Genomic DNA, 105,781 nt, shown 5'->3' with positions numbered 1-105,781 from the left:
TTCCCTCCATCAGGGAACGGAGGTTACATACGTAACCGAGACGTTTCGCTGCATATAGCAGATCATATTTAACTCAAGATTTATTCTTCAATATCTCCCTGGCATGTCTGAAAAGTGCTCGTTGCTTACCACAGTGGGAGTAAATGCCGATTCTTCGATTTTGAATGCCGATTATTCCCCTCTTATAGCAATGTCAAGCTGTTACATTTTTAAATAGCTGTGTCTATGTGTCCATCAATGCAATCGGTCACAGACGCACTGCGGCTATCCAAGGCCGAATCTAAATCGTCGGTCCTGATTCTGCTAGACCTATCTGCAGAGTTTGTACACTGTCAATCGTCTCGGTTACGTATGTAACCTCTGTTCCCTGATGGAGGGAACGAGACCTTGTGTCAAACCGACAGATGGGGTTAGCCCCTGAGAACCTATCATCTTCTGACTATTTTGAAAAGGCCAATGGAATTGGCGAATGAAATTTGCATGCCGGGCTCCGCCCCCGGATATCCGGGTATAAAAGGGGAGCCAGCGTGCTCATTCATTCACCTTTTGTGCTGAGGAGCCTGAGAGCATCTCACGATCGCTGCAGCGGACGGCTAGTGTTGTGGCATGAGGGACACAACGTCTCGTTCCCTCCATCAGGGAACAGAGGTTACATACGTAACCGAGACGTTCCCTTTCTGTCGGTCTCTCGACGTTGTGTTGAACCGACAGATGGGGTTCCTATTGAAAACGCCACAGCACTAAGCAGCGTCACAATCTCTAGCGAAGTGACATTGACCGGCCTGGGTGAGCCATACCTAAGCGCTATCGCGAAATTTGTAACCTTCCAGTGGGCAGGCAGGGGCCCCCAGAGCTTTTGGCAAAGATGAGTAGCCCCTGCCCTCGGCCACCACAGACGGAGGCCTTGTTCTATAAATGAGAAGCCGTCCGGTACCGTAGGGCTACTGGGTAAGCGCTGTTCCCTCAATGTGGACATGCGCTACGGAGACCACTTTCCACCATAGGGGGGAATACAATGGAGACACCAACATGGTCTCACCAAATAGGGGACAACTCATGGGAGGTATGTGCGGAATGCCGCAAGGTGGATGTCCACCTGGGGGAGGTCATGGGTTGCCACGCGGGGAACCATCTCATGACGACATCTCAGACGGAACCACCCTAGTGGGGGGTTACTACGTGTGGGGCACTAGGTCCGGTTAGAGCTATATGTAATAACTCAGCTTGATACCCGGCCATAGGCGGCAGGGCTGCTCCGCCAAGCCCGCCGCCCTGAGTGCTTATTGATGGATGGACGGACTGCCTATTCTTCACCCTTGGGGAAAGAAGGGAGGCAGCCCATAGCACACCGATCCACCTAAGAAGGGGAATGGCGCTATGCTGGTCTCACCTGTTGGCAAGACTCGAGCTGCCGGTTCCTCACAGAGGTTGCAAGCCTCTGCGAGGTATAGCGTAGCCCAACCCGCAACTCTACAGATGTCTGCCAGAGAGGCGCACTGAGCCGATGCCCACGAGGAGGCCACACCCCAAGCGGAGTGTAGCGTCACTCAAATGGGCACGGGCTAGGATCGGCACGCCGTATAGACGGCGTGTGCGATCCAGCGCGACAACTCTCCTCTGAGACAGCACTCCCGTTGCTGACCTCCATAACAGACAAGAGCTAATCAGGGCCTTGAAGCCCTCCGTGTGGTTCCAGTAGGGGCGCAATGCGCTTACTGGGCACCCCACGTACAGGTTGGGTCTTACTCGCGGTGTGGGAGCGCCTGCAAGTTCACCACCTAGTTCCCAAAGGGGGGAGGCGGAACTTTGGGCACGTAAGTCGACAGGAATCTCAGGTTCACGTGAGAGTCACCGGGCCTGAATTTTGGCAATCGGTGGACACGGAATGCTTGCAGGTGCCTCACCCTCTGGATAGACTCGAGCCCCAGCAGGAGAGCCAAAGGTCCAACTTAAGGCCCCAAGAGGGTACGGGGCGCGGACGAGGCCTTAGCCCCTCGCACCCTAGAGGAACCTAATAATCAGGTCATGCCACCCCAGAGGCTCACCAGCAACTGTACGTAATAACCGCGACAGCGGGTACCCACGCTCCAATGTGGAAGGGGAGATTACTCCCCAGCCTCTCCTGCAATAGGACAGCACGTTCCTGAGCGAGCAATTCCGCGGGTCTTCTCCTCGAGAAGAGCACCAGGATGAGAAGGGGCGCCACTTAAAGGCATCCAGCCTTGTGGGCATGGCCCTTGCCTGAGTGATAGTCTCCACCATTGTGGGGGGTAGATCATCCAGGAACTCCTCGTCCCATCCAGGAGCCAGACCCAAAGGTCCGGCTCGAATACCAAAACGTGCCCATCCCCTGCGAGTAGGAGTCGTCAGGAGTATTAGCTCCGAGGACCAAGTGTAGTTGGGCCCGTAAGGCGCAACTAGCAGCACTTGATACTCCCTTCCCAGACCTTGCACAGGACCTGCGCAATGAGGCTCACTGGGGAGAATCGTACTTCCGCTTGTCCCGTGGCCAGCTGCGTGCTAGGGCCTCCGTGTCGAGGGGGGGCTCGTCCAGGGAGTGCCCAGCGGTACTGGGTGGTGTTCAGGGAGGCAACAGGTCCCCCTGTGCCCGCCCAAACCACACCCAAGCCGGCCCGCAGGGGGGGAGTCGTCACTTCCCACGAGGTGTCAACTGACGAGAGAGCGCTTGGCTGTCTGGTTCAGGACACCCGGTGGGCATAAGACATTCAGGGGCTCTTCCACCTGCTGTCTCCACCAGGGGTGGAGTTGTCACTTCCCACGAGGTGTCAACTGACGAGAGAGCGCTTGGCTGTCTGGTTCATGACACCCGGTGGGCGAGTGACATGCAGGGGCTTTGAGTATGCGGTCAGTTGTCATGAATCACTCCTGGCGTCTGACAGACACCAGGACGCGCTTCTGCGCCTCCTGAACGGCAACCTTGCAAGCTGCTGCTCAAGGTATGCAGCGACCCCTGGTTTTGGGGATGATGAAGTGCGGCTGTAGAAGCCACTGGACATCTCGGCCGAGGGGACGGTTCGATCGCCTTCGCCAGAGGGGTGGCAGCCCCGGCCTGGAGCACGGGAACATCCCTGCCTCTGCTGAGGTAAGAGGATGCCCGAAGTCCGCCGGGGGTCTGGCGAATTGGATCGAATGCCGAGACGGACCACACTCCCAGCCACCGTGATGGTTTGAAATGCTAACCAAGCACCCAGGGACCTCACAGGGGGGGCTACGATCTGCTTCATCAACCCGTGGGGGTTGGTTCAATAATTAGCAGTGCTGGTCCCACCCGGGGGGAAAAGCTCCGCTAAATCACCTGCCAGGCGATGGCGCAGCTCGACGCACCGTCGAAGCGAGAGTGCTGAGGGCTGCTTTATACTCGCCATTGCGTGCCGCCACGACGCAACGTCGAGTTGCCGAACACCACCTTTCAGAGGGTGAGAACGGCTGCAAGTGGGACCCAGAGAGAGAGACCTCTCCTTGTGAGAAGGCGGGCACTAGGCCCCCGGAGGGGCCCAGAAGGTGTTGGGACGCGGCAGGGACCGCCCCAGTCCGACCACCCAGCGACCAAGGCTGGATCGGGCCCGATGGTTCAATCTCTCTAGGTGGTCCTTCTCTCGACGTCTTCCTCCGGGGGGCCACCTGCGGGGCACCAGAACCGGAGTCGACGCTGGAGAAGGCCGGGGCTGCTGGGGGGCAGACCACGTGCGAAACCTCGACAGCCAAAAGGCGGCCGGGTCACAGCAGGCCGGTCTGTTTCTACACTGTCAAAAGGCTGCGGGAGCAGTCCTTGACAGCACCACCAATCAGCCGACATTGCGAGAGGGGAGTCGGGAAAGTGGCCTTTCTCGACATCGCCCACCTGCGCAAGATTAAGTCCGTGGCATCTTTCCGGGCCACTGATGTGGACATCGTCCGACCCAGCCTGCGCTGCCACCGTGGTCCCCGGAGGGCCAGTCGGCGGCGGCATTACTTGGGTCGGTCTTACCCCGTGGGGCTCTCTTAAGCGCCCTGGCCTGCAGGATGGCCATGGCGTAAGAGTGGTGGCAGCTTGGCCCACGGCACTGCCAGCCTCAACACCAGAGATGTCGAGACCTTACATGCCCTGGACGGTGAGTCTAGGTCAAGCTCCCCAGGTGGCCGCCGTCTGCGGATACCCGCGACTGCATGCTCCACCCAGGGTGCATTGATATAGTCCCTAGCTGCCTTCCCGCCCCGAGGGAAGAGAGGGCGATAGAGTCAGCTAGACGGAAGCGCGCCTAAGGAAGTCTTACTGAACTCCTTATGCAGCTCGGTAAAACTTGGCACTTGAGCTGGGCACGGCTTGGAGTCGTGCCCGGACCCAATGTGCGAAGTACCCAGCCGCGAGCACCAGGGCTGCGGTGCACCGCAATCCGACACTCACGGCGGTCCAAGCGAGCATGGCTGACATCTTTACGTCTGCTCTCACCTGTGCTCGACCTCCCGAGGGAGGGAGCTTCAGGCAATCGCCAGAGTCTGATGCCAGCAGGTCGCGCTCCGATGTTGCAAGAGACTTCTCATCTCCACGGCTCGTGTCCGAGCGCGTGGCTGAGGAATAAGATGGCTTAGAACCATCCTTGGGGAACTGCTTAACAAGCGAGACGCAAAATAGTCAGAAGATGATAGGTTCTCAGGGGCGAACCCCATCTGTCGGTTCGACACAACGTCGAGAGACCGACAGAAAGGGAACACCAGATACTGCTAGCAACCCTGTCATCTTTAGGAATCTCTGGCTCCCCTCTCCGCTGGTTCAATGCCTACCTCGCTGGCAGATCCTTCAGGGTGTTATGGAGGGGCTCGCTGTCAACTGCCCACCACATGAGTCCCTCAGGGATCGGTGCCTCGACCGCTGCTTTTTTCTATCTACGCGACATCCTTGGGACCCATCATATGGGCACAAGGCTTCTCGTATCACTTTAATGCTGACGACACTCAGATCTACATCTCGTTTCACCCAGACGATACCACTGTAGCAGCTCGCATAACAGCCTGCCTAGATGACATCTCAGCATAGATGAAAGAGCATCACCTGAAGCTGAACCCGGCCAAGACAGAACTACTCATGTTTCCGGCACACCCCACGGTGCAACACAATCTCACCATCCAACTTGACAATTCCACAATCACTCCCTCGGAATCAGCCATGAACCTCAGAGTCATATTTGAAGAACATCTGTCCTTCCACAACTCCTTGTCCAGGCCCTGGTAATCTCAAAGTTGGACTACTGCAATGCTCTTCCTGCAAAGGCTATCAAACCACTTCAGAGTTAAACAAATGTACCATGTTTTGCCTTACTGTTTTAACACGTTTAAAAAATCACTATACACTTGTAAACCTATTTACTACATACGCCTGACAAGATAAAAAAAAGTGACACAAACTGTTAACATTTAAAAGCCACATATTTGATTGAATGTGCAACTGCTGCCGTTTATCAAAATAACAGGCGTTGGCAGACGCAAACAATTGTGGGTTATTTTTAGAAACGTAGGATACACCTCATGTGTCCTGTGAAAGAAGGTTGCATTATAAGAGTTCATACCGAGTGTCCTAACTGCTTTTATGTAGCAGACTTCAAATGAGACCTCCGGAGGTCGCAGCCTTCAAACAAAAAAAGACACAGCTATTGAAAGAACTTCGGCGCGTAGGGAGGATATCATGTTTAGGACAGCTGAACCTCCCGCCTCTGGAGCCTAATCCTCATGGCCTGGTCCAGAGATTTGGCCGGCATATTTGCAAAGGTGGACAAGTTAAATCCTAATGTCAGCTTAAAGTTCCTAGGAAAATGTGCTTTTAATTTGTTATTGCGTGGTTGCCCACATTCACTCACTGATTGGGTTGTCGGATTCATTGTGTTTTCTTCAGTAATTTTTAAGCCCCTGTCATTTGAGCCATTACACTAACCGAATGCAAAAATGACCAGCCTCGCAACGACCATGTAAACAAATTATGTTTAATAAACAAAGTTTGGGAGAAGCCCTGGTAAATTACTGCACACCGAGCACATAATCAATTATCCAACCAGCGTCAGCAGAACACGTATAAATATAGAGAAGCTCCTCACCTCAATCCTCTCATCCGATTTTCGCAATGATCCTCAAGCGGAAACCATTGCAGAGTCCAGACAATTACCTTCCATCAACACCAACGTTACCTCAGCCCCAGAAACGTCAGGTGAAGATTCCTCAAGTGATCATAACCCCTCAGTCGCATCATCCTTGAGCAGGAAGCAGAGCTCAATCAAAAACCCGAGCTCTACCCGGAAGTCCAAAATCACGCGGAAGGCGAACTCCACTCGGCCTCCGTCAGATAAAGCATCTTCTTCCACACCCCAGATCCGTTCTCCCTTCGACCCCCTTTTCGCTGACGACTTCAACCGGCCCTTCACCAGAGTTAGTTTCCAGAAACACCTTTGAGCCGTCCTTCAACTATCAGGTGTAGCCGCTAGCCAGTTCTCCACCCACTCCTTCCGGATAGGCCCTGCAACCACCGCCGCCTAGAAGGGACTCTCGCAACCCCAAATTTCCAGAAACCGCCGCAGGTCAAGCCAAGAAGTCTCAACCTCCCTATCCAACCCGCCCAGCCAAAGCGGCATCCCACGGCCGGCCGCGGTCCACCGGATTTCTGCATCTTTTGAGGGTCATCAGGGCCCAGTACCAAGTACTGTCTGGCGCCGTCCGCAACTTTTTTGGGGGGATGGGCGCTCAGGGCTCGGTCCGGGCTCTGGGCTCCCTTCCAGGTAAAAGGGGGAGCGCTCCGGGCTCAGACTGGAGCTCAGAGCCTGGAGCCTGTAGCCCTCTCCCCAGACAGTACGCATAAATCCTAATTATCCGCAGCCAGAATTTGCAGGGGCGAACTCGTGAATGATGTTTAATAAACAAAGTTTGGGAGAAGCCCTGGTAAATTACTGCACACCGAGCACATAATCGCCAATCAGACCAATTATCCAACCAGCGTCAGCAGAACACGTATAAATATAGAGAAGCTCCTCACCTCAATCCTCTCATCTGATTTTCACAATCCCGCCACAACCCCGACTCCTCTCCTTTTTCCGCCCCTGCCTCTGGCAGCCCGGAGCCCTCTGCCCGGACAGTACGCCAAATACGCATAAATGCTAATTATCCACATCCAAAATTTGCAGGGGCGAACTCGTGAACAGGCTTGTTTGACTTCATGCAGCGTACTGACATTACAGCATCGCAAGAGAGAATCAAGAGCCAAATGCTTTTAAATCATTCTCTCAGTAGCCTAATAACATGGATTACCTCATCTATCCACACGATCATGTTCATTTTGTACCGGCCGGTCTGTGACTAGTAACCAAACTGTTATCAACAACAGACTTATTCATGAAAAAAAAACGTTTAAATTTGTGTGTGCATGCCCAGCATGCCTGAATGATTATGTGATTTCTGAATCGATTGGGCAAACAGCAAAATAAATGACGGTCGTTTTAGTTTTAAATGATGTTGTATTAAAGTTCCGGAGCAGCACGTGCAGATAACTAACCCGGCTGGCTTGCTATGACCAATCTCACCAATCATCTTTTAGCCTGGGAGGAAACCCTTAGAAATAGATAAGATATCTTACCTTCATTCCATCAGCCTATTTTTACTGCAGCTTAACGGGGAGAAAATACCTGGGCACAGACTGGACCTGCGGCCCTCTCCCACTCCAAAAATGCATAACATACCTCCCGCATCTGTAGTTATTATATGTAAGGCGCACTTGTGAGAGCACCGTTTTCATATGAAAATGGGCTAGTGTGAACAGCAGAGCCTATTTACATTTACATTGTTTTTTATTTGGCAGACGCTTGTATCCAATAACTTTTATTGTTTATTCTAATAAATGCAGAAAATGTATGTTTTGCTCTGTTTTTTGAAGTTGTGAAGGATGCTGCAGTTCGAATGGAGGCTGGCAGGTTTTTGCAAGCAATTTGGTGCTTCTCTGTGATGGAACAAGCAGTTGTGCCTCATTTTTAGACTGTGTAGACCTGGAGTAGTGAGTTAAGGTAAAGGGCCAAATTTGCCATAATCGTTCTGAAGGCCAGTGTCAGCGATTTAAACTTGACAGCCAGTGAAATTAAATTCTAAGAGCCCACTGCACTAAAAAAATTTAACATCCCCTATGGCTTTATCTAGTGTGTCCTTAAGTCATTTTTGTTGAAGTGCAATTTCCATGTAAACTGGAATAGCATGTCTGGTTTAATATATCTGCCATCTAAATATTTCCTGACCTGATGTCCTGTAGGCTCAATGAACACTATGTATTAAATTGCATTTTCTCTGTATTTATTCTATACATTAAATTGACATTCTATTGCAATCTGCTTTGAAACAATGCAATAATGTAAAAAATCGCTATGGTAGCACTGTAACACTGTTTATATTTATTAGGCATCATATGATTTTAACATAATAAAAGATGTCACTGCTGGCACTTACAAATGCCTGTAGTCTCAGAAACGCCAATAAATAAATTATTGAAAGATTACTCTCCCCCCCTTAATGTATTAAAGACTTTTATGCTATCATGGTTTCTTGCTAAAACAGTTAAAAAATACTGGTATAAAAATTTGATGTTTTGTGTGTTATCAGGTTATATGTAAAAAAAATGTATGCCTGTGTACATAGTAAAATAGTAATCCCAATTTTTGACATTATGGGGTCCCCATGAGAAATTAAACTGCTCAAAATCATACTACGTAATGTTTAATTTGAACATTTAAAAACGCAGAAAGGTTTCTATGATGGTGATGAATAGGGGCTTGATTAGAATTAGGGGAAAGAATATTCAGTTTGTAAGGCATAAATGTCTATGTCTGTCTGTGTGGGTGTGGGTGTGTGTTATTTTATTCATAATATAGAAATAATAATTTCTATAAAAAATTACTCAGTATGACTTAGTTTGTGATTTTCCCATCAAATGTTGTTTTGTATTTTGTTCAGGCTTGAACAGGATGATGTAACATTTGGGTGCAAATATACAGAATAATAAACCAAAGCTTGAGGCTAAAATGGCAAATATCTCCACAGCTACAGTGAATTTTCCAGGAGAACTGACATAAGCTGGAATAAATGTGATCCACACAGCACAGAATATGAGCATACTGAATGTGATGAATTTAGCTTCATTGAAGTTATCAGGCAGCTTCCGAGCCAGAAAAGCTAGAATGAAGCACAAAAGAGCCAGTAGACCAATATAACCCAACACAGCCCAGAAACCAACAGTAGAACCCAGACTGCACTCAAGAATGATCTTCTCCTTATAATATTTCATATTTTTATAGGGAAACGGAGGCGATATTGTTAGCCAAAGCACACAGATAAGAACCTGAATAAGTGTAAAGGCAAGAACACTGAGTCTCTGTTGAAGAGGCCCAAACCATTTCATGACATTACTTCCTGGAAGTGTGGCCTTGAAGGCCATTAACACAACTATTGTTTTCCCCAGAACACAAGAGATACAGAGGACAAAAGTGATCCCAAACGCTGTGTGACGTAACATACAGGACCACTCAGTTGGCTGACCAATGAAAGTAATTGAACAAAGAAAACAGAGAATTAACGAGAAGAGCAGCAGGAAGCTCAGCTCTGAGTTGTTGGCTTTTACTATGGGGGTGTCCTTCTTACTGTAAAACAGGATGGCCACCAACATAGTTATTCCTACTCCAAACAGTGAGAAAAAGACTAGCACTATACTCATAACTTCTGTGAATGACAGAAACTCTACAGACTTTAACACACATAGATTTTTCTCAGCATTAGACCAGAATTCCTCTGGACACTGCATGCAGTTATTTGAATCTGGAAGAAAAAGATTGTGATCACTTTAGTTGGACACAAATTAAAAAAAAAAATTCTTTATTCTGGACTCCTTTAATAAGTAACTGTATCCTGAACAGTAGAAGGAGAACACAAAAAGAGCAACTAACCAGTTTTCTTTGAATCTTTGACTTGGTCTGAAGTTTACCTGTCTCATTACTGATTTCTCCATCTGCACATGGAATACAGTCATAACAGCAGACAGGTCTTCCTTTCTGTACAGCCTTCCTAGTGCCTGGAGGACAACTCTCACTGCACACAGACCTTGGCTTCTACATGAAAACATAGATGTACTTTTATCTATTTATCTCTATGGAATGAGAAAAAAATGAATGAATACCCTTTTTTATTTCATTTCCATATTATTAAAGGAGTTGAGTTTTAGGTTTAATTTTAAATCAGTAGGAAGGTTTCCTTTACATCCAATATGCAAGTGCATTTTTACAATTCAATTTAAGATTCCCCAGATTAAATAAATCCTGCCTGAGAAAAAGGCTATTGTCATTTACCTCCAGCTGTCCTCCAGCCCAGATGATGTTTTCAGTGTTAATCATAAAGCGCTGGTCAGGGGGCAGTGAGGCATCATAGTAACCGACTGCTTTAAACTGGAAAGATCCATTAGAATGCCGTTGCCAGTTCACAACTTCATAGTTTGCTATTGCAGCACCAGTGCTGTCAAACCACACACGATCTCCAAATTTAACTGTGAAATTGACTTTTTTTAAAGCTTCAACTACCTAGTATGAAGAACGACAGATTCAGAACATTATTAATGCAGCCTTTTAAAACATGACCAAAAGTAATGCCATCTTCCCCATATTTTCTGTGTACCTGCTGTGGATGTATTTTCAGGGCTTTGGCACAACCTTGTTCTTTGCACTTGAGCAGACTGTGTAGTGCATAAGCCACAGCATAAACTGCTTTATAGACATTACTTGAAAATCTCTGCTCAGACACATCTTCAGTGTAATTTTTAAGCACAAGTAAATCTTGATTCCTACTGCAATATAAATCTTGAGATAACTCTATTTCTGAGCATGGAAAGGCGGTTTTCCAGAAGGAATTATTAATATAATCTGAAAAGCCTTCCATGTGGATTTTTCTAAGTGCAAACCCTAGTGACCCTCCCATCACATGAAAAGTACTTGGAGTGATCAAATTCTTTGAAGTTGTCCATCCTACCACTCCAATCAATTGGAGGCCTGTAACATTCTGGATACTTAGCTGCTCAACTAGTAATGACATTTCAAAAAATGCAAGAAATCCAACAACCACTTTAGCTGTGCTTTGTTTCATTGTTTTTACAACTTTCTGGAGTTTTTCATTATCTGTTCGGTAGAATTTCACAGAGTACTCTACACAGATCCCCTCTTTTTCCGCTGCATTTAGAAATATGGCCATTCCATTATTTCCATAGTCAGTATCACTATTCACAGCTCCAACCCAAGTCCAACCCAAATGTTTGACCAAGAGTGCAAGTGCTCTGCCCTGGTAATAATCACTAGAAATAGTTCTAAAGAAAGAGGGGTAATCTTTCTTATTACTGAGACATTCACATGCAGATGAGTGACTTATCTGAAAAGTAAAATCACAAGACAGTAAAACAGTCATCAATCTGGCAATTTTGTTAAAATGTGCTTCTTACCACTGGAATTTTAAAAGGTCCCGTGGTTCGGGACAGAATAATTGTAGTGGCAGACTCTGTTTCCCCAATGACAGCATGTATAGGAGACTGTCCATTGCATCTTTCCTCTTCTGAAATCTCATGACCATTCATCAATCCCATAATTGCACTCACTGAAGACATTCTTGAACCACAACTATCATAAATCTTGTAGCCAACAGAAACATTTGGGAGCAAATTTTCATTTTTGTTGATCTCATGAATAGCAAAAATCATGGTTTGAGCCAGACGAAAATCTCTAGGACTAATACTGTAAAGACATCAATCCATTAGGTTTAAACATCGGTTTATATTAAATTCATTATCTATATTTTCTGAATAGTCTCGAATATAACAAACCTGGAGCATGACAGAGGTTGAGGTTTCTGTTTGAACTCAATTGAAGGTAATGTTTCTTTTGTGTGGATTGGTAAAATTGCTCCAATAGTTATGTCTCCATCCTTTGACAGCAGCGGGTATTTAGGGTCTCCCATCATTCGGCAAGCAGTGTTTTCAGCCTTAAGGTAGCTGAAAAGCAGGAGCGTGTAGAGAAAAAAAAACATCCCAAAGATTGAGCTCATCTCCAAATTTTAAGAGCAATGGACACAATTCTCCAATAGCTGTATTTTTATAGACATAATTTGGATAAACAATACGTAGACAATGACCTCAGAGGGCAGAGCATAGAGGTCTGTGTACCATATTTCCATTCATTTTAGAATAGGAAATGAATAGTTGAACATACAAGCATAATTTGTTATCAGCTTTTAATAACCCAAAATAAAAAATAAAATAATTATACAGGATTTACACCATTTATACCCAGGAAAATGAAGGACTTTATTATCACCTTAGAGGCTGTATGTACTCATATATTAATTTAAGAGTACCTCTTAACAAGAAGCACATTTAACATATTTTCATTTTTCTTAGGGTTTCATAGAGACCCAACTTTTACCCTCCCACCATTACCTGAGCAAATGAAAACAAAAGTTAATATGCAGTTGCTGTAAAGAAGTGAACCCCCAGAAAACGCTGGTTACAGCATTGGGGTATAATTCACAAAAAGCGATCAAAGTAGAATTTTAAACTAAGCATTATAATTAAACAGGTCATTTTTCTACAAACCACTGCACTTGAATGTACCCCCAAAACCGACGAAGCTGTATTGGTAAGTAGGTTGAGTGTGTTAGAAGATTCAGTAATGCCATTGTAGAAGAAGGGAACGCCATTCCAATTGCTAAGCAGATGTATACCCTTCGTCTAAGTCAGTGGTTCCCAAACTAGTTGACGCAACCCCTAGAGGGGGCACAATGTCATGATAAGGGGGCAAGAGAGGGCTTAGGTACTCACAGCTGTGATTCTCTCTTATTATTTTGATTATTATAACATTGTTTTTTCTTTAAGTGCTTAAAGGTGCAGTTTGTAAAAAACGCCGCTAGATGGTGCATGATCAAAACAACAACAATGCCGTAGCTTGATGACACTGTGCAGGAGCGTGGAAAGATGGGATCTGTTGTCTTCAACTCCACCGCTGTTGGAAATCAATCAGACGGGAACGAGAAATCATGTTAACAGATGAGGTAACGTTTTATAATTGTTGCGAATATTTGTGGTCTATAAATAAGTGACTGCTTGAAACAAGTGGCTTGCTAGACGCTAGACACTGCTTCCGCATTTGTCCATGACACTGTTGTCATGCGGTTTCTATGTCAGTAAAGGCGGAAACAATGGAGAATGTAGATATTATGCCATTGACAGCCGACAGCACAGCCCTGTGTCACTGTTTAGAATGGCGATGTGGAGAGCAGGGCGGGACGAGAGCTGCGAGGCAACGGCTTGAGGCCGGTGACGGGAGTAATAATGAGTGCCAGCTGCGTGTGCACCGGTCTCGCATCCCTCACGGAGGAGCTCCGCAAGCGTAATAGAGGAGCAACAACAGGGAAGAGCGAGTGAGGACCAGGATAATATGTGATGTTTAATTATGTTTGTGTGGCCCGCAGTCAACCATAAGTGAGTTGCATTTGTGCATTTTAACTCAGTAGATGTTCACACACCAAAAGGATTGCTATTGGGATCTAATAGATGGTTGATCACATGCATCCCGAGGTATGAGCAATTAAATGGTTTTACAATAATAAGGATCAAAGAAAAGAAAAAGAAAATCAATTTCACTAAACAAACCTTACTTCACAGAATTAGAAGTAACAGAAAGCAAAAGAAAAGGTTTAAATAAAAAAAACAACAGAGGGCAGCTAGCTCCCCTACAAGCGGAAGGAGCTAAATCACACAAGCCAGAAATGGGAAGCAGGAAAATATAACGCCCTGATAAGAACCAATCGAGCAGTCCCCTTTATTTACAGTGATGGTCGCGTTAGCACGGCTGTATAAACTGCAGCCCTTAAACAGCAGCAAACAATCACGGCATAGAACGAGAGGGAGAATCCATCAGGATATCACGCTAGATAGCACGCTAAACAGACACGGATTGGTCAGTCATGCCCACCGATAACACAATGGGATACAGGGAATCACGCCTGTGAGGTGAACAGTCATCAAACCCACTAAGCAGTACGAAGGGCACCACAGCACCAAAGCTGCACTACAACCACCGTCAACACGAGCAAAACAACGGGGAAATCTGACATGACACATACAAGGTAACAGCCAATCAGCCTTTAAATGGAAGGTACTACTTGCTGATAGGCTAACGCTGCTGTCAATCACCTAATTCCGTTACACCTGCAAAGTTGTTTTATGTTCGCTGGTTCCCGCCTCCCTTCCTTCCTTCCTTCCTTCCTCCCTTGGCCTTTTAAAAGTACAAGCAGAGATAATAAGTTCTCAAGTTCAAACCCCATTCTGTCGCCACAACGTCTCGTTCTGTCCATCAGGGACAAAAGTCCATGTACAACCTTTAACATCCTGTCTTGACAGTATCTTACCTCTAAGCCTGCACATGCTACACCCTCTTGTCCCTGGCTTTCTGAGACTCTTCGCTAAAGCTAAAGCTAAAGACTGCGGAGAGGACATTTACATTTAGCAGACTTTTTTTCCAAAGCGACTTTCAAAGAGTTCAGGGAGCAATAAGCGATATGTCATAAAAGAGCAATAGTACGATAGGTGCTAATTCAAAATTACTAGTTTAAACAAAAGCTAGACCACTACCTGTTGAGAAAAGAGAGAGGGTAAGTGTACTTTTTTTAATTTGATTTGTCTGTCAAGTATTCACAGAAGAGATGGGTTTAAAGTGTTTTTTTGAAGGTTGTGAGAGATGTGGTTGACCAGACCGGAGTTGTGAAGAAGCATGAGCGGGAAAGCGATTTAATGCCCTTATGAGAAGGCATTACAAGGTGCTGCTCATTTGCTGAATGCAGGGTTCTTGATGGGGTGTAGGAGTGTAGTAGGGTGTAAAAGTATGCCAGCGCAGATACAGTGATAGTCCTGTAGGCAAGCATCATTGAATTGAATCTGATACGGGCTTCAATCGGTCGCCAGTGGAGAGAGATGAAAAGGGGTGTCACATGAGCCCTTTTGGGCTGTTGGAAGCCGAGGCATGCTGCTGCCTTTTGAACCAGCTGAAGTGGTTTGATAGCCTTTGCAGGAAGAGCATTGCAGCAGTCCAACCTTGAGATTTCCAGGGCCTGGACAAGGAGTTGTGCCACATGCTAACCATTAGAATATTGAATAAGGCATATTGACAGGATCACGTTGTCTTTGCAATGTGTTCATTGAAGGACAGCTGTTCATCAAATATGACTCCGAGGTTCAAGGCTGATTTCGGAGGGAGTGATTGTGGAATTGCCAAGTTGGATGGTGAGCTTGTGTTGCACCGTGGGGTGTGCCAGAAACACGAGTAGTTCTGTCTTGGCCGGGTTCAGCTGGAGGTGAGGCTCTTTCATCCAAGCTGGGATGTCATAGGAAGTGCCGCAAGTGTAAAGACCCTACTGACGGAATGTTGCACAGATAGTGGATAGTCCCATCATTATCCAGGGCAAATGTGGAGTCGCTAACTCAAACCCTTTAGCGCCACCAACAGTCCAAAATTTCACATACATTGTTTATCATAAAAAGTGACTTTTTCTACAGTTGAAGGATTGCTGAGTCCAACGATACCAAACACATTTTGGATTGTAGCATGATTTAGCGCAAACAAAGCAATTGCGAATAACTGCTACTCCATTCGACACGAAACCAGTGCGGGTATCACGGAACATGTAGTGGTTTACTAAACATTTTCGGCCAAATGTAATAATGTCCATGGTAAGTGGCCAAAAAATGCTAAAACATTAGGGCTCGTTACTTTTATTGCTTTTTTGAGTGTATATGCCAAAATTACACATACGTTTTTACCTATAACTTTTTAACCGTTTGTCCAAGAAACAAAGTTATTTTTCACTATAAATGTATGCACTATGACGTCATTTTCAGCAATTAAAATTTTCCCGCCATTTGAAACCTAATTTTTGGTAGGCCAATCCGTTCTCGTTTAGCGTGTCTATGAATGTGATGACAAGCATGCCAAATTTGGTTTGATGCTAGATCTTTACCAAGTTTCGTGTTGATACACAATTGATTTGCAAAGGTTTGCAATCATGACCTGAGGAAACATAAAAAGTTTCTGCACAGCGTCACGAGCTGGTACAGAGATATATAAAAATGGCTATTTTTGCTTAAAGCTTTTGAAAGCGTTGGTGTAAAATCATGAGAGTGGTCTTGTTTGATTTCTTATGGCATGGTGAGTCGAACCATACCCAATATTCCTCATTCGTTAATTGTGGGCGTCACCCATTCTGAAGTTTGTCATAAAGTGCTGTATTTTAAGTACACGATTACATAACGCTACAAAACTTGGCTCGGTTCATCAAGGTCCAGTTCTGAGATTAATTGTAAAATTATAGACCCCCTAGTGTTCAAGAGATTAATGAAATGTATTAAAATGCTTATAACATATGAAGAAATCAACATAATCATATTCAATTCACATTAGTATATTTGTTGGCTCAAGCCGAGTTGTCTGATATAAGAGTTGTCATATTCCACCATACTTACTGTCCGCCATATTGAATTATATTGAAAACAGACTTTACAGTCATACAATTGATTGGTGTGGGTGTTGAGAGGGCAATATTCTATGCATGGCCTCAAACCTCCGTCCTTCTTCCCAACGAAAAAATAAACTTGATGTGGCAAGGGATGTGGATGGTTGAATTAATTCCTGTTCAAACACCTCTGAGATGTATGGCTCCATGGCCTTCTGTTCTGGGACGGAGCGTGTATATTTAAAACCTTTTGGCAGGGTAGCCCAGGCAGCAGCTCCATAGAGCAGTGCCATCTGCTTGCTAAAGACATCCTGGAACGCCATGCACTCAGCGGGAATCTGGACTTGACATGGAAACTTGGGGATTTTCACTGAAGTAGAGTTTACATACACTGGGGTACTGAGTGAAATGTGTTTTCATACTGGAAAAAAACAGTTCTTTGAACAATGATCCCTCCATTGAACCAACTGCACGGTAACTCTATTAACTGCATCTACTCATCAATTGCACTATAACTTCAATAACTGCATTAACTAATCAACTGCACTGTAACTCTATTAACTGCATCTACTCATCAATTGCACTGTAACTTCAGTAACTGCATTAACTAATCTACTGCTCTGTAACCTTATTAACTGCATTAACTCATCTTCTGGACTGCAACCTATTAACTGCATTAACATCAACTTCAACAACTGCATTAACTCACCTATTGCACTGCAACTTTAATAGCCAATGTCAATAATTTATGCATACCTAAGTCACTTGCACTATTTTAGTCTAAATTATTATCTGTTCATATCCACCTGTACATTAATGTTCATAGTATATAGTCATCTGTATATATTGTTCATAGTATATACCTACTGTCATATTTTCAAAGAACACACCTACTGCTAAATATTTTTATAGTCCATGCCCACTGTATTATATTCTCACTATTGTATTCTGTATTTATTCTAACTGTATATCCTGCACTTGCTAACTGCACTTCTGGTTAGACCTGACTGTAGCAGTACGGTGCTCTGTCGTTAGGGATATGAAGGGGGAGTGCCCGTTAATTGCGTCCCTTGCGTATATAAGGGTGTCGCAATGTGTGTGCGTCTCTCTCTGCGTCATTTGGGCGAGACGCCGTGTTTCCGTCGGGACGCGTGAATGAACGTCTTTACGGTTGGACAGAGACACCTTGTGGGAGGCGGTCGATTTGCTTGTTAAATACACAGCAGTTGTGGTGCCGTGTGAATCGCACTACAGGTGCGGGCCAACGTGCGAGGGACGTTACAGTGGGCTCTGGTTCATCAAAGCCTCTGTTGGAGGTTACTGTTGCTGTCTGTATTGTCATTGCTGCCTGTTCCGCGATCATCTGATTACCGAGATTAAACCTCAGGTTTAAAGTGGGACGGGATTGTTCTGGCTGTGACTGTTCGATTGAACCCGGAAGACATAAGTGTCATTAACTCCAGTTTGCGCGTACACGCGCTGTGTTTGGCCCCTCGTTTATCTCTTGCGTTCGCGGTGCTGAACGCGCTCCATCAGCTGGACCGACAATTACGGGCCTTTTGGCGGAAAGCTTTGAGTGTCGATTATGTATGGGGAGTAACCAATCGGAGTCAGATCCGCCACCTACACACCATTCCTGCAGTTTTCTTTAAACATTATTTGATTTATTTGAGTTGATTTTCGTTGTGTGGTTTATATATTTTTCTTATTTTGACTTGAGTTGTGCTAAGTAGCCTATATTATTCATTACATATTTTGTGTGACTCAAGTCTCTTGTTTTATTTATTTATGTGTGTGGGCGACTAAAGGGTAGCCCTTTGGAAGGTGGTTCTGTTGTTTCTTTTGTAATTTTGTTTGCCGTTTCACCCATATTCTGCCCATCCTGGCAATTGTCGGGGTGACCGGACGCGGCACCTCTAATTGATGGGCCAAAGTGATATGGTCAACTCTTTTAAAAGTGTCTCTTAAATTGTCGTTTTGCTTAATGTTTTGTGATAAGTGGAATTTCGTGTTTTGTTATTTACTTTCTTCTCTCTTCAGAATTGGGGCAGCCAGTTGCAGAAGATTAGCCTCTCGTCCCGATTGTGGTGGTGGGTGCTTTGCCTGGATGCTGTGCTCACGGTGAGGTGTGGTGTGAGTGTGCAGTGAGTGTGCACGTATGATTGCTGATCCTTTCTGCCAAGGAGTGTGAATGCCCCATTCTGAAGTGAGCGTTTGTGGATTGTTTTGTGTATAGATCATTTTTCTTTGATTTATCTGTGTTGTCGTGTTAAATAAAAAAGGATATATATTTATTACGGAGAAAATAAAGTTTCTGTTGTTTCGTACCCAACCCATGTCTGATACCTGACTCTGATATAATGAACCTCTGAGCCTTGCTTTTTTGCATTCAGTGCATTTCCCCCGACAGGAGTCCCGGGGTGGCGTAGTCGGTAATTTTCCTAAATCTTTAGTGTACCTCAAATCAAAGCCGACACATAAACTACATTTCGTTACACTGTACTTGTATATGTGTAATGACAATAAAGTTGAATCTAATCTAAAAAAAAAATCCCAGTTGATGTTTGGCCCGTGCATTTGGAGCCAGTAACCTCCCAGGATAATTTCAAATAAAAGCGTCTGCCAAATGAAATGAATAAATATCAAAAGTGCCCTCCAGCACCCAGAAGGAGATCGTCTCAGAATGGCCCTTACCAATAAGAAGCGAAATTGTGGGAGAATGCTGACTATAAAGGGGATGTTATAGATGGGTTATGTCACAGTGCTACATTGAGACTGTGACTATACACACACACACAGACCCATTTACCCACATACAAATATGGACTTGTGTTGTGTCGGTGTAATGAATATATGTTTAATGTCTGTAATTTGATTTACTTTGTTGCTTTGTGCCCATGTGATGTGTTTGCTGTTTTGTCTACCAGGTTCATACCTGTAAAAGTAATTTGATAGTTTTTTATATGCATATGTGTTGTATGGTTAGTTATATGTGAAAGTGTGTGTGTTTATTTTATTAGCTTGTATTTGGTTTAATAATTTAGAATGTTTGAATGTTATATGTACTTAGTATACCTAACTCCATTTTCTTGAACATGGTATGATCCAAGGGCGGGGCCTAGAATATAAAATGGCTCCCACACACTCATTCAAGGTGGTGGTTGAAGTAGGTTGGTGTGTATTGTAAAGACAGTTTGAACTGGAAACTATAGAATCTGATCAGGTCCATAGGATTTAGCTGAACAAGCCTGTAGATATTGTACAGTTTATTTTTTCTTTTGTTTTTTTTGTCACTTTGTTACACGGTTTTGCTGGATTCTTTTTGCACTTTGGAGAAGAGGAAACAATAAATCAATCTCTTTCCACCTCAAAAGCCTTTGGTCACTGTCCATACCCATTGCTCGGGTCATCCTGTTAACAGGTTAAATCATTGGTTTCTGGTTTAGATTCTAGTCAGGCGAAGGCTGATAGCGATACAATACCCCAATACCTTACAATATATGCACAACTTCTGGTTGAACCGGCACTGAAAGTGATCAACTTGCAAGGGTTCAGGAGATGGAAGGATGGTGGATGAAATGGCTGGCAAAGGAGATGTAGAAGGCAAGACAGGCAAACAGGCAGATAGTCACTGAGCCAATTGGATAGATCGCTGAATAGAGTTCTCCAAGCCTGTGTATCATCCTAAATGGCCAGAAGAACATGAACCTCAGAGTTCAATCTCTGATGATACATTGTAAACAGTGCTACCTCACTGGCAGCCTGAGTGAGGCACTGCAGTGTGTATTCTCTCACAGATTATTTTCTTGGTGTGGCCAAAATAATTGATCATGCGTGGATAGGGTGTTAGCAGTTTGGCTAAAGACTTCCTCACAATGTTGGAAGGCAGAGAGAGAGAGTTAGTGATGGGGCCATTGGCATCCCAAATGTTTTGCACATTTTGAAGTGTACGTCCTGATAACTGGGAAATAACAATGCAATTTTAGATTTCTCAGAAAGGAATAAATGTGGTTCCATCTCCAAAAACAGATTACACTGAAGATAATCTAAACATTTCTTCCGATCCAGAAAAAAATTATGGGAGTGGCCATGGGACTGGCCTCTTACCGGTGGTGCAGACGGATTGAGTTGTGCAGTGATACCAGTTTGGCAAAAATATTCTGTAGTGTTTGTGCAGAGTCTGTGGTGATTGTAGTAATTAATAGCCTAGTGTAGCGAGGTAGGCGGGACGAGAGCCGGAATTCGAGGCCGGTGAGTGATAACGAGCGTCAGCTGTACGCGCACCGGTCTCGTATCTTGGAGGAGATTGAGGAGCATAAAAAGACTAGCGATCGGACTGTCAGTGAGAAAGGACCGGGCATATGTTAAGTTTGTGGTTATGTTTTGTGGCTTTTACTTACGTGTTTATTGTTTGTTTTATTTTATTAAAGTGTATTGAATGTTAACCGGTTCCCGCCTCCGTCCTTTCCTTTTATAGATCTTAATACGACTAGAAACTGAGAGCGTGGTAAACTAGCAGTTAGGTCTGATGCTGGGGGTATGGTCAGCTGGGGTTCAGAATTTGTGACACATTGTAGTTCATTTTTACCTTGAAATGTAATGGTTGCTTTTGTGAAATAAAACCTGAACTAATTTACCCCCATGACATATGTGTCACGGCTCACGTGCCAGACAAAAATAACCAGGTTTACATAAAACAGGTAACTTTTACTGACATTAAACAGACTGGTACACGTAACGCAAGACATTCAATAACTGACAAGGGAATAACGGAAACACAGTCCTCTGGAGGACACAGCTTTCAAATAAAAATGCAGCTATTAAGTGATTTGGATCAAACAGCTTTGTTGTGAATTGTTACTACAGACGATTTCAAATTAACAACATAAACAAACATTACTGCAAATGCACACGTTCATGGAATGCCATTTACTTCCGGTAGAAAATCACAAATAATAGAGTGCCTTTAGATTATTGCTGATAACAAGCAAAAGAAACCAAGAGGAACCGTTACTTGGCTAAACTTGCCTCTCTAATATTTTGAATATAGACTGTGATACCAAGCTCAACTACTAGAGGTCAATATCCCATTCGGTTTCTTTAAATGCGACAAAACTGCAGGACCCATTCAACAAATTGTTTAACATACAAGAGAATTCAATAAACTGTTTATTTAATTCAATTATTATACAATACAAAATAATATTAATTAATATTAACATAAATTAAATTAAGTATAAATAGTTATAGTATTGGACACTAGCCTGACCAATAAACAAACACAGGCCAGAAGTTAAATGCAGTCCGATACAGTCTATAGGCTTACTTCTTACTGAATCAATGCAAATCAAGAACATGATTTAGAACATTGCTGTTGTACTTGTAAGGAATTAAATGTCATTAATTTCAATGAAATAAAAAAAAGAGTTATCACTATCTGCATTTGCAGGTATTTAACAATTGATCCTGTTCATATATTACTTCTAAGTGCATACTTGTTGTCCCAATCACTTCCAAGGCAAAATATGAAAAAGGGTGTGATTTTCTTTTGTACTGTGAAACATTCTTTATATTCGGGTTAGTTTGTCATGTTTCAGTTAGCCTCATTAGTCTTTACTCTGTTTTTGTGTCCTTAACATATATGAAAATATATGTATTTAAAGTTGTTGGTTTAATGATTTTTATTTAATTAGTTAATGTGTAATAATTTTGTAAATTAGCAGTATTCTTGTGTTTGTTTAAATGAACATTAAAACCACTGCAACATTACCTAAACCATATTTGTTTATTTATCAGTAGGATTTACTTTGTGTTTTTCCCATCAAATGTTGCTTTGTGTTTTGTTCAGGCTTAAACAGAATTATGTAACATTTAGGTGCAAATATACAAAATAATAAACCAAAGCTTGAGGCTAAAATGGCAAATATTTCCACAGCTACAGAAAATTTTCCAGGAGAACTGACATATGCTGGAATAAATGTGATCCACACAGCACAGAATATGAGCATACTGAATGTGATGAATTTAGCTTCATTGAAGTTATCAGGTAACTTTCGAGCCAGAAAAGCCAGAATGAAGCACAAGAGAGCCAGTAGACCAATATAACCCAGTACAGCCCAGAAACCTACACTAGAACCCAGACTGCATTCAAGAATGATCTTCTCTTTATAATATTTCATATTTTTATAGGGAAAAGGAGGAGATATTGTTAGCCAAAGCACACATATGAGAATCTGTATAAGTGTAAAGGCAAGAACACTGAGTCTCTGTTGTAAAGGCCCAAACCATTTCATGACATTACTTCCTGGAAGTGTGGCCTTGAAGGCCATTAACACAACTATTGTTTTCCCCAGAACACAAGAGATACAGAGGACAAAAGTGATCCCAAACGCTGTGTGACGTAACATACAGGACCAATCAGTGGGACGACCAATGAAAGTAAGTGAACAGAGAAAACACAGAGTCAATGAGAAGAGCAGCAGGAAGCTCAGCTCTGAGTTGTTGGCTTTTACTATGGGGGTGTCCTTCTTACTGTAAAACAGAACTGTGACCAGTACAGTTATTCCTACACCAAACAGTGAGAAAAAGACCAGAACTATACCCATAACTTCTGTGAATGACAGAAACTCTACAGACTTTAAAACACATTTATTTCTCTCAGCATTAGACCAGAATTCCTCTGGACACTGCATGCAGTTATTTGAATCTGGAAGAAATAGAGATCACAATCACATTAGTTAGATACAATACACAATATATTATGAGTTCTTATACCGGTATCCTCCTACTTTTCAGGAAGCAGGACATCATCTGACTAAAGAACCTGTTCCGTTTAAAGTTCCAGTAGTGTCAGTTACTTTTCAAACCCTCCATGGTCATATGAATAAAACAAATGAATATTTTAGCAGCAAAAACTCAATATGGGTTTGTTGTACACAAGGATAAAAAGTAACCCATGTAAAATATTTTCGGCCTAATTTTCTGCTGAAGATCCTGGATGTCATGTTCAGATCAATGACTTCACGGATTCTAGCAAATATTAACAGATAAAAAATCAAAACCTGACTGTTCCTGCCAGGAGTCATAAGAGGGTACAAGGTTGAATCTTTCAATAGGACATGACCTGTGTCACGATTGTCAGCTGGAGTGCCCATGAACTCCAGTAGAGGGCACTCCACACAGAACTCCATTTCCCAGAAACCCATGCTAACCGCCACCAGGTGTCTTATATCACAGACAATCACCACCAGATGATTCCCATTACCACCTCACTATATATACTGTGTTCAGACTCTCATTCAGGGCGAAGTCTTGTTTAGACAGTCTGACATTTCTGAGCGGTTCCCTGTGTTTATTACTTACGTGTATTATCTTGGACTGTTTATACCGACTGTGATTCTCTGCTGCCTGCCCCGATCTCTGCTTTGTTTACGACCTTGATTCTGCCTGTCTGCATTATTCTTGACGCTGTTGTGTGACCTCTGCCTGTTTGACTATTCTTGGAATAAAATACTGCACATGGATCCGAACGTCTATGACTCCTTGTTACAACCTGAACCCTATAGAATTGAGTGAAAATAACACTCTTATTTGACAAGAAACTGCATCCAAAATTGTAGGAGGAAACCGGTATGAGATCAACTTGCCACCTTGCAATTCTAAGGTTCAACTTCAAGTTGACTTTGTGTACATTTTGGGACGGAAAGTTTTTATCAACAATGTAAAAAAAAATAACATTATGATTCCAAGGTGACAGACTAACCAGTTTTTATTTGGTCTGAAGTTTACCTGTCTCATTACTGATTTCTCCATCTGCACATGGAATACAGTCATAACAGCAGACAGGTCTTCCTTTCTGTACAGCCTTCCTAGTGCCTGGAGGACAACTCTCACTGCACACAGATCTTGGCTTCTACATGAAAACATACATAGGCCCTACATTCAGTTATTGTGCTAGTTATGCACATTATTTAAGAAACATGTTGCATTGTTAACCATTAAGTAATGCAAATCTACAATAGATACTAAAACCGGTCTATTGAGAATATTCTGTTTAAATAGGTCTGTCAATAGTTGATAGACAAACACATGAATATTTATTTGTTAAAAGTGCCCCCAAATATGACTAAATACAATTTTTATTTAAAATTTCTGCAAACTAAAACTTTAAAGAAACATTGCAAATTGGCCTTAGAAGTCAGTATATTATAGAGCTCACTATATTACATTATATATTTAATAAAATAAACCAAAACGTATAATTTACCTGTTAGAGAGAATGCATTAACCTATCTTGATCCTTGAAATAATGCATTTTTTTAGTTTTCCAATTTATAAAAAGTGGGTTATTCATCGTTTTGAACTACAATGGTTCAGATCTTACTTATTAGACAGATATCATGATGTCCATTTAAATGGGAAATCATCAAATCTAATGCAAGTAAATTTTGGATTACCTCAGGGATTGGTTTTAGGACCCTTCATCCATATATATACTGCCCCTTGGCAACATTGTTAGAAAACATGGAATAAGCTTCCACTATTATGCAGATGATACTCAGCTATACTGTATATCTCATCAAGACCAGATGCTTCCTTCCAGCTATCCAAATTGGCAGAGCGCATCGAAGATATAAAACATTGGATGACTAGTAATTTTCTTCTTTTGAATTCTAATGAAACAGAAATATGATTTATCGGACCAAAGGCTCGTAAACAGAATATTTTGGATTATAACCTGCAAATTGAAGGCTGCACTGTTACTTCAATAAATACAGTTACATTCCTATGAGTTATATTAGACAGCAACCTGTCATTTGGAAATCTTTGAAAACATCTAAAATGTCACAAAAACAGCCTTCTGTTGTTGCCAAATTACTAAATATTCGATGTGTTGCTGACACATAGAAGCTTATTCATGCATTTGTGACCTCAAGACTTGCCTACTACTTAGTGGTTGTTCGGCATCATCAATGAACAAACTACTGTTAGTTCAGAATGCAGCTGCCAGAGTTCTTTTCAGGTCCAGAAAATACGATCACATAATGCTATCAACCCTTCACTGGCTACCCATTAAGTATTGTATTGACTTTAAAGTTCTTTTAATCACTTATAAAGCCTCAAAGGGTTTAGCTCCTACCTACATAACAGAGCTTCTATCACACTACAACCCGTCACGCTCTCTAAGATCTCAAAACTCCGGACTTTTGATAACACCTAGAATAACTATAAATTAGGTTTGTTTAAACAAGAAAAATAATAAATAGTACATATAAGTAAATTAAAATAATAATAATAAATAAGGTACAGAAAATAAAAATGCACTTTTCTTTACAGGACATACATTTATTAGGCTTATTTGACATAATTTAATTTAACTATTTATATAGTGCATTTCACAATGTGCATTGTTCCAAAGCAGCTTTTCAGGAGAACACTAAAAAAGGTAAAACAAACACTTGCATGATATTTATAGAACAGGCAAGATCATTCTAGTAAATAATATCTTATAAATCCAGTCTCCCGGTGGTTTATTTAGGATATTATGCATTAAGTGAATGCTTGGCTAAAAAAATGTGTCTTTAATCTAGATTTAAATTTGAAGGGTGTGTCTGACCCTCGAATAGTATCGGGAAGGCTATTCCAGAGTTCAGGTGCTAAGTATGAGAAAGCTCGACCCCCTTTCGTGGATTTTGTTATTTACCTGCAGCTGTCCTCCAGCCCAGATGATGTTTTCAGTGTTCAGCACAAAGCGCTGGTCAGGGGTCAGTGAGGCATCATAGTAACCCACTGCTTTAAACTGGAATGATCCATCAGAGTCCTGCTGCCAGTTCACAACTTCATAGTTGGCTATTGGCGCACCAGTGCTGTCAAACCAGACACGTTCCCCAAATTTTACTGTAAAATTAACCTTTTTCAGAGCCTCAACAACCTAGTGAAAAGACAGATTTGAAGCATTATCATTGTGGCAGTTTATCACAAAATACAGCTTAAATTGGGATGCCTGTTTTCTCAAATTATCTTTTGTTTACCTGGTGTGGTTGTATTGTCACAGTTTTCTCACAACCCTCTTGTCCTTTGCACTCAAGCAAACTGTGTAGTGCATAAGCCACAGCATAGACTGCTTTGTAGACATTACTTACATATCTATGTTCAGCCACCTCTTCATTATAATTTCTAAGCACAAGAAGATCTTCATAAGTGCTGCAATTGATTTTATCTTGAGAAAAAAACCCATCTCTGTGCGCGCATGGAAAAGCTGTGTCCCAAAATGCCTTATAAGCATATTCTGGAAACCCATCAATATATATTTTTCTTAATGAAAATCCCAGTGATCCTCCCATAACATGAAATGTGTTTGGAGTGATTAAATTCTGTGAAGCTATCCATCCAAACACTCCAATCAATTGGAGGCCTGTAATGTTCTGGAAAGTAAGCTGATCAATTAGAAATCCCATCTCAATAAATGAAACAAATGCAACAATCACTTTTGCTGTGCCTCGCTTCATTGTGTTTACCACTTTAATGAGTTTTTCAGGCTCTGTTCTATAGAATTTGACAGAATACTCTATGCAAATCCCCTCCTTCTTGGCTGCATTTAGAAAAATTTCCATTCCATTGTTTCCATAGTCATTATCACTGTTCACAGCTCCAACCCAAGTCCAACCCAAATGTTTTACCAAGAGTGCAAGTGCTCTGCCCTGGTAATAATCACTAGAAATAGTCCTGAAGAACGATGGGTAATTTTTCCTATTACTAAGACATTCACATGCAGATGAGTGACTTATCTAAAAAGAAAAATCACAAAAAACAGCTAAAACAGTCATCAAGCAGGTAACCATGTCAAACTTTGACTATTGCCTCTTACCACTGGAATTTTAAAAGGTCCTGTTGTTCTAGACAGGATGATTGTGGTGGCAGACTCCGTTTCCCCAATGATAGCATGTATTGGAGATTGTCCATTGCATGTCTGCTCTGCTGCAAAATCCTGATTATTCATCACTGCCATAATTGCACTCATGGAAGACAGTCTTGATGAACAGCTATCATATATTCTGTAGCCAAGAGAAACATTTGGGAGCAAATTTTCATTTCTGTTGATCTCCTCAACTGCAAAAATCATGACCTGAGCCAGCCGGAAATCTCTTACACTCACACTGTAAAACATTAACCATTTATATTAAAAAATATGCAGGAAACAATGCAGCAAACATATTTTTCTAATGTAACAAACCTAGAACATGACAGAAGTTGAGGTTTTTGTTTGAACTCAAATGAAGGTAATGTTTCTTTAATGTGGACTGGAAAAAGTGCTCCAATAGTTAGGTCTCCATCCTTTGACAGCAGTGGGTATTTAGGATCTCCAATCATTCGGCAAGCAGTGTTTTCTGCTTTTGCATTGCGGTAATGTAAAAGCAGGAGGGTGTATAGAAAAAAAAGCATCCCAAAGACTGAGCTCACCTGCAACTACTAAATGCAATTGACTCTGATTCTCTAATGGCTGTATTTTTATAGCCATAATATGGTGATCCGTATGCCTAGCCAATGACCTCAGAGGGCAGAGCATGAGTCAAGCTAAGTGTACCATCTTGCTATTCAGTTTTTATTTCAAAAATTTAAAGTGAAAAATAATCAAAATAACTGGATAACCACTGGAAGACATATATTTATATTTGTCGAATAAAAATAAAAATGCAGAAAAATATTGGAAACTGGAAGTTGAAATCTGTCAAAAGGATAATATGTCAAAATAATAAACTTTATTGAATAAAAGCCATCAATAACTCTATGAATATTGTATCATTTGTAAATGTGTGAAACTCACAATGTCTCTTTTTTTACAGTAGATGTAGTTTATGAATTTCTGGATAAGCAGATTTTACTTCACTTTAGCCTCTCACTAACCTATCAAAAATAACTCTCTGTCCTCTAAGGGAAAAAATGCAATATTGTGTACTATATGTTCACTTGCTGCATTTCCATTACCCTTCCAAATGCGTAAATTGAAATAGCGCATTAAAAATACGCCTCTAAGGATACTAGTAAAATAAACCAAAACTGCTATGCATCAAAATAGTCTTGCGTAAGATGTTTTTTTCCCGACAAAGGCTCAAAAAGTCGAATGATTATGCGCTGAATGTTTGGGCAGAACATTTGGAAAGATCTGATGTAAGGAATTCAAGTAATATCTTATATGAAGGCCCAAATGCAGGAAAACGAATGAGTGCAGTATATATATTTATTAGGAACAGTGAGGTAATATAAAATTGCTCTTTACTCTTTCATCACAGTCGATGGCACTATGTACCTGTAAGGTTGTTTCGCAACCTGCCGTAACACAGGACAAGAAGAGCAAGAATGACTTATCGCGAGAAGAAAAAACACGCCCCCTGAGGAGATCGACCAAGGCACCCTTCCAAGCGTGTCAGCTCTTCACCACTGTGGCCTACGCACTGGAACCATGTGCCTAGCACCTCGACCGATGAGAGCATGCTCTCCCCTGCCGGAGCACCTCTTTTCCCGGTATGGGACTGGACTCTGTTACCAGAGAGCGTGCCCAGCCAATGCTGTGCTGCCTGTCCCTTGTCAGGTAACAGCCAGTGGTCGCACTGAAACACTCAGAGGCTCCATATAGCGTCACGCCGTTCAGGTTGATGCATATGAGACCACTTCAGCATGGGCTTCAGAGTCGGGTTCCCTGGAGAGCGTGGCACGCCGGCACAGGGCGTGTTCCCATCACGTCTATCTGCCGGCACACCCTAGCCCTTCGGACAGACATGTCCCACTCCGGGCTGGAGTCCCATTGGAGCAAGTGGGAGGCATGCCGTGGTATGGCAGTCGCATCCCTGCTCGGTTGGGGTGCGGTGTGTAATGGGCAAGCAGTGCTGGGTTGCTGGACGGGCACCTGCCAGCAGTGGCAATTCAATTGCCTAAGATTGCGTACAGCTTGCCTTGCAATGTAGAGGCCCTGCCTCTCATTTGGCGCAAGCACATGCTGCAGACAGCATAGCTGCCCTAGCATTTGTCAACCGTCAGGTGGTGTTCGTTCATGGCAGATGTCGCAACTCTCCCGACACCTCCTCTGGAGTCAGCAGTGGGTGGTGTGGGCAGGTCGCGCCGCGGAAGTTGTCACCATGCCCCCTGAGGAGATCGACCAAGGCACCCTTCCAAGCGGGTCAGCTCATCACCACTCGTGTAAAAGGCTTGCATTGCTGTGGGTCTGGTTGCTTCCGCTCTGCTGCTGTGACCGTCCTGCAGGTCAACCAGGTTGCATGAGGGAAGAACGACCCAGGGCTTGTGCAGGAGCTCTGTGCTGCCACTGTATTCACTACAGGTGATTAGATGACAGCACATGCCCAAGGTCGTGCGATCCCCACTCTGTTAGCCTGAGACATCTGCGTTACCCTGCACAGATGATGTAGAGAAAGTGCCCATTGTGTAGGGAGGGTGTTTGGTTATATCACTGAGCTCTGTATACAGCAGCCTCGACAGTAACGAAGCAGAAAGTCCCACCGTCCGCACATGAGAGGTCATTGGGGCTCTGTGGCAACATTCAGGTAATTGGGGCTCTGAGCAGTGTCTACTCACCAGCAGCCCCACAATTCAACATGGTTTGTATCCTTCTTCTGAGGAATGCTGCGGAGTTGAACTTCTTAAGGAGCCCACGGAGATCTACTGGGACATTGGGCTCAGCCCTCAGCCATGCCTTCGCTCAGGTCAGAATGGGATGGACCCTGCCCCATCCCCATTAGTGCTGGCCCCTCTCGGGGCCAACTACCCACTTCCTCTCAAGAGCTTCCTCTCTCGCTGGGCGCTTCTCTTCACCTGACTGTGCATCGCTCAGTGACTCCTCCCGCATTGCACCTTATGGTGCACATTTCATTTTTCTCTTCAAGGTGAGATTACCTCCGTGCTTGGAGGTCGCCACCCTCCTGGCGAGACCTGGTCGTATCTCCGTCCTTCCAGCCGAGACGTCCTCCTTACTTCATTGTCCCCAAGTTAGGTTGGGATGCACATTTTGGTTCTGCACAACTTGAACAGGGATCTTTGAGTGAACCTGTTGTCTCCCTGGTCACCACCCGTTCCACGTTGGTACCCCCTGTCTGAGGTCACCCTCAGCACGAGTACCCTAGCGCACACCTGGCCATGGGTTAAGGGGAGGTTCCCCACCATTGAACCTCCTTGCACAGCCTCTGCTTTAAGGGCTTCTAGTTGCACCAACTGACGTTTCTGATGACAGCTCCCCTGACCGATTCCCGTAACAAAGGTTTTCCTGGGGGTAGGGAACGGTGTTGCACTTGAGGCCCTGTCATGCTCACGGTATCTGCCAGACAGTCCCATAGTGGATCCATGCCGTGCAGAGGATGAGATTTCGGTCGCAACATCGGGTGGCAATTTTCTGACATCAGAGGATACTACGGCCAGTCGAGCCCAGGAGGAGCCCGACGTGGAGATGTCTTTTTTTCCCCGCAGCTCATAGCCGGGTACCTGGACATGGAACACGGGGGAACTGTGTTCCACCCCAGTGCCAGTTTTCCGGCAGTGCACGATGAGCTCACAAAAACCGGGAACGCCCCCACAGTCACACATCGGGCCGGGGCTTCCCATGGCAACGCCGATGGACTATCCTGGATGTGGTCAGGCTTGGCATCACGGTCAGGGGCATAACTTCCCCCCAGTGTCCCCTAATCCTGTACAAAGCGAGCCGCCGTACCACAGCGACGCTTAGGGGGGGGGGTGTGACGAGCGTGCCAGTGGCCAATCAGCCTTGCCAAGGCAACGGCGAAATCAAGCCGCCACACCTGCGGATCGTCACCACCTGGTCCCAATCAAGCTCACCTTTCATAAGAAGAGGAGGAAGAGGAAATGTGAGCTTGTTCTCTGCAGAGAGCTGAATGTCTAACGTGTGCTTTTGTTCCTTTCATATAGAGACCAGCGAGTGACGATCTCCAGACACCGCTTACCACCCACAGATACTTCACCACTTTCAACACCTAGGCACGAGCGCCCCCTCCGATCCCGAAGTTACTAGAGGAGCTACATTCCCCACAGCTATTCTCACTTGTAACCACTCGTGGTGCCTCACAATAAATCACCCTCCGGGGCTAAAAAGTTCGAAGTACTGTGTCTGTCTCGTCTATGCCTACCACAAGGGCTTACACTGCGGTGGGTCGGCTGCCTCTGTCCTTCAAGCCAGGGCCATCCTGCAGATCCACCAGGCCAAGGGGTTGGAGTGGTAAGACGAGGGAAAGCAGGACTCAGTGATTATGCAGGGCCTGCGCACCGCCACAGACCTTGCTCTCAAGTGCCCACTTGGTCTCCAGGAGAGCTTCCTTCTCCCTGGGTGCAGCCTCAATTCGTCGTTGTGACATGCCACTTCCGCAGCCCTCCACACTATCCAAACGACTGTATGTATCAAACATACAGTATGTAAATATGTAAGATCAAACATATGTAAATCACAAATGAACAGTACACTGGGAGTAATTGCAAGGTATTTTCAGTACATATAATACATAAAACGCATGAGGGACACAACGTCTCGTTCCCTCCATCAGGGAACAGAGGTTACATACGTAACCGAGACGTTCCCTTTCTGTCGGTCTCTCGACGTTGTGTCGAACCGACAGATGGGGTTCCTATTGAAAACGCCACAGCAATAAGCCGCGTCACAATCTCTAGCGAAACGACGTTGACCGGCCTGGGCGAGCCACACGTGAGCGCTATCGCGAAATTTGTAACCTTCCAGTGGGCAGGCAGGGGCTCCCAGAGCTTTTGGCAAAGATGAGTAGCCCCTGCCCTCGGCCACCACAGACGGAGGCCTTGTTCTCTAAACGAGAAGCCGTCCGATACCGTAGGGCTACTGGGTAAGCGCTGTTCCCTCAATGTGGACGTGTGCTACGGAGACCACTTCCCACCATAGGGGGGGAATACAGTGGAGACACCAACATGGTCTCACCAAATAGGGGAGAACTCATGGGAGGTATGTGCGGAATGCCGCAAGGTGGATGTCCACCTGGGGGAGGTCATGGGTTGCCACGCGGGGAACCATCTCATGACGACATCTCAGACGGAACCACCCTAGTGGGGGGTTACTACGTGTGGGGTACTAGGTCCGGTTAGAGCTATATGTAATAACTCAGCTTGATACCCGGCCATAGGCGGTAGGGCTGCTCCGCCGAGCCCGCCGCCCTGAGTGCTTATTGATGGATGGACGGACTGCCTATTCTTCACCCTTGGGGAAAGAAGGGAGGCAGCCCATAGCGCACTCATCCACCTAAGAAGGGGAATGGCGCTATGCGCAGGCGTACGCCCTACGACTGCTGGTCTCACCTGTTGGCAAGACTCGAGCTGCCGACTCCCCACGGAGGTTGCAAGCCTCTGCGAGGTATAGCGTAGCCCAACCCGCAACTCTACAGATGTCTGCCAGAGAGGCGCACTGAGCCGATGCCCACAAGGAGGCCACACCCCGAGCGGAGTGTACCGTCACTCAAATGGGCACGGGCTACGATCGGCACGCCGTAGTGACGGCGTGTGCGATCCAGCGCAACAACTCTCCTCGGAGACAGCACTCCCGTTGCTGACCTCCATAACAGACAAGAGCTGCTCAGGGCCTTGAAGCCCTCCGTGTGGCTCCAGTAGAGGCGCAATGCGCTTACTGGGCACCCCACGTACAGGTTGGGTCTTTCTCGCGGTGTGGGAGCGCCTGCAAGTTCACCACCTAGTTCCCAAAGGGGGGAGGCGGAACTTTGGGCACGTAAGTCGACCGGGGTCTCAGGATCACGTGAGAGTCACCGGGCCTGAATTTTGGCAATCGGTGGACACGGAATGCTTGCAGGTGCCTCACCCTCTGGATGGACTCGAGCCCCAGCAGGAGAGCCAAAGGTCCAACTTAAGGCCCCAAGAGGGTACGGGGCACGGACGAGGCCTTAGCCCCTCGCGCCCTAGAGGAACCTAATAATCAGGTCATGCCACCCCAGAGGCTCACCAGCAACTGGTACGTAATAACCGCGACAGCGGGTACCCACGCTCCAATGTGGAAGGGGAGATTACTCCCCAGCCTCTCCTGCAATAGGACAGCACGTTCCTGAGCGAGCAATTCCGCGGGTCTTTTCCTCGAGAAGAGCACCAGGACGAGAAGTGGCGCCACTTAAAGGCGTCCAGCCTTGTGGGCATGGCCCTTGCCTGAGTGATAGTCTCCACCACTGTGGGGGGTAGATCATCCAGGAACTCCTCGTCCCATCCAGGAGCCAGACCCAAAGGTCCGGCTCGAATGCCACAACGTGTCCATCCCCTGCGAGTAGGCCCTTCGCCAGGGGATTTTGCCAGGGGGAGTTGTCGTCAGGAGTATTAGCTCCGAGGACCAAGTGTAGTTGGGCCCGTAAGGCGCAACTAGTAGCACTTGATACTCCCTTCCCAGCCCTTGCACAGGACCTACGCAATGAAGCTCACTGGGGGGAAGCGTAGTTCCGCTTGTCCCGCGGCCAGCTGCACGCTAGGGCCTCCGTGTCGAGGGGGGGGGCCTCGACCAGGGACTGCCCAGCGGTACTGGGTGGTGTTCAGGGAGGCAACAGGTCCACCTGTGCCCACCCAAACCACATCCAAGCCGGCCCGCAGTGGTGGAGTCGTCACTTCCCACGAGGTGTCAACTGACGAGAGAGCGCTTGGCTGTCTGGTTCAGGACAACCGGTGGGCGTGTGACCTGCAGGGGCTTTGCCACCTGCTGTCTCCACCAGGGGTGGAGCCGTCACTTCCCACGAGGCGTCAACTGACGAGAGAGCGCTTGGCTGTCTGGTTCAGGACACCCGGTGGGCATGTGACATGCAGGGGCTTTGCCACCTGCTGTCTCCACGGGAGGAGGCGTTTGGGCGAGTTGCGATGACTGCAGCGAGCGAATGCCACCCTGAGGTTTAGTACGCTACGCCGGTCGTGCTGTCCGGGCCAGTATGCTGGCTCTGCACGAGAGGCAGGAGCCTCATCAGTGCAAGCAGGACAACTAGCAACTTGAAGGCGGTAATCTGCCAACGCAGGCGGGGGCCCGTCCAGCGACCCGACACTGCGCGCCCGTTGCACATCGCACCCGCACCCCGTAGGGAGGCGTCTGTCGTTACCACAACCGGCCTCAAGACCTGCTCGGGGTTAGGATGCGACGGCAGCAGGCGTAATGACGATACGCCTACTGCCAGTGCGCCACGCTCTCCAGGGAACTCAATTCTGTAGTCAGTGCTGTCGCGGTCCCATGTGCGTCAACCCGAGGGGGACAGGCCACCCCCGAGGACACCATGCCCAGGAGCCTCTGAAACTGATTTCAGGGGACCGCTGGCTGCTGCCTGAAAGTTCAAGCAGCTCAGCACTGACTGTGCGTGCTCGTGAGCGAGCACGCCGTCATGGAGACAGTGTTGAGTTCTCTACCAGGAAAAGGGGAGCTCTGCGCCAGGGAGAGCTGCTCTTTTTCCCGGCTGACCCGTTACTGACATGCCAGCCCCTCGACGGTGCCGAGGGAAACTGGACATGAGAGTATGCGGTCAGTTGTCATGAACCACTCCTGGCGTCTGACAGACACCAGGACGCGCTTCCTGAACGGCACCCTGCAAGGTGCTGCTCAAGGTATGCAGCAACCCCTGGTTTTGGGGATGATGAAGTGCGGCTGTAGACGCCACTGGACTTCTCGGCCGAGGGGACGGTTCGATCGCCTTCGCCAGAGGGGTGGCAGCCCCGGCATGGAGCATGGGAACATCCCTGCCTCTGCTGAGGTAAGAGGATGCCCGAAGTCCGGCGGAGGTCTGGCGAACTGGATCGAATGCCGAGACGGACCACACTCCCAGCCACCGTGATGGTTTGAAATGCTAACCAAGCACCCAGGGACCTCACAGGGGGGGCTACGATCTGCTTCATCAACCCGCGGGGGTTGGTTCAATGACTAGCAGTGCTGGTCCCACCCGGGGGGAACAGCTCCGCTAAATCACCTGCCAGGCGATGGCGCAGCTCGACGCACCGTCGAAGCGAGAGTGCTGAGGGCAGCTTTATACTCGCCATTGCGTGCCGCCACGACGCAACGTCGAGTTGCCGAACACCATGTTTCAGAGGGTGAGAGCGGCTGCAGTGGGACCCAGAGAGAGACCTCTCCTTGTGAGAAGGCGGGCACTAGGCCCCCGAAGGGGCCCAGAAGGTGTTGGGATGCGGCAGGGACCGCCCCAGTCCGACCATCCAGCTACCAATGCTGGGTCGGGCCCGATGGTTCGATCTCTCTAGGTGGCCCTCCTCTCGACGTCTTCCTCCGGGGGGCCACCTGCGGGGGCACCAGAACCGGAGTCGACGCTGGAGAAGGCGGGGGCTGCTGGGGGCAGACCACATACGAGACCTTGACGGCCGAAAGGCGGCCGGGTCACAGCAGGCCGGTCTGTTTCTACACTGTCAAAAGGCTGCTGGAGCAGTCCTTGACAGCGCCACCAATCAGCCGACCTTGCGAGAGGGGAGTCGGGAAAGTGGCCTCTCTCGACATCGCACATCTGCACAAGATTGAGTCAGAGGCATCTTTCCGGGCCACTGATGTGGACATCGTCCGACCCAGCCTGCGCTGCAACCGTGGTCCCCGGAGGGCCAGTCTGCGGCGGCACTACTTGGGTCGGTCTTACCCCGTGGGGCTCTCTTTAGCGCCCTGGCCTGCAGGATGGCCATGGAGTAAGAGTGGTGGCAGCTTGGTCCACGGCACTGCCAGCCTCAACACCAGAGATGTCGAGACCTTACATGCCCTGGACGGTGAGTCTAGGTCAAGCTCCCCACGATGCCGCCGTCTGCGGATACCCGCGACTGCATGCTCCACCCAGGATGCATTGACATAGTCCCTAGCTGCCTCCCCGCCCCGAGGGAAGAGAGGGCCATAGAGTCAGCTAGACGGAAGCGCGCCGAAGGGGGCGCTCTAGGTCTTACTGAACTCCTTATGCAGCTCGGTAAAACTTGGCACTTGAGCCGGGCACGGGACACCTCATCTCCACGGCTCGTGTCCGAGCGCGTGGCTCAGGAATAAGATGGCTTAGGACCATCCTTGGGGAACTGCTAAACGCACACGCTCTACCAGGATGGCACTTCTAAATGCGCGCTCCATTGCGAGCAAGGCTTTTATTTTGAATGACCTTTTCACTAAGGAGAACTTGGATTTTCTGTTCATTACGGAGACATGGCAGCGAGAAAACGAGCACATCCATCTTAAAGAACTATGCCCCCCGGATTGCTCCTGTTTGGGACTCCTCGGCTGGTATGCCGTGGAGGCGGACTTGCGCTAGTCTTTCGGGATTCTTTCGGCTGCAGTTTGATGGTCACCGCCTCGTTCAACTCCTTTGAGCTGCAGATGTGTAAGGTTGGAAAATTACACCCCTTTTACTGTGTTTTAGTTTACCGACCTCCTGGTCCTGCACGTGCATTTCTTGACGATTTCTCTGAGTTTTTAACGACTATCATCAAACTAGATCGCGTTTTAGTCCTTGGGGACTTTAATCTGCATATTGACGATCTCTCTTGTTCGATTGCAGCTGATCTGTTGACTATTATGGATTCTTTCAATTTTGTACAGCATGTTTCTGGCCCCTATGCATAAAAAAGGCCACACGTTAGATCTGGTTTTCTCTTATGGCCTAAACATTGATAATCTGAGTGTTGACGATTTTCAAATTAGTGACCATTGCTGTATTTCTTTTAATTTGTCACTTATCATAATGCCTACTGTTTGTAACGTTGTAACAGAAAAACGCATCATTAGTGAGAGAACACTTAGTGATTTCTCTGCCTCTTTCTACTCTAGCACCTTTGTTGAATGTGATGATGTTGATTCATTTGTGGAATGTTTCAACAACCACTGTCTGTCAGTTTTGGATATGGTAGCGCCTGTCAAAAGGTTTTTTGGGTCACAGAAAAAGGCCCTCCCTTGGATAAATGATAACATCTGTAGTTTCAGGAGAAAATGTCGGATGACAGAGCACCTGTGGAAAGCCACTATATTAGAGGTACATAGACTCCATTTAAAAGACATGATGCTGGATCTGAATGAAATGATGAAGCAGGCTCGCTCATCTTATTTTTCTAACCTTGTGTCCGGAAATAAGAAAAATCCTAAAGTCTTGTTTGACACCATTGAGAAGCTTACTGCACCTTCAGCTCCTCCTGTGCCGGTGTACACACAAGAGGACTGTAACAACTTTTTGTCGTTCTTTGTGAACAAAGTACATGACATTAGGGCCAGTGTTAATTCTCCACTCATTAGTGCTTGTTCTACTGAGTTTTCACCTGTGTCATCTTGGTCGTCCTTCACTCCTGTCAGCCTACAGGATATAAAGACTATAACAGGAAATACGAAACCGTCTTCGAGCCCCGCCGACATTGTCCCAACAACTCTATTGCTGAAAACGTTTGAGATTGTCGGCCCCTGTGTGGAAAAAATAATTAATCTGTCACTTAGATCTGGCTCAGTTCCCAGCTACTTCAAACATGCTGTGGTAAACCCGATCCTTAAAAAGCCCAATCTTGACCCTTCAGAACCTAAAAACTACAGGCCCATATCAAAACTTCCATTTATCTCCAAAATCTTGGAAAAAATCGTGGCATGTCAGCTGACCTCCTTTATGGAGCAGCATGACTTGTTTGATACTTTTCAGTCTGGTTTCCGAAAATTACACTCCACTGAAACAGCCCTTATTAAAGTCTCTAGTGATGTGATGATGGCAGTAGACTCTGGCCGCTACACTGTGCTTGTACTACTTGATTTGTCTTCTGCTTTTAACACTGTGGATCACAGTATACTGATCAATCGGCTTCATAATGAGATGGGACTATCGGGATCTGTCCTTCAGTGGTTCTCTTCCTATATAAATGACAGAACCTTTAACGTTGCTGTAAACAATGTACAGTCTGATGTAACCAATTTGTCATGCGGAGTGGCACAAGGGTCTGTTTTGGGTCCAATCTTGTTTTTACTGTACATTTTGCCACTTGGTCAAATTATTGGCTGTTTCAAGGATGTATCGTATCATTTCTATGCAGACGATGACCAGTTGTATTGTTCCTTTAATGATACTGAGTTTCATCGTTTGTCTCTGTTCCTAGAGTGTGTGTCCTCCATCAAAGACTGGCTTGCCAATAACTATCTGCAGATGAATCCAAACAAGACTGAAACGCTGATCTTTGCTCCAGACCATAAGATCACGTTGATCAAACAGCACCTTGGCTCCCTGGGCCCCTCTGTCAAACCCAGCCTCAGAAACCTGGGGGTTATGTTTGACCAGGCCATGTCTTTGGAGACACACTCAAAACAGCTCGTCCGAAATTGCTTTTATCATCTTAGGAACATCTCTAAAATTCGCAAATTGCTGTCAAAGAATGACCTGGAAATAATAATTCACGCTTTCATATCAACAAGACTTGACTACTGTAACTCCCTGTTTACCTGTCTGAATATGTCGGCTTTGAACAAACTGCAAATTGTTCAAAATGCTGCTGCTAGACTTTTAACAGGTGCCCCTCAAAGGTCTCATACCACTCCAGTCTTGTCGGCTCTCCATTGGCTCCCTGTAAAATTCAGGATCGACTTTAAGATTTTAGTGCTGACTTTTAGGGCCTTAAACGGTAAGGCGCCACAGTATATCCGAGACCTTTTGAAGCCGTACTTCCCTAGCCGGACTCTTCGGTCCTCTGACCATTATTTGCTTGCAGTCCCTAAGACTCGTTATAAGACCCGAGGGGACCGGTCTTTCCAGTCTGTTGCTCCCAGACTGTGGAACGCCCCCCTGCCCCTGTCCATGCGCCTGGCTGACTCTGTTGTCTCTTTTAAAAAGGATCTGAAAACTTGCTTATTCAGGAAAGCTTTTGGTTGAAGTGTTCTCACTGGTGTCCCTTTCTTTTGATATATGTATATGCATTTTATACTGTTTGTTCTACCTATTCTGTTGTACAGCACTTTGTGATTCTGTCTGTGAAAAGCGCTTTATAAATAAATTTTACTTAATTACTTACTTACTAAACAAGCGAGACGGGGCGCGAGCGGTCCGCGAGCCGGCCGGCTGACGGATTAATGCTCACGATAATCCCCACATCACCCTCGCTGCTCGCCGCCGCTGACGGCAGGGCCGTAGCCGCTGCGGTCACAGAACGGGAAGCAAACAAGGTGTTGGCTGGATCTTACAGAACACAGCCACCGTGACGCAACGTCTGAATAGCCATCCGCCCGCAGTGACGCAACGTCTGAATAGCCATCCGCGAGCAGTGACGCACTGTCTGAATAGCCATCCGCGCGCAGTGCGGGCAGGACGAATCCACGAGGCTGCCACAGTGGTCGGACCCCCGAACACCTGCGGCAACCACCGTGTCCGTCCCCGTCCTCGATGAGTGTACTGCACCCAAGAGATCAGCGGGCAATGCCACGCTGAGGAAATTGCTCTTTTAGAAAAATACCTCTGGAACTGCCAGGACGCCCAGGGGAATCTCCGCTGCACCGCGTCGTAGAATTCGGCAATTCGAAGAATGTCATGAATGTGAATGAATGAGCACGCCGGCTCCTCTTTTATACCCGGATATCCGGGGGCGGAGCCCGGCATGCAAATTTCATTCGCCAATTTCATTGGCCTTTTCAAAATAGTCAGAAGATGATAGGTTCTCAGGGGCGAACCCCATCTGTCGGTTCGACACAACTTCGAGAGACCGACAGAAAGGGAACTACTGTTTAACCAGGCCAATGACAGCATACAAATTGTGCCGTCGAAAATGTGAAAAGGAGTCAATTCCTGCCTTGGAGTCAATCCGACTTTAGGGAAAATATATTACAATTAACAAGACGCGACACTGCCATTTAAATGAATGGGGGGAGCACAACGCTCAAAATGGCCGCCTCAGCAAAGATTTGCGCATGCATAGTTACTAAAGCAACATGAAAAATTATGTGCAATTTGATAATAGGAAATAAACCTTATGGTACAGTTTAAGGTTTTCTTTAAATGTTGTTTTTAAATATTATATACTATATAGCGATTTTTGAAAATTGTAAAATAACTGCCTGTTGGCGTGTTGTAAAGATGGATGCTGAGTGGCACGACGTCCCAAAAGGGACTTTTGGGCTTGATTCTTTTGTATTCGATTTCCCATCAACAGTGAGCAGCAACAACTCAAAAACAAACATCACAAGAATGTGCACCCTATTTTAATTTTCCGATCAAACTGGTTTTATTTCAAGTTAGACAGTTTTAAACTCTGAGCATTTTACACAGTTCAATAGATATACACATGTGGCCTCAGTTTTTTTTTACATGTATTATACTGTATACTTTAGCCGATTCATTGTTTCTTGATGTAACTGCATTATACTTGTGTTTAGTATCAATAAGTGATGTTTTGTGTAATAAGTGAACTTTATACACTTTATTTGGATTTTTATTAACTTATTTATTTACTTTGGATAACATTATTATTAATGTTAAAAATGTTTGTTTATCCTTCAATAAGACTTAGTTTGTGTTTTTCCCATCAGATGTTGCTTTGTATTTTGTTCAGGTTTAAAGAGGATTATGTAACATTTAGGTACAAATATACAGAATAGTAAACCAAAGCTTGATGCTAAAATGGCAAAAATCTCTACAGCTACAGAAAACTTTCCAGGAGAACTGACATAAGATGGGATGAATGTGATCCACACAGCGGAGAATATGAGCATACTGAATGTGATGAATTTAGCTTCATTGAAGTTATCAGGCAGCATCCGAGCCAGAAAAGCCAGAATGAAGCACAAGACAGCCAGTAGACCAATATAGCCTAGTACAGCCCAGAAACCTACAGTAGAACCCAGACTGCACTCAAGAATGATCTTCTCTTTATAATATTTCATATTTTTATAGGGAAAAGGAGGAGATATTGTTAGCCATAGCACACAGATAAGAACCTGAATAAGTGTAAAGGCAAGAACACTGAGTCTCTGTTGAAGAGGCCCAAACCATTTCATGACATTACTTCCTGGAAGTGTGGCCTTGAAGGCCATTAACACAACTATTGTTTTCCCCAGAACACAAGAGATACAGAGGACAAAAGTGATCCCAAACGCTGTGTGACGTAACATACAGGACCACTCGGTGGGACGACCAATGAAAGTAAGTGAACAGAGAAAACACAGAGTCAATGAGAAGAGCAGCAGGAAGCTCAGCTCTGAGTTGTTGGCTTTTACTATGGGGGTGTCCTTTTTACTGTAAAACAGAACTGTGACCAGTACAGTTATTCCTACACCAGACAGTGAGAAAAAGACCAGCACTATACCCATAACTTCTGTGAATGACAAAAACTCTACAGCCTTTAACACACATTTATTTTTCTCAGCATTAGACCAGAATTCCCCGGGACACTGCATGCAGTTATTTGAATCTGGAAGAAAATATGTAATAGCTATACTTTGGTTGAATTCAAAAGGAAATACATTATATATATATATATATACTCTTTTGATGAGAAACATAAATCTTGAACAGTAAAAAACTAACCATTATTTTTTACTTTGAGAGGAGATTAAGTTTACCTGTCTCATTACTCATTTCTCCATCTGCACATGGAATACAGTCATAACAGCAGACAGGTCTTCCTTTCTGTCCAGCCTTCCTAGTGCCTGGAGGACAACTCTCACTGCACACAGACCTTGGCTTCTAAAATATTTTAAAATTATGGTTTTACAGTTAAAAAAGATTATCTTTGGTAATCAGGTTATTGTCATTTACCTGCAGCTGTCCTCCAGCCCAGATGATGTTTTCAGTGTTAAGCACAAAGCGCTGGTCATGGGGCAGTGAGGCATCATAGTAACCGACTGCTTTAAACTGAATTAATCCATCAGAGTCCTGCTGCCAGTTCACAACTTCATACTGGGCTACTGCACCACCAGTGTTGTCAAACCACACACGATCTCCAAACTTAACAGTGAAATTGACCTTTTTCAGAGCCTCTACCATCTAGTGAAATAACCGATTTTGGCATTACAGCAATTTAACACAGAATTGAACAAAAATAACGTTTTCTCACAGTCTCTTTTTGTTTACCTGCTGTGGTTGTACTGTCAGTCCTTTATCACAACCCTCTTGTCTTTTGCATTCTAACAGACTATGTAGTGCATAAGCCACAGCATATACTGCTTTGTAGACATTACTTAAATATCGTTGTTCAGGCACATCTGCCGTGTAATTTCTTACTACAAGTATATCTTGATAACTGCTGCAATTAATTTCATATTCAGATAAATTATTGTCTCTTTGTGAGCATGGAAAAGCTGTGTCCCAGAAGGATGTATTAAGATAATCTGGGAGCCCTTCAATATAGATTTTTCTCAGTGCAAATCCCAGTGATCCTCCCATCACACTGGAAGTCTTTGAATTGATTAAAGTTTTTGAAGCTATCCACCCAAACACTCCAATCATTTGAAGACCTGTAATGTTCTGTAAACGTAGCTGCTCAATAAGCAATCCCATCTCAATTAATGAAACAAATGCAATAATCACTTTTGCAGTGCCTTGTTTCATTGATTTTACCACTTTTGTTAGTTTTTCAGGCTCTGTTCGGTAGAATTTCACAGAGTACTCTATGCAAATCCCCTCCTTTTCAGCCGCATTCAGAAAAATGTCCATTCCATTGTTTCCATAATCATTGTCACTGTTCACAGCTCCAACCCAAGTCCATCCCAAATGTTTGACCAAGAGGGCAAGTGCTCTGCCCTGGTAATAATCACTAGAAATAGTTCTAAAGAAAGAGGGGTAATCTTTCCTATTACTGAGACATTCACATGCGGATGAGTGACTTATCTGAAATGGAAATCAAGAGCAACAATGAAACCGTCATCATTCTGAAAATTGTGTCAAAATTGTGTTACCATTATTGCCTCTTACAAGTGGGATTTTAAAAGGTCCTGTGGTTCTGGCCAGAATCACCGTGGCAGAAGACTCTGTTTCTCCTATGATAGCATGTACAGGAGTCTGTCCATTGCATTTATGCTCTGCTGCAAATTCCAGTCCATTCATCACTGACATAATAGCACTCATAGAAGACAGTCTTGATGAACAGCTGTCATATATTCTGTAGCCAAGAGAAACATTTGGCAGCAAAAATGCATTTCTGTTAATCTCCTCAATTGTAAAAATCATGGTTTGAGCCAATCGAAAATCCCTCAGATTTACACTGTAAAAAGCATTAATCCTAAAGTTTAGGTTACAAACATCAGTTAATTTTATCAACATTATCAGCTATATTGTTTCCTGAAACTTTTCCAATGAAACAAACCTGGAGCATGACAGAGACTGAGGTTTTTGTCTGAACTCGAATGAAGGTAATGTTTCTTTAGTGTGGACGGGAAAAACTGCTCCAATAGTTAGATCTCCATACTTTGAAAACAGCGGGTATTTAGGGTCTCCCATCATTCGACAAAGAGTGTTTTCTGCCTTTGCGTTACAGTGATGGAAAAGCAAGAGTGTGTACAGGAAAAAAAGCATCCCAAAGATTGATCTCACATGAAAGCTGTTAAATCCAGTTTACCTGATTCTGCAATGGCTGTGGTTTTTATAGACATAATACGGATAAACCATATGTAGCCAATGACCTCAGAGGGCAGAGCATGAGCCAAGTTGAGCAGAGGGGGAACTTATGTCTGTGTACCATCTTGACATTTAGTTTTCATTTAAGAAAGAACAAAACAAAATTATATAATGATAATAATTATTTGTTATCACAAAAACGTATTTTTACACATAAATACATTTGCAGAATTGTTTTTTGTGTCACTTGTTAGGGATACGTAAAAAAAGAAGCAAGAAGTTATCAGATGTCAGTAATTTTAATTTGTGCTTTCAATCGATTAAAAAAGAATCTGATTAATCAAAAATAATTCTGTGATTAATCACGATTAATTGCACATAACATGAACGTTTTAAAAGATACTTTTGCATTCTAATAATTACACATTTAATCTTCAAATTAATGTAGAAACCTCTTGGTTACGGATGTAAAATCAGTTCCCTTTCTGTGGGTTTCTCGGCGTTGTATCAATGGGGTTTGATCTTGAAAACTCTCAACTCTGATTGTATTTTTTAAACGGCCAATGAAATTGGCAAATCACCCATTCATTCACCTTTTGTTCTTCGTAACCTGCGAAGTATCATCTTTATGCTAAGCAATTTTTCGCTCTGTAATTACCTACTGGACCATACAATGCATATCTGTGGAATCACCCCTTGTATAAGACTCCCTTCGGGCATTTTGGTGGAAGACATAGGTGTCTAAAAGAGCAATTTTCCAAAAGAGCTGAAAATTTCCTACAGCGGGGCGGTATCCCTGACATGTCTCACCGCTGTAACCTTGGATGCGAACAACTCGTACAAGGTGTTGCGGTCACGGCTGGCTTTGTCCTACGAGACGCAGCCACAACATCGCTTGCTCCGCGTTAGCTCCCCTTGCCATCTGCAGTGATGGCTCCCAGGCTGTCTGCAGCGGCGAGCGGCGGTGGTGATGTGGGATTTTATGAACGTTGATCCACTGCCAATGGCACATCTGTGCTCGCAGACAGCAGCCATCTGGAGGGACCGACCAACCCTTCCAAAGCGGGTAAGTTCTTTGACACTCGTGCCGAACGCTTGCACTGCTGCCCCTCCTTGAGGGAAGACATGATTCGGGGGTGGGGGGTGTGGCGTACCTCTGCTTTTCCTGTGGCCAGCGGTGTGCCAAGGCATCCGTGTTGAGGGGGCCTCGGTCAGGGAGTAACAAACAGGCAATGGGAGATGTCACGGGAAGGCAAACAGATCCATCTCCTGGTGACTCCAGAGGAGGAGGCATTGGGCGAGTTCTGCCGTGAGTTGGTGCCACCCTGGTGTTTGATGTACGATATGGCAGCTGTGCTGTCCGAGGGGAGTAGGACATGCTTGCCCTGAATGAGAGGAACCTCTTCAGAGCAAGCTAAGCGCCCAGCAACTCTAGGCAATTGATCGTGCCGGTGTGCCACGCTCTCCAGGGAACTCCACTCTTAAGGCAATGCTGAAGCGGTCTCATACCATCAAACTGAGCGGCATGACTCCCGGCGAGGACACCATCTGCCCCAGGAGCCTCTGAAATTTTTCAGTGGAACCGCTGACTGAGGAGGGTCACACAGTGAAGCATTGTCATGGTAACGGAGTCTAGTTCCATGCTGAGATAAGAGGTGCTCTGCGCAGGGGAGATCTTGCTCTTGTCCCAGTTGAACCATTGAATCAAGAAACGGTAAACCGAAGGAACGGTCTGTGTCGCAGCTTATTCAGAGTGCGCAGGTGTATCAAATCGCGCTTATGTGGTTTAAAAGCCTGTTCATGAATTAGAGCGTGAGTATACAGTGGGGCAAAAGATTATTTAGTCAGCCAGCAATTGTGCAAGTTTTCCCACTTAAAAAGATGAAACAGGCCTGTAATTTTCATCATATGTACACTTCAACTATGAGAGACAGAATGAGGGGGGAAAAACAGAAAATTACATTGTCTGATTTTTTAAGAATGTATTTGCAAATTATGGTGGAAAATAAGTATTTGGTCAATAACAAAAGTTCATCTCAATACTTTGTCATATACCCTTTGTTGGCAATGACAGGGGTCAAACGCTTTCTGTAAGTCTCCACAAAGTGTTTACACACTGTTGCTGGTAGTTTGGCCCATTCCTCCATGCAGATCTCCTCTAGAGCAGTGATGTTTTGGGGCTGTCGCTGAGCAAAACAGATTTTCAACTCCCTCTAAAGATTTTCTATGGGGTTGAGATCTAGAGCCTGGCTAGGCCACTGCAGGACCTTGAAATGCTTCTTACGAAGCCACTCCTTCGTTGCCCGGGCGGATCATTGTCATGCTGAAAGACCCAGCCACGTTTCATCTTCAATGCCCTTGCTGATGGAAGAAGGTTTTTACTCAAAATCTCACGATACATGGCCCCATTCATTCTTTCCTTTACACGGATCAGTCGTCCTGGTCCCTTTGCAGAAAAACAGCCCCAAACAGTAGGCATGGTGTTACTGATGGTAGCCTTTGTTACTTTCTTGTCCCAGCTCTCTGCAGGTTATTCACTAGGTCCCCCCGTGTGATCATTTTGACCACGCAGGGATGAGATCTTGCGTGGAGCCCCAGATCCAGGGAGATTATAAGTGGTCTTGTATGTCTTCCATTTTCTAATAATTGCTGCCACAGTAGATTTCTTCAAACCAGAGCCTCTTAAAGAAGAAGTTACAGGTCTGTGAGAGACAAAAATCTTGCTTTTTTGTAGGTGACCAAATACTTATTTTCCACCATAATTCGCAAATACATTCTTTAAAAATCAGACAATCTTATTCTGTCTCTCATAGTTGAAGTGTACCTATGATGAAAATTGCATGCCTCTCTCATCTTTTTAAGTGGGAGAACTTGCACAATTGGTGGCTCACTAAATACTTTTTTGTCCCACTGTATGATATAAAGCTGGACAAAGGATGACAAAACAAATGGATGCTGGGTTAAATGAGTTAAATATTGTTAAAGCAGTCAGGATGTTCTGACAATACCATTATAGAGTTTCAATTAAATACAAAGAAAAGTATCTTTACACGGTAATACAGTAGTGAAAAACGTCTCGGTTACGTCTGTAACCTCCGTTCCCTGATGGAGGGAACGAGACGTTGTGAGAGACTGACTGGGGTTTGATCTTGAGAACCTACCTTCTCCGAGATAATTAATTATAAAACGCCAATGGGCTTGGCAAATGGCACACGCACGACAGTCTCCGCCCCGTACATACGGGTGTAAAGGAAGATGGCAGCGGTCATTCACTTACCCTTTGTACTGAGGAACCTGAGAGGGCACTCCCGTTCACTGCAGTGATTCGGTGCAGCGTTGTGGCATGAAGTCCATCAGGGAACGGAGGTTACAGACGTAACCGAGACGTTCCCCTTCAGTCGGTCTTTTGACGTTGTGAGAGACTGACTGGGGATCTATCTTAAACGCCACAGCGCTTGCACCGACATCATGACCTCTAGCGGAGCGACCCTGACTGGGCTAGCGAGTCACAAGAGTGCTACCGCAAGACATAATCTTCCAGTCACATAGTATTGGTCATACTGAGAAGCCTGTACTGACGGCCTCACGGACAGTGGCGTACGCCTCTAGTAGCGAGGAGCTGTCCGGAGCCGAACACTGGGGAAACACTGCTCTCCTCTTAGAAGAGTGTGTTACGGAGGCCACATCCTACCCAGAGGGGAGGTTACATGTGGAGACACTAACATGGTCTCACCGGCGGGGAGAACAACATGCGTAAAAAAGGTGTCAGCCCGAGTAGGGGGACAAATCCAGGTGGGATTACCACCGGCGGGGAGGTCACAGATTCACCAATCGGGAAATCATGAGTGAGGAATTCAACACACGGGACGACCCAGAGGAGAGTCACTACGTATGGGGCACTAGTCCTAGTACAGGGGTCTACCTGAGCAGGGATGACTCAGTCTGTTACCAAGTGCAAATGCTTAGTAATGGATGGAATGCCTATACTTCGCCGCGAAAGGGGAAAGTAGGGAGGCTAAAATAGCGCACTAATCTCACCTGAGGAGGGGAGAAGGCGCTTTCGCAGGCGTACGCCAAAGGAAGGGAGTAGTGGGAAGCTTGGCACGTCGCCGGGACAGGATCTCAGGACCACGTGAGAATTACCGAGCCCGAGTTCCAGGCACCTTTGGGACACAGAGAATGCCTGTAGGTCCCCCACCCTCTTGATGGAGGTGAGCGCCACCAAGAGTGCATCTTTCATCAACAACTTTCATCGACCACATTAGGGTCCCAAGAAGGTACGGAGCACGGTCAAGGTGGATACACCCTTCTCGCGCTCCTGAGGAACCTGGTGACCAGGTCGTGCTGACGGGGATACTTACCTGCGGGTCAGCACTGATCCGATCAGGCAACTCCGCAGGTTCTCCTCCCGGGGAGAACACCAGGACAAAATGGCGCCAATCATAAGCGTATACCTGCCTAGAGGCGGGGCTCTAGCCTGTAAGACAGTCTGGTTGGGCCAGTCTGACGCCACTGACCAGAACCTGATGCCCATCTTCCCTGACCTTGCACCGGGCCCTCCTGCCTGAAACGCACCAAAAAGGGGCGCATTCCAGGACTTGGCGAGCTCATCATGCACCTCCGGGAACAATGGTAACGGAGCGGGCGTGACTTTTGACCACGCCCCTGAAACCGCACATCTAGCCGCGAGCGTTCCGGGGAGGGTGTATTACACCCTGCAACCCGATGCACGCGGCTGCCCGGGAAAGCATGGCCGACATCTCAGCATCAGTCTCCTCCGGAGCTCGACTGCCTGACGACAGGAGATCAGAGGAGTCTTCCGCATCCGATGCCAGCAGGCAGCTGTCCGACACAGCGACAGAGATAGCGCCATCATCCGTGTGTGAAGTCTTACCACTATGAGACGGCCGTCTGCCGGTGGTTGCAGCGCTCGAAAGAACGTAGCCAACCGTGACCGCAACACCCTGATTGTTATGTCCGCACACACGGGACATACCGCATCAGTGAAACCTGCCTCAGCATGCTTGAGCCCCAAGCAAGTGACACGGGTATCATGGCCGTCAGTCTCCGGGACGAGTCTGTCGCACCCAAGGATACAGCTACGAGGCATGCTCGTAGCCGGAGGGACTTACCTCTTAAGGTCTGTAGCCTTCTGCCGAAACGCCCAGGGGAAGTCCACCGAAAGGGGAAGTCCGCTGCTCCGCGTCATAAATTCAGCAGGTTAAAAGTTTCCCTTCCTTGAACCGCCACCTTAACGTGGTGGAGGGGTTTGAGTACCCGAGTGACCCTAGGAGCTATGTTGTCGGGGGCTATATGCCCCTGGTAGGGTCTCCCAAGGCAAACAGGTCCTAGGCGACGGGTCAGATTAAGAGTGGTTCAAAAACCCCATATGATGTTTACAAAAACAAGGACCGTGACGTCGCCCGGTATGGCGCAACCGGGGCACCACCCTGGAGCCAGGCCCGGGGTCGGTGCTCGTATGCGAGCGCCTGGTGGCCGGGCCTTTCCCCACGGGGTCCGGCCGGGCTCAGCCCGAAGGAGCGACGTGGGGCCGCCTTCCCGTGGGCTCACCACGTGCGGGAGGGACCATAGGGGGTCGGTGCATTGTGGATCGGGCGGCAGTCGGAGGAGAGTGCCTCGACAGCCCGATCCCTGGACACGGAAGCTAGCTCTAGGGACGTGGAATGTCACCTCGCTGGCGGGGAAGGAGCCTGAGATGGTGCGGGAGGTTGAGAGGTTCCGACTAGAGATAGTCGGGATCACCTCTACGCATGGCTTGGGCTCTGGAACCACACTCCTCGAGAGAGGATGGACACTTCATCACTCTGGAGTTGCCCATGGTGAGAGGCGGCGGGCTGGTGTGGGTCTGCATATAGCCCCCCCAGCTCTCCCGCCATGTGTTGGAGTTTACCCCGGTGAACGAGAGGGTCGTTTCCCTGCGCCTACGGGTCGGGGTTAGGTCTCTCACTGTTGTTTGTGCCTACGGGCCGAACGGCAGTGCAGAGTACCCGACCTTCTTGGAGTCTCTGGGAGGGGTGCTGGAAAGTGCTCCGACTGGGGACTCCGTCGTCCTACTGGGGGACTTCAACGCCCATGTCGGCAACGACAGTGACACCTGGAGGGGCGTGATTGGGAGGAACGGCCCCCCTGATCTGAACCCGAGCGGTGTTCAGTTATTGGACTTCTGTGCTAGTCACAGTTTGTCTATAACGAACACCATGTTCAAGCATAAGGGTGTCCATCAGTGCACGTGGCACCAGGACACCCTAGGCCGCAGGTCGATGATCGACTTTGTGGTCGTTTCATCTGACCTGCGACCATATGTTTTGGACACTCGGGTTAAGAGAGGGGCGGAGCTGTCAACTGATCACCACCTGGTGGTGAGTTGGATCCGATGGCAGGAGAGGAAGCTGGACAGACTCGGCAGACCCAAACGTACTGTAAGGGTCTGCTGGGAACGCCTGGCCGAGTCTCCTGTCAGAGAGATCTTTAACTCCCACCTCCGGCAGAGCTTCAACCAGATCCCGAGGGAGGCTGGAGACATTGAGTCCGAGTGGACCATGTTCTCCGCCTCCATTGTCGAAGCGGCCACTCGGAGCTGTGGCCGTAAGGTCTCCGGTGCCTGTCGAGGCGGGAATCCCCGAACCCGGTGGTGGACACCGGAAGTAAGGGAAACCGTCAAGCTGAAGAAGGAGTCTTATCGGGCCTGGTTGGCTTGTGGGACTCCTGAGGCAGCTGACAGGTACCGGCAGGCCAAGCGGACTGCTGCCCGGGTGGTTGTGGAGGCAAAAACTCGGGCCTGGGAGGAGTTTGGTGAGGCCATGGAGAAGGACTATCGACTGGCCTCGAAGAGATTCTGGCAAACCGTCCGGCGCCTCAGGAGAGGGAAACAGTGCCCTACCAACGCTGTTTACAGTGGAGGTGGGAGGCTGTTGACCTCAACTGGGGATGTCGTCGGTCGGTGGAAGGAGTACTTCGAGGATCTCCTCAATCCCACCGTCACGTCCTCCATTGAGGAAGCAGAGGCTGAGGGCTCAGAGGTGGACTCGTCCATCACCCAAGCCGAAGTCACTGAGGTAGTCAAGAAACTCCTCAGTGGCAGGGCACCGGGGGTGGATGAGATTCGCCCTGAGTACCTCAAGTCTCTGGATGTTGTGGGGCTGTCTTGGCTGACACGCCTCTGCAGCATCGCGTGGCGGTCGGGGACAGTGCCTCTGGGATGGCAGACCGGGGTGGTGGTCCCTCTTTTTAAGAAGGGGGACCGGAGGGTGTGTTCCAACTACAGGGGGATCACACTTCTCAGCCTTCCCGGGAAAGTCTATGCCAGGGTACTGGAGAGGAGAATACGGCCGATAGTAGAACCTCGGATTCAGGAGGAACAGTGTGGTTTTCGTCCAGGCCGTGGAACCCTGGACCAGCTCTACACCCTCTACAGGGTGCTGGAGGGTGCATGGGAGTTTGCTCAACCAATCCACATGTGTTTTGTGGATTTGGAGAAAGCATTCGACTGTGTCCCTCGCGGCATCCTGTGGAGGGTGCTTCGGGAGTATGGGGTCTGTGGTCCTTTGCTAAGGGCTGTCAGGTCCCTGTACGACCGAAGCAGGAGCTTGGTTCGCATTGCCGGCAGTAAGTCGGACCTGTTCCCAGTGCATGTCGGACTCCGGCAGGGCTGCCCTTTGTCACCGGTTCTGTTCGTAATTTTTATTGACAGAATTTCTAGGCGCAGCCAGGGGCCGGAGGGTGTCAGGTTTGGGGACCACACGATCTCGTCTCTGCTATTTGCGGATGATGTCGTCGTGTTGGCCCCTTCAAACCAGGACCTTCAGCATGCACTGGGACGGTTTACAGCAGAGTGTGAAGCGGCTGGAATGAAAATCAGTACCTCCAAATCCGAGGCCATGGTCCTCAGTCGGAAAAGGGTGGCTTGCCCACTTCAGGTTGGTGGAGAGTTCCTTCCTCAAGTGGAGGAGTTTAAGTATCTCGGGGTCTTGTTCACGAGTGAGGGGAGGAGGGAACGGGAGATTGACAGACGGATCGGTGCAGCTTCTGCAGTAATGCGGTCGATGTACCGGTCCGTCGTGGTGAAGAAAGAGCTGAGCCGCAAGGCGAAGCTCTCAATTTACCGGTCAATCTACGTTCCTACTCTCACCTATGGTCTTGAGCTTTGGGTCATGACCGAAAGGACAAGATCCCGGATACAGGCGGCTGAAATGAGCTTCCTCCGCAGGGTGGCTGGGCGATCCCTTAGAGATAGGGTGAGAAGCTCGGTCACCCGCGAGGAGCTCGGAGTAGAGCCGCTGCTCCTCCACATCGAGAGGGGTCAGCTGAGGTGGCTTGGGCATCTGTTACGGATGCCTACTGGACGCCTTCCTCGGAAGGTGTTCCGGGCCCGTCCGACCGGGAGGAGACCCCGGGGAAGACCTAGGACATGCTGGTGGGACTATGTCTCCCGGCTGGCCTGGGAACGCCTCGGTGTCCCCCCGGAAGAGCTGGAGGAAGTGTCTAGGGTGAGGGATGTCTGGGCATCTCTGCTTAGACTGCTGCCCCCGCGACCCGGTCCCGGATAAGCGGAAGAAAATGGATGGATGGATGGATGGAATAAAAGTTTTCTCGAAGTCGAGTATCGCGTGTAGCATCAGCAAACACACAGGTTCCGAAGAACAAAGGATAAGTGAATGACCGCCGCCATCTTCCTTTATACCCGTATGTACGGGGCGGAGACTGGCGTGCGCGTCCCATTCGCCAAGCCCATTGGCATTTTTTTTAATTAATTATCTCGGAGAAGGTAGGTTCTCAAGATCAAACCCCAGTCAGTCTCTCACAACGTCAAGAGACCGACTGAAGGGGAACTGAAAATATCTTCTTTTAGCATCTGATTGGCTTTTGAGACTAGACAAGAAAATTATTTTGGCATTTGTGGTTAGGCATTAGCCTGGTTTAAATTATATTGATCCAATGGTAACCACTTTGTTCATTTAAATTATGAAATGTCATTTAAATCTCAGGTTCAATGAAATGTCATTTAAATCTCAGGTTCAATTTGGAGTGCCACGGGGATAAGTTAACGCATGAGTTGTGTTTTCCCAGTTTACACTGATGGTGTCTATTTAAAAAATTACTTCTTTTTAGAAGTTTGCATCTTCGGTCCCCCAAAACTCTGTTGTCATGTATACAAAAAGTCAAACACATGAAAAGATCTCCAATTGTAGTTGAAAACGTTATCGTGTACATGGCCTCTTAGCTAACCGGTTATGCGTGAAAGATTTAATCAATCAACATCAATTGTGTGACTTGAAAATCCGAGAAACAAAAGTTTAAATAGAGGTTTTTAATATAATTAAAAATGATTTAGAGTAAGTATGACATTCTTGGTACCACCATACTTGGAATGACTCACGGTTCCTGCAGAACAAAGTCACAGAAAATAACGCAATTTAATGATGAACTGAGCTTTCACATCAGTAAATAAATTACTGATTTTAAAAGTTTTTCTTGTCTGTACGAGGTGGCAGCACTTCGCAATATTTCTGCGAAAAGCACAGCAGATGTTGTTCGTCAGTCGTAAACTCTCAAGGAGAGAGACGAGGTAAAGCACCATTGAGAAAGAATGCCTGGCGATTAGGTGGGCCGTACTCACTCTCCGTCAGTCCTGATTCTCCTTCATTTTGTTCACTGATGGAGTGTGCAGTCAGTTTTCAGAGATTTAGTACTACTACGTTGTCCTTTTGGGTATCAGAAGTGGCTCCGGGCACATGATGTAAAGATCAGATTTAATTGGACTGTAAATTGACACACGGCCAAATTGCCAAAAATGTATCTTGCATGTTAATGCATCTCACATTCACACTGATTTATCGCATCCAGTTTAAAGAACCCATCCAGGCATTTACAGTATTTCTTTGGATAATTAATAAAAACACTGCAATGTATTTGTTTATTTCTCAGTAGGACTTGGTTTGTGTTTTTCCCATCAAATGTTGTTTTGTGTTTTGTTCAGGTTTAAACAGGATGATGTAACATTTAGGTGCAAATATACAGAATAATAAACCAAAGCTTGAAGCTAAAATGACAAATATCTCCACAGCTACAGTAAATTTTCCAGGAGAACTGACATAAGCTGGAATAAATGTGATCCATACAGCACAGAATATGAGCATACTGAATGTGATGAATTTAGCTTCATTGAAGTTATCAGGCAGCGTACGAGCCAGAAAAGCCAAAATGAAGCAGAAGACAGCAAGTAGACCAATATAACCCAGCACAGCCCAGAAACCAATAGTGGAACCCAAACCGCACTCAAGAATTATCTTCTCTTCATAATATTTTAAATTTTTATGGGGAAATTGTGAGCCAAAGCGCACAGATAAGAACCTGTAAAAGTGTAAAGGCAAGAACACTGAGTCTCTGTTGAAGAGGCCCAAACCATTTCATGACATTACTTCCTGGAAGTGTAGCCTTGAAGGCCATTAACACAACTATTGTTTTCCCCAGAACACAAGAGATACAGAGGACAAAAGTGATCCCAAACGCTGTGTGGCGTAACATGCAGGACCATTCAGTGGGGCGACCAATGAAAGTAAGTGAACAGAGAAAACAGAGAATCAATGAGAAGAGCAGCAGGAAGCTCAGCTCTGAGTTGTTGGCTTTTACTATGGGGGTGTCCTTCTTACTGTAAAACAGGATTGCCACCAGCACAGTTATTCCTACTCCAAACAGTGAGAAAAAGACCAGCACTGTACCCATAACTTCTGTGAATGACAGAAACTCTACAGACTTTAAAACACAAACAGTGTTCTCAGTATTAGACCAGTAATCCTCTGGACACTGCATGCAGTAATTTGAATCTGGAAAAAAGATTGTGATCACTATACTGTATGTAAAAACAAAAGAAAACACTTTTCATTTAGTAACTGCATATGCAACTGAATATATAGAGCAAAAATGTATTTGCTATAAATCTTTGATTTGGTCTGAAGTTTACCTGTCTCATTACTGATTTCTCCATCTGCACATTGAATACAGTCATAACAGCAGACAGGTCTTCCTCTCTGTGTAGCCTTCCTAGTGCCTGGAGGACAACTCTCACTGCACACAGACCTTGGCTTCTACATGAAACGTTATGGAGAACAAAGCATTGCAAATCCACAAAGGAATCTATAAAAATATATTAGTAATATTCTAAAACAACACAATAATTGATCAGTGTTCTTTTAGAGTTGTGAAGAAGATATTTGTAAAATGTTGGTAACCGAAGAACGGTGGAACTCAATGACTTGCATTGGTTTTGTTTCTATACAATAGAAGTGAATAGAAGTAACCGTTGTTTGGTTAACATTAACAATAACAATCTTCAAAATAACTTACTTTGTGGTCTACAGAAGAAAGCTGTCATTTTTTCAATGAACTATAATTTCAGTATGCCTTTCGTATAACATATGTCATATCAGCATTTTAGTATGTTGCTTACATCCAATATACACATGTAATTTTTTTACTGTACCTTTATTTTTTATATCTGCATTAAATGTTTTACCAGTTAATGGAAACCTTTTGTATAATCAGGCTATTGTAATTTACCTGCAGCTGTCCTCCAGCCCAGATGATGTTTTCAGTGTTGAGCACAAAGCGCTGGTCAGGGGGGAGTGAGGCATCATAGTAACCCACTGCTTTAAACTGGAATGATCCATCAGAGTCCTGCTGCCAGTTCACTACTTCATACTAGGCTACCACAGCACCAGTGCTGTCAAACCAGATATGATCACCAAATTTTACAGTAAAATTTACCTTTTTTATGGCCTCAACCACCTAGTTAGAACATAGATTTAAAACAACATCAGTGTGGTAATTTTAACACATACTCAAAATATAGTGCATATCCCCCTTCCCCTGTTATCTTTTTGTTTACCTGCTGTGGTTGTATTTTCAGGGCTTTTGCACAACCTTGTTCTTAGTGCATAAGCCACAGCATAAACTGCTTTGTAGACATTAGTAGAAAATCTTTGTTCAGGCACATCTTCATTGTAATTTCTTAGCTCAAGGATTGTCTTGATAATTGCTGCAATTGAATTCTGCCTGGGAATAATTTCTATCAGTTTGTAAGCATGGAAAATTATTGTTCCAGAATGCTTTGATAACATAATCTGAAAACCCTTCGATATAAATTTTTCTCAGTGCAAATCCCAGTGACCCTCCCATCACACGAAAACTTTTTGGAGTGATTAAATTATTTGAAGCTATCCATCCAAACACTCCAATCATTTGGAGGCCTGTAATGTTCTGAATACTTAGCTGATCAATTAGTAATCCCATTTCAAAAAAAGCAACAATAACTTTTGCTGTGCCTTGTTTCATTGTTTTTTCCACTTTTTGGAGTTTGTCAGCCTCTGTTAGGTAGAATTTCACAGTGTACTCTACACAAATCCCCTCCTTCTTGGCTGCATTCAGGAAAATTTCGATTCCATTGTTACCATACTCATTGTCACTGTTCACAGCTCCAACCCAAGTCCAGCCCAAGGTTTTGACCAAAAGTGCAAGTGCTCTTCCCTGATGATAATCACTAGACATAGTCCTGAAGAAAGAGGGGTAATCTTTCCTATTACTGAGACATTCACATGCAGCAGAGTGACTTATCTAGAACAGAAATTAAAAGAAGAGGTAAAAGAAGTCATCAATGTGTCAAAATTGTGTTTACTGTCAATGCCTCTTACCACTGGGATTTTAAAAGGTCCGGTCGTTCTCGAAAGAATTATTGTGGTGGCAGACTCTGTTTCTCCTAAAATAGCATGAATAGGAGTCTGTCCGTTGCATGTTTTACCTGCTGCAAACTCTTGTCCATTCATCACTGCCATAGTTGCACTCATAGAAGACAATCTTGAAGCACAACTATCATATATTTTATAGCCAATAGAAACATTTGGGAGTAAAGTTTAACTTTTGTTTATCTCCTCAATTGCAAAAATAATGATTGAGATAGCCGAAAATCTCTCACACTCAAACTGTCAAAACATGAAAAGCAATGGGTTAAAAACATCAGTTTGTATTAAAACATGATCTTCTCTAACATAACTTCCTGTAAAACCAACCTGGAGCATGACAGAGGTTGAGGTTTTTGTTTGAACTCAAATGAAGGTAATGTTTCTTTAGTGTGGACTGGAAAAACTGCTCCAATAGTTATGTCTCCATTCTTTAAAAACAACGGGTATTTAGGATCTCCCATCATTCGGCAAGCGGTGTTTTTCACCTTTGCATTAAGGTGATAGAAAAGCAGGAGTGTGTATAGAAGAAAAAGCATCCCAAAGATTGTGCTCATACGCAGCTTTAAAATGCAGTTGACACTACATCTGTAATGACTGTATTTTTATAGACAGTAACTATTGATGAACAATACGTAGACAGAGACCTCAGAGGGTAGCGCATGAGCCACATCAAGCAGGGGTGAAACAGACGTCTGTGTAACTTCTTGCTATTAGTTTTTCTTTTTGAATTATTTGTTATCCTTAAGTAATGCAAAGCAACTATCAACTGTAAACCAATCCTATATGGATACTGTATATACATATTTACATTGATATATATTTTCATTATACTGAAAGAAGGTAATTATAAATGGTGGTTTTGTTGCCCTGAGAAGACAAATTCGAGTACAACATATCTTGAGTGCAATTTGGTTGAAAACATCTGCCAAATGCATAAATGCAAACGCAAATATCTCAAGAATATGAGATTCATTAGGGTGGATCCCGTTGCTGCACCTTGGCTCTCCGAATCCATGACCACACATTGCCCTGCAAGCCTTGGCTTTGCATGCCTTCAGCTACACCATGGTCCATCATCCCTCTGGCTTCACCTTGGTCGGTGGTTGCTTTGGTTCAGTCTGGCCCAGCTGCACCTTGATCCTCCACAAAACCTGGTCAAACAACCTCCTTCTTCCCTCCCGCTCCACCGTGGTCCTCAATCCCTTCACTGTTGCCAGGGAATTCCAGACCCTAGTTTCGACCTCAGTCCCTCAAGCTATCGACTTTCGGATATTTTATGTCGCCCTTGATTCTTGTCCCCTTGGCTCTGCCTAGGTATCCTCCTTGTACCTTGCACATTAAATAAACTAAAGTGGCCCAGACCTCTCTAAAACCAGCCAGCTTAACCAGCTGAAATTAGGCTGAGAGACCAGCCAACCCGGCGTTTGGCTTTTTTTCAGTAGAGAATATCTTCTGTAACAGTTTCAATTTTCTCAAATGGCTTACATGTAGATATACAGAGCATTTTTGCAACTTACATGGACCGCACACCCTTGATGCACGGAATGTTTTTGTGTTATTTTTAAAGGGTTTATAGCCTTGCAAGGAAAATGTGTAAGATCTATGTAAAACACCCTGTTCAGGTCTTTCTTGTGTAACCCAAAACTATTCGTAGTGGGAGTAACATGTTGAAAGTAACTGGGTATAAGCACCTATTGTATTTTGCTCCTGTATGACATATCGCTTTATTGGTCCCTGAATTCTCTGTACGTCAATTTGGATCAAAGTGTTTGCAAAATAACTAAATTTAAACATGAAAGAGAACAATCAAGCTAGTGTGGGAGTCAGGCATTTTAACAATGAGTGAGGTTTACACACTGTACAGCTTTCACAACCTCACTGAACTGCGTTACGCTTTCAAAGGTGGTTCTGGTTGACACTTATGCACTTGGCAGATGCTTTTATCCAAAGTGACACTATACATTTGATTCTACTATGTGCAATCGCTGGAATCAAATCCATGACCTACTGTTGTATGGTTTGGAGGATACCTTCTAAATACGTGAATTATGTTTAATTTTCATCCAAGGTAGCATGCTGGAAAGATGTTGGAAGATGTTTCTATCTTTTGACAACAGAGTTTGTTCTATATTGGTAAAATATTCTTTGTACTCTAATTGTCCTGTAATGCTACCGTTACAGTAGCCTCTTCACCCTTTGTTTTAATACTGTAGTGCAGAAACAGCCAAAAAACAAACAACACAGAGACTTAGACTTTGTGATGAAAACTGAGTTTAGTTAAAGTAAGAAAGTCTCAAACTGGGAGTATCAGGTACAGTTAGTTTATGAAATCATGTAGACACACTTTACTCCTGAAAGTGTCAAAGCTGTTAGCACTGCTTTTTTATCATAACATTCAAAGTTGTATTATACTTGTTTTCATTGTTCTAAAAGTGTAAATCAATCAATAATGTTTTTGTGCATTTTTCTTAAAACGTTTAAGTTTAGCATTTTCTTTTGACAACTCCAATGGTAAAACAACCATGTTTGTTTACTTCTCAATAGGGCTTAGATTGTGATTTTCCCATCAAATATTGTTTTGTATTTTGTTGAGGCTTAAACAGGATGATGAAACATTTAGGTGCAAATATACAGAATAATAAACCAAAGCTTGAGGCTAAAATGGCAAATATTTCCACAGCTACAGTAAATTTTCCAGGAGAACTGACATAAGCTGGAATAAATGTGATCCATACAGCACAGAATATGAGCATACTGAATGTGATGAATTTAGCTTCATTAAAGTTATCAGGCAGCTTCCGAGCCAGAAAAGCCAGAATGAAGCACAAGACAGCCAGTAGACCAATATAACCCAACACAGCCCAGAAACCTACAGTAGAACCCAAACTGCACTCAAGAATGATCTTCTCTTTATAATATTTCATATTTTTGTAGGGAAATGGAGGAGAAATTGTTAGCCATAGCACACAGATAAGAACCTGTATAAGTGTAAAGGCAAGAACACTGAGTCTCTGTTGAAGAGGCCCAAACCATTTCATGACATTACTTCCTGGAAGTGTGGCTTTGAATGCCATTAACACAACTATTGTTTTCCCCAGAACACAAGAGATACAGAGGACAAAAGTGATCCCAAACGCTGTGTGACGTAACATACAGGACCACTCAGTGGGACGACCAATGAAAGTAAGTGAACAGAGAAAACACAATGAGAATGAGAAGAGCAGCAGGAAGCTCAGCTCTGAGTTGTTGGCTTTTACTATGGGGGTGTCCTTCTTACTGTAAAATAGAACTGTGACCAGTACAGTTATTCCTACTCCAAACAGTGAGAAAAAGACCAGCACTATACCCATAACTTCTGTGAATGACAGAAACTCTACAGACTTTAAAACACATTTATTTCTCTCAGCATTAGACCAGAATTCCCCTGGACACTGCATGCAGTTATTTGAATCTGGAAGAAAAAGATTGTGATCACTATAGTTGGACACAAAAGAAAATATATTCCATATTCTGGACTCCTTTGATAAGAAACTGTATCCTGAACAGTAGAAGGAGAACACAAAAATAGCAACTAACCAGTTTCCTTTGAATCTTTGATTTGGTCTGAAGTTTACCTGTCTCATTACTCATTTCTCCATCTGCACATTGAATACAGTCATAACAGCAGACAGGTCTTCCTTTCTGTACAGCCTTCCTAGTGCCTGGAGGACAACTCTCGCTACACACAGACCTTGGCTTCTACATGAAAATATACATACTGCCTGTTCATTCGGATATTAAAAAACGGACTCTATGAAGTGGAGAACAACATACTGAATCTAAAACGAATAAATGTATTGATAAGTGTTATTATTGGTTTTATCAGTTGTTTGTAAATGTGAATATAAATACTACTGATGCCTTGTCACAATAAATACACATTATATAGTGCTCTCTGATTCTGATCTGTCACACTTTCACTGTGGATTTGGATGTATCCGTTTATGGGGGTCAACATATTGGATAGGATGGCCAGGTTTGCATGGATGATTTCATTAAATTTTATTTTATTATTCTGTTGTTGCTTGACACTTTGGTTGGTGTACGTGAACAACAGTCACGTCACAGCAAATGTATGTGCAGAGATTTTAGAAATCCTGAGAAATTCACCTAAACTAGAGTGTATGTGTAGTTGATGTCCCTAATAAAAAGAGGTAACTGGAGAGGCTTTTTGTAGTTACAATGTAAATATATTTATGTATTTGTTCTAAATGTAACAATTTCCCCACTTTGAAAAAATCATGTAGGAGAAAAAAATGTTGTTATTTACCTGCAGCTGTCCTCCAGCCCAGATGATATTTTCAGTGTTAAGCACAAAGCGCTGGTCAGGGGGCAGTGAGGCATCATAGTAACCCACTGCTTTAAACTGAACTGATCCATCAGAGTCCTGCTGCCAGTTCACAACTTCATACTGGGCTACTGCAGCACCAGTGCTGTCAAACCACACACGATCTCCAAACTTTACAGTGAAATTAACTCTTTTCAGAGCTTCAACCATCTAGTAAAAAGACAGATTTGGAACACAATTATAGTGGCTATTAAATAACTTAAACAACTGTAGGGAACTGTAAGTTCTCTTTTTTTACCTGCTGTGGTTGTATTGTTATGTCTTTCTCACAACCTTCTCGTTCTCTGCACCTCAGTAGACTGTGTAGAGCATAAGCCACAGCATAAACTGCTTTGTAGACATTACTTGCATATCTATGTTCAGGCACATCTTCAGTGTAATTTCTCAGCACAAGTAGGTCTTGAGGTCGGCTGCAATTTAATTCAGCCTGAGATAAATTCTTATGTTTTTGTGAGCATGATAAAGCTGTGTCCCAGAATGATTTCATGACAAAATCTAAAAACCCTTCAATATAGATTTGTCTTACTGCAAACCCCAGTGACCCTTTCATTACACGAAAAGTGTTTGGAGTGATCAGAGTCTTTGAGGTTATCCATCCTACCACTCCTACCATTTGAATGCCTGTAATGTTCTGGATACTTAGCTGCTCAACTAGTAATTCCATCTCAAAAAAAGAAACAAAAGCAACAACCACGTTTGCTGTTCCTTGTTTCATTGTTTTTACCACTTTTTGGAGCTTTCCATACTCTGTTCGGTAGAATTTCACAGTGTACTCTACACAAATCCCCTCCTTCTTGGCTGCATTCAAGAAAATCTCCATTCCATAGTTTCCATAGTCATTGTCACTGTTCACAGCTCCAACCCAAGTCCAGCCTAAATGTTTGACCAAAAGTGCAAGTGCTCTGCCCTGGTAATAATCACTAGACATAGTCCTGAAGAAAGAGGGGAAATCTTTCCTATTACTGAGACATTCACATCCAGCTGAGTGACTTATCTAAAAAAGAAATAAAGATAAGCAAAACAGTCATTAGTTTCGCAATTGCATGAAATTTGTTATCACCTCTTACCACTGGAATTTTAAAGGGTCCTGTGGTTCTCGACAGAATGACTGTGGTGGCAGACTCTGTTTCTCCAATGATAGCATGTATAGGAGTCTGTCCACTGCATCTTTGACCTGCTGCAAACTCTTGTCCATTCATCACTGCCATAATTGCACTCATAGAAGACAGCCTTGAACCACATGTATCATATATTTTATAGCCAATAGAAACATTTGGGAGTAAAATTCCATTCCTGTTAATCTCATCAACTGTAAAAATCAGCATTTGAGCTAGCCGAAAATCTCTTAGAGTCACACTGTAAAATATTAAACCAGTTGGTTAAAAACAAGTGTTTGTGTTATATACAGTACATGATCTCCTTTAATGTTTCCTGAATAATTGCCAAAGTTACAAACCTGGAGCATGACAAAGGTTGAGGTTTTTGTGTAAACACAAATGAAGGTAACGTTTCTTTACTGCGAACTGCAAAAACTGCTCCAATCGTTACATCACCTTCCTTTGAAAACAGCGGATATTTAGTGTCTCCCATCATTCGGCAAAGAGTGTTTTCTTTATTTGCATTAAGGCAATGGAAAAGCAAAAATGTGTATAGAAAATTAAGCATCCCAAAGACTGAGCTCGCCTGCAGGGGCAAAATGCTATGCACCCGATTCTATAATGGTTGTTTTATAGAAACGGAATAGGAATGAACAAAACATACCCAAATGACCTCATCAAGCAGGGGTGGAACAGATGTGTACCCTCTTGCCATTCAATTTTTTTTAAAGGAAATAAAACATAAAATAAGTGTTATTGTCAATCATCCTTACATTTTTTTATTATAACCAAAATACAACCAGAAGAATTTGTGGCCTGAGCACTCGCATGTGCAACGAATAAACAAACTTATAATACAAAATGAATTAAGACTCATTTAGCCTCCAAGAGGGTGGTGCAGGGCCTCCTTGCTTAACATTCTGTTTCCCATCATCTCCTCTGAAAGAGGTTGACCAACTCTGAAGTCTCTGTCTGATGCAGTTTTGAGTGCAGATACAGCATGAGATTTCTGTTAATAGGTTCTTTCTTGAAAATGGGGCAGATTTGTACTTTTTACAGAGAGGGTGTGTGAGAAAATCAACTGTACAGGCAGGTGTTCCTGTGTCCTTGCAAAATAATGTATTAGAGACTGTTCATGGTGGGGTATATGGTAATGAAGCTGGTAGTTAATAAGACAGATATTTGCTGCAGTTTTCCTACTGCCTTATGTGAAGAGTGACATAAAGCAGTTTTGTCTAACATGCGAGAGGATATTGTTGACATCTGGTTGTCACTGGGAAACTGGCAAAAGAAAGTTCAGAGAGCTTGGGAAAAGCTCAGAGTCAAATGAAATAAGTCTGTGAAATAAATTGGTAGAATTCTACAGGATATCGGGAATGTGCGTGTTGCATGCTTTAACGGTCCATCTGGAAACAACATAAAGGCATCTGATTCAAGAAGCTGTCGTGTTTGCATGTGTTTGCATGCGAATTAATCACAATCAACTAAACGCAAAATTCTTGTTAAAAGTATGCAAAGTTCACAGCATAAACTCATAAATATTGACACGTTTGTGGATGCACAGTGGCCTGTTACTGTGAGGACATTTCCACACCTCTAAGCACGGCACAAACCGAAACATGATTGGTTGCTTAACCTGTCAGTCATGTGGCTTATTGGGTGGGCCTTGGCCAATGAAAGCAGCCAAAGTTCCCAGATTTTCAGTATTAAGGTCTGACTACGTGAGACTAGCCTTACTTGGATTTTCTCAGGGTTCGATTTGGGGTTCAAACTGTTTTTTCATTAAAACTAGAGTAAAATCAATAATAATTTTGATAAAATAATCACACTAAAACAAACCACTATTTTCCGTTATTGTTCAAATTTAACAAGACACAAATTAAAATTACATTTTATCTGAAACAACCATGCGTGCTTAAACGCGCCACATGGTGTTCAATGAAGATAAGTACAGCAATGTCGCAACAAGACAATGGCTGTGTGTGGATCCTCTCATATTAAAAGCGTGTCTTTTAAAACTCAACAGTTACTATTATTTATTTTGCATTGGTTCATATGGAGTATTTTCATATACTTGATCTACATTATCGGGAGATGAATCACGTTTAAAACGCTCATACGCTTCTGCATACGGCGACAGGCTGGTTTGGCAGCACTAGACAGACAGCCACTGTTTACTTTGGCACGTCCTCTCGCTCCAAGGATTCTTTTTAAAAATGTTCCCCCAAAAAAAGGAACAGCACTGAATTTTAATAATACAAAGAACAAAAATCTAAAGACAAGAAAACAAATAATCTCTCCCTTTTAATGGATTATCAACATTTTAAGGATCCTTGGGTATAGAGATTTTCTTTCTTATTTTAGCATTATATATATTATCCTACAGAATCTTATATTAACTGAAGAACTGATTAGTGTGTCTGTGTTTAGTTTGGCTGCCAAGCTGTGCGTGCAACCAGTTAACATCATAGAAAAAGAACATGGCGTCCTTTGGTTAAAATTAGTATTAAGTTTAGGGTTTTTTTAAGAATTGAAAATATTTTATGTGTTTCTAACGACAAATGCTAGTAGTATAAGGCTATTACAACACATTAAGATATACATCTCCCGATACACCGGGTTCCCTTTAAGGGCATTTACGCGTCTAATGTGGTTAAATATCTGTGATCCAAACTATCATGTGATCCCTGGCAGTTCCGTCCATTTATTTTAGGGCTAGTTAGGGCAAGGGTTCCCAAACCTTTCAGCCCAGGACCCCCAAAATAACAGTGCCTCGAGAACCCCACTATCCTCATAGGTGGATAAAGCACACAAACGTTGCGTGCAACTGCGCACATACACTTATTATTAGGTCTATCCAAACACATGCATAGTGACAACACTAAAGACCACTGACTAGCATAATATTTTATTATAGTAATTTACTCATTACTTTACTTGTTATACATAAACCATGTCCTATTAATAAAGATGGTCACATTTCATCAAATCAAACTCCAGCCTCTTTTGTACCTGAGGTCGATAGCCTTTCAGACTGTTGTGCAATTTGCATTGTTTTTGGTCTCAGTGGTTAGAGTATGGCCAAGGTCGTGGGTTCGATCCACTGGGATTGCACAAATTTAGAAAAAAAAGTGTATAGTATAATGCGATGTAAGTCGCTTTTTGGATAAAAGCATCTGCCAAATGAATAAATGTAATAATATCCTAAATTTAAAGCCTGATAATCTGCGTGCACGTTGACCTTCTACACCTAACCTAATGTGGGTTGCTAATGCCGTCAATGTGACATAATCACCTCAGGTGTCACAATCAAGGGGAAGAAGATTTGAAACGCTGATGCACAATTCGAACACTAGATTTTCTTAACCAAATTTTATTTTTTATGCATCATTTTCAGGACACCACAGTTTAACTAGTGTACAATCAAAACTACACACAATAATATATACTTTCTAGATCTAAGTAGCCTATAGGAAGCATATTCAGTGGTGTTAACAACTTGTTAAAAGCTTTTTATTCTGGTAATGGCTCTCTCCTAATATCACACCTTTACATGAGATGAGACAGGATGTGAAAGCACATGTAATTGTACAATCTCATTCATTTCACAACTTTGTTTTCATACTACAGAGCGGAAAAAAACACATCATCACAGAGACTCTGGGCCATTTTAGATTTTGTGATAAAACTGGGAGTATGTTAGTGTCAAACTAGAAACATCATGAAGAAATTAATTCATGAAGTTAAGTGGTCACAATTTGCTAAGGAATAAATCAAAGCTTTCAGAGGCATCAGTTTTGCTATCTAAACTTACAGAGTTGCATTATACTGGTGTGTTGTATTTAGTATGTGTTACTTAATAGGACTTAAATAGTGCTTTTCCCATTAGATTTTGCTTAGTATTTTGTTGAGGCTTAAACAAGATAACGTAACATTTAGGTGCAAATATGCAGAATAATAAACCAAAGCTTGATGCTAAAATGGCAAATATCTCCACAGCCACAGTAAATTTTCCAGGAGAACTGACATAAGCTGGAATAAATGTGATCCACACAGCACAGAATATGAGCATACTGAATGTGATGAATTTAGCTTCATTGAAGTTATCAGGCAGCGTCCGAGCCAGAAAAGCCAGAATGAAGCAGAAGAGAGCCAGTAGACCAATATAACCCAGTACAGCCCAAAAACCAACAGTAGAACCCAGACTGCACTCAAGAATGATCTTCTCTTTATAATATTTCATATTTTTGTATGGAAAAGGAGGAGAAATTGTTAGCCAAAGCACACAAATAAGAACCTGTATAAGTGTAAAGGCAAGAACACTGAGTCTCTGTTGAGGAGGCCCAAACCATTTCATGATATTACTTCCTGGAAGTGTGGCCTTGAAGGCCATTAACACAACTATTGTTTTCCCCAGAACACAAGAGATACAGAGGACAAAAGTGATCCCAAACGCTGTGTGACGTAACATACAGGACCACTCATTGGGACGACCAATGAAAGTAAGTGAACAGAGAAAACACAGAGTCAATGAGAAGAGCAGCAGGAAGCTCAGCTCTGAGTTGTTGGCTTTTACTATGGAGGTGTCCTTCTTACTGTAAAACAGGACTGTGACCAGTACAGTTATTCCTACTCCAAACAGTGAGAAAAAGACCAGCACTATACCCATAACTTCTGTGAATGACAGAAACTCTACAGCCTTTAACACACATTTATTTTTCTCAGCATTAGACCAAAATTCCCCTGGACACTGCATGCAGTTATTTGAATCTGGAAAGAAAGTTGTGATTACTTTAGTTAGAGACAAATAAAATATGTTTTAGGAGTTAAAACAACTCCTTTGCTAAGAAAAAGCCCCCTGAACAATAAAAGGAAAACACAAAAGGAAGAACTAACAAATTGTTCTTGAATCTTTGATTTGGTCTAAAGTTTACCTGTCTCATTACTGATTTCTCCATCTGCACATTGAATACAGTCATAACAGCAGACAGGTCTTCCCTTCTGTACAGCCTTCCTAGTGCCTGGAGGACAACTCTCACTGCACACAGATCTTGGCTTCTATATGCGAAACCATATTATAAATAATTTATATTGACAGACTAAAAAAAAACTACTTTTGAGACAGAATCTTCCATTGTTTGTCAGTATGCTATTGCCAGTTCTTTCTTTCGCAAGTTAAAAAACACTATAGTATAAACATTTAGTGTACCTCCAGCTGTCCTCCAGCCCAGACAATGTTTTCAGTGTTAAGCACAAAGCGCTGGTCAGGGGGCAGTGAGGCATCATAGTAACCGACTGCTTTAAACTGAATTGATCCATCAGAGTCCTGCTGCCAGTTCACAACTTCATACTGGGGTACTGCTTCACCAGTGCTCTCAAACCACACAAGATCTCCAAACTTTACAGTGAAATTGACCTTTTTCAGAGCCTCAACCACCTAGTGAAAAAGGTTTTGTAACTGAAACCTTTTACCACATTGTTAGACATATAGATAACATTTTATCTGATGCAAAACTTGTGTAGCTAATTGTTTTACCTTTTGTGGTTGTATTGTTAGGCCTTTTACACAACCTTTATGTTCTTTGCACTTCAGCAGACTGTGTAGTGCATAAGCCACAGCATAAACTGCTTTGTACACATTACTTGAATATCTTTGTTCGGGCACATCTTTATTGTAATTCTTAAACAAAAGTAGATCCTGATCTCTGCTGCAGTTGAATTCAGCTTTATATGCATCCCCATCTCTTTGTGAGCATGAAAAAGTTGTTTCCCAGAATGAATTTATAACATAATCTGCAAATCCATTGATATGAATTTTTCTCACTGCAAAACCCAGTGATCCTCCCATCACATGAAAACTGTTTGGAGTGATGTAATCTTTTGCAGTTATCCATGCTTCAGCACCAATCATTTGGAGTCCTGTAATATTTTGAATTCTTAACTGTTTAATTAGTAATCCCATATCAAGAAAGGATATAAATGCAACAACCACTTTTGCAGTTCCTTGCTTCATTATGTCCACGACTTGTTTTATTTTGTCAGGCTCGGTTCTGTAGAATTTCTCAGTGTACTCTACACAAATCCCCTCCTCCTGTGCTGTTTTCAGAAATTTGGCCATTCCATTGTTTCCATAGTCATTGTCACTGTTCACAGCTCCAACCCAAGACCAGCCGAAGTGTTTTACTATGTATGCAAGTGCTCTGCTCTGGTGATAATCACTAGCAATTGTTCTGAAGAAGGATGGGTGTTCTTTCCTATTGCTGAGACACTCACATGTGGCTAAAGGACTTATCTGAAAAAGAAAAAAAGGATGTCAAGAACAGCAGTCATTGGTCTAGTCGATGTGTCAAACCTTTGCTTTTGTTCCCTCTCACCACTGGGATTTTAAAAGGTCCTGTGGTTCTGGACAGACAAACTGTTGTGGAAGACTCCGTATCTCCTATGATAGCATGTATAGGAGTCTCTCCATTGCATCTTTCTCTTGCTTCAAACTCTTGTCCATTCATCACTGACATAGTCGCACTCATAGAAGACAGCCTTGAACCACAGGTATCATATATTCTATAGCCAATAGAAACATTTGGGAGAAGAGTTTCACTTCTATTAATCTCCTCAATGGCAAAGGTCATAATTTGAGCCATCCTAAAATCTCTTAGATTCACACTATAAAGACATTAAACCAGTAAAATTAATACAATCAATGCAAATGCAATAAATAATTAAGCAAATAAGGAGAAAAAATATACATTTAAAAATGTTGTCATTTAAATTTCATATTTCATTCTTAAAATGCTTAATATTCTATGTTATCAAATGTTATGATAGCTTGCTGAAAATGTTCTAAAAAAGCTTTCATTGTAACAAACCTGGAGCATGAAAGAAGCTGAGGTTTTTGTGTGAACTCAAATGAAGGTAATGTTTCCTCTCTGTGGATTGCAAACAGTCCTCCAATAATCAGTTCTCCATCCTTGGAAAGCAATGGGTATTTAGGGTCTCCAATCATTCGGCAAAGTGTGTTTCCTGCCTTTGCATAAAGGTAATGGCAAAGGAGTGTGTACAAAAGAATAAGCATCTCAAAGACTGAGTTTGCCTGCAGCCGCCAAAATGCAGTTCACATGATACATTATCTACCTTTTTATAGACTTAATTAATATTGAGAAACATCATAGCCAATAACGTCATATGGGGCAGGGCAAACCTTTTTTTGCCACAGAACTAAGGCACTGGCTGTGTCTCAATCAGATCCCTAGGACCCTAGGTTGTGGATCAGAATAACTTGTACATATATGAAAACACAGAATACAGACACACTCACTGGTTGATAATTCACTAAATAATTGAATTCAGTTATATTACTTACATTTAATATTGAACAGCTTTATAATATTGCTATTTCAATTATTTTTATTTATACTATTTATATCATAAAAAAAACTAAAAAAATATGTGCAACAATCAAAACAGGTAATGTAGGCATATGTATACAGTATAATGCTTGCTCAGTTTGAAAATATATCTTAAGTCCCTTAAGTAAGCAGCCTCTTAAATAACCTTTATACAGTCTCAGAGCATCTCTGGGACAAGCCACTCGAACAATTGAAAAGTGTGAACGACGTGTTTTAATTACAGCGGTGCTGCTGAGAATGATGTGAAAGTTTTTTTCACTAGAACCCAGGCCCAACCAGGGGAACCAGTTCCCCTCTGGCAAAAACTGCAGCATCTCTACAAGCTCGACATTGCATACACAACTAGGCTAATAAAAAGAAAATAAACTTAGTAAAACTGTAGATAATAGGTTTAATATTTTAACTAATAATTTAATCACAGTTTACATTTTTGTAGTGAGGACTTGACGAGTCCCCACTTCCCTCTGTCAGCTCTACAATCTCAGCTATTGTCAGGTGGCCACTTCCAGCTCTTCCACCTAGTCTGAGCTTGGACTGCATCTTGATCGCTGTGGTAGCCTCGGAACAATGAGAAAAGCCTCAGCTGATAGTAAAGTACTGTTCTACACTCTTTGATGCAGCAAGTACATCAGTTGTTATGGAAAGTGTTCCTGGTTTCCGGTTGATCTAACTAATGCAGTTTGCACCCTCAGAGGATTATATTATGTAAGTATAGTGTATGCAAGGTTGAAAAGATGCGTTTTTTAATCAAGATTTAAACTGACAGTGTGTCTGCCTCCCGGGACAGTACAAGGAAGACTGTTCCAAAGTTTAGGCACTAGATTCTAGATAGACTAGAAAATTATCTACGGCCTGCACTTGATTTTGAAATTCTAGGTATTACCAACTGTCCGGAGCCCTGAGAATGTAGTGAACATCAAGGACGTGATGGTGGAGACAGGAGAGCCGGGACGGACGGAGAGCTGTGGCTGGTTACCACTGTGGCACAGGGTACCGCCGTGGCTGTAGAGATTGCAGCCGTGGTGCTGGAGAGGGGTGTGGAGATGGAGGCCGCAGTGAGATGTCTTCTCTGACCGCCCTTCAGGGTCTTTTCCTGGGACATAGGATCAGCGAGACATTCCGGAGCTGGATGAACCAGGAGGGTCAGGCAGAAATGGCAGCTCAGCAAACCCCATTCACTTGCCGCTGAGCAAGATGGGGCCACAGGATGATCCCAAAGCATTCCGCAATTTCTTTGAGAAGGCAGTGGAAAACAGTGGGTGGCCACAAGAGGACTGGACGATGCGCCTGTTACCATGATTGTCAGGATAGGCACAGCTGGCTGCCCAACCACTGCCCATGTAGAACCTCCTGGTCTTCGACGACCTGAAGAAAGCCATCCTCCAGCAGGTTGGCTGAAGTCCGGAAGAACATCGCCTGTGGTTTCGTTCCCTGGATCTGGGCAAAAGCACCCTACCCTTCGTGATGGCACAACAGCTTCGGGATTCCTGCCACAAATGGTTGCTGGCTGAGGGAAGCGACATTGACAGTATCATCAACCGTGTGGTACTCAAGGGCGACGAGGGAACGGACAAGACAATGCTGCTGGTAAACCTCGCTAGGAAACAACACCGCCGTCACTCTCTCCACTGAGGAGGTCTGAGTCAATCTGTTGGTGTTACGGGGACCTGGACCATTTCGTGGATAGGTGTCTCATGATGGAGGTGGGGACAATGTTCCCGGTCCCGGATGCCCTGCAGGTTGCCCCTGGTCAGGCTGGCTGGTACCAAATACTTGTGAGTATAAAAGGGGTACATATCACGCTCTGGTGGACTCAGGTTGTAACCAAACCTCAATCCGTCAAAGCCTGGTTGGGCATAAGCCGCTTGGTTCAGGTGCGGTGTGTGCACAGGGAAGTGGTGACGTATCCTTTAATGTCCGCCATTTTACAATGTAGGGGACGAAAGCATAAGGTAAAGGTTGAGGTTAACCCACACCTCTAACATCCGCTGATTCTGGGAACAAACTGTCCGGCTTTTAGTGAATTAATGGGATATTTATGTGCGGATGTCTCTTGGGGAAGGAAAGAGCAGAGGGAGATGCTGAACCGGGACCACGGAGTTCTGAACTGAGTTCTGAACCAGGAGAACAGAGCGAACAGAGGCTGATCTTCTCGGAGTGTGATGACTTCCCCCCTGGACCCAGGATGATTCACTAAAACATGTGTTCGAACAGGTCTGTTATGTTGGCTGTCAACTTCTCCAACCTGCCCGTCCGCTTTCCCATCCTTAATTTGCAATTATAAAAGGCAAGTTGTAATGAGTGACCCAAGATATTTTTTGACTGGGAACTCTGCAGCATCTCTGCCAGTGTTGCGGACGCGCTGTTTCACCTAATATCCTGAGTGGGGATCCCCAAGGAGATCCTCACGGATCAAGGCATGGCTTTTATGTGAAGTACGTAACACAAACTATACGAATTATTGGGCATAAGTCTTTCACCCACAAACAGACGCTCTTGGTATCACGATTTAATCGCACCTTAAAAACCATGATTTGTAAGTTTGTTCACGAGGACGCCAAAAATTGGGATAAATGGTTGGAACCCCTCTTGTTCGCTATGCTGGAGGTCCCGCAAGCCTACATAGGGGTTTCCTCTTTGAAGCTTCATTATGGACTTCAGCCCAGAGGGGATTTTGACGTTCTGAAAGAAACTTTGGAGGACGGACATTCTCAAAGTAAAAATGAAATTCATTATGTCCTGGACCTGAGAGCAATCCTCCACTGGGGCAGATATCTATGGATAATTTGTAACAGGCTCAGGACAAACTGGCTATACAACAGGGGAGCCAATTTGCGAAAATCTGAACCGGGAGATAAAGTCATTTTATTGCTCCCATCTTTGAGCTCCAAATTACTTGCGAAGTGGCAAGGACCGTTTGAGGTCACACGGCAAATCAAAGATCTCGATTATGAGGTAGCACAAACAGATAGGAGTGGGGCACGTCAAATTGACCTCCTCAATAAATGGAGCAAGACGGAGTCATGCTGAGTGACGGTAGTGATTGGAGAGGACGATCTTGGGCAAGAAGTAAACATGAACGTGTCCGAGTTTGCAACGTTTCTGAGACCTAGGACCAAAAAGGAGGTGAGACCCTTCCTGGGGCTGGTGGGATACTATAGAAGGTTTGTGCTTAATTATTAGGAACTTACCAGCCCACTGACTGATCTTACTGTAAAGGAAGCGCCAGATCCGGTCCAGTGGATGGAGCATTGTGAGCAGGTTTTCACCCAGGTAAAGGCTGCCCTGTGTGGCAGGCCACTCTTACTTTCTCCTGACTTTTCTCTCCCCTTCTTGTTGCAGACTGAAGCATCAGACAGGGGGCTGGGTGCAGTCCTTTCCAAGGAGATGGTGTCGGACTATGATATTGACTAGTCCTGCGTGTTCAAAATTTGGAAGGATGAGGGGAACAAACTGTTTTAAAAGTAATAGAGTTTATTCATCAGAGGTAAAAGTTTCTTTCCTACAGCGCTGGGTTGCCATTCTCCACACGAGTCAAGTAAACAACTCAGGAAGTTTTACACACACACATTATATACAGAATATGATGCCGTTTCATGTCTTCGTGCTCCCCCCTCCGTCCCGGGCTGCATCTTCCCTTAGCAACCAATCAGGTCCTGTTGAACTCTTGCTGACCACATTCCGTTCTCTGAAAAACAACATCTGGCATTCTTTGTGAAATCAGCCTTTGTCTGCAAGTTTCCTTGCCTTAAACAAGAAAACATAATTTCAATAGTTATATAGCACACAAATGGTTATATGATTAAAACACATCTATTAAACTTGAATCATGTCACTGTAGGAAAATACATTTGTTTAAAACAAAATTACTCATCCATTTCTATATCGATCTATATTGATCTTAATTCCCACAATGGAGAAAGGGGAATGGCCGATGCTGTACATTAGTCGCAAGCTCTGAAAGAGAAAGACTAAGTACAGCACCATAGAAAGCCAGACAAATGGAGGGAACCTCTGTTATTCTCTGTGCGGGAGGTCCCCCAAGCCCCAACAGGGTTTTCCCCCTTCAAGTTTCTCTTTGGACGCTAGCCCAGAAGGGTTTTGGACATCCTCAGAGAGACTTGGGAGGACAGACCATCCAATAGCAAGAACGAAATTCAGTATGTCCTGGACCTGAGAACAAAACTCCATACACTGGGGCAGCGATCTATGGAGAATTTGTTACAGGCTCAGGACAAGCAAAGCCGGCTGTATAACAGGGGTACCAATCTACGGCAATTTACACTGGGAGAAAAAGTATTTGTATTGCTTCCAAAGTCGAGTTTCAAATTACTTGCGAAGTGACAAGGACCGTTTAAGATCACACGGCAAGTTGGAGAGGTGGATACGATCAGATAGGAGAGGGGCAAGTCAAATTTACCACCTCAATCTCCTAAAAAAATGTCAGGAGGCGGACTCAGTGATGCTGGCGAGAGTAGTGAGTGGAGAGGATGATCTTGGACCAGAAGTCAATACAAAATCACGATCACTTGCTCTCGTGACAGGAGAAGAAAATTATTTGCAGAAATGTTCTCTCCCAACCTGGTTGTACGAACCTCATTCAGCATCATATTGAGACATCACCGGGCATAGGGGTTCGCAGCCCGCCTTTTCGCTTACCTGAGCACAAGAAAAATGTGGTTCGGTCGGAATGAGAGGCAATGCTGGAAATAGAAGAATCCAACAGTGACTGGGCGAGCCCGATAGTTTTGGTCCCCAAAACTGACGGCTCGGTCAGGTTCTGTGTGGATTACCGCAAGGTGAATGCAGTGTTGAAATTCAACACCTATCAAATGCCTCAGGTTGACGAATTGCTTGATCGGCTAGGCACGGCTCATATTTATTCGACATTGTACTTAACGAAAGGATATTGGCAGATCCCCTTATCTCCGGTATCTAAAGAAAAAACAGCCTTCACAACGCCGTTCGGATTACACCAATTCGTGATACTTCTGTTCGGGTTGTTCGGTGTGCCGGCCACCTTTCAGTGGCTCATGGACCGTATCCTCTGACCCCATACAGCATATGCCACTGCCTACTAGGATGATATTATCATCTATAGTAACAACTGGCAGCGGCATATCTAGCACTTGAAGGCAGTCTTAGACAGGCGGTGGGGGTATGTGGCAGGGGGTGTGTGGTTTAGCGCCGTCTGCAGCGGGAGAGAGAGGCGGGAGACGAGCTGTAAGTGAGTGGGGCACCTGCAGACAATCAACACCTGTATCTCATTCCAGTAAGGGCGCGGGGAGAATGGATATAAAGGGGAAACAACCCACAATCGAGAGAGAGAGACGGGCTGAACACGTGCGACAAAGAGAAGGAGAAAGACAAAGACAAACAGGAGGCAGCGGCTAAAATTCGGTTTCTGCACTCAAACTTATGTTTAGCCTTTTATTTAGTCCATGTATACCACTGTTTCAGTTAACAGTCAACTCTCCGTTCTTGCATTTGTTTGATGTGTACTTTATAGCTTATCCAGTGACCTCCTATGTGTTAGAATAAATATAACTTGAAATTGTATGCCTGTACATGCATGTTGATTTCTACACATTACACTGTTACAATAACCTCTATACACTCAGTGTAATCAAGGATGCTGCATATTATAGAAACAAATCAGTAAAAAACTCTTAAGGTCTTTATTTGAAAGAGTTTGAACTACATTTTTCAGCTTGGTCAATGAAACAAACAAATAATGTATACAATCCGACAGGTAGGTGGAAATTTCAGGACACCTGTTTTCCCTATAAGCTAACTAAGCGGCTGCATAGGGCCACGCCGTCACTAGGGCCCCCCCAAGAGAACATTAATATTACAGCTTTTTGTGATATAATCACCACACATATCAGTTTTCACACAGAGGGTAATACTCGGTGTGTGTGTTAAAATGTGTGAAATTACTGTCCAAATGCAACATTGAAATATAAAAATAAGTGAAGTGGCCAATCAAATGAAAGTTACTGGTTACAGAGCCGAGCATTGACCAATCAAATGAAAGAGGACGGAGCTATTGTCACGTCTTCAGCTGTTCAGCAAGACGCTTCAGTATTCAATTATGCAAATGACAAAATCATGATTTTGATGAGAAATCTGTAATTTACGTGATTAATGTAATTTATAACTGTATGTAAATTCAAGGTTTTATCTGGGATAAGGCTAAGCATAATTGTCTGCATATTATAAATTAATTTAATGGTTATAAAGTAAATACATTCAACAAATCATCCACCAAGGGCTGCGTGGCTTTAAATTGGGGGTTTATATTTTGTGGTTAAAAAAAAATTATTTTTAAAATAAAATATAAAATATTTTGACAATCACAATAAACTTGTAATGCAAGGTTTATGCGTTTTTGTTTTTATGACATTCCTATCTCTCAAACACAACTGCAACTAATAGAACTGGGTGTGTTAGGTTTAAATTGTGCATGCAAATAATTTTCGTTTATTGGGTGCACAAGGGGACCCCAAATAAAATTCTGCTAAGGGCACCGCAAAGGCTTGGGCTGGCCCGATCACTGTTACACTGCAACAATAATTCTTTCAAGTAACTGTATCCTTAACTGTATTCTAAACAGTACTTTGTTTGTGTTTTTGCCATCAAATTATGTTTTGTATTTTGTTCAGGCTTAAACAAGATAACGTAACATTTGGGTGCAAATATGCAGAATAATAAACCAAAGCTTGATGCTAAAATGGCAAATATCTCCACAGCTACAGTAAATTTTCCAGGAGAACTGACATAAGCTGGAATAAATGTGATCCACACAGCACAGAATATGAGCATACTGAATGTGATGAATTTAGCTTCATTGAAGTTATCAGGCAGCGTCCGAGCCAGAAAAGCCAGAATGAAGCAGAAGAGAGCCAAAAGGCCAATATAACCCAGTACAGCCCAGAAACCAACAGTAGAACCCAGACTGCACTCAAGAATGATCTTCTCTTTATAATATTTCATATTTTTATAGGGAAATGGAGGATATATTGTTAGCCAAAGAACACAAATAAGAACCTGAATAAGTGTAAAGGCAAGAACACTGAGTCTCTGTTGAGGAGGCCCAAACCATTTCATGACATTACTTCCTGGAAGTGTAGCCTTGAAGGCCATTAACACAACTATTGTTTTCCCCAGAACACAAGAGATACAGAGGACAAAAGTGATCCCAAACGCTGTGTGACGTAACATACAGGACCACTCAGTGGGACGACCAATGAAAGTAAGTGAACAGAGAAAACACAGAGTCAATGAGAAGAGCAGCAGGAAGCTCAGCTCTGAGTTGTTGGCTTTTACTATAGGGGTGTCCTTCTTACTGTAAAACAGAACTGTGACCAGTACAGTTATTACTAGACCAAACAGTGAGAAAAAGACCAGCACTATACCCATAACTTCTGTGAATGACAGAAACTCTACAGTTTTTAACACACATTTATTTTTCTCAGCATTAGACCAGAATTCCCCTGGACACTGCATGCAGTTATTTGAATCTGGAAAGAGATTTTCTACAGTTAGAAACAAAAGGAAACTATTTCATTTATATACTCCTTTGCTAAGAAAGTGCATCCTGAACATCAAAAGGAAAACACAAAAAGAGCAACTAACCAGTTTTCTTTGCATCTTTGATTTGGTCTGAAGTTTACCTGTCTCATTACTGATTTCTCCATCTGCACATTGAATACAGTCATAACAGCAGACAGGTCTTCCTTTCTGTACAGCTTTCCTAGTGCCTGGAGGACAACTCTCGCTACACACAGACCTTGGCTTCTATATGAAAAACAGCAATATGCAATATTTAATACCTGTGAAGAATCAACAGACTGCAATATTTTTAAGGCAGATTATTTCCGTTTTGAAGCATTGCATGGTGTGAACATACAAATACTATGGGACCTTTTTTAATAATGTATGCTCAATATTTCTTGACAAAAAATCCTTTGGATCATTAGACTCACACAGGCCTAGTATAAAATGTAAAAAATCGTTAAGTGTAAAGAAAACAACATTGTATGTCATGAAACAAAAGGCAAATGCAAAGCTTTGAACAAAGAAAGGATTGCCACTGTTCTTTAAACTGATACGTATGGCTAAGTGCTCATTTTTGTTAATTGTGTACCAGTTTCAAAACACCTGTTAGGAAGATCAGTAAAATGTAATTTACCTGCAGCTGTCCTCCAGCCCAGATGATGTTTTCAGTGTTAAGCACAAAGCGCTGGTCAGGTGGTAGTGAGGCTTCATAGTAACCAACTGCTTTAAACTGGAATGATCCATCAGAGTCCTGCTGCCAGTTTAAAAGTTCATACTGGGGTAAAGTAGCACCAGTGCTGTTAAACCACACATGATCTCCTGTCTTTATTGTGAAATTGACATTTTTCAGCCCCTCAACAACCTAGGGAAAATAATATTTTGGAATGTAATTATTTAACACTCTGAATGGAATAAGGGTTTCTTCTCTATGTCTAGCACGCTCAATACGTTTAATTATTTTATTTGTTTGTTTACCTGATGCGGTTGTATTGGCAGGCTTTTCTTGCATTCTTCTTGTTCTGTGCACTTGAGCAGATTGTGTAGTGCATAAGCCACAGCATACACTGCTTTGTAGACATTACTTGAATAGCGTTGGTCAGGTACATCTTTATTGTAATCTTTCAGCAAAAGGAGATCTTGATTTCTGATGCAATTTAATTCAGTTTGAGATGAATTCTCTTTTCTCTGTGAGCATGGAAAAGCTGTGTCCCAGAATGCTTTGATAACATAATCTGAAAACCCTTCAATATGTATTTTTTTTATAGCAAACCCAAGTGATCCCCCCAGCACACGAAAACTACTTTGAGTGATGTAATCTTTTGCAGTTATCCATGCTTCTGAACCAATTATTTGGAACCCCGTAATGTTTTGAGTACTTAACTGGTCAATTAGTAATCCCATATCAAGAAAGGAAATAAATGCGACGATAACTTTTGCAGTTCCTTGTTTGATCATATCTACTACTTTTTTTATTCTTTCAGGTTCTGTTCTGGTGAATTTCACAGAGTACTCCACACAAATCCCCTCCTCCTGGGCTATTTTCAGAAATGTGGCCATTCCATAATTTCCATAGTCATTGTCACTGTTCACAGCTCCAATCCAAGACCAGCCGAAGTGTTTGACTATGTATGCAAGTGCTTCACTGTAGTGATAATCACTAGCAATAGTTCTAAAAAATGAGGGGTAATCTTTCCTATTACTAAGACATTCACATGCAGCTAAAGGACTTATCTGTGAAATAAAAGCATAGTACACATTCAAGCAGACATCACTTTGTTGTATGTAGAATTACTTTTACTTTGATTCTCTCTTACCACTGGAATTTTAAAAGGACCTGTGGTTCTTGACAATGTCACTGTGGTTGAAGACTCTGTATCTCCTATTATAGTATGCATAGTCTCTCCATTGCATTTGTCCTCTGCTGCAAACTGCGGTCCATTCATCACTGCCATATTTGCACTCATGGAAGACATTCTTGAACCACATGTATCGTATATTCTGTAGCCAATATAAATATTTGGGAGCAATGTTCCACTTTTGTTAATTTCCTGAATTGCGAAGGTCATTATTTGAGCCATTCGAAAATCTCTTAGATTCACACTGTGAAAATATTAAACCTGTATGCTAAATTTGGTGTAAAACATTTTTGTTCAGATATTTAAAAAAATTAATGTATCATATATAATCTGTTTATAGACTTTATACACATGAAAAAAACATGAACAGATGTTTTTTTTTATATATTGTCTGCCTCTAATGCTTATTTAAAGTTTGAAAAGAAACAAACCTGGAGCATGACAGAAGCTGGGGTTTTTTTGTGAACTCAAATGAAGACAGTGTTTCTTGCCTGTGGATTGCAAACAGTCCTCCAATAATTATGTCTCCGTCCTCATACAGCAGCGGGTATTTTGGGTCTCCCATTTCTCGGCAAAGAGTGTTTTCTGCCTTTGCATAAAAAAAATAGAAAAGCAGCAGTGTGTATGGAAAGATCAGCATCCCAAACATTGAGCTAAAGTGCAGCTGTTGAATCCAATTGAACTAATAACATATTTGCACTTTTATATACAAAATTAATATGGTTGAATGATTCAGAGTGTGGCCAATGAACTCGTAGGGCAGGGCATGAGCCAGATTGCAACATATTTTTTTCTTCAATCTCATCACTAGCCAAATAATGTGAAGTACACGTTCTGACTAACACACATCCAGCCCTAAAGCACAGCATTGGAGTGTACATTTTAGGGAAACAATTGACAAAATTTCTCGAGAGCAATTTTTGAAGGGGACACAAATAACTTAGCACATACTTAGAAACAAATATATTGTATAATGCAAAGTAAGTCACTTTAGATAAAAGCGGCGTCTGCCAAATGCATAAATGTAAAATAATACAGTCAAAATTGTACTTGTAATTACCCTCACGGAAGTTAACCATGTTTTTTTTTGGTAAAAGTAGTAACCATGTTTCTTTGGGTATTGATTACTATTGGCAAAACCATGGCTTACGTGACATTACTTTGTGGCAATGTTCCATTTCTTAGACTTTTGGCTTACATTCCAGAAAAATCCTAGCCACGTCCTCAAATAACGTTGTGATTTTTACATCGTCTTCAGATGACGGAATCTGTTTCTTATGTTACTGTATAGAATATTCTATATTTTCACTGTGAATCTAAGAGATTCTTTACCGACTCCCCCTTCTCGCAAGGTCGGCTGATTGGTGGCGCTGTCAAGGACTACTCCCAGCAGACATAGAAGCAGACTGGCCTGCCGTGACCCGGCCGTCTTTCGGCCGTCGAGGTCTCACACACGGTCTGCTCCCCAGCAGCCCTGACATTCTTCGGCATCTATTCCGGTTCTGGTGCCCCCTCAGGTGACCCCCGGGAGAAGGCGTCGAGGGAAGGACCACCCAGAGAGATTGAAACTATCGGGCCCGACCCCAGCCATTACGTCGCTGGCCGGTCGGATTGGGATGGTCCCTGCCCCATCCCAACACCTGCTGGGCCCCTTCGGGGATCTAGCGCCCGCTTTCTCACAAGGAGACATCTCTCTCTGGGTCCCTCTTTTTTCAGCCGCTCTCACCCTCTGAATGACGGTGTTTGTCATCTCTTTCCAGGCAAATGTATCTTAATCAAGCTAACTGATAATGAATGTTAAGGTGATACAGACAAGCAGACAGAAAAAATCCAGTGTTGGTAAAGATTCACCCTGTAAGCAAACCTGACATTCTGTGTTTGAGCAGAATCATATTATATGTGTCCTTTTTTGTAACAAACCAATGCTGCATGTGGAATTTAAGATATGATGAGTAAGCATCTTGAACTTGTCTTCAGTGTATGTTTCAGACAACATAAAAACTACAGTATTTCATTTCATATATATAAATTTATTGTTTTCCTGTAAAGGTCTCTAAAGAGATCAAAGTAAACTAATGCTTTGCATCACTCCTATCAAATCGTGCAAATTGTGCATATAGTTTACCAGTCCAGGGGGCTTTTTTTATTGTATTTATTTAAACCATAAAAATGCTGATCCATTTTGTAAATAGGGTAAAATCACTGTTTAGACTGTTGTTCCTTAATTACCCATTAGCAGGCTTAGACTACATAATATATATTATGTATATGTATATGGGGAGAATGTATACTATTATATGAGGAAATGATTGCTGCAAAGTTTACAGTTTCATGTTGTTTTATTTTCAGTAGGACTTAGTTTGTGCTTTTCCCATCAAATGTTGTTTTGTGTTTTGTTCAGGCTTAAACAGAATGATGTAACATTTAGGTGCAAATATACAGAATAATAAACCAAAGCTTGATGCTAAAATGGCAAATATCTCCACAGCTACAGTAAATTTTCCAGGAGAACTGACATAAGCTGGAATAAATGTGATCCACACAGCGCAGAATATGAGCATACTGAACGTGATGAATTTAGCTTCGTTGAAGTTATCCGGCAGCGTCCGAGCCAGAAAAGCCAGAATGAAGCACAAGAGAGCCAGAAGGCCAATATAACCCAGTACAGCCCAGAAACCCACAGTAGAACCCAGACTGCACTCAAGAATGATCTTCTCTTTATAATAATTCATATTTTTACAGGGAAAGGGTGGTGATATTGTCAGCCAAAGCAAACAGATAAGAAGCTGAATAAGTGTAAAGGCAAGAACACTGAGTCTCTGTTGAAGAGGCCCAAACCATTTCATGACATTATTTCCTGGAAGTGTGGCCTTGAAGGCCATTAACACAACTATTGTTTTCCCCAGAACACAAGAGATACAGAGGACAAAAGTGATCCCAAACGCTGTGTGACGTAACATACAGGACCACTCAGTGGGACGACCAATGAAAGTAAGTGAACAGAGAAAACACAGAGTCAATGAGAAGAGCAGCAGGAAGCTCAGCTCTGAGTTGTTGGCTTTTACTATGGGGGTGTCCTTCTTACTGTAAAACAGAACTGTGACCAGTACAGTTATTCCTACACCAAACAGTGAGAAAAAGACTAGCACTATACCCATAACTTCTGTGAATGACAGAAACTCTACAGCCTTTAACACACATTTATTTTTCTCAGCATTAGACCAGAATTCCCCTGGACACTGCATGCAGTTATTTGAATCTGGAAAGAAAGTTTTGATCATCATAGTTAGAGACAAAATCAATTAATTAATTATTAAACTGCTAAGAAACTGCAACCTGAACAGTAGAAGGAGAACACAGAAAGAGCAACTAACCAGTTTTCTTTGAATCTTTGATTTGGGCTGAAGTTTACCTGTCTCATTACTGATTTCTCCATCTGCACATTGAATACAGTCATAACAGCAGACAGGTCGTCCTTTCTGTGTAGCCTTCCTAGTGCCCGGAGGACAACTCTCACTGCACACTGACCTTGGCTTCTACATGAGAAAATACTCTTTAAATAATTCTACACGTATATATGATGTGAGGTATTTAAGATAACGTCTCGGGTTACTTGGCTGTAACCCTGTTCCCTGAAAAAGCGGGAACGAGATGCTGCGTTTCAAACGCTATGGGAGAACGTCTTTGTTCGATCGGTTGTGAAGCATGTGTGTCAAACACGGCAAAAATTATTTTGGCTTTAAATAACCTCGGCAGGTAATTTGGTTAATTACACCAACACCTGCAGGTTATAAGGTTCTAATTTTGTCTGAAAGGACGTCCGGCACTCCTACAGTGTGGCATTGAGGCGCAGCATCTCGTTCCCGCTTTTTCAGGGAACAGGGTTACAGCCAAGTAACCCGAGACGTTCCCTATCAAAAGCTACTCTCGATGCTGTGTTTCAAACGCTATGGGAACGAGAATACCAACGCCGCCGCACTGGAGGTGTCTGGACCCCCCAAGGTTGTGTGGTATGTGTGCACAAGCCATGTGAGCCTGGAGTAGCGTGGACATCCAGACTATAAAATCTGACAAATGTGTGCGGAGAGGACCAGCCCGCCGCATCACACACTTGCTGCAAGGGGACACCTCTTGCTAAGGCCATAGAAGATGAAACCCCCCTTGTTGAATGAGCTCTGACACCTAGAGGTGAAGCTTGACCGCGGGCCTCATAGGCCAGAGCGATAGCATCCCTTACCCAATGTGACATTGTTTGCCTGGTGGCAGCCGCCCCTTTGTTGCGGCTACCATAACATATGAAAAGCTTCTCGGATTTACGCCACTGGCTAGTGCGGTGGATGTAATTCCGAAGAGCACGTACTGGACACAGTAGGTGTAATCGTTCCTGCTCCGACGTCATGAACGGCGGAGGACAGAAGGCCTCAAGAACAACCGGATGCATGGTGGAGAACGGAACTTTAGGCAGATAACTCGGATGAGGATGCAGAATAGCTTTGACCATCCCAGGGGCAAAAATTAAACAGGACGGCGAGGTCGAGAGCGCCTGCAAATCTCCAATTCTCTTAAGAGAGGTGATTGCCATTAGAAAAACCATTTTAACAGTCAGAAGCTTGATATGTGCTGACTCCATAGTTTCAAAAGGGGTGCTTATCAGACCCTCGAGCACTATTGCTAAGTCCCATGATGGAACAGTCCGTCTAGAAGGAATAAAGCGGGCGACTAAAGGGTGTTTTCCCACGGAAACCCCATCAATCAGGGCGTGGCAGGCCGAAATGGCGGCCACATAAACACTGAGAGTACCGGGGCTTGTTCCTGAGGACAGTTTCTCTTGCAGACACTGAAAACTGAAACAATCTGGCAGTGAATGGGGTCTGCATGGTGAACTATGCACCATCTGTCAAATATGCTCCATCTAAGAGCGTAGCTCCTTCTAGTGGAGGGAGCCCTAGCACTTAGAATAGTCTCTACTACTTCGGGCGGAAGCCCAGCACCTCTCAGCTGGTCCCCTTCAGGGGCCAGGCATGGAGATTCCAACGCTTTAGACGGGGGTGAAGTATCGCCCCGTGTGCTTGAGACAGGAGATCCCTCCTGACTGTGATCGCTCATGGTGTGTTGTCGAGGAGGGATACCAGGTCCGAAACCCAGATTCTGGTTGGTCAACGGGGAGCTATCATTAAGAGGCGAGACCCCTGTTGACGGACCCTCGCTAGGACTCCCAGGAGCAGAGCTATCGGAGGAATTCCGTCCAGACCCAGAGGAGCTGGATGACGCAGAGAGAAGTAAGGGGGACATTGTGCTGTCTCCTGTGTAGCAAAGAGGTCCACCTCTGCTTCGTAAAATCTTTCCCAGATTTGTCTGATTACCTCGGGGTGGAGTTTCCATTCCCTTTTCTTCACAGCTTGTCTGCTCCCAAACTCATATGCCCCGGGATTTGAATCGCTCTGAGGTACAGGAATCTGCCCTCTGCCCAGGGCAGGATCTGCTGGGCCAATTTGTTGAGGTGGCGCGACCGCAGCCCACCCTGGGTTTTTATGTACGAGACTACTTATGTCTTGTCCCCCCGCACTAGTCCCCCCGCAACCCGCACTTATGTCTTGTCCCCCCGGAGGAAGTATTTCAGGGCCAGAAATACAGCCATACAGCCAGAAGATAACCTCTCCAGATCCCTTGGGCTGGACAGACATTTAAGGCCGCTACCCAACCCGTGAGGGATGCATCTGTCGTTAGCATCTTGCGACAACAAAACAGACCGAGAGTGGGACCTAAAGTCAAAAACCGAGGTCTGGACCACATAGGAAGGGTGCGAAGCCCCTGGCTCGTCACCCTTGTATGCCTCTGGGGGTTGGCCCTCGGATGAAACCCCCTGGCTTTGAGCCACAACTGAAATGGTCTCATATGCAGGAGGCCCAGAGTTATTACTGTAGAAGCCACTGCCATGAGACCTAGAACTCTTTGAAAGTGATGATTTGTCACTTTCTGGCCTATCCTGATGCTCCTCAGGGTTCTGTATGGATTCGACACGTGCAGGTGACAGTTGTGCCTGCATTGCGATCGAGTCCTGTATAATCCCCAAATCCGTTGTATTTTGTGTAGGGGAAAGAACGATCTTTTTGACGTTGAGTCTTAACCAGAGAGTCTTGAGATGAACTAGGAAGACATCCTGATGTCGAAGCGCTAGCTCCCGAGACTGAGCCAGATGTCTATGTAATTCAAAATGCGGATGCCCTGGAATCGTAGAGGAACCAGAGCTACATCCATGCACTTTGTGTATGTGCGGGGTGACAAGGCTAGGCCAAATGGGCAGAAACCCGATACTGGTAAGCTTTGCCCCCGAAAGCGAACCTCAGGAATTTCCTGTGTTGTGGCAAGATCTCTATGTGAGAGTATGCGTCTTTGAGATCCTTCGTCACAAACCAGTCGTGACACTGAATTTGAGACACAATCATCTTGATTGTCAACATTTTGAACTTGTGTGTCTTTAGGTAGCGGTTCAATCCGCAAAGATCTAGAATTGGACGCAACCCCCCATCCATCTTGGGAACTAGACAATACCGGCTGTAGTAGCCTGACACTCTGTCTGATAGGGGAACACGTTTTATGGCCCCTTTGTACAGCAGAGCTTGTAATTCTAGAGGTATCAATGTTGACACCTCGTCTAGTAAGGGGGAAGCCAGACATTAGGCATCCTGAATCTTGGCAGGAGATGACCGAACATTTAGCATTTTTGAGACCGCTAATCTCCGAAACGCCTGTAGCGGCTGAGATTGCATAGCGGCCCTGTGAGGGTGCCAAAGAGGAGCCTCGCATTTCTCTTGGAATATTAAGCACCCCTCTCTGGGGGAGACACCTGAGGTGGCCTGAGGGCCATGGTGGGACGCTCCCCTGCCCTTTTGAGAGGGGGAGGCGCGATCTGGTATGCCTGCAGAACCGCCATGGTGTGCAGTGCAGCACCAGCCTGACCGGCTGCCTGAAAAGCCTTCCCCACCAGCGCAGATGTAATCCTGCAAGGGTTGGTGGGGAGAGAGGGCTTTTTCATAGATGATGATGTCCCAGGGGAGAGATAGCTGGCCAGTGTCTTTTCCACACAGGGCACCATCGTGTACCCCCGTGGTCTCGCGCCAACAACAGTCGAATAAATCGATGTTGACGGCATGAAAACACGAGAGGAATGAGGTTTTTGCCATGACCGAGATGACTCAGCGTGGAGATCCTCAAAAAAGGGGAGGGCCCGACTCCTGGGCTCGTCCACTTGGCCACCCGACAGATACCTGTCGTCTAGTTTTGAGTGCTTGTGGGTCTCTTTTTCCTGCGGCCAGTCGAGTTTAAGACGGTTGACTGCATTCGTCACCACCCCGAAAAGCTCATCTAGCGCCTTTGCGTCGCGAGAGGAACGCCCCGAGGCCGAGCTCTCTATGCACGCAGAAACAAGGGATGCCTCGTCCAATGCCCGATCCGAATAAGTGCCGGGGCACGCTTCGGAAGCGGATGCAAGGGTGTCACGGCTCGGCGAGTGCACAGGAGAAACGGTTTCCGTCTCCCGTGCCTCGGCTAAACCGAACCGCGAACCACAGCTGTCAAATATATCGCAGAGTTCGCATTCTCCCTCTAGCCCCCGGATAGCATGATCAACCCCCAAACACTCAAAACTGAATTTATGTCTGTCCAGCTCATCAAGAAACCTCTGACAAGGAGGCACGCATTTACGCTCTGGACTAGACATTACTCTCTTTATATATATATATATATATATATATATATATATATATATATATTTGTATTACCCCTTTTTGCTATATAGAGCTAAATAGCTGTAGAACCTATATGCAACGAGCCTTACTTTGCGTTACGATATGTCTAAATGCTTTCGCTATATAAAACACACATGCACACAAAGCGGTCCTTGAAGACAAAAGAACCTGAAGACGCCTTCGCGCCACGCGTATTTATAACCTGCAGGTGTTGGTGTAATTAGCCAAATTCCTGCCGAGGTTATTTAAAGCCAAAATAATTTTTGCCGTGTTTGACACACGTGCTTCACAACCGGTCGAACAAAGACGTTCTCCTATAGCGTTTGAAACGCAGTAGCGAGAGTAGCTTTTGATAGGGAACATATTATTTGTTCTTTGAAAAAAAAACTTTAATTTACCTGCAGCTGTCCTCCAGCCCAGATGATGTTTTCAGTGTTTAGCACAAAGCGCTGGTCAGGGGGAAGTGAGGCATCATAGTAACCGACTGCTTTAAACTGAATCGATCCATTTTTCACTTTCTGCCAGTTCACAACTTCATACTGGGCTATTGCTGATCCAGTGTCGTCAAACCACACACGATCTCCAAACTTTACTGTGAAATTAATCTCTTTTAAAGCCCCAATCACCTAGTTAAAACAACTCTGGGTTATCACTGAAGCATTATAAGACACTGTTAACACAAATAATGGGCCCCTTTCAACACTAGAACTGCCATGGCTAAAATTAAACTTGGATGTTTTTCAAAAAAGTCTCCCATTAAATGACTTTGACTAATAGTATGTTATTTAGAATCAACTATTGTTTAACACTGTTTGGTTAAAACCAGATTCAAAAACAGCCCATTCATACAAATAAGCGCAGTCAGGTCAAATTTACCTCATGCATTTATTTTTAATGATTACCCCATGTTTAGTTCTCTGAACTGAATAATTATTTAGGTGAAACTGTGCGTTTGAATGTGTCGGTGCATCAATTGTTATACCAATAAGAAAAAAGATTTTCTCTGAAAAGTGATTTTCTTACTTTCGCTTTGAACATAAAAGAGTTTATCTAGACATTACTTTGTGATGACAGTCGCTCAGTGACCTCATAAGTTTTTTTGACATATCAAAACAATTTTCATGTGCATGGGTAAATTTGAGCTGCTCACGGTTTTAGGTATGAAGTAAACTCTGGCGGTTCTAGTGTTAAATCTTTCTAGCATGTTATACCTGCTCTGGTGGTATTGCCAGGTTTTTTTCACAACCTTCTTGTTCTTCGCACTTGAGTAGACTGTGTAGTGCATAAGCCACAGCATACACTGCCTTGTAGATGTTGCTTGAATATCGTTGTTCTGGCACATCTTCATTGTAATTTTTATACACAAGTAGATTTTGATATCTGCTGCAATCTACTTCATATTGAGATCCATTCCTGTCTCTCTTTGAGCAAGGAAAAGCTGTTTCCCAGAATGCTTTTATAACATATTCTGTAAAACCATCAATATTGCTTTTTCTTACTGCAAACCCCAGTGACCCACCTAGGACACGAAAACTGTATGGCACAATCATACTACTTGAAGTCATCCATGCCTCTACGCCAATAATTTGGAGGCCTGTAATGTTCTGAATATTTAACTGTTCAAGTAGACTATACATTTCAAAACTAGTCATAAATGCAACAACCACTTTTGCAGTTCCATGTTTTACTGTTTCTACTACTTTTTTTAATTTTTCAGGATCTGTTCGCAGAAATTTCTCAGAGTACTCTACACAAATTCCCTCCCTCTCTGCTGCATCAATAAATATGGCCATTCCATAGTTTCCATAGTCATTGTCACTGTTCACAGCTCCAACCCAAGACCAGCCGAAGTGTTTTACTATGTATGCAAGTGCTCTGCTCTGATGATAATCACTAGCAATAGTCCTGAAGAACGAGGGGAAATCTTTCTTATTACTGAGACATTCACATGTGGCTGAAGGACTTATCTGAAAAAGAAAGCACTTATAGTTTAGAAAAAGTTTAGTGATTATATCAATCTTTTGCTTCTATTGCCTCTTACCACTGGGATTTTAAAAGGGCCTGTGGTTCTGGCCAGAATCACTGAGGCAGAGGACTGTGGTTCCCCAATAACAGCATTTGTAAAATAATGTCCATTGCATTTGTCATCTTCTGAAATGTCTTGACCATTCATCAATGCCATAATTGCACTCATAGAAGACAGTCTTGAACCACAGCTATCATAGATTCTGTAGCCAATAGAAACATTTGGGAGCAATAAATTACTTTTGTTGATCTCATCGATTGCAAAAATCATAGTTTGAGCCCCACGAAAATCTTGTAGGTTTACACTGTAAACACATTAAATCATTTTGGTGACAGCAGCTTAATAAAAAACACTTTTGTACACTTGAGATTTACAAATAGTTAATTATTTAACATCTTAACCTTCCAGGTGTTTTGACACTTCGCTTTAATAAAAGTATGTATTTTTTATAAAATTAGATATGATTATTTTCTATAACAATTTTCCTTGTTAAATCTGTTTGCATTAATAATTAATGTATCCTAATTAGTTTTTAATGCAACAAACCTGGAGCATGTTAGAAACTTAGGTTTTTCCGTAAACTCAAATGAAGGCAATGTTAATTTACTGTGGATTGCAAAAATTGCTCCAATACTTATGTCTCCTTCCTTGGACAGCAGCGGGTATGTTGGGTCTCCCATCATTCGGCAGAGAGTATATTTAGCATTTGCAGTAGGGTAATGAAAAAGCAGAAGTGTCTGAAGAAAGATAAGCATCCCGAAGATTGTGTTCACCTGGAGCCAAATGCAACTGAGCTAAAACTGTATTTGGACCTTTATAGACAATGGATGGTTAAGAACATTGCTAGTGACCTCACGGGGCAGGACATTAATCAGGTCATCAGGTGTTTGGAAGGAAAAAAAAATATGGATCCTTCCTAATGAGCAACATGAGCTCCTGAGAATTTGTATGTATTTTGTGTAAAATTTGGTTCTACAATACATATATTGAATTACGTTAGTACAAACAATAAAACGGGAAACACTGACGTATTTACATCATCTAAACGCACAATACCGCCGCGGAATGGGAAGCAGTTGTTGTGTGAATGCGTCAAGAAGAACACAGCCAACCATGACCGCATCACATTGAACGGCCTATGCTCCTAGTGTGGGCATGCCATATCCACGAACGCTACATCATTGGACGAGATCCAAGAATAATAAAATTTGCTCTTTTAGACACAATCGGCTCGCTACCGAAATGCCCAGAGGAAGTCGCACACACCAGGACGAATCTACTGCACTGCGTCGTAGTCATAATACCTCCTTGGTAAATCTCTTTGGATAAAAGCGTCTTCTAAATGACTAAATGTAAATATATTGCAAAACTGTAAATGTTGCAAAATGTACATTTTGCTGTACATTTATAATCTAATATCTGTAAAGCCTTCTCTTTGTTGAATTGTTGAGTTCTAATCCAGGTTTTACCTTTTGTCTGGTTGAGTTAGATGTTTAATATATTAGATGTTTAATACACAAATACTCTTTACATGCCAACCATAGACATGATCCTTATTTAGCTAAAAAATTTATTCTTGCCATTTCAGAAGGGCCTAAAACTGACACTACAAGAGTCCTCATGATCTGGGCCTATTATCTGTATAGCGGAACTCAAATACGCGTGTGCACTAAATGTGGGTGTAGTGAGGTGGCGGGACGAGAGCCGGGATTCGAGGTGCGTGAGTGAGCAGCCGTACGCGCACCGGTCTCGTATCAAAGAGGAGATTGGCAGCATAAGAGGACGAGCGACTGGACCATCAGTGAGAGAGGACCAGGCCTGGCTTTTAGTTGTGGTTTGTGTGTGTCGGCTGACTATTTACGTTTTTATTAATCAAAAGTTTTTTTACGTTCGCTGGTTACCGCCTCCCTCCTTCCTTTTATTGAATGTGTTACAGTGGGCTTGTGTTGTTTTGGTGGCACCAGTTAAATTTGCTTGCAGATACTGTATATTCATGCCACTGAAGCCTTTACATCAGGCTCTTTTTCAGGTTGCAACAGATGAAAGACTTCATGCTTTGTTTTTCCCACCATGTGTTGTTTTGTATTTTGTTCAGGCTTAAACAGGATGATTTAACATTTAGGTGCAAATATGCAGAATAATAAACCAAAGCTTGAAGCTAAAATGGCAAATATCTCCACAGCTACAGTTAATTTTCCAGGAGAACTGACATAAACTGGAATAAATGTGATCCACACAGCACAGAATATGAGCATACTGAATGTGATGAATTTAGCTTCATTTAAGTTATCAGGCAGCGTCCGAGCCAGAAAAGCCAGAATGAAGAACAAGAGAGCCAGTAGACCAATAAAGCCCAGTACAGCCCAGAAACCTACAGTAGAACCCAGACTGCGCTCAAGAATGATCTTCTTTTTATAATATTTCTCTGCTCAAGTAGATTGTAGATCTCAAAACTGGTAAGAAATGCAACAATGACTTTAGCAGCCTATTGTTTTATTATGTCTACAGCTCTCTGTAGTATGTCAGGCTCTGTTCGGTAGAATTTCACAGAGTACTTTACACAAATGCCCTCCTCTTGTGCTGTATTCAGAAATGTGTCCCTTCCATTGTTTCCATAGTCATTGTCACTGTTCACAGCTACTACCCAAGACCGGCTTAAGTGTTTGAAGTGCTCTGCTCTGAAGATAATCACTAGCAATATTTTTGAAGAATGACGGGTATTCTTTCCTATTTCTGAGACACTCACATGTAGCTGAGTGACTTATCTAAACATAGAAAACCACATGAAATAGTAACAATAATTTGTCTGTTTTGTCAAAGTTTTGCTGCTATCCTCTTACCACTGGTATTTTATAAGGGCCTGTTGCTCTGGACAAAATCACTGTGGCAGAAAACTCAGACTATGATAGCATGTACAGGTATAAGAGCCTGTCCATTGCATTCATCCACCCCTTCCAACTCCTTACCTTTCATTAAAGCCATTGTTTAATTCATAGAAGTCGATCGTGATCCACAGGTGTTTTATATTCTGTAGCCAATAGAAACATTTGGGGGCACATTTTCAGTTTTGTTTATCTTCTCAATGGCAAAAATTATGGTATAAGCCATGCACCCATTTTTTTAAGGGTGAACAATGTGCACAAAACACAGAAATCCTGTACGTACAAATACATACATTTAAAGCAATATTATAGAGAATATGTCTAAAGCGTATTCAAAACATTGCACAAATAATTGCAAGAATTTAATTTAAAACACTATCTGATTGATGCATGAATCTACTTCCCATTTAAAATACTATAGTAGTTCAGATGTTAAAGGTTCTCTATGGAATTAAAAGGTCCTTCTATGGCATTGAAGAACCCTTTGAAGCACATTTTTTAAGAGTGTTTTAGTTAAAATTCAAAAAATTATCAGAATGTAGTAAATTATAAATTTGCCCACATACCTGCACACATAGATTTATATAACGTAGTATGCAATAAGCTTTTGAAAACAAATCTATATTTGAAATTTTGTCCTTCAATGTACATACTTGCTCAATTTGTTGCTTGTTTCTGAAATCATTCTTAAGAATAATAGCAATGCCATAGAAGAACCATTTTTAGTTCCACAAAGAACCATGCATTCAAATGTTTTTTAAAGAACCATCTCTTTCTGACCTCTTTATAATCTGAGGAACCTTTTTTTCACGACAAAGAATCTTTTGTGAAACAGAAAGTTTATTTTATTGTTAAAGGTTCTTTATGGACCCATTTAGACCAGAAAGGTTCTTCTATGGAATCATGAAGCACCTTAATATTTAAGAGTGTAATTAATCTTTGATAAATGTACACTAGTACTTTTATAAAAAAAAGAAATGTTTGTTGAATTAAGGTTGTAGTGTGGGATACATTTGTGAAATTTAACAAAACAAAAATAAGAAAAAGATTAACATAAAACATTTCTTTAACCCTTCACTCTAAAAAAAGGTTCTATATACAGTAGCACTAAAAGTGGTTCTTTAAGTGCTATATAGCACCATATCTTGATGCTGCATTGGTTCTTCGGAGGTTCTTTGTGGTGACAGAGGTACTATATAGCACCGTTTCCATATAAAGAACCTGTTTAGCCCCTATATGGTTCTTCGGCGGTTCTACAGCACCTCAATCATCCCAAAGCACAGCAGTAGAACCACGAAAGCACCAAAATATGATTCTATATGGCACTGAAAGTGGTTCCCGTATGATTCCCAGCCAAGAATCATAAGTGCTATATAGAACTAAAGTGTTGGGATCATGACTATAGTATGACATATATGATCCTTTCTCGGCTTGAGTAAAGGGGCCTGACGTCGACAAGGTCAGAGCCATCATGAACTGAGCAGACATCATTAAATAAAATTAATTGGCTATATTTTTTGTTTTTAGTGGGTTACGTTTATCAAAGAAACCCTTGTTGTTTTCTTCCGCTCTTAAAAACTTTAGAAACATTAGATGTTAAGACATTTATTAACAACATATATATATTTTAGGGTCACAGATGCATAAACTGTATTTCAAATCTTACTTTCATGCTTGACATTTTAATGACTAAAACAGTCAGTTGCATCATGTGTGTTGCATCATTGTCTTTGTTGTTGATTACAGTTTCCGATAATATCTTGTAGCTTCCAGCTATGCTTTAATTAAAGGGTTTCATATTTATGTTATTCATGTTTGTGGAGACATCTGTTTGCTTGCGGGCAAAAACAGGCCACTGGAGCCATTGCATCAGCCTCGTTTACAGGTTGCAACAGGTTCAACATGTTTCTGCTTCAGACATTTCAGTGTGACCCCATTCACTGATCACAAATACAGGTCAAAGAGTAAATTATCAGAGGAAACACAAATAATGTTTCATACAAAATATACTGTTTGTATAATTTTAGATGGATAAATAGTACTAGACAAGCAACAAGCATGCTTGATTTTAGTGAAGTGTATCATTCAATAATTTCCTAAATGTATTTTGCTACACTGGAAAAGCTCCTGCAATAATAATAATAACCACTTTAGACATTTGAACACACGTTTTAACACACTTTTAACACATTTAAACTAATTGATCTGCTGTGCAATTTCCAGATTACTTTCTGATAAATGTGCATATTCATTCTATTCCTAAACCATTAAATTATGGAAAACACATGGGCTATGTCAATGCAATAGAATAATTAAACATTCTTCCCGGGGTAGTCATGATATCAGATTTTGAATACACAAAATAATGAATGATACTGATATATATTTCAGCAAATAAATAATGTTATCTGTTAAATCTATATCTTTTTTTTCGAACTCGGTATATGACTGTAGTGAGACAGAGAGAAAGAGTTTGTAACCATTGTGGCTTTTGGCCCCAAACGGGTGCTGAATTATTTACAATATGATCATATGTATAGATTTAACAGAACATCCGTGTTTAATTTCACAGGTATGTTTTGACACCCCTAATCTTTCCACAACATTTGTTTGAACATACAATAATTTACCAGTAGTTCACCTTGTTTACCTTCAACGATGACAACGGCTTTTGGTTTGGTTTAATGTTAAATCTGTTTATTTTAATTTTATATATTGTCTGTTAACAGGTAAGCAGAATGGCTAATGACTATCTATGCCATACAATAGAACATTATGTCAAGCTACAGAAACTCTTTAAGTTTTGACATAACTCAACTAACTAGAATTATATTTTATAGTTTTAAAACGTTTAGGATAAATTAAGACTTGATTAATTTACAGTAGCCACAACTGGGCACGGTTACATTTTTTGCGTCAAAATCTGTGATGTCAAATCATTGCAACCTTAACCCGTTCTCTCAACGCTACAGCGAAGCACACGTTTTCCAAATATAACGGTAAAATATGAGACTTCAAACATAAGATCAGACATATAAATACACAGGGACAGTAGGTGGTGATATGTCCTACTTACACAGGCCAGCCTGCCTGCCATAAAAGAAGAAAGCGTTCAGTAAGTGTGTGTTCAATGTAAACATGCATTAAATCAAAGCTTTAAACTACCGTCTTTAAGACAGCTAAGACAATATAAGACATCCTCATCCACCATTATGTTATACTTTAAACATTATGAGAATATACTGACTAAAGCCCCCCCTAAATAGGGCCTAGTAATGCCACTGTTGCTGCAGTACACGCTTTAAAAAGGTGTTTCAAAAGGTTATTCGATGCCATAAAGAACCTTTAACATCTGAAAAAACTTTTATTTTAACAACAGGTTCCTTGTGGAACCAAAAATGGAAGTACTGTTTTGAGCACCTTTATTTGTCAGAGTGTACTGTTCACAAACAACCAAAAAAACAAATCCCACTAAGGTAATTTGTAAGAAGTAACCTTCAACCATTAATTAAATATAAAGACATTAGTTTTATTTAGTATAGAAGACACACTCCCTTACTACATAGACCTGCAAGACATTGCGATTAAACTCAAAATGACAAATACTGCTACATTGTGGGTAATTGATGGTCCAGTGTTCATAACACAATGACAATTCATAAAAATTTAACCATGAAATCGCATGGCCTATTTTGGTAAATTGAAGTTATTGATGACAATTCACATTTAATTGGTTTTATTTGTGTGTGTGTGTGCATGCTTAATTGTAGATGTGTTTTTGTATATACACACTACCAAAAATAATACAAGTCGTCTTTTACCCATCATGTTGTTTTATTTCTCAGTAGAAGTTAGTTTATGATTTTCCCATTAAATGTTGTTTTGTATTTTGTTCAGGCTTGAACAGGATTATATAACATTTAGGTACAAATATACAGAATAATAAACCAAAGCTTGAGGCTAAAATTGCAAATATCTCCACAGCTACAGTAAATTTTCCAGGAGAACTGACATAAGCTGGAATAAATGTGATCCATACAGCACAGAATATGAGCATACTGAATGTGATGAATTTAGCTTCATTGAAGTTATCAGGCAGCGTCCGAGCCAGAAAAGCCAGAATGAAGCACATGAGAGCCAGAAGGCCAATATAACCCAACACAGCCCAGAAGCCAACAGTAGAACCCAGACTGCACTCAAGAATGATCTTCTCCTTATAATATTTCAGATTTTTATTGGGAAAAGGAGGAGATATTGTTAGCCAAAGCACACAGATAAGAACCTGTATAAGTGTAAAGGCAAGAACACTGAGTCTCTGTTGAGGAGGCCCAAACCATTTCATGACATTACTTCCTGGAAGTGTGGCCTTGAAGGCCATTAACACAACTATTGTTTTCCCCAGAACACAAGAGATACAGAGGACAAAAGTGATCCCAAACGCTGTGTGACGTAACATACAGGACCACTCAGTGGGACGACCAATGAAAGTAAGTGAACAGAGAAAACACAGAGTCAATGAGAAGAGCAGCAGGAAGCTCAGCTCTGAGTTGTTGGCTTTCACTATGGGAGTGTCCCTCTTATTATGAAACAGAATGGCCAAAAGAACAGTTATTCCTACACCTAACAGTGAGAAAAAGACCAGCACTATACCCATAACTTCTGTGAATGACAGAAACTCTACAATCTTTAAAACACATTTATTGTTCTCAGCATTAGACCAGAATTCCCCTGGACACTGCATGCAGTTATTTGAATCTGGAAAGAAAGATATGATCACCATATTTAGAGGTAATTATAGTATTTTAATTATGAACTCCTTTGATCAGAAACTGTAGCCTGAACAGGAAAAGCAAAGCACAGAAGGAGCAACTAACACATTTTTGTTGGAACTTTGACTTGGTCTGAAGTTTACCTGTCTCATTACTGATTTCTCCATCTGCACATGGAATACAGTCATAACAGCAGACAGGTCTTCCTCTCTGTACAGCTTTCCTAGTGCCTGGAGGACAACTCTCACTGCACACAGATTTTGGCTTCTACAAACAAACACATTTTTTAAACATACAGTTTATAATGTTGATTGAATAATGAAAAGAATGTGGCATCAAGAACATCAAATAAAAAATTTTTATCAAATAAAGAAGTCAATGTTTTATTTATTTTTTTAAACACTTGTCATAGCTATTTTCACTTTTAAAATTAATTCAACCTTATATTGTCATTTACCTCCAGCTGTCCTCCAGCCCAGATGATGTTTTCAGTGTTTAGCACAAAGCGCTGGTCAGGGGGCAGTGAGGCATCATAGTAACCCACTGCTTTAAACTGAATTGATCCATCAGAGTCCTGCTGCCAGTTCACAACTTCATACTGGGCTACTACACCACCAGTGCTGTCAAACCACACACGATCTCCAAACTTTACAGTGAAGTTTACTTTTTTTAGAGCCTCAACAACCTATAAAAATATTAAAACAGCATTTATTAAGGCGGAAAAAGAAATAGGGTTACCCCTTTTCTTTAATATCACATTCTCTTTGCCTTTTTACCTGCTGTGGTTGTATTGTCAGGTTCTTATCACAACCTATAGGTTCTTTGCACTTGAGCATATTGTGTAGTGCATAAGCCACAGCATAAACTGCTTTGTAGACATTGCTTGAAAATCTTTGTTCAGGCACATCTTCATTGTAATTTCTCAACACTAGTAGATCCTGATATCTACTGCAATTAAGTTCCGTTTTTGAGGAATTGTTATCCCTCCGTGAACATGGAACAGCTGTGTCCCAAAATGCTTTTGTAACATAATCTGAAAACCCTTCAACAGCAATTTTTCTCACTGCAAACCCCAGTGAACCTCCAAGAACATGAAAAGTGTTGGGATTGGTCAAACTCTTTGAAGTTATCCATCCCTCTACGCCTATAATTTGGAGGCCTGTAATGTTCTGAATACTTAGTTGCTCAACAAGTAATCCCATCTCAAAAACAGAAATAAATGCAACAATCACTTTTGCAGTGCCTTTTTCTATTATGTCTACTGCTTTTTTGAGTTTTTCCGGCTCTGTTCGGTAGAATTTCACAGAGTACTCTACACATATCCCCTCATCCTGTGCTATTTTCAGAAATATAGACATTCCGTTGTTTCCATAATCATTGTCACTGTTCACAGCTCCAACCCAAAACCACCCAAATTTTTTGACTATGTATGCAAGTGCTCTGCTCTGATGATAATCACTAGCAATAGTCCTGAAGAATGATGGGTGTTCTTTCCTATTAATGAGACATTCACATGTTGCTGAGTGACTTATCTGAAGAAAAAAAGCACAGAAAATAGTGAAATAATCACGTAGTTAACTAGGTCAAACTTCACACGTTATTGCCGCTTACCACTGGGATTTTAAAAGGTCCTGTTGTTCTGGACAGAATAACTGTGGCAGAGGACTCTGTTTCTCCTATGATAGCATGTATAGGAGTCTGTCCATTGCACCCGTTTTCTTCTGCAAACTCCTGATCATTCATCACCGCCATAGTGGCACTCATAGAAGACAGTCTTGAGGCACATGTATCATAAATTCTGTAGCCAATAGAAACATTTGGGAGCAAAGTTGCACTTCTATTAATCTCCTCTATAGCAAATGTCATTATCTGAGCCATTCGAAAATCTCTTAGATTCACACTGTAAAAACAAGGTAACATTGGGCTAAATAGTAACCAAATAATTAAACATATTAAGTATCTGTTCCTGTTCTTTTTAAATGTTATATATGACTGATACCTAAAACAACATAACAAATATATCAAAAATAAATAAAATTCCTATAAAACACACCTGGAGCATGATAAAACCTGAGGTTTCTGCGTAAACTCAAATGACGATAAGGTTTCTTTACTGTGTATTGCAAAAAGTCCCCCAATAGTTACATCTTCATTCTTGAACATCAGTGGGTATTTTGGGTCTCCCATAATTTGGCAAAAAGTGTTTTCCGCCTTCGCCTTGGCATTAGGATGATGGAAAATCAGGAGTGTATAAAGAAAGATCAGCATCCCAAAGACTGAGCTCAGCTGTGGTTGGCAAATGCAACTAAACTGATACGGTATTTGCATTTGCTTTGTAGGCAAAATTAACATGGTTGAATGATTGCAAATGTAGCCAATGACCTCCTAGGGCACAGCATGATCCAGGTCAACTAGTTCAAAATTGCAATTAAAACTAATCAGATTTTCTTAAACCATTGAACATTGGCATTTGTGTACACTCAGATTTGGATAACATACACTCACAGCAATGCCATAGAAGAACCATTATGGTTCCACAAAAACATTCTGGTTCCACAAAGAACCATTCAGTCAAAGGTTATTTAAAGAACCATCTGTTTCTTTTCATTTTTACAATCTGAATAAACGTTTTAGCCACAAAGAACCTTTTGTGAAACAGAAAGATTCTTCAAATGTTACATGTTCTATATGTAACCATTTATACAAAAATGGTTCTTCTATGGCATTGTGAAGCAAAGTTATTTTTAAGAGTGGAATGTCTAAAAGCCTGTTTATGCAACAACAATGGAGTAGCAGTATTTCTTTAGCTTTTTTTATAAAATTTCATCTACCAAACGATGCCATTGTCAAAACTATCTGTTTACTTGATTTTGCAAAAGTTAGTTAAAACACTGTATTGCGCATGCCAGGCCAGTGGATGGCAAAAACACCATATGCTTGCACACATACTGCATGCATGGCCTATTTTACACCAAAAGTGCTTTTTAATACCATTTGTAATTGGGTATTTGTGTTTAAAGTTTGGTCTATGTAAATAATATCTGCATCATATGTTGCAGCAAATCTACTTTTTGCTGGAGAAATGTTAATGTCATGTAGCACAGACACACGGTAGCCAACTGGAAGCCGTCATTATTGTATTGTGAATACTCGTGCATGTATGACATCAGCATTTTCAGAAAGTTTCAGCTTTGAAGTTTACATGGAGGAGATAACTCTGTCGTTTTCAAAAACTTAGACTTTGAGACCCTTTTCCAGTTCACATGTAAATGATAAGCTCAAATTGCATAAAAGTGTTTTAGTGTGAGTTGAATGGGGTCTCCAGTAAACGGCCTCTAAAAGTCTTTCAAACTTTGCCTAGTCCAATGCAAGTTTAATATTTACACTTCCGTCCTTTATTAGTTGGTTGCTTGTTTTTTCGTTTGGGAATTGGTATTTTTTGGAATTACCTTTATTTATACTTTACTGTATGTATTCCGTTTGCATCTTGTTGTCATGAAACACAGAGGGGAGAACCCAAGTGCAGGCAGACACGGGGATGACGGGGTTAACAATATACTTTAATAATAAATAGAACAAAAAACACCCTCCATGGGGGAAAACGCTACTCAAACTAAACACTTCCCACATGGGGGGCAAAAACAAAACTACTAAGAACCATAAACATGAAACTGGGAACCATACATACACTACAACAGACCAGGGAACTTGGAAACAAGGCAGGCTACGTGAACAGGTACAGCATACAGGTACAAAACACACAATGAACGAGCACAAGACAAAAGACAAGAGGGCATCTTATAGGGAGACTAACAAAGGAGATAACAATGGGCAGGTGTGGGTACTGAAACACTCAGGGAAGGTTAACGAGACAAAAGGGCGGGAAACACTGACGAGACACGAGAAAGCACATGGCAAGTCAGAATAAAAAAAAGCCATGTCTTTCTCACACAAAACCTAAGGCTATGCCATGACTCCGCTGCAAGACTAATAATAAACAAGACATGATGGCGGAATCATGACACTTGTTCAATGCATCACTATTCTTGTTTAATGCAAAGCAAATAAGAGCTATCTATTCTCCTGGTCTAAAAATTGTCCAAGTCTGTTTTAACCCTTGTTTCCGGCTCTTGTTGTTGAGGAGTGCCAAACTGCCAATGCCAAATCCATTGTGGCCTAAAGATATGATTTACTACACAGTGACACCTAAACATTTTCTTGTGTTAATATTGTTGGAATAGTCCAGGTATACACCCATGAGTCACCACAATACATCCAGTGAGGGTGAAAGAGCGAAATCCTCACAATCAGCGCTTGAAGTAGGCCTGTAAGCATCAGTACCCAGTACCCTACTGGCCTGTTTTAATCTTCACGTTTTCTTGTGTAACAGCACTTCTCACTTGTTGTCGGTACCACTCCAAGTCAAAGCGAATGAAATAAAATTTTTTGGGTCCAATTTGTATTTAATATTATCAAATAAGTTGTTTGACAAATGGCTCCTTTAAAGAAAAATATTGCACCAGCAATATCTCTAAATGCTGTTTTATGTTGTGGACATTTCCAAAGTGGTAAAATTTGCATATGTCAATGTGCACAAGAGAGTACCGGAACTTTTTCACCACTTCAAGCACTGGTCATAATAGCACCTGTCAATGAGCGAGATGTACAAAGCAGGAAGTGAACATTCAGTCTTTATGGAAGCAGGAAAAATGGGCTGCAAAAAAGATTCTGACAAGGGCCAGAGATGACTGGATCAGAGCATCTACAAAATGGCACGTTTTGTGGGGTAGCTTCTTTAAGAAGGTTTTGCCTTGGCCACCAAAGTCCTCAGATCGTAATCGTGTGTGGGATGTGCTGAACCTACACATCTGTTAAGGCCTCACCTTGCAACCTCAAATGTAAAGGGATACTCCACACAAAAATGAAAAGACAACTCTGGTTACTCGCCCTGAAGTTGTTCCTAACCTGTATACATTTCTTTGATCTGATGCACACAAAGAAAGATATTTGGAAAATAATATATACAACGGATATTTCTGGGACATCATTGACTCCCATAGAAATGTTTGTATATATATATATTTATATACAGTATAGGCCTATATATATTCGTTTTTTATCTGTTGAACACAAATTAGATATTCTGAAGGATTTAGGTAAGCAAACAGATCTGGGGCACCTTTGACTACCATTTACATTTTTCCAACTATGGCAGTCAATGATCTCCCAGAAATGTCAGTTGATAACATTTTGCCAAATATCTTCAACAGAACACAGAAATGTTTACAGGTTTGGTACAACTCAAGGGGACAGAATTTTCATTTCTGGGTGAAGTATCCGTTAAAAGAATCTGCTGTTTTGCTGCCACAAACTACAATACTCATTCAGAGGTGTTGTGAGTCCATGTGGCCTGAATGATACCACTACTAAGATTTCGAGAACAAAAAAAACACACAAACAGTATAATCCCACTAGATTTAATTTAAGAGTCAGTTGCATCATATGTTTGTTCGTTTTATTAGTTGTTTAAAAACCAATTCATCCCTTAAGATGTCCATGACAAAAACATTATGTAGCCTACGGCTATGCTTTAATTGATGGGTTTCTCCTTTGCTTTGTTAAGGTACCTATTAAATTTGCTCCTGCGTGAATACATGTCAGTGGAGCTGTTGCATCATGATGTTTTTCAGGTTGTGACATGTGAAAGTCCTTTGTGTTACTGCATGTCACTTTAATGACCCTCTTACAAACAAAGGCCAGAAAGTAAGATATGTATTTCGAACCCTCAAAAAAAGCCTTAAACTGGTAAAGCTCCAGTGTAACAGCATATATATGAAAGTAGGTTTCTTATAACATGCTCAAATATGTAAAACATGAAGCATAGATAACTTTCATGCAAATATAGGAGTGTCAGTTTATTTCTTAGTGGGGCACAGTTTGTGTTTTTCCCATCAAATGTTGTTTTGTATTTTGTTCAGGCTTAAACAGGATGATGTAACATTTGGGTGCAAATATACAAAATAATAAACCAAAGCTTGATGCTAAAATGGCAAATGTCTCCACAGCTACAGTAAATTTTCCAGGAGAACTGACATAAGCTGGAATAAATGTGATCCACACAGCACAGAATATGAGCATACTGAATGTGATGAATTTAGCTTCATTGAAGTTATCAGGCAGCGTCCGAGCCAGAAAAGCCAGAATGAAGCAGAAGAGAGCCAGAAGACCAATATAACCCAGTACAGCCCAGAAACCAACAGTAGAACCCAGACTGCACTCAAGAATGATCTTCTCTTTATAATATTTCATATTTTTGTAGGGAAAAGGAGGAGATATTGTTAGCCAAAGCACACATATGAGAATCTGTATAAGTGTAAAGGCAAGAACACTGAGTCTCTGTTGAGGAGGCCCAAACCATTTCATGACATTACTTCCTGGAAGTGTGGCCTTGAAGGCCATTAACACAACTAATGTTTTCCCCAGAACACAAGAGATACAGAGGACAAAAGTGATCCCAAACGCTGTGTGACGTAACATACAGGACCACTCAGTGGGGCGACCAATGAAAGTAAGTGAACAGAGAAAACACAGAGTCAATGAGAAGAGCAGCAGGAAGCTCAGCTCTGAGTTGTTGGCTTTTACTATAGGGGTGTCCTTCTTACTGTAAAACAGAACTGTGACCAGTACAGTTATTCCTACTCCAAACAGTGAGAAAAAGACCAGCACTATACCCATAACTTCTGTGAATGACAGAAACTCTACAGCCTTTAACACACATTTATTTTTCTCAGCATTAGACCAGAATTCCTCTGGACACTGCATGCAGTTATTTGAATCTGGAAAGAAAGTTGTGTTTGCAAGAATTAGAAACAAAACAAAACTTTAGTTTTGAACTTCTTCGCTAAGAAACTGCTTCATGAACAGTAAAAGAAAAATACAAAAAAAGCAGCTAACCAGTTTTCTTTGCATCTTTGACTTTGTCTGAAGTTTACCTGTCTCATTACTCATTTCTCCATCTGCACATGGAATACAGTCATAACAGCAGACAGGTCTTCCTTTCTGTCCAGCCTTCCTAGTGCCTGGAGGACAACTCTCACTGCACACAGACCTTGGCTTCTACATGGAAGACATTAGTTATAAATGCATTCACGTTGTCTACTGTGAACCATGTTGATCAGAAGGGGATTTTGGTGATAACACCAAAGCTAAATAGAGCTGCATTTTATTTACCTGTCCTCCAGCCCAGATGATGTTTTCAGTGTTAAGCACAAAGCGCTGGTCAGGGGGTAATGAGGCATCATAGTAACCGACTGCTTTAAACTGAATTGATCCATCAGAGTCCTGCTGCCAGTTCACAACTTCATACTGGGCTACTGCACCACCAGTGCCGTCAAACCAGACACGATCTCCAAATTTAACTGTGAAATCGACCCTTTTCAGAGCCTCAACAACCTATCAAAAAGTAGTTCTAACAAACATTAATGCATAAAAGAAAATAGTGTTACCTTCACTCTCCTTTAATTTCTGTTTTACCTGATGTGGTTGTATGGTCAGGTCTTTCTCACAACCTTCTTTTTCTTTGCACTTGAGTAAATTGTGTAGTGAATAGGCCACAGCATACACTGCTTTATAGATGTTACCTGAATATGTTTGTTCAGATCCTTCTTCAACATACTTTTTTAGCACAAGTAGATCCTGATATCTGCTGCAATCTACTTGACCTTTAGATGAATTCCCATCTTCTTGTGAGCATGGAAAAGCTGTGTCCCAGAATGCTTTTATAACATAATTTGAAAATCCAGCGATGTTAATGTTTTTCACTGCAAAACCCAGCGATCCTCCTAGCACATTAAAACTGTTTGGGGTGATTAAACTCTTTGATGTTATCCATCCTTCTACACCAATCATTTGGAGGCCTGTCATGTTCTGAATACTCAACTGCTCAAGCAGATATCCCATTTCAACATGGGATAGAAATGCAACAATGACTTTAGCAGTGCTTTGCTTTATTATGTTTACCACATACTGCAGTTTTTCAGGCTCGGTTCTGTAGAATTTCTCAGAGTACTCTACACAAATGCCTTCCCCCTGTGCTGTTTTCAGAAATATGGCCATTCCGTTGTTTCCATAATCATTGTCACTGTTCACAGCTCCAACCCAAGACCAGCCGAAGTGTTTGACTATATATGCAATTGCTCTGCTCTGATGATAATCACTAGCAATAGTTCTGAAGAATGATGGGTATTCTTTCCTATTACTGAGACACTCACATGTTGCTGAAGGACTTATCTGAAAAATAAAGCATACGAAACAGTGAAATGTTGATGCAGAAATATTGTGCTTGTGTCAAACTTTCACTGTTATTTTCTCTTACCACTGGAATTTTAAAAGGTCCTGTGGTTCTGGAAAGAACTATGGTGGAAGAAGACTCTGTTTCTCCTATGATAGCATGTATAGGTGTCTGTCCACTGCATGTTTCTCTTGATGTAAATGCCACTCCATTCATCAATGCCATAGTTGCACTCATTGAAGACAGTCTTGAAGCACACGTATCATAAATTTTATAGCCAACAGATATATTTGGAAGCAACGTGTCACTTCTGTTAATCTCCTCAATTGCAAAGATTATAGTTTGAGCCAGCCGCAAGTCTCTAGGATTTACACTGTCACATTTCAGAAGCATTAAAAAAAGTTAAATATTTTTACTGTACTTATTCATGTGAGAAATTGTTATTCACACTGCCTTTTCTCAAATAATATAAAATGTAACAAACCTAGAGCATAACAGAATCTGAGGTTTTTGTGTAAACTCGAATGATGGTGATGTTTCTTTACTGTGAATTGCTAAAAGTGTTCCAATAGTTATGTTCCCATCCTTGAACAGCAATGGGTACTTCGGGTCTCCCATCATTCGGCAAAGAGCGTTTTCGACCCTAGTATACAGGGAATGAAAAACAATGATTGTGTAAAGATAGATATGCATCCCAATGACCTCAGATTGAGCTTCTTAATGTCAATGACCTGATACAGTATTTATACTTGTATAGACATCACTATAAGGATGAATGATTGAGAATACAGCCAATGACCTCAGAGGACAAGACAGGTCAACTCAGGTCAAGAATGCAGAATTGTCATGCTAATACAAATACTGTATTTACAAGAGTAAACATTTACAGTACTTGTTTTTATTAAATTCCATTTTTATCTA

The 105,781-nt window shown here is 42.9% G+C and overlaps 7 protein-coding genes and 1 pseudogene across 8 annotated transcripts; all 8 read right to left on the bottom strand.

The window, feature by feature from the left end:
- Positions 1–8,917: 8,917 nt before the first annotated feature.
- On the bottom strand, positions 8,918–12,009 carry LOC306899764 (extracellular calcium-sensing receptor-like; the record flags this gene model as incomplete). The annotated part of the gene is made up of 6 exons (XM_079466235.1): positions 8,918–9,831; positions 9,998–10,121; positions 10,359–10,586; positions 10,681–11,424; positions 11,495–11,783; positions 11,873–12,009. 6 exons carry the CDS (start codon positions 12,007–12,009, stop codon positions 8,918–8,920), a joined length of 2,436 nt encoding a protein of 811 aa, XP_079322361.1.
- Positions 12,010–22,343: 10,334 nt separating this feature from the next.
- LOC306899753 (extracellular calcium-sensing receptor-like) lies at positions 22,344–27,993 on the bottom strand (the record flags this gene model as incomplete). The annotated part of the gene is made up of 6 exons (XM_079466225.1): positions 22,344–23,257; positions 24,340–24,463; positions 26,255–26,482; positions 26,583–27,338; positions 27,419–27,707; positions 27,785–27,993. The coding sequence occupies 6 exons, from the start codon at positions 27,991–27,993 to the stop codon at positions 22,344–22,346; spliced, it is 2,520 nt and encodes an 839-aa protein (XP_079322351.1).
- A 13,033-nt stretch (positions 27,994–41,026) lies between these two features.
- On the bottom strand, positions 41,027–44,042 carry LOC306899756 (extracellular calcium-sensing receptor-like; the record flags this gene model as incomplete). The annotated part of the gene is made up of 6 exons (XM_079466227.1): positions 41,027–41,940; positions 42,092–42,215; positions 42,288–42,515; positions 42,603–43,358; positions 43,443–43,731; positions 43,834–44,042. The coding sequence occupies 6 exons, from the start codon at positions 44,040–44,042 to the stop codon at positions 41,027–41,029; spliced, it is 2,520 nt and encodes an 839-aa protein (XP_079322353.1).
- A 9,983-nt stretch (positions 44,043–54,025) lies between these two features.
- LOC306899591 (extracellular calcium-sensing receptor-like) lies at positions 54,026–57,303 on the bottom strand (annotated as a pseudogene). Its single transcript has 6 exons — positions 57,167–57,303; positions 56,792–57,079; positions 55,990–56,714; positions 55,662–55,889; positions 55,066–55,189; positions 54,026–54,928 (listed from the first exon to the last, which is right to left on the bottom strand). The product of its transcript is annotated as an extracellular calcium-sensing receptor-like (transcript).
- Positions 57,304–59,376: 2,073 nt separating this feature from the next.
- Positions 59,377–70,269, bottom strand: LOC306899590 (uncharacterized protein; the record flags this gene model as incomplete). Its single annotated transcript, XM_079465955.1, has 13 exons — positions 59,377–60,290; positions 60,454–60,577; positions 61,149–61,376; positions 61,465–62,220; positions 62,294–62,582; positions 62,683–62,925; positions 66,190–67,093; positions 67,258–67,381; positions 67,533–67,760; positions 67,860–68,615; positions 68,698–68,986; positions 69,190–69,413; positions 70,156–70,269. 13 exons carry the CDS (start codon positions 70,267–70,269, stop codon positions 59,377–59,379), a joined length of 5,193 nt encoding a protein of 1,730 aa, XP_079322081.1.
- A 6,057-nt stretch (positions 70,270–76,326) lies between these two features.
- Positions 76,327–79,785, bottom strand: LOC306899589 (extracellular calcium-sensing receptor-like; the record flags this gene model as incomplete). The annotated part of the gene is made up of 6 exons (XM_079465954.1): positions 76,327–77,252; positions 77,406–77,529; positions 77,924–78,151; positions 78,265–79,020; positions 79,104–79,389; positions 79,577–79,785. 6 exons carry the CDS (start codon positions 79,783–79,785, stop codon positions 76,327–76,329), a joined length of 2,529 nt encoding a protein of 842 aa, XP_079322080.1.
- Positions 79,786–81,490: 1,705 nt separating this feature from the next.
- LOC306899588 (extracellular calcium-sensing receptor-like) lies at positions 81,491–89,674 on the bottom strand (the record flags this gene model as incomplete). The annotated part of the gene is made up of 6 exons (XM_079465953.1): positions 81,491–82,404; positions 82,558–82,681; positions 87,292–87,519; positions 88,105–88,860; positions 88,935–89,223; positions 89,466–89,674. 6 exons carry the CDS (start codon positions 89,672–89,674, stop codon positions 81,491–81,493), a joined length of 2,520 nt encoding a protein of 839 aa, XP_079322079.1.
- Positions 89,675–95,657: 5,983 nt separating this feature from the next.
- LOC306899587 (vomeronasal type-2 receptor 1-like) lies at positions 95,658–105,481 on the bottom strand (the record flags this gene model as incomplete). Its single annotated transcript, XM_079465952.1, has 12 exons — positions 95,658–96,556; positions 96,714–96,837; positions 97,028–97,255; positions 97,347–98,102; positions 98,182–98,470; positions 98,624–98,856; positions 102,505–103,406; positions 103,563–103,686; positions 103,801–104,022; positions 104,104–104,859; positions 104,945–105,233; positions 105,345–105,481. 12 exons carry the CDS (start codon positions 105,479–105,481, stop codon positions 95,658–95,660), a joined length of 4,959 nt encoding a protein of 1,652 aa, XP_079322078.1.
- Between the last annotated feature and the right edge of the window lie 300 nt (positions 105,482–105,781).

Source organism: Barbatula barbatula (assembly GCF_947034865.1).
Source record: "Barbatula barbatula genome assembly, chromosome: 10".
Lineage (NCBI taxonomy): Eukaryota > Metazoa > Chordata > Actinopteri > Cypriniformes > Nemacheilidae > Barbatula > Barbatula barbatula.
This window is presented reverse-complemented; position numbering and strand designations above follow the sequence as displayed.